We start from the raw sequence: 144179 nt of genomic DNA, 5'->3' as shown, positions 1-144179 counted from the left end.
CGATTGTCAGTCCTCACGAGGTCTTAGCTCATGGATGCCAGTCATCAGTCAATTTGATTTATTTTATGTGAGGTCAGGAAATGACCAAAAGCACTGGATATTGCTAAAATTATCAGTTCAGAAAACCACCTGGCATTACCATTGAAGATTTGCATTCAAGAACTAGCCATGTCCCAGCTATGCAGTCCAGCACAGCTATAACACTGATATCAATGTGGTAATGTGGAAAATTGTCCAGGCACCAAAGCAGAACAAATCCAATTCAGCTAATGATTGCAAATCTGTTCAAACTTGATCAGCAGCAAAGTAATAGAAGGAGTCATCAATAATGCTATAAAATGGCATTTACACAGCAATAACTGATTTCCCAGAGTTGATCAGGGTTTCAGTTCAGTCAGGGCTACTCAGATCCTGGTCTCACCTTAAACACACTATGGACCAAACACTGACAAAAGTCAGACTCAAGGTGATGTGAAAATGCTTGCCATTGACATCAAGACAGCAAATGACTAAGTGTGGCATCACAGAACCCTAGCAAAACCAGTGTCAATAGAAATTCACTGGGATAACAAGGTGTAGAGCTGGATGAACACAGCAGGCCAAGGAGCATCAGAGGAGCAGGGAAGCTGACGTTTCGGGCCTAGACCCTTCTTCAGAAAATTCACTGGTTTTGAGTTATATGTAACACATGAGAGTTGTGGTTTTTGGAAATCAATCATCTCAGTTCTTCGACATTGTTGGTGGAGTTCCTCAGGATAGTATCCTTGGCCCGACCATCTTCAGCTGCTTCATTAATAACTTTGCTTTCATCAAAAATGGAAAAAAATGGGAATATTTGCCTATCATTGCACAACATTCAACACCATTTATGATTCTTGAGATGGCAAGGCATTCCATGTTCACATACATCAGGATCTAGACAAAAATTCAGGCTAAGGTTGATAATTGCCGAGTAATATGCACATCACACAAGTGTCAGGCAATGCCCATCCCCAATAAGAGAAAATTTAAACACGTGCCCCTGGTAGTAAATTGGACAAACATCACTGAGTCCAACTTCCTGGAGTTGACAATGCACCGGAAACCATACTGCTTCATAAATTGGTTGGCAACAAGAACAGGTGGGTAGCTAAGAATTCTGCTCCTGGCAGTTAGCTGTCAATCAGCATTATTGGGTGCATTGTCTACTGCAAGGCCTCTACCAAGCAGAGTCCACTTGCCAACATTATACTGAAATGTGATATGAATATTGGTTTTCCCCTTGAATTAATATCCTTATGAATTGGCCTGATGAGGAAATGATGAAAAGCTTTGACAAAAGTGTCATTTTCTTTAGTTCTGTGCATGTTCTGTACTACTAAATTATTATTTAAACAATTTTGCTGAGAGCTTTATTTGTGGTATTTAATCCTAATGCCCATATTTAATGGTCAAATGTACTCTGTTATACCTTTGCAAATTCCATGTAGGCCTGTCTGGCTGTTACCTTTTGTTTTTAAACTCATACCTGTATGCCCGAAAAACTGACTCATATGCGCCAAGAATAGCCTTTCTTACTGTGTCATAATCTGTTGAAGCCTTCTTTGAAAGTTATGCATAAATCACTTGTGCTCTACCTGTCAACCTGCTTTGTATGATTAGTGACCAGTTTCTTTCTGCCACTTTATTTGTTTTGCTACTATTTCAAACAAAATAAAGAATACCTCAATGTCCTTAAACTTTGGTAGAGCATGTACAAATTTAAACATGCTCTTCAAGGACATCCGGTATGACAAGTTACCTCTGCCAAGAAAACCGTCAGCAATCCTACTGTTCCAGACACAAGCAACACCGGGGTTGCTTGACCAAACTTCCAGGACCAAGAGGCTCTGATGCTGAGCAGGCTCACTCCAACCCTGCTGCAGAACTAGGGAGCAAACTAAGACATTGTGGGAGAGAGGAAGAAGATCTGGTAAGGGAAATTTAGTGGCATAGGTGATGATGGTACATGGTCTTGCACATCTTTATAAATGGCACTAATTTCAGCCTATATCTGATTATCCATCTCTCTCCCTAGCCCCAGATGGCCTTGGTGTAGGATCAGGAATCACTTCAGGGCCACAGACAATGTTTAATGAGTGAAGGTCTATACTAAGAGTCAGTTGCATCATCTGGTAGGCAAGAGGAACAGGGTATATACAGGGATCTCAGTACTGCAGCTACTACCGTGTTCTAAATCAATATTCCTTTTGTCACTTCTGCGCCCAAAGTATAGCTGTCAATGAGTTTTTCAGCAATGTCTTTGATGGGGAGGTGTGACAAATTGAGGGGCAATGCAATCATATGGCCATACAGTATAGCCTTTCAATGCAAATTGCTAGTGAAACCTGAGCTTCCACAGCACCCTGCCATTGTATTGGAGAGGTACTATGATATTTACAAGATGTTGGCAAATGCTAGATATCAATATCCATGGATGACAAATGTATTTGCCTTGTGCCTTTGGATCATGCTCTGAGCTACACTTTTGAGGTATGTGACATGGAGGTCCTTCAGACCAAGCAGTAAACTGAATCCACCTGGGTATCCACTTTACCTTCCATGTCAAGCTTTCTCAATATCTGACTTCTTTGGCAGGTTGGGCTAGATATAAACTGAATATTAATGAGGAAAATTGTGCTATCAACAAAGCATTTAGCAAACAATAATCCCCCTAATTTGGCAACTCAACATTCATTGTGGGAAATTTATCATGCCACTTGTGAAAAGCATAAAAAGTGGAGCATGATGATCCCAACATTGAGATGGACCTTGCTGGACTTCTTGGCTGATTCTGCAACAGCATAGTCCACGTCACTTAGATCCCTATAAGACTCCATCCTGAGCAACTGTTTCTCACATAACACAGGTTTTTAATCCACATTTGAAATGAAACATGGTAATCAGAAGCCTGCAGAGGAAATTTGTGCTCTGCACAAATGTAGTAAGAATTATTTACTTCTGTAATACATTCCCTTACAGGCAATGCCAACATACTATTTGCCTTCAAAATTGCTGCTCTTGCATGCTCTTTGATTCATGTATTGGGGTACCCAGTGACTCTAAAAAAACATTTCCCAGTCTCTCACCATTAAGTTTGCTTTGCAATCCTCAGAGAAATAAATGGAAATTGTTGGAAAAACTCAGAAGGTCTGGCAGCATCTGTGGTGAGAATCAGAGTTAATGTTTCGGGTCAAGTTTTCCTTCCTCAGAACTGGTGAACTCATTCTGAGGAAGAGTCACTTGACCCAAAACATTAACTTTAATTTCTCCACCGATATTGCCAGACCTGCTTAGCTTTTCCAGCCATTTATATTAAAAGATATATTGACTATGCACTATTTCTATGGACAACTTGTATTTTAAACCACTAAAACAAACTTAACCGCTATTTTTACTTTTTAATATTTAATCTGACTAAAACTCTTCAAATCCATGGTTATACTTTACGTTGTTCCTTGATTAAAGCATTCAATTCTCCTAGAAATAATCTAAAGTCAATTTTAGTTCTTGAAAGTTTATTTTTGTCCAAGACAAGCCAAACAGAGACACGCACGAGAATTCCTAGAAGCATGGCATTCCAACCGGAACTCCATCAATAAACACATTGATTTGGAGCCCATCTACCATCCTCTGAGAAAAAGAACAGGAAATAATATAACCAACACAGGAAATGACATCACCAACCCAAGGAAACCTAAACAGATAAATAGAAAGCGGGACATAACACCAACGCTTCACTGGAGGCTCACTGATGATGTTACCTAGAATGGTGATGAAACATCTAAAAACTAACCTTCCAGCTCAGCGAGCAAACTCACATCCAGATATATCATACCCTTTTATATCTACATATTATTTCCAAGTCAAGATAGTGAATAGAGCTTAGAGAGGAGCCTACAGATCACGTTATTCGCATATGTCTACCGCCATTGCCATTTGTGATGGAAGTGGTCATGGATTTGGAAGGTACAGTCTAAGCAGCCTTGGTGAGTTTCTGCAGATCATCTTGTAGATGGTATACAGTGCTGCAACTGGTGCCGGTGGTGAAGCGAGTGAATTTTTGTGTTGCCAATCAAGCAGGGTGCTTTATCCTGGATAATGTCAAGTTTCGACTGGTTTTGAAGGTGCATTTGTTCAGACAAATAAGGATTGTTTCAAATACACTCCTGACTTATGCTTAATAGAAAATGGACAGGCACTGGGAGCCAGCAAGTGGGTTATTTGTTGCAGGATTCCAAATGGCTGATCTGCGCTTGTAGCCACTACATATGGCCAGTCCAAGTCAGTTTCAGGTCAATGGTAACCCCCAGAATGTTAATAATGGTGGATTCAGTGATGATTATGTTATAGGTAGGTGACTGTGATGAGAATCTCTTTTTTTTGGAGATGTTCATTGTTGGAAACCTGTGTGACTTAAATATTACTTGCCATTTGTGAGCCCAAGCTTGAATATTGTGCTCCTTCTGAACAGTCATAAACAGTGCTGAATATTAAGCAATCATCAGTGTTCATCAGTGAATATCCTCACTTCTGGCCTTATGATGGAGGGAAGTGATTTGATTAAGCAGCTGATGATGGTTGAGCCTTGGGCACCACCCTAAATGTATGACATGGGGGCAGACAGCCAAATCAAATTAGCCTCTCTATCCGTGTATTCACAATACAATAAAATTCCTAACCAGTATTTTTTTAATAATAAAAAACAGACATCAAGTTTTTGGTTTAAATAAAAGAATTAACTACTTATTATTAACACAGTAGTTTCAGCTGGACAAAGTTAAACAAGGCAATCTAATTAATGTCAATGATTTAAATATAATCTTCTTTGATTCTAGTCCTAATCCATGCAGGGACAGACAGATAGACACACAGAATTAATGGATAAATCAAAAGAAAAATAAGAGATGTAATTGCCAGGTCATTTAAGAAGTTTCAACAATGTGTGAAGTCACAGGCACAAGGAAATGTTTCTTGTTTGATTTCTGAAGACACCAGTCAATGCAAATAACTTCAAATAGGCTCTAAGAAATATTCATTTAAGTCTTATAACTGGCATTCTGTTCTGAGAATATATAATAAGTTGATAATGGGAGAAAAACCAAACCACAGTACTGTGGGTTCCACAGCCACTGTCCTTCCAAGAAAAAAATAGTTCAAACTTTGGTTCCTCCTTCTATTTTTCACAAAATTCTCTTTCTTAAACTGGCTGGCTCCAGCCTCTGTATGATTTCCCCTTTAATTTGAGCATCTGCCAACATTTGAACATAAAACATCTACAGTGTTCTTTGAACAAGAATGAACCTACAATTAACTTCCAGGCCAGGTCCCATAAACAAATATCAGCTTGGAGGCAGTTGGTGGGGGGAGGGAGTCTCTAGATGAATTGAGGTTGGTACCCATAGTTGGCACAATGGTCTGATGTTCCATTGTGGGTTATCATCCAGGAGGAGATAGGAGGAAGTATCTGAGGGCTGGCGCTCAGGCTCTGCAATGTATAGGTCAGTCAGCCAGCCTACAACAGCACCACTCTTATCAGTAGTCTTAATTACAAAGTCAGGATTAGATCTGAGAGCATGCGGTGCAGTCAGTTCCCAGGACGGTAGGATGGAATGGGTAAGGGAGGCAGAGAAATTGAGGCAACCAATATCACATCAACAGTTCTCAATAGTTGACTGCAGGTAAAAAGCTAGAGTAAGGGTCCCAGGTAGACGGGAAGTGTTAGAAGTGGGCAAAGCAATTTGAGGGACAGAGAGGATTCTTGTCCAAAGAAATGGGCACACAGGCAAAGGCAATGGAAGAAGAGTTCAATGTCATGTCGTACCTGAAATTCATATGGTGGAGACACAGATGGTGCAATTCTGAGGAAGGGTCCCTCAACCTGAAATGTTAACTGTGATTTGTCTCCACAGTTGCTGCCAGACCTGATGAATGTTTCCAGGAATTTCTGTTTTTGCTTCTCATGTACAGCATCCACCGTTCTTTTGGATTTTATTGCCATTTGGAATATTTGTAGAGCTGCCTCCTCCTCCAATTGGTTGTTCAGTTACAAGTGGATATGGTAGGACTGCAGAACTTAAATTTGATCTGTTGGTTGAGGAATCACTTAGCTCTGTCTATCACTTGTTGCTTACGCTGCTAACATGCCAGTAGTCCTTTTTTTTGGCTTTGCAGGTTGACGCCTCATTTTTAGGCAACCTAGTGCTGCTCCAGTGTGCCCTCTTATCCTCCTCTTTACATCAGAGTTGATCTCCGGGCTTAACAATCAGTTGTGTTTGGGTACAATTTTGTTGCAGCTAATGGTCTATGGGGCTCATTTGAATGTCCATTCTTGAATTGTTAGATCTGTTCAAAATTAGATGGTATTACCACACAACATGAAGGAGAATACCTTAATGTGAAGGCGGGACTTTATATTCACAAAGGCAGGGCACTGCCCCCTTCTACCGATGCTATCTAGGAGAGATGCATCTGCAGCAGGCAGATTGGAGAGGGTGACATCAAGTATGTTTTTCCCTCAAGTTGGTTCCCTTACCACCCGTCACAGACTCAGTCTGGCAGTTATGTCTGTTAAGACTGAAGCAGGGTGGTCAGCAGTTGTCCTTTTGGCCACCATTGGTGGTGGAAACTAAGTCCCCAACCAGGTTACATTCTGCATTCTTGGTGTTCAACATGGAGAAGTATTGAGTCATCAGCTAAGGGACTGTGATCAGTGAAAATCAACAGGAGGTTAACTTGCCTGTGTTTAACCTGATTCAGTGAGACTTCATGGGGTCTGCAGTCAATGTTTAGGGCTTTCAAAGATTTGGCCAGTGGTTGCTCACACATAAAAACTGCTTGTAAACTGAAGTTACCTGAGTGCCAGTCATTGTGTTGTACTGGCTGGAACCACTTCAAATCAGGCCATCTTAGAAGCACGACATAAGGTCTAAATCCTTCTTTGGTGGAACAATAATGAGTTAATCCTAATGGTGTCCTTGGTGAATCTATAATGGAAAGATACAGGCTTGCCAGATGAACCTGAACCAATGTGGAAAAGACACTACAGTTCGGGAAGATAAGGAAAAAGGATAAACATGAAGGATTTCAGATGTGTCGGCAGAGAAAACTTTGGAGATCAACCTTTACAGTAGTTGAGCATCCCATGCTCGGAAGCATAGAGACTACATTGAAGGCTTGAGGGTGCCTGGTCAGCGTGAACACCTATTCTTGGATATTAGCCTTTAAGTCCTTAGACTGTTCAGGGAATGTCAGAGAAACCTAGTGGGTGTGCGCGTAGATTTTAGTGTTATTTGAATTGTATGCTTGCTTTTAACCTTTTCTTGGCCAAATGGTGTGAATTGTATGAGATAACAAGGTGTAGAACTGGATGAACACAGCAGGCCAAGCAGCATCAGAGGACCAGGAAAGCTGACGCTTCGGACCTAGACCTTTCTTGAATTCTATGTCTATTTTAACTAAATTAATAAAGTTAGAGGTTAAATGATACACATTTGACTCTTTTCCTCTTTCTGACAAGCCAATAACTGTTTTGAAGGTGGTAGCTGGACAATAAAGGCATGTCCCTTTCAAACTATATAACTGGCCACAATCTCTACTGGCTCTGTCCTTCCACTAGGGCCTCTAAACAATTGTGAATCTAAGGCATGTGTATTTTATTGCTGCAGAGTTAACCGTAAAGACACCATTTAATGTGATGAAATTGTATTTTAGTATGGTCAGGTGGCTATGAGTCCGGTTAAGAGCTTCTGTTGTGATTGGAACGAAGGTCAGTTAGATCTGGTTGTTAATCTGGTCTAATCAGGGAGTCTTGGATGACAGATATTAACTGGAAGTTCAGAGATCCTGTTTCTGAGCTGACTGGTCACAGCCCACGTACTATGCACATGTAACTAAAGGGTGACTTGGTGACAGGGTACCAGTGTCTGTGCAGTTATTTCAGTGGCAACAAGAGAAAACAGTATTTTCCCCGAAGGAAATTCACTTGCAATAGTCATTTTTGAGTTCAGGTAAGCATTTCTGGCATCATGCCTTTATTTGGAAAACTAGACTCATTCGATCTTGCCTTCGAAGATTTTCTTTCCCAGTATATGGAAAATATGCATTTTTTTTCCAGGAAAACGAGATTGGGGCAGATGAAAAGGAATGAGTAATCCTTCTGACTGCTTTTCGGTTATTAGGAGCCTAATTTTTCCTGAGGCACCAGATACTAAAACCTTTCAAGAGTTGACGGATTTAGTCAAGAAAAATTACACACCCAAGCCTGAAGAAGGGTCCCGACCTGAAACATCAATTTTCCTGCTCCTCTGATGCTGCCTGGCTTGCTGTGTTCCTCCAGCTCCACGCTTTGTTATCTCTGAGTCCAGCTTCAGCAGTTCTTACTATCTCTGAGTGAGTTACACCCCTAAGTCTCCTCTAACTCTGAGATGCAATCAGTTATATTCAACTGTTCAAGAACCAGGGGAATCCGTATTTGTATTTTTGATGAGGTTAAGATGACTGGCAGAGGCAATATGACTTTGATTTAACCCTTAATGAGATGCTGAGAGATTGTTTGGTATGTGGGAATAATGACTTAACCATGCACAAGTGCCTATGAGCGCAAGCCCAACTAGAGTTCAACCAGGCACTACAACTGGCTTTGTTATTAGACAATAGACAATAGGTGCTGGAGTAGGCCATTCGGCCCTTCGAGCCAGCACCACCATTCATTATGATCATGGCTGATCATCCACAATCAGTATCCTGTTCCTGCCTTATCCCCATAACCCTTGATTCCACTATCTTTAAGAGCTCTATCTATCTCTTTCTTGAAAGTTTCCAGAGAGTTGGCCCCCACTGCCTTCTGGGGCAGAGCATTCCATATATCCACCACTCTCTGGGTGAAGACGTTTTTCCTCAACTCTGTTCTAAATGGCCTACCCCTTATTTTTAAACGGTGTCCTCTGGTTCTGGACTCACCCATCAGCAGAAACATGCTTCCTTCCTCCAGAGTGTCCAATCCTTAATAATCTTATACGTCTCAATCAGATCCCCTCTCATCCTTCTAAACTCAGTATACAAGCCCAGTCGCTCCAATCGTTCAACATTGATAGTCCCGCCATTCCGGGAATTGACCTTGTGAACCTACGCTGCACTCCCTCAATAGCAAAAATGTCCTTCCTCAAATTGGGAGACCAAAACTGCACACAATACTCCAGGTGCAGTCTCACCAGGGCCCTGTACAGCTGCAGAAGGACCTCTTTGCTCCTATACTCAATTCCTCTTGTTACGAAGGCCAGCATGCTATTAGCTTTCTTCACTGCCTGCTATACCTGCATGTTTGCTTTCATTGACTGATGTACAAGAACACCTAGATCTCGTTGTACTTTCCCTTTACCAAACTTGACTCCATTGGGATAGTAATCTGCCTTCCTGTTCTTGCCACCAAAGTGTATAACCGCACATTTATCCACATTAAACTGCATCTGCCATGCATCCGTCCACTCACCTAGCCTGTCCAAGTCACCCTGTATTCTCATTACATCCTCCTCACATTTCACCTTGCCACTCAACTTTGTGTCATCAGCAAATTTGCTAATATTACTTTTAATGCCTTCGTCTATATCATTAATATATATCATAAACAACTGCAGTCCCAGCAGCGAACCTTGTGGTACCCTGTCAGCCAGCTAATTTTCAATCCAACTCAGTATTTTGCCCCCAATACCATGTGCCCTAATTTTGTTCACCAATCTCCTGTGCGGGACTTTATCAAAGGCTTTCTGAAAGTCCAGGTACACTACATCAACTGGCTCTCCCTTATCCATCTTCATAGATACATCCTCAAAAAATTCCAGAAGATTAGTCAAGCACGATTTCCCCTTCATAAATCTATGCTGACTCTGACCTATTCTGTTACTGCTATCCAAATGAGTCGTAATTTCATCTTTTATAATTGACTCTAGCATCTTTCCCACCACTGACGTCAGGCTAACCGGTCTGTAATTTCCTGTTTTCTCTCTAGCTCCTTCCTTGAAAAGTGGGACAACATTTGCCACCCTCCAACCCACAGGAACTGATCCTGAATCTATAGAACCTTGGAAAATAATTACCAATGCGTCCACAACTTCTAGAGCCACCTCCTTAAGTACCCTGGGATGCAGACCATCAGGTCCGGGAACTTATCGACCTTCAGACCTAACAGTCTATCTAACACCATTTCCTGCCTAATATAAATACCCTTCAGTTCGTTCATTACCCTAGGTCCTTCAGCCACTATTGCATCTGGGAGACTGCTTGTGTCTTCCCTAGTGCAGACAGATCCAAAGTACCTATTCAACTCTTCTGCCATTTCCTTGTTCCCCTTAAAAAATTTACTCGTTTCTGACTTCAAGGGCCCAATTTTAGTCTTAACCATTTTTTTTCTTTTTACATACCTAAAAAAGCTTTTACTATCCTCCTTTGTATTTTTGGCCAGTTTTCCTTCATAGCTCATTTTTTTCTCTGTGTATTGCCTTTTTAGTTTTCCGCTGTCGCTCTTTAAAAGCTTCCCAGTCCTCCGGCTTCCCACTCATCTTAGAAAATGTAGCAAGTGGAGTATGTAAGCTATAGGGAATTCCAATGGAAACAGAAACCCTCACTTGTCTGACTGAGCTCGATGAACACCACTGAAGTGTCGACAATTGTAGAATTTCCCTAAGGACATATCTTGAACAGACAGACCCTCGTTCAGCCCATAGCAAAACCACAACTCCGAGTCTCGGCCAAATAGTTAAGATGTTCTTCTGGATATGGGCCAGCAAGCCATTGTATTTGCTGCCTGTATGCTGACTCAAGATAGTAAAGGAGTCCCACGAGACCTGACTTGGGTAAGAGAACTCATAAAATGGTACCTAGGAGAGTGCACATCCTGGCAATCCTGCCTGCATACAGTTGGGAAGAGTTAAATTGCTTAGCAACTTCCAATCAGAACCAATCAAAATAAACGTCTGTTTAAATGGTCATTTGCTTCTCACAGAAATCGATACTGGTACAGCTCTAACAGAGCCAGTCCTTAACAAGATGTACTCTGGGCTGTAACCCTTAAGTTTGCACAAGACTTCAGCCAGACTGAGAACGTTCACCAGGGAATTGATACAGATTAAGGATGCAACCTTGGTTCTGGTCTCCTTTAAGAACTTGTAGTAAAAGACTCCGACCTGACCTCAGGCTCCATATTGGCACCCTTACACCTGTTATTGAAAAATGTTTAGGCTTGAAAATGGTCATGTAGCTAAGAAGTAGCCTTTAGGAAAATGAAAAGCAGCTATCATCATCTAAGGTGCTGGCCCAATACAATCCCAAGCAAGAGGTGGGGCTGAAATGCAATGCCTCCTCATATGGTATCAGGGTAGCACTGGCTCACTGGTGGCCCAATGGAGAAGAATGGCTGATAGTGTACACTTCTCAGACTTTGGCTGATGCCGGATGCAAATACGCCCAGACAGAGAAAGATTTGGTGGTCATTTTTGGTGTGAGGAAGTTCCACCAATATCTTTACGGATGTAAATTTGTAACAGTAAAGGAACACAAATCCCTGCTAGGGCTACTTCTCAGTGCATGCAATTACAACTTGGAACACCATCCAGGAGGCCAAGTGGCAAATGCAAACGCCTTGAGCCACTGCCACCGTCAACACCACTGCGACCCCCCACACCCCCCCAATCCCCCACCACCACTACTGGCAGGTACACCACTGGTAGTGCCTTCCATGGAAGAGTCAATACTGGTTTTAAACTTTCTGGACACCCTTTCAATCAATGCTGACAGTATCAGGCCGTGGACTCAAAAAGTTCCCACCGTGGCAAAACGCAACTAGTGGTGGTGATGGGGGAAACAAAAGGGCTACCACAGCTAAACCTTTCTGGGTCAGTGAGATCAGATCACTGTAGAGGACTACATATTACTATGATGACCAAGAAATGTTGTCCTGAGTAAAGGCTGCCACCAGATACTTGCTGAACTCCACCAGGGTCATCCAGGGATTTCCCCAAACCGAAAATGTTGGCAATAAGTTTTGTCTGATGGCCAGGGTTATTTGCTGATATAGCTGTGATAGTGGGCCAGTGCCCAGAGTGCCAAAAGGAACAAAAATTGCCACAAACAGCGCCCTCATGTTCATCGGAATGGTTGGGTAAACCCTGGACTCAGTTACATGTCAGCTATGCCGGTCCTTTCATGGGCTCAAACTTCCTGGTCATTCAAGGTCGTTGCACGGACATAAAGTTCATTTGGCAGATTCAGGGATAATGATTGAAAAGCTGAGAGCATCATTTGTGATATGCAGACTCCCAGAAATACTAGTCACAGATAATGGGACATCATTGACCAGCAGAGATTTCAAGTATTTCCTAAAGTCAAATGGAATTCGGCATGTTCAGACAGCTCCACACTATTCACTATTCACTAGGGCTACTTCAAGGAGGCTGGGCCATGTCATCCCATAGCTTCTAGTTGGATCCACCAGTGGGTCCTTGGGCTCAAACATTGAAAGCAGCCTTAAAGAAACAGCCTACAGCTTTACTTGGTCTACCAAGGGCACTTGCCTCCTCTAAGCGAGAGGCACAGTTTACTTCAGAGAATGGAAGTTTGGCATCAAACCCATGGAGATGGCCTGAAATGGATATGCGGCAAGGTCAACGTGATGTCAGGTCCCAAGACATATAAAGTTTGGATTGGTGAGGTGGTTCAGACCAAAGCTGCTATCTTGTAAATGGGGCAGGAGTAAAATCTGACCCCACAGAACAGCCAGGAAGGCTGTCAGCAACCATGGGTTCTCCCTATCTGTCTTGTATTAAAGAAACCTGAGAGTCTGAGATGGATGTGGCTTCAATACCGTTAGTGCCTAAAGAACAGGAGAAAACGCTCCTGAGATACTTTGGGCACAAATGATGGTCTACAGTCTGGCACACCAGCCACTAAGTCAAAGCTAAATCAAAATTGAATTGGAGGAGGAAATAAAGCACTCCACTGCCCAAGGAATCGAGAGGATCAGTGGACACTGTGTGCTCCCTCACCAATGAGAGCTGTGCTCGAACATAACCAAGAAGGGCCTGGCCAGGCCCAGGAGCAGACCAACAATGAAATCCTCCAACCTGCTCGCACATCAGATAAGGGATGTTATATGGTGGCCTGTTAGACATACTGTCACTACTATTACCATGTAAGTAGTACGGTATATGACCTTTTTTTGACTTGGTATAAATATTTAGGAGTTGCTTACCAGTAAATTCCATTGATTGAAATCAAACATTGCAATCAGGTTGGTCATTTCATTGGCTGAGTGCCAGAGAAGTTTCTGGAAAATGAGTAAACTTTGGGATGAAAGTTACCAGTACAAAAGATTTTGCAGGCGTGAGCCCTCAAGGCCAACATTTGAGAAGCACATGGCCAGAATTTATCTTCATAGAGTCAAAGAACCACAAGGTAGGATCTGCATTGAAGGCAGATTTGGCCAATTCACTCAAATTGGGTAGTATTTGATTTAAGCCAAGCTTAGTTGAGTTAAAGCTAGCGTTAGAGTTGAATATGAACTAAGTTAAAGTAAAGTGAAGTTAAATGAAGCGAGTTAATGTTGAAGTTAAATTAGATGAAGTAAGAAGGAAATGTTGCAATGAATATATGTTTTGTATTGATACAATAAAGAGTTAAATAAAGTGAGGTTTGTTTAATTAAAGTCTGAGTTGACTCCCTGTCTTTCATCTGTCACACTTGGGAAGAATACCTGGGTAAAAGATTTGATTACTCCTTTTGGGCTACATTCATGAATGTGCATGACAAGTTAATGCATTATAATTTCCTGCCGCTTGGCATCAGGAACTCACTTCGTTTTCAATGTGCCACAACCTAATTCCTGAATGACATTTTATCTCCCAAACTCCAATGATTCATGCTGCCAATGGTATCACAAGATTCCAACCATTTATATAGATTTTTAATAGCTGTGTCCCTTTAGAACCCCACTAGTTAAAGTCTTGCAACATAAAAATGTTTATTCGTATTCTTTATTTTCTGTCAATTAATCAGTACTCAGTCCATGTCAATTACTCTCAATTCCCAATGCAAAAATCAGGTCTACCCTGATTTACAAGTACTTACCATACATTCTTCCAGAGGCACTGTCAAGTTGCTAATAGCCTGGTTGACTGAAATGATACAGTGAAGGAAGTCAGCAGTGTTGGCAAAGTAGCCACTTCTGGGCTCAATTACATCTAGATCTCCATTTTTGTCAAACCTTATCAATCCAAAAGTCGGAAAGTTGATTTGTTTAATCTAGATAAATAAAGACATTTGAAAAATAATTACAGGTTGTGCAATAAACAATATTAATTGCTGGTTTAGCAACCAAGAGATTCAAGGAGTAGTTATTCCTAATGTTTTCTTCAAAACAACCCAGAAATTTTCAGTGATCAGAATGGTAGAAATCACTTTTTAATAATATTTCTGAAGCGAGTGAAAAAATATAGAACAAAATGTCTTTAGGGATGTAAGTGAATTAGTTGGAAATTGATGTTCATATGGTAATTGAGAACATAGTCCAATCTACTCAGCTATCAGCTATCTAAGATGGGGCCAGAAATCTCATCTTAAGGCAATTAATGGTGCTTCCGACATTAAATTCCTGCTGGAGAGTTATTGGATTTATGAACAGGCGCCCCACTAATATTGTAGATAGCAATGGGGGTGGGGAACACAACTGGCCAATAAAATCCAGCATAAGATGTATGTAGAATGATTCAAAATTCTTCTGTAGGATCATCAATTTAAAGATCGCTCTGGTGCACAAAGAGGCCTTTTGGCCCATCGAGTTCCCACTGACCTCTGAAGAGTATGCTATCCAAACCTAGCCTCTTACATTATCCCTAAAACCCAGTTGTTTACCATGGCTAATCCACCTACCCTGCACATCCCAGACACTGTAGACAGTTTAGCATGGTCAATTCACCTACCCTGCACATCTTTGGACTGTGGGGGGGAAACTGGACAACCTAGCAGAAACCCTCGTGACACGGAGGGCGGATATGAAAATGCCACACAGGCAATTGGATGGGAGGGTTTGTACTGATGGGACAGCCTACAACGGAAGAAGACTAGGGCCAAACATTTGCAGATATGTAAGCTGAAGTTGTGCTAGGTTTAAATTAATAACATTTGGGAAAGGAACAAGAGAATAGACAGTTTGGAAAGTGAAATAAACTTTAAGTATTTAAGGAATAAGGAGCACATACAGTTAAAATGAATAAGAACAGTAATAAAAGGAAAACATTTCAAATCTAAGGAATTAAAACTTAAATGTACACAATATTAAAGCACAGTAAACTAAAAGCTAAATATACCTAAGTATACCGCCAGCAACAGTCAAGCAGCTTGGCCAATCAAGGATAAAGTAAGCTGCTTGATTGGTGCACCATCATTTTAGACATTTACTACCTCCTTTGAGTATTATAGCTGTGGGTGTTCTGTGCCCAAGGAGCAGTTTGCCAAGCATCCTTTGACAGCACCTGACACATAACTTTTGCTATGCAGAAGAACAACAGCAGGAGACCATAAGACCATAAGACATAGGAGTGGAAGTAAGGCCATTCGGCCCATCAAGTCCACTCTGCCATTTAAATCATGGCTGATGGGCATTTCAACTCCACGTCCCTGCACTCTCCCCGTAGCCCTTGATTCCTTCTGAGATCGAGAATTTGTCGATCTCTGCCTTGAAGGCATCCAACATCCCAGCCTCCACTGCACTCCGTGGCAATGAATTCCACAAGCCCACCACTCTCTGGCTGAAGAAATGTCGTCTCACTTCTGTTTTAAATTTACCCCCTCTAATTTTAAGGCTGTGCCCACGGGTCCAAGTCTCCCCACCTAACGGAAACAACTTCCTAGCGTCCACCCCTTCTAAACCATACATTATCTTGTAAGTTTCTATTAGATCTCCCCTTCTAAGCTCTAATGAGTACAATCCCAGGATCCTTAGCTGTTCATCATACGTTAAACCTACCATTCCAGGGATCATCCATGTGAATCTCCGCTGGACACGCTCCAGGGCTAGTATGTCCTTCCTGAGGTGTGGGGCCCAAAATTGGACACAGGATTCTAAATGGGGCCTAACTAGAGCTTTATAAAGCCTCAGAAGCACATCACTGCTTTTGTATTCCAACCCTCTCGAGATAAACGGCAACATTACATTCGCTTTCTTAATTACGGACTCTACCTGCAAGTTAACTTTTTGAGAATCCTGGACCAACACTCCCAGATCCCTTTGTACTTCTGCTTTATGAATTTTCTCACCATTTAGAAAATAGTCCATGCCTGTATTCGTTTTTCCAAAGTGCAAAACCTCACATTTACTCGCATTGAATTTGATCAGCCATTTCCTGGACCACTCTCCTAAACTGTCCAAATCTTTCTGCAGCCTCCTCACCTCCTCAGTACTACCTGCCTCTCCACCTATCTTCGTATCATCGGCAAACTTCACCAGAATGTCCCCAGTCCCTTCATCCAGATCATTAATGTATACAGTGAACAGCTGCGACCCCAACACTGAACCCTGCGGGACACCACTCGTCTCCGGTTGCCATTCCGAAAAAGAGCCTTTTATCCCAACTCTCTGCCTTCTGTCAGACAGCCTATCCTCAATCCAAGCCAGTAGCTCACCTCGAACACCATAGGCCCTCACCTTGCTCAGCTGCCTCCCGTGAGGCACCGTATCAAAGGCCTTTTGGAAGTCTAGATAGATAATATCTACTGTGTTTTCCTGGTCTAACATACTTGTTACCTCTTCAAAGAATTCTAACAGGTTTTTCAGGCACGACCTCCCCTTACTAAATCCATGCTGAATTGTTCTAATCTGCCCCTGCACTTCCAGGAATTTAGAAATCTCATCCTTGACAATGGATTCTAGAATTTTACCAACTACCAAGTTTAGGCTAATCGGCGTATAATTTTCCATCTTTTGCCTTGATCCTTTCTTAAACAAGGGGGTTACAACAGCAATTTTCCAATCGTCTGGGACTTTCCCTGACTCCAGTGACTTTTGAAAGATCACGACCAAAGCCTCCGCTATTTCCTCAGCCACCTCCTTCAGAACTCTAGGATGTAGCCCATCGGGGCCAGGAGGTTTATCAATTTTTAGACCTTTTAGCTTTTCTAGCACTTTCTCTTTTGTAATGCCTACCATGCTCAACTCTGCCCCCTGGCTCTCCCTAATTGTTGGCATACTACTCATGTCTTCCACTGTGAAGACTGACGCAAAGTACTTATTAAGTTCTTCAGCTATTTCCTTAATACGCGAGTCGACAACACCACCTGCAAACTTCCTATCACTTCATACTCCTTTCTGATTTGAAAATAAAATTCCATTTCCTTAATTATCAAAGTCCCGGAATTCCCTCCTTAACAATACAGTGAATGAGCTGACTTTTATGGACAGCAGCAGCACAAAGAATTGGCTCACTATCACTTTCTCAAGGGGATCAGGCATAAAAAATTGCTGCTTTGTTGCAGCATCTGCTGATTTGTACCTAGACAATAATTGAGTCACTCCTTCAACTGCTCTCCTCAGCACTGCCTATCACTGTCAACCCACTCTCTTCAGTACCCAAGTGATAGCAAGTGATTGCCCCAGCCGCTATTGTACAATGTTTCCATCTCAAGCCTTTGCAAAATGTATAGTCTATCTGACAGTGGTGATGATCTATTATTCCAGGTGAAGGCATGCTTCATAATTAGCTGTGTCCCTAATAAAACTGTTCCAATGTAGCTACAACACTATCAAGGGATAATGTGGAAAATTCCTCAGGTATTTCACATGCACAAAATATTGTATAAATCAAAACCAAATCAAACACTGTCTTCTCTCAACCATCAGTAAATTGATTAAAAGAATCGTCGATAGTGTTCTAAGCAGCACTTGCAAAGGAATAACCATCTCACTTACTCTCAGTTTGCTGTCTTCCAGTGCCATTGAGCTGTTCATCTCATGATAGGCTTCGTCCAAATATGAGCTAAAGAGCTGAATCCCAGACATGAGGTAGAATGACTTATTTTAACATTAATGCAGCTTTTGGCATATTAATGACATCAAGGACCTCCTGCAAAACTGCAGTAAATGAGAATTGAGGGAAATCTCTACACTGGTTACAGTCATAACTGCCATAAAGAAAAACTTGTAGTTTTTGAAGATCAATCATCACAGGCCCATAACAGGTCCAAGCATTTTCAGCTGTTTCTTCAATGACCGCTTCTCCATTGTAGTGTCAAAAGTCAAGAAGTTTGTTGATGATTGCACAATTTTCAATACCATTTCAAACACCTCAGATACTGAAGAAATCCATATCCATGCAGCAAGCCTTGGGCAATCATCCAAAATTCCACTGCAAAGTGGCAATGCCTGTCCACCACCCACAAGACACAACTCTGGTGTGTGATGGAATACTCTCCATTAGTCTGAATGAGTGCAGCTCAAACAACACTCACAAAACTTCATACAATCCATAACACCAAAAAACATGGGAGCAGAAGTAGGTCATTTAGTCCATAAAGTCTGCTTTGCCATAAAATGAGATCATGGCTGATCTCATAATCCTCAACTCCACTCTCCTGCCTTTTCCCCTTAACAGTTGATTCCCTTGCTGGTTAAAAATTTGTTTATGTCGGTCTTGAAATATACTTAACAACCCATCCTCAACTTAGCTCTGTGTGGTAAAGAATTCTACAGATTCCCTATCTGTTGAGTGTAAAAGTTCCTCCATACCTCTCTCTTAAATATGTGTCTCCTTACTCCATAAGTGAAACAAGCAGGAGGTTAAATAGCAGGATCTCAACGGTAGTTAATATCTGGATTACTCTAGTTTGGCCAATGCTTGGCTTGGTTTTGGGGTTTTGCTGTGAATTGACCTAGAGTCCCCCTGCTCTAGATATGTCCTGAGTGAGGCTTTGAAATTTCCTTCACTCTAGTGGTATTCCCCAAGTTCAGTCAGCCTGGTGAGAGTGTCCACTTCTGTCAGAATGCCCTGTAATTTATTAGCTCCACTTGCCACATTTTCTAACAACAAAGCCCATTGTACTGCCTGATAAAGTCCAGTTGGGGTTAGGTTAGTCAGCACTTTTGTATGGTCACATCATTAAACCCATATATCAGAGAGTCTCTCAGCATCTCATGTAGGATTAAACCAAAATCACACATCTCTGCTAGTTGTCTAAACTTCATCAGAAGTCCCAACACAGATTACCCTGGTACTTGAACTGCCAAGTAAAACTGAGATCATCTCAGAATTAGAGGAGGCTTAAGAGTATAATAATTTTTAACTAAATCCATCAAAACTTGAAAATTTTTAATATCTGGTGCCTTTAGGAAAGTTAGGCTTCTAATAACTGAAAAAGTTGCAGGTCCACAAGATGTCAACAGAATTACTCATTGTTTTTTCCTCTGTCCCGATGTCATTTGCCAAGAAAAAAAATGCATTCTTTGCACAGAGTGGGCTCAGTCTTCGACAGCAGGATCATACAGGTCAAGCTTCCGAAAATAGGAGCATGATGCCAGAAATGTTTACACAAATTTAAAAGCAACTGCTGCAAGCAAATTTCTGTGAGATCCACCTGGTTCACCTTATTCCAATCACTACATATTGGCTACATATGCAGTTCAGAGACTAGGAATATTGTGGAAAATAACTATTTCCTGACTCCCTAAAGCTTGTCCACCATCTGCATGGCACAAGTTCGGAGTGTGATGGAATACTCCCCACTTGCCTGGATGAGTGCAGCTCCTATAATAATCAAGAAGCTTGATACTATCCAGGACGAAGCAGCCCATTTGATGGGCACCACATCCACAGGCATCAACTTTCTGCAACAATGATGCTCAGTAGCAGCAGTGCATACTACCTACAGGATGCACCTCAGAAATTCACCAAAGATCCTTGACACAACTTACAAACTCATCTGGATGGAAAAGGGAAGCAGATTCATGGGAACATGACCACCTAGTTCCCCTCCAAGCCAATCATTATTCTTGGCTTTGAAAGTTATTGCCACTCCTTCATTGCTGCTAAATCAAAATCCTACAATTCCCTGCCTAAGAGTACATAGATCAATTTACAGCACATGGACTTCAGTAGTTGAAGATGGTAGCTCACTGCCACCTTCTCAAGGACTACTGTGGACAGATAAGAAATACTGCTCAGCTAGCAAAGCCCACATCCCCATTAGTGAATAAAACATGGCCTACCCTATATTTTTAGACTGTGACCCCTGGTTCTGGATTGTCATTAGAAACATCCTTCCTGGGCTTAACCTGTCTAGTCCTGTTAGAATTTTAAAGGTTTCTTTGACATCCCCCTTTCTTCTTCTTACTCTAATTAATACAGTCTGAACCGAGCATTCTCTTCATATGTCAGTCCTCCCATCCCCAGGAGCCAGTGTGATAAATCTTGGTGGCACTCCCTCAATAGCCAGAACATCCTTCCTCAGATAGGGAGACCAAAACTACACACAGTACTCCAGGTATAGTCATGCCAAGACCCTGTACAATTACAGCAAGACATCCTTGCTCCTGTACTCAAATCCTCTTGCTATGAACTGGTGTACAAGGACACCCAGGTTTTATTGCACCTCCACCTTTCCCAATCTATCGTCATTTGGATAATGATCTACCCTCCTGTTGTTGCTCCTGAAGTGGATAACCTCACATTATCCGCATTATAGTTTATCTGTCATGTATTTGTCTATTCACACAACTTGCCCAAATCACATTGAAGCATCTCTGCCTTCTACTCATACTCCACCTTCCCAAATAACTTCATACCATCACTACTAGTCACTAGATGTCATTCAGAAAGTGATCATTTTACTTCTATTCTTTATTTGAAGACATTGGTAGGTGTAGTGTATAGACTCGCAAACAGTAGGCACACTGTCAGAAAGCATGTAAATCAACAAATAACAGGAGTATATAAAAAGAATAGAATAATAATTTGGAGTGACTTTAATCTTCATCTTGATTGAGTTAATCAAGTTGAAAAGGATAGCTACGACATCAAATTCATATAGAGCATGAGATAGTTTCCTAGAGCAATATATCATGGTGCCAATCAGGGAAACAGGCCATAGATAATGGGAACTGCAGATGCTGGAGAATTCCAAGATAATAAAATGTGAGGCTGGATGAACACAGCAGGCCAAGCAGCATCTCAGGAGCACAAAAGCTGACGTTTCGGGCCTAGACCCTTCATCTCTAGGCCCGAAACGTCAGCTTTTGTGCTCCTGAGATGCTGCTTGGCCTGCTGTGTTCATCCAGCCTCACATTTTATTATCAGGGAAACAGGCCATGTTTGATTGGTAATGGTAATGAGTCAGGTTTAAGAAATGATTTCAGAATAAAAGATCCCTTAGATATAGTGATCATATCAAGATAGAATTAGTATTCAGTTTGAGAGTGAGAAACAACTGTGTTTGATTTGAATAAAGGGAAATACAATGAAATGAGATTAGACTTAGCTAAAGTGGACTGGGCAGATAAATTTGTAGGAAAGACAGTAAAGCAAGCAGTGCCAGAGATTTCAGGAGGTAATCAATGACAGTTAGAATTTTTCCTCTTTCCTGGGATATATTTTTACTAAGAAGGATAAACCAACCATGGGTAACCAAGGAAGTTAAGGAGAATATTAAGTTGAGCAAAAAAGCATATGAGGAGGTAAAAGTTAGTAATGGTCATGAAGACTTGGATAAATTCAGTTTCCAAGAGGAGGGCTAAAAAGAAAATAAAGAAAGAGAAAATAAAGGGCAAACTGGCAAGGAAAATAAAAACTGATAATAAGAACTTATATAAAAAGGACGCAAGAGGTTGAAGTGATCATAAGCTACTGAGAAAGTGAATCTGGGGAGAATAAGGAAATGACTGGAGTTAAACATTTATTTTGCATTAGTCTTTACAGTAGTAGAAAGTTTGAATGTCCCATTAATACTAAAGAATATGGGGGAAGAATTAGGTACCATCACCATCACTAGAGAAGTAGTATTAAACAAATTAATGGGGCTAAAGGCACTCCCCTGGTCCTGATGGCTTGCATCCAAGGATCTAAAAGAAGTATCTACAGCCATAGTGGATGCATTGGTTACAATTTTCTGAAAATCCCTGGACTCTGGAAAAGGATCAGATGATTGTAAAACTACCAATGTGAAACCTATTCAAAAAAGGGGGAAGCAAAAGGCTGATTAGCCCAACATCTATTCTCAGAAAAATGTTTGTTGTTGGAATCAATTACTTAGAAAGAATAGCAGCACATTTGGAAACGATCCAATCAAGCAGAGTTAGCATGGCTTCATGGAAGGGAAATTGCATCTGACTAAATTATTAGAGATTTTTGAGGAATTCTCAACCAGTGTGGATAGATGGGAAGCAGTCAATGTGTGGTAATGGGCTTCCAGAAGATATGCAAGAGGTACCTTGCAAAAGGTTAAGTCATTAGAGCCCTTGGTATTGGAGGTAGCATTTTGATTTGGATAAAAAATTGGCTAACAGGCAGGAAACAGCAAGAGAAGATAAGGGGTTATTTATAAGGTGGCTACCTATAAACAATTGGGTTCCACAGGGATCAGTGCTGGACTGGAACCATTTACAATATATATTCATGACTTGGGGGAAGGAAGGGAAGGTCCTTTAGCCAAATTTGCAGCCAACACAAAAATAGGTGGAAAGGCAAATTGTGAAAAAGATACAAACAGTTTACAGAGAGATTTTAATGGGTTAAGTAAATGAGCAAAAAGTTAGCAAAGAGTGTATAATGTAGAAAAATGTGAAGTCATTCATTTTGGAAGGGAGAACAAAAGAATAGAGTATTAATTAACTGGGGAGAAACTGCAGAAAGCTGTAACACCAAGGGACTTGGGGCTACTTAACAAAGAACAAAGAACAAAAAAGATGTCTCCCTCACAGCGTTTGTGACAAAAGAATTGCATCGTTCCTTGGCGGCCTTTCAACAGAAGAATATTCAGAGATTTCCTGAGTGGTAAGAATGTAACTTCTTTTACTTCTCTTTATCTCACTTTTTCCAACAATTGGAAAATAGATTTTAGAAATAACATCGAGCTGATGAAGTGTGAAAAGAAGAATAATTCCAAGTAGTGGTGGGAGTTGGTCAGTGAGGTGGGAGGAGTGGATAGGTGGGAGAGAAGGCGGACAGGTCAAAGAGGCGGGGATGAGGGGAGGAACTAGTCTTGGGATGAGGCTGGCGGGTGGGGAGATTTTGAGGGTGGCCAAGTCCACATTGAGGCTATTGAGTTGGAAGCTCCCGAGGCGGAATATGAGGTGCTGCTCCTCCAGTTTCTGGGTGGTTTGGTTGTGACACTGGAAGAGGCCCAGGATGGACATGTCATTCAGGGAGTGGGAGGGGGAGTTGAAGTGATGCAATGATTTGGACATGAAAATAGAAGGTGTGGTTAGTAAGTTTCCCAATGATTGAAGGTGTAGTAGCCAGCCAAGAAGGTCACCTCAGAATACAATGGGACATTGACAAGGGCCAATAAACTGAGGAATGGCAGATGGTGTTGAGGTTAGACAAATGTGAGGTGCTACATTTTGGAAAGGCAAATCAGGGCAGCACGTTTACACTGAAGGTTGTGGGGAGTGTTGCTTAATAAAGAGACACTGGAGTGCAGTTTCGTCGTTCCATCAAAGTACAGCCACCGGTAGAAAGGATATGAAGGAGACATTTGGTGTGCTCGCCTTTATCGGTCAGTGCATTGAGTATAGGAGTTGGGAGATCACTTAGCAGCCATATAGGACGTTGGTTCGGCTGCTTTTGGAATACTGCAATCGATTTTGGTCTCCTTGCGAGAGGAAGGATGTCGGCGCAACATTGAGGGCCGAAGGGCCTGTTCTGCGCTGTATTGTTGTATGTTGTATGTATGTATGTTGTATGTATGTATGTAATAGGAACGGGCCCTTCAGGCTACCAAAACCGTAACGACACATATGCCCTTTCTTAACAAAAAACTTTTGCCCCTATGCAGTCTGTATCCCTCTATTCCCTGCTTATTCATATATCTGTCATGAAGCTTCTTTAACATTGCTATTGTATCCGCTTCCACCATCTTCTCCGGCAGCACATTCCAGGCACCTACCACCATTTGTATAAAAAATGTGCCACTCACATCTTCTCTAAATTTATCGCCTTTTACCCTAAACCTATGTCCCCTAGTAATTGACATTTCTACCCTGGGAAAAGGACTCCCACTATCCGTTCTATCCATGCCTCTCATAATTTTATAAACTTGTATCAGGTCACCCCTCATCCTTTGACATTCAAGTGAAAACAAACCATGTTCATCCAATTTGTTCTCATTGCTAATATCTTCCAACCAGGCAATATTCTAGAAAACCTTTTCTGTACCCTGTCCAAATCTCCATATCCTTTATGTAATCTGGTGAGCAGAATTGTACTTAATATTCTAAATGTGGCCTAACTGAAGTTCTAAACAGCTGCAATATGACTTGCCAATTTTTATATTCTATGCCTCAACCAATGAAGGCAGGCATGCAATATGCATTCTGGACCACTGTATCCACTTACATTGCCACTTTCAGGAAATTGTGGACCTGTATCCCTAGATCCCTCTGAATGTTGATGCTACCAATGGTTCTGCCATGTATGCTTCCCTTCTGCGTGAGATCTTCCACTATGCTTCACCTCGTATTTGACCAGATTAATCTCCATCTGCCATTTCTCCAAGTCTCCAGCCTATCTTTATCCTGCTGTATCCTCTAGCATCCTTGTCACTATCTGCAACATTCTCTGATCTTCAAAATTAGGCCACCTCCAAATCATAAATAATATATATATATTACAAACAACAGGGACCCCAGGACTGATCCCTGTGAAACACCACTGGTTTGATATCAAGTCAGAAAAATACACTTCATCTTTGATGGCCATATCAATCTTACAAGCTCCAATGTGACTTCAACTTTTGTATCAGCCTACCATGAAGGGGCTTTTCACAGGCCTTAATAAAGCCCATATTGACAATACCTACTGCCCTTCCCAATCATCTTTATCACTTCCTCAAAAAACTCAACTAAGTTTGTGAGACATGACCTTCTCTATAAAAAGCCATACTGCCTATTGATAATTAGTCCATATTTTTCCAAATGTGAGCATATCCTATCCCTAAGAATCTTCTCAAATAATTTTCCTTCCACTTATGTAAGGCACACCAGTCTGCAATTTCTCAGATTATCCCTGTTACCCTTCTTAAACAAAGGAATAATGTTGGTTATTCTCCAATCCTCTGGAAACTCTCCTGTGACTAAACAGGATACAAAGGACTTCGTATAAGGCTCGAATAATTTATTCGCCTAACTCCCTCAGCATTCTGGGATTGATCCCAACAGGTCCTGAGGACTTGTCTACCTTAATGCCTTTAAAAACATACAACACCTCCTTTTTTATATTGACATGCCCCTGAATATCAACATAGCCCTCCTTAGACTCACTATTCAAAATGTCCTTCTCCTGTTGATGCAAAGTATTCGTTAAGGACCTCAGCCACTTACTCTGGCTCCACATGTTTAACTATAAGCTTTGTCCTTGAGTAGGCTGACCCTTTCCCTAGCTACTCTTTTGCTCCTTATATACATCTAAAACACCTTGGGATTTTCCTTAATCCTATTCATTTCATGGCTCCTTTTGCTCGCCTAATTCCGTGTTTTGCATTCTTCCCTGCTGTCTTTGTAGTCTTGGGGGTTCAAGAGTTCTGTGTGTCTTCAGTTTCATATGTATGCCTCCTTTTCCTTTTTGACTATACTCTCAATTTCTCTTTTCATCCAAGGTTCCCAAACCCTACCATTCCTAAACTCTGGTCAGCAGGCCTTTTAAAGATCCCCACATGCAAGATGTGGATTTACCCTCAAACGGCTGCTTCCAGTCTACGTTCCCCAGTTCCTGCTTAATATTGTGTTTGTTGGCCTTCCCCCAATTTCATACTTTCTCCTTACGAGTTATCTAGTTTCTTATCTTTACCCACAAGTAACTTAAAACTTACAGAATTATGGTAACTGTTCCTGGAATAAAAATCTGGTTAAACGTTCATCCAGATCTAATGTAGGTCGATACTGGTGTGGCCATATCAGTGGCCATAGAACCAATTTTTAACAATATTCACTCTGGACTCTAAGTTTGTGCAAGGCCTTGGCTAGGCTGAGAACCTACACTGGGGAATCTTTGCAGGTTAAGGGTACAACTTCAGTTCTGGTCTCTTATGAAAAGTAGCTGGTTTAATTGCCAGTGATTGCAGTAAAAGGCTCAGGCCCAAACCTGATAAGCAAAATTGGTTGAGAGAGATTCACCGAGATTGGCTCAATACTTTTAAGTTAGAAAGTGGCTGCCTGAGCGAGGTTCTAATGAAATACCTAAAAAATTTCCGGGAGGTCTAGGGACTACTTGAGGAAAGGCCACCATGCATGTTGACCAGGAAGCAATTCCACATTTCCGCAAGTTTTCTGCCATTTACGTTATAAAGAGGCAGAAATCAGGAGGCTGGAAATTGAAGGAATCTTCAAACCAGTCCAGTTTGTGGAATGAACAGCACCAGTCACACTAATTTTGAGTCCCAATGGGTTGGTTCACCTTCTTGGGGATTGTAAACAAATGATAAACCACTTTTTGCAGCTGGGTAAGTACCTAATTCCTTGGATAGAGGATTTTTACACAAAGCTCGTGGGGGCCAGTCCGTCACAAAGCTTTACCATTAGCCATGCTTATACACAATTGCATTTAGACAAGGACTCCCAGGAGGTATGCTGTAATTAGTACCCGTGAGGGTTTGTTATTTATACAAGACTGCGATTTTGAGTATCATCAGCCTGTTCAATTTTTCGGCAGACAATGGAGAATATTTTGCAAGATCTATCTCAGGTTACCATTATTTGAGGTAATGTGCTAATGACAGTGAAGACTAATCAGGAACATTTAGAGAATTTTGACATAGTCTTCAGATGTTTTTCCAAGGCTGTTTTTTTTAATTGAATTGAATCATTTATTATCACGTGAGTTTAAAGTAAAAACACAGTGAAAAGTATGTATCTTTGCCATACGTATATGCTGCTATTCACATTATCTTCAAGATAGGAATAAAACCTTATCAGAGTCCAACTTTCCTTTCCACTGCCACAGTCCCACTCAGGGCTTTCCAGCCCTTGCAATGCCTCCACTAGAGTCCTGCTCTGGGTTTTCCAGCCCTCGCCATGCCTCCACAACGTCCCACTTTGGGCTTTCCGGGCCTCACCATGCCTCCACTAGTGTCCTGCTCAGGGCTTTCCAGCCCTTGCCATACCTCCACCAGAGTCCTGCTCTCGGTTTTCCAGCCCACACCATGCCTCTGCCAGAGTCCCGCTCCAGGTTTTCCTACAGACGCCATGCCGCTGCCACTGTCTTGCCTCACTGGTCCGACCTCGCCACCATCACTGTCCCACTCTTGGCTGCCTCACTGCCTTGCTCTCGCTGCCACTACCTCACTGCCCACTCCTCACATTATCTGCCCACTCTTGATCCACCCACCATCACTCCAGGCCATGCTCAATCCACAGTTGCTGCAGGACACAATCTGCACATTCAGCTTCTGTCGCATGTTCCAGGCATCTCCCCAAATGACCAATTTGACCTACACAGTTGGCAAGACCGGGTTACATCCATTGGAAGATAAAGTCAGAGCAATCAAAGATGCCTCAGCTCCCCTGCCTGACCAGTTTAGGTCATTTCATGGGTCTGTAAATTATGATGAAAAGGTCATACATAACTTGGCCTCCATTCTGGTGCCTTTGTTTCAAATCCTAAAAATATATCCGCCTTGGAAATGGTTACAAAGCCAAGCCATAGCTTTCAGTGAAGTAAAGAATCAGCTATCTTCTTCTACTGTGTTGGCATACTATGATCTCAAACAAAATCTGGTCTTGACATGCAATGCCTCACCGTACAATAATGGCTCAAAAGGTGGCCAAATGGAGAGGAAAGCCCAATAGTGTATGCATCCAGGACCTTGGCAATTGCAGAGTGGAATTGCACTCAGATAGAGAGAAAGAATTGACAATCATATTTGGATTAAGGAAGTTCCACCAAAACCTTTATGGACAAAAAAATGTTCAATTATGACCACAAACTTCTACTAGGTCTCTTAAAGTGGATGAGACAATTCAGACCATAGCTTCAGGCCAAATTCAGTGATACGCTGTAACACTAAGTGCCTATAATTACAAGTTAGAACACCAATCCAAGAGGCCTAGGAGAAAATGTGGATGCATTGAGCTGCCTCCTGTTGGCAGATAGATCACTGGTGGTACCACAACTGGAAGAGTCTGCAATGGTTTTAAATTTTCTGGACTCACTTTGAGTTATAGCTGACAGTATCAGGCTTTGGATACACAAAGTCTTGTCCTGTCAAAATTGCAACAACTGGTGGTAATGGGAGAAACTAAAGGATTGTCACTACTGGAACTGAAACCTTTTTGGACACGGAGAGACCAGCTCACAGTTGGGGACAGCATATTGTTATGAGGAGCAAGAGTGATTGCCCCAAGCAAAGGTCATCACCAGATACCAGCTGAACTCCACCAGGGTCATCCAGGGATTTCCAAAATGAAGACAAGAAGTTACGTCTAGTGGCCAGGCTTGGATATAGTCTTCACTGTGTTAGTGAGGCAGTACCCAAAGTGCCAACAAGACCAAAATTAACACCAGCAGCTCCTGCATATCCGTGGGAATGGCCAGGTAAATCTTGCATTCAGTTCCATGTTGATTATGCAGGTCCTTTCATGGGCTTAATGTTCTTCATCATTGTAGACGTCCACTCAAAGTGGTTTGACGTACATAGATCCCATTTGTCAAACACGGGGACAACCGAGTGTTTCTTTTTCCAATACACAGACTCCCAGGAGTGTTGGTCACAGATAACAGGCCATTATTTACTAGCAGGGAATTACGGTATTTCCTAAAGTCAAATGGATTTGACACAAGGACAGCTCCATATCATCTATCATCAAATGGCCAGGCAGAAAGAGCAATCTAAACATTGACGACCAGCTCAAAGAAACAGCCTACAATCTCACTAGATAGCAGCTGTCACTGTTATTTGATTATAGGGCTACCCTACATTTAACTGCAAAGATATCCCCAGCAGAGTTGCTTATGGGTAGAAGACTCCATACCAGGTTAAATTTGACATCCCTGGACGGAGGGTGGAGGCTGAAACAGAATCAGGAACTCCAAAGCCAGACATAAGACTCCGCCAAGTGAGCAAGTCAGTTTACTTGAGGGAATGAAGTCTGATATAGGAACCATGGAAATGACCGCGAATGAGTAAGAGGCATGGTCGACATGAGGTCAGGACCAGTGGCATATAAAGCACATGGACCATATGAAAGCTGCAAATTTGCAAATGGTACAGGAACAAAACATGCCCTGCTCCTCAGAACAGTTGGAAAGGTTACTGGAACCCGTGGGTTCACCCTCTCCATCAAGTGTTGACGTGACTTTCAAATACAAGATGGATATGATGGATGTAGCCATATCAATGCTTTTGCCAGTGGACGTAGAGGCATTGCTGGTGCAAAAGGCAAGCTCCTGCACATTAGACAATAGACAATAGGTGCTGGAGTAGGCCATTCGGACCTTTGAGCCAGCACCACCATTCATTATGATCATGGCTGATCATCCACAATCAGTATCCTGTTCCTGCCTTATCCCCAGAACCCTTGATTCCACTATCTTTAAGAGCTCTACCTCTGCTGCCCATATTGGATGCTAAGTCAGAGGAATCTGATCCAGTACTTAAATGCCCCAGGAGGCTCATCAAGAAAAAGGGCAGGCCTATGTCCTCAGACTCAGAGCAGGTGAGATGTAGTGATTGCAATGAGCCCAATCAGCTGGAATCAGAGATTCTGCACTTGAGGTGCTGACTCTGAGGCTATGCCAGAGTCAAGGGCTTTCCATATGTAAATAAAGGGTGACTTGCTGGTGGGATACCAGTTTCTGTGAGTTATTTCCTTATCAGTCTATAATTTCCTGCTTTCTCGCCACCTTTTTTTTATTATTAGTGGGTTTACATTAGCTATCCTCCAGGATATAGGCTCAGAATGAATTACATCACTCTCCATCTTAATGAAGAACTCTATCATATAACAGTCACTCTTCTGAAAAGGGACACCGCACAGCTAGACTGCCAATTATTCCTTTCTCATTCCACAATATCCAGGCTAGAATGTTCTATAGTTGATTTCTCAATGTATGGAGCCAGAATACATCTTATACGCACTCCAGGAACTCCTCCATTATGGCATTGTTATTGATTTGATTTGCCCAGTCTATATTCAGATTAAATTTGCCCATAATTACTCACCAGGGTTGGCTGTCCTCTGAGACTCCTTAGAATAGTCCAATCATTTCACACGGATATGAAAGGTGTCGTTCAAGTTGACGACTCTTCTTCGGAGGCTTTCATCGTCCGCAGCGGTGTTAAGCAGGGCTGTGTGCTTGCCCCCACCTTGTTTGGCATCTTCTTCACAGTCATGCTGAAACACACGTTTGGAACATCAACTGATAGTGTCTGCCTCCACACCAGATCGGACGGAAGGCTGTTCAGTCTGTCCCAGCTGAGGGCTAAATCCAAGGTTTGTGAAGTACTTAATAGAGACATGTTGTTTGCAGTCCACGCAGCATTGGCAGCACATTCTGAAGAGCAACTGCAGCGCCTCGTGGACAACCTCTCAAGAGCCTGCCAAGAATTCAGCATGACCATCTGAAGAAGACCAATGTGCTGGGTCAAGGCGTTGAGCACCCCCCTGTCATCACCATCAACAACTACCTCGGCTCCACCATCACAGACAGCCTCTCCCTGGACTCCGAGATCAACAGGCGGATTGGACGAGCAGCTTCCACATTCGCCAGGCTGACCGAGAGAGTCTGGGAGAACAAAAAGCTGACTACAAACACCAAGATTGCAGTCTACAGGGCATGCATCCTCAGCACACTGCTTTACAGGAGAGAGACCTGGAGCCTCTACTCCAGACAAGAGCAGCGTCTCAACGCTTTCCACCTTCGCAGCCTGAGACGCATTCTAGGTATCAAGTGGACCGACCGAGTCACCAACACCGAAGTCCTCACCCGTGCCCAGGTACCCAGCCTCTTCACCCTATTCCAATGCCGCCCCCGCTCGTTGCATCACGTACATCATATGCCAGACGGGAGGATCCCGAAAGATGTGCTGTACGGGGAATTGGCCATCGGCAAGAGAGCATGAGAACAACCTCATCTTCGTTTCAAGGACGTCTGTAAAAGGGACATGAAGTCAATGGACCTGGACGTCGAGAGATGGGAAGACGTTGCAAATGATCGTTCACGCAGGAGACGGGAATTATGCAGAGGGCTGGAGCGAGGAGAGAAGAAACTGACGCTTGCCTCTCAGGAAAAGCACGCTCGACGGAAAGAAAGCAACTCGGCAACAGTGGAGGAGAGTGTCTTCAAATGCAGTCGCTGCAACCGAGACCTGTCACTCCTGTGTGGGCCTGTACAGCCACAACAGACACTGCGCTATCACCAGCAGCTGAATCAAAACTCTTCAGGCACAGATCCATGGTCTCTCGAGACTGACGGATGCCACACAGATAATTACAGCTGTACTTTCTTGTTTGCTTCTCTAATTTCCTGTGTAATGCCATCCCAAGTGCTACCAATACAGTTTGGGGGTCGATATATAACCCTCACTATCGCTTTCTGCTGCTTGCTGCTAGGCTCTACCCATTCAGATTCCACTTTAGGGGAGCTAACACCCTTTCTCAATATTGCATTAATTTCCTCTTTATCCATCAATTCTAGCCCACTTCCTTTTAAACTTTGACTGTCCTCCTTAAAAACTGAAAATTCCTAGATATTCAGTTCCTATTGCGGTCACTCTGCAGTCACTTCACTGTCATCCCAATTACATCATATAATTTATATCTGTTTGCATGACTAATTCATCCCCTTCATTATGAAACAGCATTGAAACACGAGGTCTTAAGTCTTGTCCTTTTAACCATTTTTAGTCGCATTCATATTGTATATGCAAGTATATCCTCCCATTCCCTTGCCAGTTTCATTTAAACCTTCCTAACTGCACTATCAAATAGTCTGCCAAGGGCATCAGTACTGGCGCTCTCAAGGTTGCAACCTGGCCAATTCGCTCTAGTTCCACCTTTCTCAGGAACGGTCCCAAGGTCCCGGGAATCTGAGACCCACCCCTGACCATCTTCCTATCTGTCAGGTATGAGTGGAGAGTTTTCCCCCTGATACTCATTTAATCCGGTTGTGCTGGGGCTCCATGATGTCACACACAGTCGACTGCAGCTTTGTTGTCAAAGGTTGTCATTCTCAACTCGCCTCTGGAATCCAGCTCTTTTTGCCACGTATGAACCAAGGCTGTGATGAGGTCAGGAGCTGCGTGGCCCTGACAGAACCCAAACTGGGCGTCACTGAGCAAGTGATGCTGAGCAGGTGCTGCTTGATAGCACTGTTGATGACACCTTCCATCAGTTTACTGATGATCGATAGTAGGCTGATGGGGTAGTAATTGGCTCGGTTGGATTTGTCCTGCTTTTCATGTACAGGACATACTTCGGCAATTTTCCACGTTGTCGGATAGATGCCAATGTTGTAACTGTACGGGAACAGCTTGGCTAGGGGAATGGCAAGTTCTGGAGCACAAGTCCTACTTTTTAAACTTGCTTCCAAACTCCATATATTCTACCCTTGGGGTCTCATACTACAACTGCTGGCTGTGCAACCTCTGACTCCAGTACGTCTAATCACTGGTCCAAAACCCTACCATCCAGGAGACAACATATCATCCTGGCATCTTGATTATGGCCACAGAAATTTCTATCTATTCCTCTCACAATTGAATTCTTATTACAATAATCTTATTCCTCCTCTCCCATGCAACACAGTTAACCATTGTGCAACAAATTTGGCTGTTGTTACTTTCCTCTGAGAAGCTATTTCTTCCAACAATATCCGAAGCAGTGTATCTGTTTTGTAGGGGAATGACCACAGGGGCCTCCTACATTTCCTGCCCAGTCCTTTTTCTTTGCTTGGTGGTTATCCTTTCCCCCTCTGTCTATTGAGTCTTAGCCTGCGGAGTGATCACCTCTCTGTACATGCTATCCATGATTCATGGAAACATGACCATCTGCAAGTTCCCCTCCAAGCTACACATCATCCTATTAGAAATTATATTGCCTTTCTGAACTGTTTCTGGTTTAAAATACAAGACTTCATCTCAACAGCATTTACATGTCCTTACATGCCAGGAACTACAACATTTCAAGATGGCACCTCAGAACAACCAGGCAATTAGGAATGGCAATGAATGCTGTGCTAGCCAATGATGCCCACATCCCATAAATGAAAATAGGTCCTCCACTCAGAGTATATTCCGTGGTCTTGTCAACATCAGTGCTTCTTCAACATGAAAGAGTGCTGATTCATCAGCCAAGGCAGGATAGTAGATGGTTATCAGTAAAATGATTCCTTGTCCATAGTAGACCTGATGCCATGATACTTCGCGGGGTCCAGATCAATGTTGATAATGCTCTTCACCTGATGAAGGGGCTACCCTCCAAAAGCTTGTGATTTAAAATAAACCTGTTGGACTATAAACTGGTGTCATCTAAATTCTGACCTCGTCCACCCCAGTCCACTACCAACAACTTCACATCACGGATAATGCCCAGGGCAACTCCCTACTAACTTATACCACTGTGCTGCCAACTTTTTGGGTTGTCCTGCCAGTGAGATAGGGCATAAGTACGGATTGTGATGGTGGTGTCTGCAACATTGCCTACAAGTTATGACTATGTCAGGCTGTTGCTTGACTAACCTGTGGGACAACTCTCCCAACTTTGGTACAAGCACTAAAGTGACATTGATAATAGTGTTCTATCATCTGGCGCTCAGGTGGTTCTGCTAAAATACGTGTTTCATTAATGCAAATTGGCTGTAATGTGATTGTTCAATAGTGTATGGATATCACAAACTTTCTGTTGTACAGGTATAGCAATTTCCCTATACCGCAATTTTCTATAGCGCGAGGTCACACAAGACTGCAACTATTATGTTATAAGAGAACGACCTCTACTTCCTCTTTCCTCTAAATCTGTTGTCAACACCTTTCTCCTCAAAACAAACTACTATCGATATCCTTAAAAACCATCTATCTCTAACATCCTTTACATTTCCAAAGTCTTTAAACATGCCAACTTTAAACATTGCTTCCCAAATGTGAGCCCGTCTTTCTCGGAATATCACATTGGAATCCCTCTAATCTGATTTCCAAATTACCATATTATTAGTCTCACAAATGACATCCTAAGTAACTGGAACAAAGATAGAAATATCCACTCCCATCCCCACACCCCCGACACCCGCCCCAACCCCTGTCAAAACCCACTCGTCTTAAAATGTCACTTGACATGGATGGCTGCACGATCTTCCACTAACGCCTCTCTGCTGTAGTCCTGCTAATGGGCCTGCATTTTTTATATCATCATTATTTATCTAATTGCATATACAGAATAAGACAACATAAGAATGAGGAGCAGGAGTAGGCTGTCCGGCCCTTCGAGCCTGCTCCGCCAATCAATAAGATCATGGCTGATCTTTTCATGAACTCAGATCCACTTACTCACACTCTCATCGTATCCCTTAATTCCTTTATTGTTCAAAAAAATCTACCTTTACTTTAAAAACATTTACGGAAATAACGTCAACTACTTCACTGGGCAAGGAATTCCACAGATTAACAACCCTTTGGGTGAAGAAGTTCCTTCTCAATTCAGTCCTAAATCTGCTCTCTCTAATCTTGAGGCTATGCCCTCTTGTCCTAGCTTCACCTGCCTGTGGAAATATCCTCTCTACTTCTATCTTATCTATTCCCCTCATAATTTTATATGTTTCTATAAGATCCCCTGTCAATCTTCTGAATTCCAATGAATGTAATCCCAATCTACTTAGTCTCTCCTCATAAGCCAACCCCCTCAACTCCGGAATCAACCTGGTGAACCTCCTCTGCACCCCATCCAGTGCCAGTATATCCTTTCTCACGTAAGGAGACCAAAACTGCACACAGTACTCCAGGAGTGGCCTCACCAGCACCTTGTACCACTGCAATATAACCTCTCTGCTTTTAAACTCAATCCCTTTAGCAATGAAGGACAAAATTCCATTTGCCTTCCGAATTACTTGTTGTACCTGCAGATCAACCTTCTGTGATTCATGCACAAGGACACCCAGGTCCCTCTGCATAGCAGCATGCTGCAACTTTTTACCATTCAAGTAATAATCCTTTTTACTATTACTCCTACCAAAATGTATGACTTCACATTTACTTACATTGTATTCCATCTGCTAGACCTTTGTCCCCTCACTCAATGTATCTATGTTCCTCTGCAAAGTTTCACAGTCCTCTGCACACTTTGCTCTGCCAGTCATCTTAGTGTCATCTGCAAACTTTGACACTCTACATGTGGTCCCCAACTCTAAATCATCTGTATAATTCGTAAATAATTGCGGTCCTAACACCGATCCTTGAGGCACACCACAAGTCGCTGATTGCCTGCCAGACTTGCACTCATTTATCCCCTCTCTTTGCTTCCTGTTAGTCAACCAATCCTCTATCCATGCTAATACTTTACCCCTAACGCCATGCATCCTTATCTTATGCAGCAGCCTCTTGTGCGGCACCTTGTCGAAGGCCTTTTGGAAATCTAGGTACACCACATCCACTGGGTCCCCATTGTTCACCTTGCTTGTAATATCTTCATAGAATTCCAAAAGATTTGTCAAGCATGACCTGGCCTTCATGAACCCATGCTGTATCTGCCCAACGGGACAACTTCTATTGAGATGCCTTGCTATTTCTTCCTTGATAATAGATTCAAGCATCTTCCCAACTACAGAGGTTAAGCTAACCAGTCCATAATTCCCCATCTTTTGTCTACCTCCCTTTTTAAACAGTAGCGTCACATTTGCTCTTTTCCAATCTGCTGGGACTGCTCCAGAGTCCAGCGAATTTTGGAAAATTGCCATGGGTGCAACTGCTAATTCTCCTGCCATCTCTTTTAGTATCCTGGGATGCATTTCATCAGGGCCAAGAGATTTATCAATCCTTAGCTCCATTAGCTTGCCCAACATTACCTCTTCCGTAATAACGATTGTTTCCAGGTCCTCACCTACCTTCGTCTCTTTGTCAATGACTGGCATGTTATTAGTGTCCCCCAACGTGAAGACTGATACCAAATACCAGTTCAATGCCGCAGCCATTTCATTATATCCTATAACTAAATTCCCCTTCTCGTCCTCTAAAGAGCCAACGTTTACTTTAGCCACTCTTTTTCATTTTATGTATTTATGGAAACTTTTGCTATCTGTCTTTATATTCTGTGTTAGTTTTTTCTCATATTCTATCTTTCTTTTCTTTATAGTTCTTTTTGTGGCTTTCTGTTGACCTTTAAAGTTTTCCCAATCTTCTAGTTTCATGCTGTTTTTGGCCACTGTGTATGCTTTCTCTTTCGATTTGATAGCTTCCCTTATTTCCTTAGACACCCATGGCAGACTACCCCTTTTCTTACAGTCCTTTCTTTTCACTGGAACATAGTTCTGCTGAGCACTTTGAAAAATTGCTTTGGAAGTCCTCCACTGCTCGTCAACTGTCCCACCATAAAATCTTCGTTTCCAGTATACTTTAGTCAAGTCCTCTCTCCTTCTATTGTAGTCCCCCTTGTTCAAGCACAGGACCCTGGTATTGGATTTTATCTTCACACTGTCCATCTGTATTCTAATTTCAACCATACTGTAATCACACCTTCCAAAAGGATCCCTAACTATGAGGTCATTAATTATTCCTGACTCATTACACCGGGCCAGATCTAGGATAGCTTGCTCCCTCATCAGTTCCACTACATACTGTTCAAAAAAACTATCACGGATACACTCAATAAACTCCTCCTCAAGGCTACCCTGACTAAGCTGGTTCGACCAATCTACATGTAGATTAAAATCCCTCATGATAATTGCATACCATTTTTACAGGCATCAGTTATTTCTTTGTTTATTGCCGGCCCCAATGTGATGTTATTATTTGGTAGCCTATAGACTCCTATAGACTACTTCTATCAGTGACTTTTTCCTCTTTAGAAATTCTAATTTCCACCCAAATGGATTCAACCTCATTCTCCATCGAACCTATATCATCTCTCAGCACCGCCCTGATGTCGTTCTTGAATATCAGAGCTACACCACCTACCTTACCTTCCTGTCTGTCCTTCCAAATAGTCTGGTACCCCTGGATATTTAACTCCCAGTCATGGCCATCCTGTAACCATGTCTTTGTAATGGCTACCAAGTCATATTCATTCGCGATGATTTGTGCCATTAACTCATCAACCTTGTTACGAATGCTACGAGCATTCAGGTAAAGTGCCTTAATGCTGGCTTTCTTACCCTCATGATTTCCAGCGTCTCTAATAATATCTCCTGAGTTATCCTTCCTTTTTGCTTCTTTCATAGTCTGCCTTGAGCTTAAACCTTGTCGCACACATGCTAACCTGCCACTTACCATTTTTATTTACCATCATACACCCTGTTGTTTTCCCTTTACCTTCCCCCGACTCACTAGTTTAAAGTCCCAGTGACCACCCTATTTATCATTTTCGCTAGAACACTGGTTCCAGATTGGTTCAGCTGGACACCGTCCCATCGGTACAGATCCCCCCGGTTCCAAAACTGATGCCAATGCCCCATGAAATGGAACACCTCTTTCCCACACCATTCCCTTAGCTATGCGCTTATTTGCCTAACTTTCTTATCCCTAAGCTAATTTGCACTTGGCTTGGGCAGTAATCCGAATAGCTTGCACTGGCCTCTTTTCTGGCTTCTGCACTCTGGTGTCCATGAACCTATATGCTGTCCATCAGTGAGATCATCCAAAATCATCATTAATTTTTACATGAACATTGATAGTACTCAGTTCCACCTCATTACCACTTTTCTTAACTGTCAGAGTCGTAGAGCTCTATAGCACAAAAACAGGCCCTTCAGCCCATTATGTTCATGTCAGTCATCAAGCGGGTGTATAGTCTAGTCTCATTTTCCTGCATTTGGCCCGCGGCTTTGTATGCTCCAACAATTAAAGTGATCATCTAAATATTTCTTCAATCAATGTTTCCCACGTTTGCCACCCTTTTAGGCAGTGTGTTCTCAATACGTACCCACCTATGGGTGAAAAAACTCTTCCTTAAATCCTGTCTAACGCTCTTTCCCTTTACCTTAATTTATGCACCTCGTTACTCATCTGTCTACAAAGGGTAAGGATGGCAGTTTCTTTCCCTAAGGAACATTGGTGAACCAGAGGGGATTTTCCAACAATGGATTCATGATTTATTAGACTATTAACTTCGGATTTTTAATTGAATTCAAATTCCATCATCTACCATGCAGGAGTCAAAATAGGGTCCCTGAATGTTACCCAGGTCTCTGGATTAACAATCCTACCATAATACTACTAAGCCATTGCCTCCCTTAAATAAATTATAGCTACAGGTAAAGACTTACGACCATTCTACTAGTCAAACCTCTAAACTCTTATAAATTCCCTTGAAACACACCCAAACAGACACAGACAGGGAACAATTGCTGTGAGGGGCGAAAGAGTAGGCAAGTGATTTAACGTTTTCTGTTTATAGGTAGCACAAGGCACAGGTTATAAAAGTTCTCTCACTTGTTAATCAAAAGTCTGAGCTAACAGCAACTGCTCAAGGGAAAATAAATTGGTTTCTTCAGACTTAAATACAAATATTCCAATTCTTGAAAAGTCAAATCCCATACTTTTTTTCTACATACTTTCACAATCAGTGCATCCATTTTGAGCATTCCAAAGTAAATTTCTCCATTAGAGGTCAACACTGCAATCTCATTCTCAGCATCTAAAAAAAGAAAACACAGTACAGAATTATTTTTTCTCAATTATTATAAATATCTAATTTTATGATTCATATATTTAGCAGAGGTATAACATGAAGTTTTGGGAGTTTTGTTTTTACATGGAAGACATGGGGGGAGAAAACTGGATATGAGAAGCAAGTAAATATACTTAATATACAAACAAACAGCAACAAAGAACAATACAGCACAGGAGCAGGCCCTCCAAATCTGCACGGATGCATTTTGCCCTTCCATGACAAAACTGTCTTCACTTACAGGATCTGCATTGCCCTATTCCCTTCCTATTCATGTATTCGTACAGCTGCTTCTTGGATGCTGCTGCTATTGTGTCGGCTCACACCATCTCCTCTGGCAGCGCATTCCATGCACAAACCATATTTTGTGTGAAAAACATGCCTCGCACATCTCTTTTAAACTCCGTCCATCCCATCTTGAATCTGTGATAACAAAGTGTGGAGCTGGATGAACACAGCAGGCCAAGCAGCATCTTAGGACCACAAAAGCTGACGTTTCAGGTCTAGACACTTCATCAGAAATGGGGGAAGGGGAGAAGGTGCTGAAATTAATAGGAAGAGAGGGGGATGTGGATCGAAGATGGATAAAGGGGGAGATAGGTGGAGAGGAGACAGACAAGTTAAAGATGCGGGGATGGAGCCAGGAGAGGTAAATGTAGGTGGGGAGGTAGGGAGGGGATAGGTCAGTCTGGGGAGGACGGACAGGTCAAGGGGGTGGGATGAGGTTAGTAGGAAGGAAATGGGGGTGTGGCTTGAAGCGGGAGGAGAGGATAGATGAGTGGAAGAACAGGTTAGGGAGGCTGGGATGAGCTGGGCTGGTTTTGGGATGTAGTAGTGGGAGGGGAGATTTTGAAGCTTGTGAAATTCACATTGACACCATCGGGCTGCAGGGTGCCCAACCAGAATGTGAGTTGCTGTTCCTGCAACCTTCAGGTGACATCGTTGTGGCACTGCAGGAGGCCCAGGACGGACATGTCGTCTAAGGAATGGGAGGGGGAGTTGAAATGGTTCGCGACTGGGAGGTGTAGTTGTTTACTGCAAACCAACATAGGTGTTCTGCAAAGCGGTCCTCAAGCCTCCGCTTGGTTTCCCCAATGTAGAGGAAGCCACACTGTGTACAGCGGATGCAGTATACCACATTGGCAGATGTGCAGGTGAACATCTGCTTTATGTGGAAAGTCTTCTTGGGGCCTGGGATGGGAGTGAGGGAGGAGGTGTGGGGGCAGGTGTAGAACTTCCTGCGGTTGCAGAGGAAAGTGCAGGGTGTGGTGGGGTTGGAGGGAAATGTGGAGCGGGCAAGGAAGTCATGGAGAGAGTGCTCCCTCCGGAAAGCAGACAAGGGTGGGGAGGGGAAAATGTCTTTGGTGATGGGGTCAGACTGCACATGGCAGAAGTGTTGGAGGATGTTGCGTTGGATCCAGAGGTTGGTGGGGTGGTACATGAGGACAAGCGGGACTCTCTTTTGCTGATTATTGCGGGAATGGGGTGTGAGGGATGAGTTGCGGGAAATGCGGGAGACATGGTCGAAGGCAATCTCGACCACCTTAGCGGGGATGTTGCAGTCCTTGAAAAATAAGGGCATCTGAAATGTACGGGAGTGGAATGCCTCATCCTGGGAGCAGATGTGGTGGAGGCAAAGGAATTGGGAATAGGGGATGGCATTTTTGCAAGAGGGTGGGTGGGAGGAGGTGAATTCTAGGTAGTTGCGGGAGTCGGTAGGCTTGAAATGGATATCGGTTTCTAGGTTGTTGCCTGAGATGCAGACAGAGAGGTCCAGGAAGGTGAGGGAGGTCTTAGAGATAGTCCAGGGGAGCTTGAGGTTGGGGTGGAATGTATTGGTGAAGTGGATGAACTGTTCGAGCTCCTCATGGGAGTACGAGGCGGCGCCAAGACAGTCACCAATGTAACAGAGGAAGAGATGGGGTTTAGGGCCAGTGTAGGTATGGAAGAGGGATTGTTCCACCTAACCTACAAAGAGGCAGGCATAGCTTGGGCCCATGTAGGTATCAAAGGCCACCCCCTTTGTCTGTAGGGAGTGGGAGGAATCAAAAGTGAAGTTATTGCGGGTGAGGACAAGTTCAGCTAGGCGGATGAGGGTGTCAGTGGAGGGGGACTGGTCAGACCTGGGGGACAGGAAGAAGCAGAGGGCCTTTAGGCCATCTGCATGGGGAATGCAGGTGTATAGGGACTGGACTGAGGTGTTGGGGACCGAGGAATTGGAAATTCTGGAGGGGGTGGAGGGCGTGGGTGGTGTCACGGACGTAGGTAGGGAGTTCCTGGACCAAGGGGGAGAAAATGGTGTCCAGATAGGTGGAGATGAGTTCGGTGGGGCAGGAGCAGGCAGGTTTGTGGATCTTGGAAATGAGATAGAAGCGGGCGGTGCGGGGTTGGGGAACAATGAGGTTGGAGGCTGTCGGTGGGAGGTCACCTGAGGTGATGAGGCTGTGCGCTTCTTCCTGTCCCACAGGCCCGACCAGTCCCACTCCACCGACACCCTCATCCGCCTAGCTGAACTCGTCCTCACCCTCAACAGCTTCTCTTTTGATTCCTCCCACTTCCTTCAGACAAAGGGGGTGGCCATGGGTACTCGCATGGGTCCAAGCTATGCCTCCCACTTTGAAGGTTGCATGGAACAATCCCTCTTCCATACCAACACCGGCCCTAAATCCCACCTCTTCCTCCGTTACATTGATGACTGTGTTGGCGCTGCCACATGCTCCAACCAGGAGCTCGGACAGTTCATCCACTTCACCAACACCTTCCACCCAACCTCAAGTTCACCTGGACTATCTCCCTTGCCTTCCTGGACCTCTGTGTCCCTCTCAGGCAACCTCCTAGAAACCGATATCCATTTCAAGCCTACTGACCCCCACCGCTACCTAGAATACACCTCCTCCCACCCACCTTCCTGCAAAAATGCCATCCCCTATTCCCATTTCCTTTGCCTCCACCACATCTGCTCCCAGGATGAGGCATTCCACTCCCGTACACCTCAGATGTCCTCATTTTTCAAGGACCGCAACCTCCACCCCACAGTGGTTGAGAACGCCCTCAACCATGTCTCCCGCATTTCCTGCAACTCATCCCTCATACCCCGTCCCTGCAATTACCAGAAAAAGAGAATCCCCCTAGTCCCAACGTGCCACCTCACCAACCTCCAGGTCCAAAGCATCATCCACTGACACTTCCGCCATCTGCAATCCGACCCCACCACCAAAGACATTTTTCCCTCCCCACCCTTGTCTGCTTTCCAGAGGGACCACTCTCTCCATGACTCCCTTGTCCGCTCCACACTCCCCTCCACCCCCACCATACCCTGCACTTTCTTCTGCAACCACAGGAAGTTGTACACCTGACCCCACACCTCCTCCCTCACTCCCATCCCAGGCCCCAAGAAGACTTTCTACATCAAGCAGATGTTCACCTGCACATCTGTCAATGTGGCATACTACATCCGCTGTACCTGTTGTGGCCTCCTCTACATTGGGGAAACCAAGCGGAGGCTTGAGGACCGCTTTGCAGAACACCTATGTTGGTTCGCAATAAACAACTGCACCTCCCAGTTGCGAACCATTTCTACTCCCCCTCCCATTCCTTAGGTGATATGTCCATCCTGGGCCTCCTGCAGTGCCACAACGATGCCACCCGAAGGTTGCAGGAACAGCAACTCATATTCTGCTTGGGAACCCTGCAGCCCAATGGTATCAATATGGATTTCACAAGCTTCAAAATCTCCCCTCCCACTCCCGCATCCCAAAACAAGCCCAGCTCGACCCCGCCTCCCTAACCTGTTCTTCCACTCACCTATCCCCTCCTCCCACTTCAAGCCACACCCCCATTTCCTACCTTCTAACCTCATCCCTTCTCCTTTATCCATCTTCGATCCACATTCCCCTCTCTTCCTATTTATTTCAGCACCTTCTCCCCCTCCCCCATTTCTGATGAAGGGTCTAGACCCGAAATGTCAGCTTTTGTGCTCCTAAGATGCTGCTTGGCCTGCTGTGTTCATCCAGCTCTCCACTTTGACATCTTGGATTCTCCAGCATCTGCAGTTCCTATTATCTCTGATCCAACTTGAACCTGTGTCCCTAGCAATTGACCCCTCCATGTTGGGGCTTCATACTTTCCACTCCATCTATGCCATTCACAATCTCAAACTTCTGTCATGTCACTCCTCAACTTCCTGCACTCCAGTGAAAACAAATCTAGTCTATCCAATCTTTCTTTATAGGTAAAATCTCCCATACTAGGCAACATCCTGATAAACCTCTTTGGTACCCTCTCCAAAGCATCCACATCCTTCTGGTATTGTCATGACCAGAATTATACACAATACCGTAAGTGTGGCCTAACTAAAGTTCTATAAAGCCGGAGGATAATTTGCCTATCCTCATACTCAATGTCCCTTCCAAAGAAGGCAAGTCTGCCATAGGCCTTTTTTCCGACCTTATCTACCTGCGCTGCCACCTTCAGTGATCTATGGACTTGTACACGCACATCCCTCTGTATATTAATTATCCTAATGGTTCTGCCATTTGCTGTATAATTTCCATCTGTACTTGATTTTCCAAAATGCATCACCTCATATTTGTCCAGATTAACACCATCTGCCATTTTTCTGCCCATGCCTTCGATTGATCTACATCCCGTTGTATCCTTTGACATGCCTCCTCGAAATCCGTGACTCCACCAGTCATTGTAGCACCTGCAAACTTACTAATTAGACAAGCCATTTTTTCCACCAAATCATTTATCTAGTCCATGAACAGCAGTGGTCCCAACACTGATCCCTGTGAAACACCGTTACAACCCTCCATTCCAAAAAAAATCCTTCCACCACTACCTTCTGTCTCCAATGACTAAGCCAGTTCTGCATCTATCTTGCCAGTCACCTCTGATGTCATTTGACTTCACCTGTTGTCCCAGTCTGCCTTAAGGGACCTTGTCGAAGGCTTTACTGATGTCCACATGGACAACATCAAATGCTTTTCCTTCATCAAACATTTTCTTCACCTCCTCAAAAAAACTTGATCAGGTTAGTGAGACACAACCTCCCCCGCATAAATCCGTGCTGCCCATCATTAATAAGTCCATTTACTTCTAAATGCAAATAGATCTTATCCCTGAGAACCTTTTCCGATATTTTCCCCTACTACTGACATGAGGCTCACAGGTGTTTAATTTCATAGATTATCCCTGTTACCCTTCTTAAACAATGGGACAACACTGGCTATTCTCCAGTCTTCTGGGGCCTCACCTGTGGCCAGAGAGGATACAGAAATGTCTGTCAATGGTCCAGCAAATTGTTCTCTTGCCTCCCTCAATACATCCCATCAGGACTTGGGGACTTATCTACCTTATTACTTTTTAAGACTCACAACACTTCTTCCTTTTTAATAGCAAATTTGTTTAGAAATTTTACATTCCCTTCTCTAAGATCATCCTCCACCAATTCCTTTCTCTTTGTCAATATTGATACAAAATATTCATTTAGGACCTCACCCACCTCTTCTGGTTACACACACACATTCCCTCATTTGTCCTTGAGTAGGTCAATCATTTCCCTGGCTATCCTCCTGTTCTTTTTATACGTGAAAGGCCTGGGGATTCTTCTTAATCCCATTTGCTAACAACTTCTTATGACCCTTTTAGTCCTTCCAATTCTTTGTTTAAGTTCTTTCCTACTTTCCTACTTACATACTTCAAGAGCTTTGTTAATTCCCATCCTCCTAGACTTTATGTATACTTGTCGCTAAACTGTGTAAAGTATTTGTGGATTGGGAGGCAGGACGTTAGACTATGCTGTTAATAAAATAATGATGTTTGTGAAATACTAGGGAGGAAAGCATTGTGTGGCCCCTTTAAAAGACTGCATTTTTTTTTCAATGCTTAGAGATATCTGCCAGCAGCTTAAAAGTCTACAAGTTCAGACAGCACCTGAATAGAAACATCATATCGAAAGGCCATATCATAAGCAGACCAAGCAGCATTTTTACCAAGACAACAGTTTTTTGAATTTAGCTAATCAATTTGAACCAGGCACTTAGATGTCAAAAATTTGAATCTGATGGTTTTGACAACCTAGGAACAATCCGATTATAAAAAACTTACATGACATCAGGGGTACAAAAGAAGAGGGTAGTTGGACGAAGGCAGGAGAACTAACTGCCATTTGCTAGAGTTAATAGGTCTCAGCTCTCAAGAGAGAATCACTGGCTCTCACAGATTCCTATAAATCTTAGGGAAAGTACGATCTACATATCATAGGTACCAACATCACAGCTAGTTAATATTCCTGACAGAACATTCGAAAATGAAGGCACAGAGCATTATGGAAGACAAATAATCTGGCTGTAATTTTGAAAGACTAAATTCTACACTTTTATTTTATAGAAATGGAACTTGTATTTATTCTAACAGCAGACGATTAGATTCTTGGTTTATTCAGTAAAAGTTAGTAGTTCAGAGTGGTTGAGTGATAATGGGAACTGCAGATGCTGGAGAATCCAAGATAATAAAATGTGAGGCTGGATGAACACAGCAGGCCCAGCAGCATCTCAGGAGCACAAAAGCTGACGTTTCGGGCCTAGACCCTTCAGCAGAGAGGGGGATGGGGTGAGGGTTCTGGAATAAATAGGGAGAGAAGGGGAGGCGGACCGAAGATGGAGAGAAAAGAAGATTGGTGGAGAGAGTATAGGTGGGGAGGTAGGGAGGGGATAGGTCAGTCCAGGGAAGACGGACAGGTCAAGGAGGTGGGATGAGGTTAGTAGGTAGATGGGGGTGCGGCTTGGGGTGGGAGGAAGGGATGGGTGAGAGGAAGAACCGGTTAGGGAGGCAGAGACAGGTTGGACTGGTATTGGGATGCAGTGGGTAGGGGGGAAGAGCTGGGCTGGTTGTGTGGTGCAGTGGGTGGAGGGGACGAACTGGGCTGGTTTTGGGATGCGGTGGGGGAAGGAGAGATTTTGAAGCTGGTGAAGTCCACATTGATACCATTCGGCTGCAGGGTTCCCAAGCAGAATATGAGAGCTGTTCCTGCAACCTTCGGGTGGCAACACTGTGGCACTGCAGGAGGCCCATGATGGACATATCATCTAAAGAATGGGAGGGGGAGTGGAAATGGTTTGCGACTGGGAGGTGCAGTTGTTTATTGCGAACCGAGCAGAGGTGTTCTGCAAAGCGGTCCCCAAATCTCCGCTTGGTTTCCCCAATGTAGAGGGAGCCACACCGTACAATGGATGCAGTATACCACATTGGCAGATGTGCAGGTGAACCTCTGCTTAATATGGAAAGTCTCACCCATCCCTTCCTCCCACCCCAAGCCGCACCTCCATCTCCTACCTACTAACCTCATCCCACCTCCTTGACCTGTCCGTCTTCCCTGGACTGACCTATTCCCTCCCTACCTCCCCACCTATACTCTCCTCTCCACCTATCTTCTTTTCTCTCCATCTTCGGTCTGCCTCCCCCTCTCTCCCTATTTATTCCAGAACCCTCACCCCATCCCCCTCTCTGATGAAGGGTCTAGGCCCGAAACATCAGTTTTTGTGCTCCTGAGATGCTGCTGGGCCTGCTGTGTTCATCCAGCCTCACATTTTATTATCTTAGTTCAGAGTGGGTGATTCAGTTTGTTAATAATGTAGTTAATTTTTTCACTGTTATAGTTAGGTAAATGAATTGTTACTGGTTGATTGTAAAGTGAGTGTCAGGATTTTATTTTAGTTAACCACAGAAGTTTCTGAAAGGCAGGTTATGCCACTTTTCATTGTCCTTTTACAGATTACAGGACAAGCTGCTTCTCTTTGAGTGTTTCCGTTTTAGTTCACAGGGGGGCTGACCTCCACTTTATAACAGTCTGGGGGCTCTTCCAGGATCTGGTCAGCTCAGGCCCAGGATTTGGATAGGTTGGAACAGATCAGATCTGGGATTTGGACAGTTCCGAACAGATCTGGATAGATTTGAACAGATTTAGGTACGAAAGGTTCCAGTAGATTTAAATGAACTTGGGGTCTGGTGTTCTAGATTTTTAAATACAAGAAGTGGAAAATCTGTTGAATTTTAGTTGCTTGTGTTTGGTTGAATCAAAAGTGGGGAAATGGCTCTTAACATTCCTAAAAAGGTTCTCAAGCTTGAAGATGCTTCCTAAATTTGCCAAGAAAGTTTAGGAAGACAGACAAAGGAGACACTTCTGGAATTTGCAGACAACCTAGAATTGGGTTTAACTAGGGATAAGAAAAAAGCTGAACTTGTAACGGAGTTAGCCAAGCATTTAGGTATACTGGAGAAACTGTCAAGTGCATTGGAGTTAGAAAAAATTAAATTGCAAATAAGACAACTGGACCTCGAAGGGAAAGTAAGGGTAAGAAAAGCCATGTTAGAAGATAAGGAAAGGGAACTGAAAATTTTTGAATTAGAGGTACAAGCAGAGGAAAGATGAAATGAAAAAGAGAGAGAAGAAAGGGAGGAAGAGAGAGAGTTTAAACTTCAGAAGTTGCAAATTAGACAGGATAGCTGACTTAAAATGATGGAAATGAAGATAGAAGATAGGCTTAGTGAGGGGGAGGTGGATGAGCAAGCTCATTGTAGCCAAAGACCTAGACATATATACAAATATGTCATCAGGCAAAGTGGAGGGAATGTGTTTCCTTTCACTTCAATAATTTTCCTAAACTGCAATTCTTTCCACAATGAAAAGAATTCCTCAATCTTCCACCTCAAAAAACAACTTCAAAAGGATGACATAATTAGAAAAAAACATGACTGAACTTAATTTCAAGTAAATCAAATGAAAATTCTACAGTGACATCTTTTAGATGATTTCATTAAATATAGTATACATACTGGTGACAACCTGATGAATATTTTGGTGCTTATTCAGCAAAGAGCTCAAATGATCAGTGGTGCGAACAATCTTGATTGCATATACATTCTGGCCTGTAAGACAGAATGATTGCGCGCATAAGTTATGCTGGTCACTGACATGACTTAAAATTACTTGATAGATATAATCTATAATTACGATTGATACTTGGAAATTTTCTTTCCTTTCTCTTTCATTCACCACAGTGACCTTTGTGTAGTTGATTTAATAAACATCTCCTTAGCTGTGGTGGAATGATAACCCTCCTATGTTCAAACCAATTTTGTATCCAATTGGCTAGCTTCTATTGATTTTTCTTGTGATCTTACCTTGCTAAACAATCTGTCATGTGGAACCTTGTCAAGTGCCTTGCATCTACTGCTCTGCCTTCGTCTGTCTTAATTGTCACTTCTTCAAAAAACTCAATCAAGTCAGTGAGACACAATTTCCCATACAAAGCCATGTTGACTGTGCCTAATCAGTCCTTGCCTTTCTGAATGCATGTAAATCCAGTCCCTCAAAATCCCCTCCAACAACCTACCACCACTGACATAAAACTATGTCTATGGTTCCTGGCTTTTCCTTACCACCTTTCTTAAATAGTGGCAACACATTAGCCAAATCTCCAGTCTTTCGGCACCTCACCCATGGTTATCAATGAAACAAATATCTCAGCAAGGGGCCTAGTAATCTCTTCCCTAGTTTCCTACAAATTTCTGGGATACACCTGATCAGGCCCTGTGGATTTATCTAACTTTATTCGTTTTAAGATATCCAGCATCTGTTCTTTTGTAATATGGACATTTTTCAAGATATCTCTGGTTATTTCTCCAAGTTCTCTAGCTTCCATGTTCTTCCCCATATAAATACTGACACAAAATATTCATTTACTATCTCATTCATCTCCTGTGATTCCACAGAGACAGCTTTGATGATCTTTAAGGAGACTTATTCTCTCCCTAGTTACTCTTTTGCCATTAATGTATTTAGAACATAGAACTATAAAGCACAGGAATGGGGCCTTCATCCCATGATGTTGTGACGAATATGACGCTAAATGAAACTAATCCCTGCTGCCTGCCTTTGGTCCATATCCCTCCATTCTTTGCATATTCACGTGCTTAAATAAAAGTCCCCTAAATATCCTTAATGTATCTGGTTCCACCAACATCCCTGGCAGCGTGTTTCAGGCTCTTACCACTCTCTGAATAAAAAATTGCCCCTTATGTCTCATTTGAACTTGTCCTTCTAACCATAAATGCATGCCTCCTGGTATTGGTCATTTGGGAAAAAAAATTCTGACTGGCAACCCTACCTATGCATCTCATAATTTTATAGACCTCTATCAAGTTTTCCCTAGCTTCCACTGCTCAAGAGAAAGCAACATGAGTTTTTCTAGCCTGTCCTTGTAGCTCATATCCTCTAATCTAGGTGGCATCCTTCTGTACCCTCTCCAAAGCCTCCACATCCTGCCTGTAATGTGATGACTGGAATTGAATGCAATACTCTACAAGTGTGCCCTAACCAAAGTCTTATAAAGCTGCAACATGATATCCTGGCTCTTGTGCCCAATTCCACAAACAATAAAAGCAAGCATGCCCTCTCTGAAGGGTCTAGGCCCGAAACATCAGCTTTTGTGCTCCTGAGATGCTGCTTGGCCTGCTGTGTTCATCCAGCCTCACATTTTATTATCTAAGCACGCCATATAGTTTCTTTACGACCCTATCTACATGCGTGGGCACTTTCAGGGAGCTATGGACTTGAACCCCAAAATCTTTCTGTACATCAAAGCTGTTCGGAGTCCTGCCATTAACTCTATATTTTTCCTTAACATGTGATTTCCTGAAACGCACCTCTTCACCACTTAGCCAGGTTAAATTCCATCTGACATTTCTCTGCCTATAACTGCAACTGATCTATATCCCACTGTATCTTTTGACATTTCTATACTATCCACAACTCCATCAATCTTTGTATCATCTGCAAAATTACTAACCCACCCATCTACATTTTTATCCAAGTCATTTACATATATCACATCAGCAGAGGTCATGGAACAGATCCCCACAGAACACCACAAATCATGGGCCTTTAGCCTGAAAAACACCTTTCCACCACTACCCTCTGACTTCTATGAGTAAGCCAATTCTGAATCCACGCTGCCAAGCCACCATGGATCCCGTGCATCCTAATCTTCTGGATGAGTTTACCATGAGGGATCTTGTCAAAAGCCTTACTAAAATCCATGTAAACAACATCCACTGCTCTACCCTCATTGATCACCTCAAAAAAGTCAATCAAGTTAGTAAGACATGAACTGCCCTGCACAAAGCCATGCTGCCTGCCCCTAATTAGGACATGCTTTTCCAAGTGTGTGTAAATCCTATCCCTAAGAATTGTCTCCAATAGCATCCCAACCATCGATGTGAGACTCACTGATCTGTAGTTTCCTGGATGATCCCTATTTTCCTGCTTGAACAAAGCATCAACATTAGCTACTCGCCGGTCCTCCGGCCTTGGTCAAGGCCCCAGCAATCTCCTCTCTAGCCTCTTGCAAAAATCTGAGATAGATACAATCCGGCCCTGGGGACTTAGCCACCTTAATGCTCTTGAAGAGATCCAACACCCCTTCTATCTTAATTTCAAAATTCCTTAGCATATTAGCATGTTCCACACAAATCTTACTATCCTCCATATCCTTTTCCTGGGTGAATAACAGTGTAAAGTACTTATTTAGGATCTCATGCACATTCTGTGCCTCCAAGCACTAGTTCCCTCATTTATCCTTGAGTGGTCCTACCTTCTCCATAGTTATCGTCTAGTTTTTAAAGTATCTATAGAATGCCTTGGGATTCCCTTTAGCCCTACTTGCCAAGATAATTTCATGGTCCCTCCTTGCTCTCCTAATCCCCTGCTTGAGTACTTTCCTGCTTTTCTTATATTCCTCAAGGGCCCTGTCTGATTTTAGCTTCCTAAACCTTACATATGTAATTTAGCAAGCACAAAAATGATCTTAGTAGGTTTACATTTTTATATGCTGGTGTCTCAGTTATGGCTTTTAACTTTGAAGGTGATTTGTATAGTTCCTTAGCATCAATGATATGGCCTAAAAATTCCACAGAAGACTTTTGAAAACATCACATTTGTCTGTCCTCACTCTTAAGTCTCAAGTCTCTGGCCAGTTTCATCTAAATTGTGGAGAAGCTCCTTTTCATTTCTCCCCATGACTAAAACATTATCTAGGTAACACTGGACTTCTTACAATCAACTTAAAGTCCAACCAATGGCATGTTCAACTTGAAATAACTCCACAGAGGCCAGTGTCCCTTCATCAAGTCAATCTGTATATACACGTGGAAAGTCCTTGACATTGGTCTAGCTTCCTCACAGCCAGCTCTTTTTATCTGTCAGCCACAGCTTCCAGTTCAACCAAATTAATTGGCCTAGATAGGGAGTGGCAAAGGCATTGATGTGGCAAGATGTACTGTGTGATCTCAGATTGACAGGCCTCTTCAATACTTTACAGAGAGGGAGAAGCCGAGGGTTGCAACAGTCTTTCAGGCTTTGCTCCTGCTTGGATGTTCGCAGTTTTTATAAAGCCTAAGTGCTCCTACCTGAACTTTATACATTACTGGTGCCAACATCAGGTTGACTTTGCCTCTTATCCATGCAGGGCCATTCCTGTGATTCCTATATCAAACTTCATCGCCTGTAGTAAACTGTCTCTCTCACTTAGAGTCTAGCATCTGGCAATGGAGTTCCTGATGCAGTTTTACCTTCCCCCCCATCCCAGGTCTGGGAGAGAGATAATGGGAACTGCAGATGCTGGAGAATCCAAGATAATAAAATGTGAGGCTGGATGAACACAGCAGGCCCAGCAGCATCTCAGGAGCACAAAAGCTGACGTTTTGGGCCTAGACCCTTCATCAGAGAGAGGTCTGAGACATCTTATGAAGGGTCTAGGCCCGAAACATCAGCTTTTGTGCTCCTGAGATGCTGCTGGGCCTGCTGTGTTCGTCCAGCCTCACATTTTATTATCCAGGTCTGGGAGAATCAGATTTAATGTGGTGCAGAGTCTTCTCCCTATTAGCAACTCTGCTGGAACTATCCCTGTAATTTCTTGAGGGATGGTCCTAAATCAAATAGGAACCAGAACAGTTTGGGATCTAGTCAAGCCGTAGGCTGTTTCTTCAATGTTTCAATTGGTCTTTGTGCCAGACCATTGGATGAAGGGTGCTATGGAGCTGTCCTTATATTACAAATATAATCCATCTCCAGGAAATACTGAAATTCCCACTTGGTAAACGGTGGTCCATTATCTGTAACCAACTGTTTGGGATTCCGTGTATTGCCATAGGTGCATACAGTTTTTCTATCATTGTCCCAGTGTTTGACAAAAAAACACCATGCATGTCCAACCATTCGGAGTGAGCATCCACAAATGACTAAGAACATTGAGCCCATAAAAGGATCTGCATAATCAATACATAACTGAGGATTTACCCATGAATATGGGGGAGCAGCTGGCAATAATCTTTGTCACTGCACCACCAACACAGTTACGCCTGCATCCAATCCTGGCCACCAGGCATAACTCTCACCAAAATCTTCATTTTGGAAACCCCTGGGTAACGCTGTTGGAGTTCAACCAGTATCTGGTGGCAACCAATGCTTGGGACAATCACTCCCTATAATAATTTGCTGTCCTCCACTGTGAACTGGTCTCTCTGGGCACAAAAAGGTTTCAGTTCTGGTTGTGATAGGCCTTTGGCTTTCCCCGTTACCATCAGCTGTTTCACTTCTGCCAGGACCAGATCTTTCCAAATCCAAAGTCTGATACTGTCAGCTGTGACTGGAAGTGTGTCCAGAAAAAATTATGATGGACTTCCAGTGGCTGTATGACTGGTGGGTTATCGACCAGCGGGAGGTGGCTCAAGCATCTGCATTTGCAACTTGCACACTTCCCCCAACCCCTCATCCCAGACAGTGTCCTAACCTTTCAGCCACCTTTCAGCTAATACTGCCTCAATGCTGTACAGACAGGCATCGCATGTCAATACCAGATCTCACTTGGGATCATAGTATGCCAACACTTCAGAGGCTATGGCTTGGCTTATAAAACCATTTCCAAGGCTGACCCTTTTTTAAGAGCTAATGGAAAGGTGCCAGGATGGAGGCCAGGTTATGTGAGAACTTTCTGTAATAGTTCACCAGCCCAAGGATAAACCTAAACTCTGGTACAAACATGGAAGTCAGAGCACCTCTGATTGCCCTCACTTTATCTTCCAACAATGTAAACTAGTCTTATCAACTCTGTAGCCCAAGTAGGTCATTTGGGTGGCTGGAACACAAATTTTTCCTTTCGAAGGCATGTGCTCACCTGGGAGAAATATCTAAGGACTATGTCCAAGTTCTCTAAGTGCTGCTTATTGGTCTTTCCTGTTATTAACATGTCATTTAGATAGCAAGTTTTGAGAAGATTTGTAGCTCAGGTTGAGGTTCTGGATGTGAGTTTGTCAGCAAGCAAACTCACATCCAGAATGCCATTTATCTAAATGACAATCTGGGATAAACCTTGTAAAATGCAGTACCCTTAATCTGTAAAGGTTTCCCAGTATAGCTTTCTTAGGCTAGGCAAGGTCTCACGCAAACTTAAGGGTTTGAGTCCAGAGAGAAGTTTGTTACAGACTAATTCTGCTTCATTGAAATGGTCATTCCGGTATCAACGTTCTTTAGGACTTGGTGACCATTTAGCCAGATATTTATTTCAATTGGTTCTGATTTGGATGTTGCTTGGCAGCTCAGCTGTTCCAAATCAGACATAGAAAGACTTTCAAGGGTGTGCACTTTCCTGGATACCAGCATATGAGTTCTCTTCCTCCATTTAGGCCTAGTGGGAAACATATGTTGTCTGAAGTTCACATACAGGCAGCAATTACAATGGCTTGCCACCCAGTCCGAAAGAAAATTTTAACCATTTAGCTGAGGCCTAGCTTTGTTTTGGGGTTTTTCGATGGGCTGACCTGGAGGTTCAGGACATGTCCTGTGTGAGGCTATGAAATTGCCTTTGCTCAAGTGGTGATCCCGCAATCTCAGTCAGACTGTGGAATGTATCCACTTCCATCAGCATACCGAACACTCTTATGCTTCCCTTGTTGTATTTTCTAATGATGACGCCAGTGCCTTTTTGAGGTCCATTTGGGCTTCAGCTGGTAGGCGTTTCTGCATGGTTACATCATTCATACCATTTGCATCTCCACTCAAGTAATTCCACAGAGGCTGGTATTCTGTCACCAGGTCACTCTTTATTTATACATGGAAAGTCTTTGACACGATCCAATGCCCTCAGAGCCAGCTCTCAGAGTGAACAGAACTTCTGACACTCCTGTTTACATCTGTCAGAGGTCTACCTGACTGACCCCATCAAAATTACTGCAGCACACTTCTCCAAAACTTCCAGTGCTCTTCTCAAGACAGTCTTCTGGAGTGAATCCAGCAGTGTTATCTCGACCCCAATTCAGTGACCAATCCTGTATATGAACACATGATCAAGGAACAAGAGGAGGTCACTTGAGCCTTCCAGCCGAATCAGCCATTCAATAAGATCATGGCTGATCTGATTTCAACCTGAACCCTACATTCCTGCATGTCCCTGATAATCTTTTATTCCCTTGATAATCAAAAATCTATGTATCTCTGCTTTAAAAATACTTAAATATTCTGTATCCACTGCCTTTTGAAGAAGGAAATTCCAAAGACTCTCACCCACTGAAAGAAAATGTTTTTCTCTCTGATAACCTGATTCTCTCTGATTATTTTTAAACTATGAGTCATAATTCTGGATTCTCCCACAAGAAGGAAGATCCTTTCCACATTCATCCCGTGCACTGCATCTTGGAAACTGCACAGTCACTTCTTTTTAAGTAACAAAACAAGTCACAGCAACATTGATCTTTACATTTTGGCAGCTGTTGTGCAAAATCAAAGAAGTAACTATTAAGTAGTTTTTTAAATGATCTTGCTAGTTAGAGCCATCTGGAGATAGGCCATTTTAGTGATAATCGGGTTCTGAAGCACTTGGGTAATGAGGCACACCACCTGGTCCACTAAATCTTCTGTTCTGTTCCCAATTGTGTGGTAATAACAAACAGAAAAAAACATTTGCATTCAGATAGTGCTTGTCACAACCACTGGACATCTGAAAGCATACTCAAAGCTTTACACGCAGGGCCCCACCCTTTTGCAATATTTTCAGCAATACTCAAGAAATTACATTTTGGATTTAGCAAATGAATAACCCAAAATGGAAAAGTATTGATGCACCATTATGTTAATTTAATTTTTGTTTGGTTTTTCTCATGTTCATGTGATCCAACTGAAAACTCTTGAGAGCGTTGTTGAAGGCTGTCTGCAATATTGCTCATGATGGGATGGTTTACTGTTTTACTAAAACATTCTGTTTTAGGGTAAGGATCTACTGAGCTCACGGTCTGGTTTGTTTGAGGAAAGCCACTTATTGAGTTGAGAAAAGAAAGCTCTTATCGGGACTGAAACATCAATTTTCCTGCTCCGCTGATGCTGCCTGGCTTGCTTTTTTCTCCAGCTCTACACTGTTATCTCCAATTCCAGCATCTGCAATTTTTGCGACCTCTGACTACCTTAAGTGAGATGGAGTTTATCTCGCGTTGGAAACTTAGGACAAGTTACATGATGTGATAGCCATTGTTACAGAGGCTTGGAAGAGGACCAGATATTAGGTCTCATCCCTTTGAGATCATAAGCTCTTCTGCCCAACACGTCCATATGAATCATCATGTGGGTGGTACTTAAGGCTCTTTTCAGTGTTCATGCTTTTAGACACTGACACCCATATTCATCTGTCTCCGAATCTTGTTTCCCTTCAGTGTTAATCTCTCACATTTGTGTTTATAATTACATTGTTTTCATTCACTTATGGAATATGTGTCCCACTGGCCGGGACACTGGCTGCTCACGAGAAGGCAGCAGGGAGCTGGCTCCAGTGAACTGCTACAATCCACATGCAGCAGGCAGACTCACCACAATGCCAGAGAGGGAATGTCAGAATGCTGACCACTTGACACTAAAAGACCAGCAATAATCTCCAAGCCAGAATGGTACATTGCCCAAAAAGAAATACAAGAGGGTGGCACCCCAATGTATCCATGGCCTCCATCACTCCCGATGGAAGTGCTCAAGAGCATTGGTAAATTTCTGCCATGCACCTTGTAGATGGTACACACTGCTGCTCCTGAGCGACAGTGGTGGAGGGTATGGATGTTTATGGATGTGGATGTGGTACCAAACAAGTGAGTTGCACAGATCTATACATAGCTGAGGCCAGGTGACATCTGGCACTCTCTGACACCTCCTCTGACTACCTCTCGATTATGACCCCATCCCTGGCACCAAATGATCATCTGTCAAACCATTTATAACCTCATCATCTCAGGCGACCTCCCACCCACAGCTTCCAACACCATCATTCCCCAACCCCTCACCATACATTTCTATCTCTTTCCCAGAATCCACAAACCTAACTGCCCTGGCTGAGCCATTATCTCTGCACAGTCCTGCCCCTCTGAACTCATCTCCCCTTACCTTGACTCTGTTTTCTCTCCCTGATCCAGGAACTCCCCACCTACATCCAGGACACCAGCCACATCCTCCGCCCCCTCCAGGACTTCCAGTTCCCTGGACCCAAGTGCCTTATCTTCACTATAGACGTCCAGTCCCACTACCTTTGTATCTCCCTCGCAAATGGCCTAAAAGGCCCCCATTTCTTCCTCTCTCACAGGCCCAACAAGCCCCCCTCCCCTGACACCCTCATCTGTTTCACTGAACTCGTCGTCACCTTTAACAACTTCTCCGTCAACTCCTCCCACTCCCTACAAACGAAGGGAGAGGCCATGGGCATCTGCATGGGCCCAAACTTTGCCTCCCTCTTCATAGGATACATCCCTCTTTCGCTGCTACACTGGCACAATCCCCCACTTCTTCCTCCACTACATTGATGACTGTATCAGTGCTGCCTTGTGCTCCGAAGAGAACCTTGAATAATTCATCAACTTTACTAACACCTTTCACCCCAATCTCAAATTCACCTGGACCATCTCTAATGGTCCCTCTCCTTCCTGGACCTCTCCGTTTCCATCTCTGATGACCACCTCGTAAGCGACATCTATTTCAAGCCTACCGACTCCCACAGCTACGAAGATATACACCTCCTCTCCCCCACCTTCCTGCAAAAATGCAATCCCCTACTCCCAATTCCTCTGCCTCCACCACATCTGCTCCCAAGATGGGGCTTCCACTCCCACACATGCCCAATGTCCTCCTATTTCAAGGACCATAATTTTCCCCACTCCGGTGATTGAAAAATACCCTCATGTGCATCTCTTGCACTTCCTGCACCTCCATCCTCACACTCCCTCCCCCAAACAAAATACTGACAGAATCCCCATGGTGCTCACATATCACCTCAACAACCTCCGCATCCAACGTATCTTCCTCCGCCACTTCCGTCACCTACTTTCTGACTCCACAACCAAAGACATATTTCCCTCCCCACTCCTATCTGCCTTTCATAGGGATCAGTGTCTCCATGACTCCCTCATCTGCTCCACACTCCCCACGAACCCCACCATCACCAGCACCTTTCCCTGCAACCGCAGGAAGTGCTACACCTGCTCCTACACCTGCCCCCTTACTTTCATTCAAGGCACAAGGCAAGCCTTCCACATCAGACATGGGTTCACCTGCACGTCGAACAATGCGGTCAACTGCATCTGCTGCTCCTGATATGGCCTCCTCTATATTGGTGAGGCCAAACGGAGTCTCAGAGACCACTTTGTAGAGCATCTAAATTCTGTATGCGACAAACAACCCCTTCTAATAGGAACACACTTTGAACTCACCCTCCCACTTCCTGGGTGGCATGTCCATCCTGGATCTCCTCCAGTGTCACAACGACGCCAACCGCAAACTGGAGGAGCAGCACCTCATATTCTGCTTCAGAAGCCTACAGCCCGATGGCCTAAATGTGGATTTCACCTGTTTCAAAATTAACCCCCTTCCCCGCGCCCCCCCCCACCACCCTGGCCTCATCTCATGACCAAACCTCCCTCTCATGCCCCCTTCATTGACCTGACACAACCTGTCCATCTTCTCTCCCACCTCTATGCCACTCCCACCTCACGGGCCAATCCCGACCACTGCCTACATGTATCTTCATCTATCACCTTCGCACCTACCTTCCCCAGCCCCACCCCTCTTCTCTCTACTTATTTCTGAGCTTCCCTCCCCCTCTCCATTTCTGAAGAAGGGTCACGACTTGAGACGGCAATTTTCCTGTTCCTCTGATTCTGCCTGGCTTGCTAGGTTTCTCCAGCTCTACCCTTTGTTATCTTAGATTGCTTTTCTCCCCCATCCATGAGTCTCTTGACTTCACAAAGTCAGGTTGTGTGGAAGTTTCTTTATTTTCCTTGGGTGTTTCCTTCAAATTTGGAAGTCTGGAAGGTTACAGAAAACCTCCTGAAGTGTCTCAAGAATCCTCTTTAATACTGAGTAGTGTGTTGATTACAATCAGCAATTGACCCTGATAAGTGGTTAAGGTTTCATGTACCATTTTGAATCCTGAATAACAATTATTTCCTCCCATTCATCAGTTCACTATTAGCTGTTACATTAACTGTCGCCCACCAAAAAGGCAAAGGACCTTTGTTAATAATAGGGGCTTGTGGCATATGGTAATTCTCTGCCACTCAGACAGAGGCCCAGGATCAAGTCCCACCTGTTCTAGAGGCGTTTTGTAATATATCAGAATGTGTTGATCAAAAATATGTTCAATCTTAGTAATGTATGTAATCAAGCATTTTAACTGCTATTCAATCTCTCTGTGATCTTCCAGACATCTACTCAGAAATGAATGCAAACTGGCTTTGCAACTAATTTCCCTTGGTGAACCACAAAGGCCACTTTAGTGCAAAAATTGTCTAGAGATTTCCCCTTAGATAATTCTTAATGCAAACCCATTGTTCTCCACATTCAAATATCCAATAAAATGTTTACCTTCCCCTCCTTTATTGAATGACAAATTCTGGCTTAATGTTCTATGGGGTTGGGACAGGGAAAAGGCGACATTCCTCCTGTAGTTTATCATAGTAGCCATTTTTCAATTATGAGAATAAACAACAAATATCACAAGGCTAATAAAATGTGAGGCTGGATGAACACAGCAGGCCAAGCAGCATCTCAGGAGCACAAAAGCTGACGTTTCGGGCCTAGACCCTTCATCAGAGAGGGGGATGGGGAGAGGGAACTGGAATAAATAGGGAGAGAGGGGGAGGCGGACCGAAGATGGAGAGTAAAATTTTTTTACTCTCCATCTTCGGTCCGCCTCCCCCTCTCTCCCTATTTATTCCAGTTCCCTCTCCCCATCCCCCTCTCTGATGAAGGGTCTAGGCCCGAAACGTCAGCTTTTGTGCTCCTGAGATGCTGCTTGGCCTGCTGTGTTCATCCAGCCTCACATTTTATTATCTTGGAATTCTCCAGCATCTGCAGTTCCCATTATCTCAAATATCACAAGGCTATTTGATTAGCAGCGACATCAAACTTGCTTCCTAATCCAACTTGCAGGCAAACATTTTCCAGTCAGAGCAATAATGGTGATCAGAGCAAAAAGCATGAATGACTGCTCATTTCACTAACTCAGTCCACTTTGGGAATATCTACACTGTTTTATTTAGGTCAGAAAAGATCATAACAGAGGAAAAGGATCAAACTACCACATGAATAAGATGCTGGGATAGCTCACTACACAACATTTTTATTATTTAATTCCTTATATTCAATTAATTTTTAAGGATCTTATTTCCTAAGGAAAATAGCATTCCTTTGATTATTTACCATGGTTAGGAGAAAAAAGTAGTGAATGTTGACTCCAGATAACAATATGTCCTTTCATTCCAGGTGGCTGTATAATTGTAGCCTCAGAATCATCAAAATTCAAAAAGAAATCACTTGAAGTGAGGTTACCAAAGACAGAAAAATGCCTAAAATAAAACTGATAACAAATGTTAATTTTCTAAATTGTTATCGATAAAGTTCAAGTTTTGTTCATTAATATATCACAAAGCATTTGAGCCTAAGTTAAAGCCAGTTATTCAAAACTTACATAAATAATTGCAAAGACACACTTGGTGTCTTCTCTGCTACATACAATAAAATACATAAAATGACATTGGGTGCACTTTATGTTGTTCACTGAACAATCTTGATTTTCAGGGAGTTCAACTGTGAGAAAAAACACACATTACATTAAACATGATGAAGAAATTTATAGCTGAGTAGAATAGTGTAGATATAACATGAATTGTCCCTGAGAGTATAGATTTAAAATTACAAGCTACAAATATGAACTGAGATTATGATCAATTAATTTGATTAAGTTTGTCACATGCGTCCATATGTTAATACTTATGTAAAATGGATTCTCAACTCAAACAGTTAGTGTTGCATTCCTAAAGCCTTCAAAAATCTCAATAATTACCAATTGGGAGGAGGAGCAGAGATACAGCTATTTCATAGGCTGTACCTAAACCCATGGAGCTTGTTGGTGCAAATCTTACTGTAGTGATTGAAATAAAGCCAGGTGGATCTCATTGACTATGAGATCCTTGACTGGGATTGTTAACCTGGACTGAACAGGGAGCCCTGGGCTGACAGGGATAAAAGTAGTGTTTAGCAAACAAAGCAGCACCAGACATCCGGCTCGCAGCCACTGCCATCTGACACCTGAAAACGGCAGTGCTCAGATGCAACATTGTGCACCAGTTGGAGGATGCTCAGGTGTGCAATGGAATCCCATCTGTGCATACCGCTGCTTAGATGGAATTTCACATTGGCCCCAGGATTCCATACGTTCCTTGGGCACCTGTGCCCCACAACCTGAGCCTCTAGAATATGTGTTGTGTATCATTTAGGGAAGCTAAACTGTGATTCTTGCATAGACTGCTGCTGCATACCATCTGCCTCTTCTCCTTCAACCAACACCCGGACACACCTTGGCATGCTAATTGCTGCTGGGTGGTGGGAATCCCCAATGGAGGGCTCACTACACAGGAGACTTCCGCCTTTTCCTTAGGGATCTGGGGAGGAGGGTGTTGCACACAGTGTCCCTTATCACCTCAGATTACAGCGATTCACAGATGCCAAGCCCAAATGTTCATTTTGCAGCGCTGTGGAGTCTATGGACCGTGTATATTTTGGTTGTGGGCAAATGCACTCCCTTTTTAATTACTGAAAAAAACCTGTTGCTATCTTTTAGGCTGCACTTCAGCACCACGTTCCTGACCTTTGGACACCCAGTGCAGAGGGATGTGGGTAAGTCAGAGGATCTCCTCATGGGTCTGTTCCTGGGCCTGGCCAGGCTGGCTATAAACAGGTCCAGGCAGTGGGCCATGGTGGAGGTTATCTCTGCTGGCTACCTGCCCCCATGCCGTGGTTATGTTCGAGCTCATGTGTCCTGGGAGAGGGAGCGCATGGTGTCTGCCAATGCCCTCCTGCAATGCTTTGGCTTTACTTCCCTTACTTCAACCATTATAACATTTCCCTATTATTGACATCAAGACAACAGGCATGCTGTACTCTATTTTGTCTCTTTCCCCCACCTTTCTTAAAGAATGCAGTTACATTTGCTACTTTCCAGGACGTATTAACTTTTCAAATAAAACCACCAATGGTTAGTTTTCAGACATTTTGTCACCATTCTAGGTAACATCATCAGTGAGCCTCCAATGAACCACTGGTGTTATGTCCCACTTTCTATTTATCTGTTTAGATTTCCTTGGGTTGGTGATGTCATTTCCTGTTCTTTTTCTCAGAGGATGGTAGATTGGCTCCAAATCAACGTGTTTGTTGATGGAGTTCTGGTTGGAATGCCATGCCTCTAGGAATTCTCGTGCGTGTCTCTGTTTGGCTTGTCCTAGGATGGATGTATTGTCCCAATCAAAGTGGTGTCCTTTCTCATCTGAATGTAAGGATACTAGTCATGTCGTTTTGTGGCTAGTTGATGTTCATGTATCCTGTTGGCTAGCTTTCTGCCTGTTTGTCCAATGTAGTGTTTGTCACAGTTTTTGCAAGGTATTTTGTAGATGACATCATCAACTAGCCACAAAACGACATGACCCACTATGACTAGTATCCTTACATAGAGATGAGAAAGGACACCACTTTGATTGGGACAACACATCCATCCTAGTACGAGCCAAACAGAGACATGAACAAGAATTCCTAGAGGCATGGCATTCCAACCAGAACGCCATCAACAAACACGTTGATTTGGAGCCAATCTACCATCCTCTGAGAAAAAGAACAGGAAATGACATCACCAACCCAAGGAAACCTAAACAGATAAATAGAAAGCGGGACATAACACTAACGCTTCATCGGAGGCTCACTGATGTTACCTAGAATGGTGACAAAACGTCTGAAAACTAACCTTCCAGCTCAGCGAGCAAACTCACATCCAGAGCCTCAACCTGAGTTACAAATCTTCTTAAAACTCGCTAAAACCACCAATGCTTCCAGGGTGTCTAAAAGCAGCTCCTTCATTTAACCTTCTATAATTTTAAAGAACTCTGAGGTCAGCACTCAGCCTTCTCTCCCAAGAGAAAAGACACTCATTGTTCATCCTCTCGATAAATAATCCCTTTATTCCATGCACCTTATTTACAAATCTGTTTTGTACTCTCTCTAGTGCCACTATGTCTTTCATTATAATATGTCAACAGGAAATGTGTAATGCAGTCAAGGACTAACACATGTTCACCATAACTTTTTACTTTGAATTACATACTTCTGGAAATAAACCCAAATGCTTGGTTTGCTTATTTATTAATCTGTGTCACTGTGTTAGTGATTTGTGTAACATATTCACAGATGTATTTGTTCACCTCTGATATTTAGGTTGTTACCCCTTGATTCTTCTTGCAAAGAAATAATACCACACATTTAACCACATTGAAATTACATTGCCACTTATATGTCCATTCAGCAAGTCTGTTAATTTCATTCTGCATGTTGGTGTAGCTCTCCTCAGTATTGACTATCCATCTCCAACTCAACCCTAAGGCCTCCAAGTCCCATTGACAAGCCCAACAATTCTTGAGACCATCTGCATTTCTATTTGCTTCCTTTGGCATTGCAGAATAATCATTACTGCTACTGCAAACTTATCAGGTCTCTATCTCTCTGGACATACAACAATTGTAAATTAACTCAGAAAACCCTAGGAATGGGTATTAAAAGTTAGTAATTGGCATTCATAAGGAATGACCAATCAGCTAAGGCAAGATCATTAATAGCATTGAGTTTCATTTTGACAGAATTAAAGACAAAAGATAGCATTGTAATAAACAGATCATTTGTCAAATGAGTGGCAAAGTTGATGTTTCAGGTCGATGTGTTTCTCTGACTCCAGCATTGGCAGTTCTTATTATCCCTTTTGTCAAATGTTTTGCCATTGGATGTGCACAAGCATGGAACTTAACATGTCAAACTTTCAATAATGCTAATTGCAATTTAAAGTTTATCAAAATGCTTCACTATAGTTGTTATGGAGAGGAGTTTGAACCCCATTTCTGATAATTAAAACCGAAACACCCAGAGAAGGTCACCTTGCCTCATAGTCTGCTAAAGGAAATGGGAAAAATGATATACCCTGCCTCTCACCTTCCAATCTGTTATTAAGGACAGGCTAAATGAAATGAAATCCTTCAGAACTACTAACAAACCGAACAATTCCCTAATAAAACAAAATTCTAATGGTCTGCTGTTCCAATAAACAGAAGTCCCACTTACGTAAACCAAAATAATAAGGAAATCAGGACTCTTTCCTTTGGAATGCTCCATGACTTCTCCACTGATCCTCAGCCTCTCTCTGTTGAATTCTGGTGTCCAAAATGCCTCTCTTCAGTGAATTCTGATGTCAGGAACATTAGCTAAGAGTGCCAGGGTACATTTTATTCAGAGAGCTTAAACCCAGAGTTTTACTCTTCTGATGGCAGTTCACTCTCACCCTGACTTTCAAAAACCTGCTTATTATTTACCCTTGATGACCTGTCAATTTTCTTATAATAGGTTTGGTCCGAGGGTTGACAACACCATCACTTTTGAATTCAATTGGTTTTCAGTCACTAAGTGCCTAGTTTAAATTAATTGGTTGATATTCAAGTTAGTTGCCTTAAAATCAAAAGAAGCCTAGGTTTCCAGCCAATTGACACGTTTCAATTTCAGAACTATCTGTACATCTGCAGTTGCCTACACACATTTTGCCTAAATCCCCAAGCTTAGAAAAGCACATCACCACTTAAAGGGACTACTCACTCTACCCCTCCCTATAGTCTTACAAACAAATTCTAACTTTCTACCTTCTAATTCACATGCACACTACACACCTTTGCAACATAGTACAAAAATAAATTTAAAAGAGTAACAAACCTACCTTCGTATTAACTTTTATCAACAATGATAATGCTGATACTGATGGTTGGATAATTGCTCCTTGAAATATTCCCTTTGGATAAATGGTAAATCATTTTAAATTAACATTTGCTAAGTTTTATATTTGAATGTACCCCTACAATTCAGTATAAGGATATATGAAATAATTATTTTAATATTGAACTTAGTTGAAGTTTTAAGATTCTGATGTGATGCCACTAAATCCCTCATTTCACTTCTTGAGCACTTGTGGGTGAACAAATCTAACTTCAACAACCTTTTGCATAGAAATGTGTTCACGATGACCAATCTGGACTCATTCCCAAGCACATTGTAAGCACAGGTGAACAGTCGCAACAGAATGGATTGCCCATTAGTTGGACAATGAGGTGGGTTTGAATATTCATAGAATACCTACAGTGTGGAAACAGGCCCAACAAGTCCTCACTGCCCCTCCCAACAGCATCCTATCCCAACTCATTCCCCTATCCCTGCATTTCCCCATGTCTAATCCACCTAACCTAAACATCCTTGGATACTACAGGCAATTTAGCATGGCCAATCCATCTACCCTGCACATCTTTGGACTGTGGGAAGAAACCGGAGCACTTAGAGGAAACCCACACAGACATGGGGGAGAATGTGCTAGCTCCACACAGACAGTTGCCCAAGGGTGGAATCAAACCTGGGTCCCTGGCACTCTGAGGCAGCCTTGCTAACCACTGAGCCACAATGCCGCCTAATTCTTTTGCCATTTATGGACAAAAATTATAGGAAGATTTTATAAGTTCATAATAGACATGATCAGACTTTGATAAATTTAGAAAGGTGGACAAATATTCCACAAATGGATACATCATCAAAGTTAAAAGAAATACATATAAGATTGCTGAAAATCTATTTAAAAGCTCTTAATTCAGTCGTTCTTTTCAAGTTGATCATTATGTTGGGCTTGCGGAGTGGACTCGATGGGCCAAATGGCCTTACTTCCACTCCTATGTCTTATGGTCTTAAATGGAGTTCGATGCGAAGAAAGAGACATGCCATTGGAACAGGTGTCAGAATCTTAAAAAATATTTTTGGGAAAACATTCAATTTCAACAGGCTTAATGGCACAATGGGACTCGCAGTGGAGTCACAAATTATGTAAGATGCAACACTCATTGTAAAGGACCACACATATTTCTTTTTTGGGCTATAAGCTGAAATGAAAGTTGGCCGCTGTTATATAACTGAAACGTTAGAACAATTTTGCAACATGGTAAAATTAAGGTACAGTTTTAGCTGTATAAGCAGTGAGAGGAATTTTTGGTGCCAGACTTATACCAAGGTTGTTTGAATCAAGGAAAGATTGTCCATCTGTATGTCTGATGAAAATCCTCAGATTGGTTGAACGGCAGCTTGTCACATTTGAAGTGCAGGACAGCCAGTAACCTCCAGACCTAAAATATCTCACTCTCTCTTCATGTGGGAAAAAGAAAACCAAGAAAATTTGAAAGGAATTCTAATGAGAAGAGACCTAGATCCACTAAATCCACAAACAAACTGAAAAACAATGATGTCTTTATAGACAAGAGTGGGTCATCATTGCTAAAATCATGAAGAACTATGAGAGTCAATTTAATCCAGAGTTGGAATGTGTACTTTCGTTCTTTGGAATTTTGCTTTCCTTATCAATTTTTTTTCACACATAATATCTGTGTCAAATTATATGCCTTAAACATTATTAAGTGTGTTCAGTATTTTCGGAATTTTTAAAAGGTTATAGTTTCAGTTCCATCATAGATTAGTAATTCTTTATATTCTCTTTTGTTCGTTAAAGTCAATCATGTTACAATGAATACTTATTTCCTATTCATGTTGAAACCTGGTGTGAATTGCTTTTGTTCCAAGTAGCAATCGAAAGGTAAATTAGTTACTTTAGTGATCTAATTGAGATCTTATATATCTTCTGGCAGCTTACTGAACAGTAGGTCATGATTATCAGTGTAGTCTTCCCAACTATCACGATATTTTAAGAACATTCAAATATTGGGAATAAACATCAATATAACAGAAGAACCACAGAGGAAAAAAAAGTGAGAATAGAAATACTTTGGCAGATACAGTAAATGGCAGGAATCGTGTAACAATCACAAAGTAATTACAGAAATGCTCAAAGAAATATAAGCAGGTGATTTGAAATATCATTGTGATAAATTGTCCAAGATAGAATAACAATTTTATGGCGATGCATAATGCAGAAGACTCAGAAGTAGAAGGTGACAATCATCAGTCAAGGGGTACTGTTAAGAAGCTTCCATCTGATAATGAATTTACTAGTTGCAAATTCATTTTATTGTATTATATTGGACTGTAGTTGCACATCAATCATATGTTGAGTGGACTGGCTGAAATTTTACTTGAATTTACAATGCAGTGTCACAGTTAAGTGATTGCAGCAAATTGAATTATTTTTACGTTACACCTCTTCTGCCTATAAAGGTCACTTCTGACTTTTTTTCATTTCAAACTATAATAATAGATGAAGTATGTGTTCAAAATGTGTTCAAATTCTTCAAAATTAAAACAAAGTGGAAATTATTACTGTATTCAAAAATCAGGTGGACTGGATGCAAGCACATTCACGTGTAGGTATTCAAGAAAGGACAGGTTACAAAGCACAGATTATTTAAATAAAAGATATCAATGTAAGTTCACATGGTTAAGAGGCCAATAAGTCAATGTTTAGTGGAGAGGTTTTCATATGGCTTGGAAGAAAAGTCCCTTTTGAAGGAGTATTGATTCAGTCAGATTAGAATTAGAATTAAATTTTATTGTCATGTGTATTCAAGTATAGTAATAAATTAGTACAGTGAAAAAATGTAAAAAGTCGCTGTTCTCTGGCACCATCTTGGTTATAAAACCAAAGTTTAAGAGAAAACAGCAGCAGAAATAAAAGAAAGCCAAAGGCAAGAAAAAGGCCCAGAGCTTAAAGTCTAAGTCTTATCTAACCACCGATGCAGGCACATGGGCCTAGACACGGCCTGAAGTCTCAGTCAGCCTGCAAGTCTTGCATCAATCACATGGAGAGCCACATCCTTGCTACCGCAGAAGGTGCTGTTGCCATCTCTGATCACTTGAGACTTTTCGCCCAAACACTGAGAGAAGTCCTTGCTGCAATTGCCACCACCACCTGCAATTGTCAGAGGAGCCATATCCACTACTGCTGCCTCCAACTGCCAGGAGGCTGCCACCATGCTGTGCACAGCCCGGTCACACTGCTGATGCCATGCTGTCACTGTGTCTGATTGCCAAAAGGACCCCAAGAGGAACTGCATCTGGTACCAACTCCAATCGCCAAGAGGAACTGTGTCAGCTGTTGCTGCCAACAGCTCAGAGAACCAGGAGGCTACTGCCTATCCGTGCATGGCCCTCCCTCACTGCTGTGCCAAAGCCACCGATTTACCCGCCGCAAAAAGCTTTAAAGAAATTAAAATACGAAAGGAAAAGAAAAGAACAAAAGTAAAAAGAAAGAAAACAGATGGGAGTAGACAAGACCCAGGTTTAGGAACCTGCAAGTAGTCGTGCTGCTCCGCGCCAACCTGGCCACACATCACTGGTGCATGTCTGACAATTGTAAGATGGGAAATGCTTCACTTCACCAAAAAAAATACAGAATTCTTTTTCAGAATTCAGATTTTTTTCAAGATATAGAAATCAGAAGTCACTAGCTAGGTCTGCAGCTGCTTACTCTACTGATGTTAGAAGCAGATTGAACAAAAATCAAATCTGTATACTTAGTGGAGATTGACAAATGATTTCAATCACCTGACAGATCGAGACTCTTAGCTAACAAAATGGATTTGATGACCCTGCATTAGAAAGCATTGTATTTTGTAAGATATAACTTTGCATCAGCACCAAGTCAATAAATAATGGATTTTTAATTGTCACATGTTGATTACTGGCTCAGTTACACACTGTCTGGATAGTACAACAGAAATTATCAAAGTAAGGTCAAAAAATATGAATATTCTACGTGCTTCAGATCTGGTGATAACACATTAAAGTAACTGAAGAGTAGCAATCATCATGCGAAACAGTGGAGCAAGTCGCCTTAATTATACAGATGTTATACCCAATAAGACACCCCTGTTGCTGAACAAGCAATCTATCAAAAAACCCAAATGAAATTGAAAATGGAACATGATAAAAATATTATTTGGAAAATCATGTATTTGCAATTTCCCAGTCAGGGCACTACTTCATATTCTTAGTAATGTCCTAATCTTGGTGTCTCTAATCAGAATCTCAAAGTGTAATCGTATCAGGTGGTAGCAGCTTAAAGGAGAAAAGCCTTAGCAAAAAATTGCATGGATTATTTGCTTATCGTTCTTGTTATAGATTGAAAATCTTACTGAAGGATGGAGGGGTGATGTGTGATAAAAGAGAAAACTTACAGAAGGCATTTGTGATCATTTGTAATAAGTTGAAAAAATATTGGAGGATTTCATTGTGGCCTGTTGTAAGTTTCCCATTGGTAAGAGACTTTAATTAAATAGTTAAGAACTTATAGGTGTGGGACAAGGATGAAAACATTTTGATTTCATATTTCACAAACATGGCAAACAAGATTCAATTTGTCTACAATACACTACGGAGAAAGCAAAAGAAACATGGATTGGGAGTATCCAAGATAACCAAGTGTGAAGCTGGATGAACACAGCAGGCCAAGCAGCATCTCAGGAGCACAAAAGCTGACGTTTCGGGCCTATCTGATGAAGGGTCTAGGCCCGAAACGTCAGCTTTGTGCTCCTGAGATGCTGCTTGGCCTGCTGTGTTCATCCAGCTTCACACTTTGTTATCTTGGATTCTCCAGCATCTGCAGTTCCCATTATCTCTGATGGATTGGGAGTATACTGGGGGCATTAGGTAAATTTCCAACTGACAAAGGTAAGGCAAATTTGCGAAGGAGAGATTTAGAGTTATTGTGAAAACATGAATGTTGTAGCGCCAAACATTGCAGCCAAAAGTCCTTTCAGTAATGAGCTTTGTAAAAGAAATCAGGTATTAGTTAATGGAACACTTCAAAAATCTTTGCTGATCAACCAAATCTGTAAACTAATATCTGCCCTGGCAACGGCAGGTTATGTAAAGAATAAACTTCAAATGACCCATAACAGTTGATCAGCAGAAAAATATCCAAAAATATCTTATTAGTAGGATAATTGGTCAGCACATCATCCTGGGCTGAAGGGCCTGTACTGTGCTGTACTGTTCTGTGTACTAGGTTTTATGTTCTATATAAAAATTGACCTGAAAGGACTTTGCAAGCATCAGCACTTCTGAAATCCAAAGTCACGTCCTGAAGGGCTGGCGCGGGATGAAAGTTGGACCAAAAGCAGGCATGATCTTGGTGGTGAGGTCAGTATTTTGCCCACGTGGAATTGTGCAAATGAAGAGTAGAGGAAAATGGTGTCCATGGAATATGCAGGGTAATTATGATGAGCACGGTCAGATGAAAACCAGGGCAAGTAATTAGCAAGCTACACCTGCTAGGTACCCTGATGGAGGCAATGGTCTAGTGGTATTATTGCTGAACTATTAATCCAGAGACCCAGAAAACATTCAGGGAACCCGGGTTCAAATCCAGTCATGGCAGATGATGGAATCTGAATTCAATAAAATATCTGGAATTATGAATCTAATGATGATCATGAATCCATTGTTAATTGTCAGGAAAAATCCATCTGGTTCACTGATGTTCTTTAGGGAGGGAAATTACCATCCTTACCTAGTCTGGCCTACCTGTGACTCCAGACCCCACAGCAATGTGGTGACTCTGAACTGGCCTCTGGACAATTAGTGATGGGCAATAAATGCTTCCCAGCCTGGAGCACCCTCATCCCATTAATGAATAAACAAAAAGTACCCACTCTGATTTACAAGTCAAAAGATATACCATCTAATTTCAGAAGGAAGCAGAGGAGAATTGCAGGTAACATATAAATGATGTGGGTCAACTTAATTATTAGACGCAAACACGTGGAAATAAGATATTCAAATCTAATAGGTTCATCCTGAAGATGCTGTTTAGAACTTCCGGGGAAAATTGAGAAGTCTTTATCTCAATATCAAGTTTCCAAATTTTTTCTTTCTTATTGTATTTTTACTATTTTCTTGCTATTTGGCCATACTGGTACAGGGCAGGAAAAATTCTGCCCGGTTGCTGGCTGGTCCTCCAAAACTTTTCTGTTGGAGAAGTAAGAAACCAGAAAAATGTGGAAATCTTGAGATAGTAACCAAAGACTTTATCTCCAAATCCAAGATTGTAGAATCTAAACTGTCTGACGTTTTTTAAAAAAAAAGAACTGATCCACTGATTTAAGATTCCTAGGATACATTTTTTTTTCTGGCTACGATAATGGGTTGACTCCAGAGCAGTTTCTTCAGGCTGAACTGTCATCAAGGATTTGTCAGAGCAGTTGACATTCTTAATTCAGAGGTTTCTGAATCAGTGTTGCAATTCTAACTGGTAATGTGAAATGCAGAATCATGTAATGTAAAAAGCAGAAATAATATTATTTGTGCCTATTTGCAAAAATGTTTGGCTGAGCATTTATTTCATGTAGCAAATGCATCTAACTTTTGAGGACATTAGTTCTATTTAGGCTGCAAAATCAACAAATAAGTAAAGAAACATACCAGACCGACGACAACCCAAAAAATGAATAAATTAATGAAGATATCCATGAAATAAAAAAATTACAAGAAAAGTTTATTAATTCTCATTTATTGCATGCTCCACATTTAGCTGTATCAAGGGGAAATACGAGCAAAATTCGGCTGAAGAAACATTATGTAATAAATAATTTGTGAACCATCATCCATATGACAGACAAGGCACACTCTGGATGTAACTTTTACTTTTTTAAAGTAGGCCACAATAAATAAGCTCATTACACATCCTGCCTAATATTCCTTTGAGTAAAGTTAAACGGAAGACAAAATTAAGCAGGTGTCCAATCGGTATTTAAATGTTTATCTCCTGCCTTACAAGTGCCAACATTAAAATAATCCTGTTTGGATGTGCCAAAACTTTTATACTGAATGAACTATCAGAAATTTATGCCTAAGATGAATGTTCTTCAATGAATTCTGCAAGTACTGATCCATTTCAGCTATGTATAAAGGATAACAGGTAAAATAATTAATAAACTATTCATTTCATATTAAATTCTAGAGTTTGATGAATTCCTATTATTTTCAACTACTCTATGAAAATAAAAATATCTTCCAAGTAGAAACATACCTCAGATTGCTTTACTGGCTTCATTTCTTGAAAATGATAGCCACCATCATTAGACAATAAAATTATAACTTCAGACATCGCAATATGTGTACGATATGCAATAACTAAGGAGCTCACTGCCTGTAAAGGAAGAAAAATTTTATTGAGGAATGATAATAGTATGAGAAAGTAACCTGACATTCAAATCCAGGTAATTACCTTTCAATTCCTAACACATTAACAGAAATAGTGATCCCAAATTTAGATAAAACAAAACAGCCAAATAGTTTCTTATATTTACATTTTATGCAAGCACTGAGAATACGGTATTAAATGTGGTAGAAGTGTATATTTGTAATACACAAGGAAATCATAACAGTACAGGATGGGGTGATGGACCAAACTGTATTTCTTTATTAGTCTTTGCTCCTAAACAGCAGCATCAGGAGCAGTTTTTTAGGAAAAGAAAAAAATAAAAAGAAAGACTTGTACTGTTATACATTGCCTTTCATGGCCAAAACGCCTTACAGACAATGAAGTATTGCCACTGTTGTATTGTGGAAATGCATGGCAGCCAATTTCTGTATATACAGGTACCACAAATAATCATATGGTCATCTGATTTTATTATCTTGATGTGATTGTAATGAAATCAGCCAGGTGGACCTCATAGAATATAAGTTCACTGACTGGGGCTATTAATGTAGTCCAATTTGGGAGCACCGGCTGACAGGTATAAACGGGAGTGTCAGAGTTCTGTTCAGTCTGAGAGTCAGCTCTGAGGAAGCCAGACGAGTGTCAAATGCCATTCACGTATAAATAAACGGTAACTTGGTGATGCAATTCTGGCCCCTGTGGAGTTACTTCAGTGGCAACAGGAGAAAAGAATACACTCATGAAGATATTTGCATGCAACAGCAGTCTTTGAGTTGGCATTTCTGGTATCATGTTGTTATTTGGGAAGCTTGACTCATTTGATCCTGCCGGAGGGAACAGATCACAGTGGAGGACAGCATATTATTAGGGAGCAAGTCTGATTGTCCTGAGCAAAGATCGCTGCTAGACACTGGCTAAACTCCACCAGGGTCATCCAGGGGTTTCCAAAATGAAGCTGTTGCTGAGTATTTATGTATGGCAGCTAGCATTAGATGTAGACATAATTGTGTTGGTGGGGCAGTGTTCAGAGTGCCAACAAGGACAAAAATTACTGCTATCAGCTCCCCCACATTCATGGGAATGGCTGCGTAAACCCTGGACTCAGTTACACATTGACTATGCAGGTCCTTTCACGGGCTCAGCATTCTTAGTTGTTGTGGATACTCACGCAAAGTGGCTGTACATGCATAGAGTTCATTTGTCAAACACGGGGACAATGATTCAAAAACCGCGTGTATCTTTTAGAATACACAGGCTCCTGGAAGTGTTGGTCACAGTTAATGGGCATCGTTTACCAGCAGGGAATTTGAGTATTTCCTAAAGTCAAATGGTATTTGACATATAAGATCAGCTCCTTACCGTCTATCATCCAATGAGCTGGTTGAAAGAGTTTTAAAGGCAGGCTTCAAGAAACAGTCTGATACCAAGCTGCCCCAGTTGCTATTTGATTATAGGATCATCCCTCACGCAACTCCAGCAGATTTGCTAACAGGGGAAGATTCTGCATCAGGTTAATCTGATCTTCCCAGACTTTTGGGGTAGGGGGGTGAAACAGCATCAGCAATGCCAATGCCAGAGACAAGACTCCGCGAAGCAAGAGAGACAGTTTACTTCAGGTGACAAAGTTTGGCGTAGGAACCGCAGAAATAGCCCTGCATGGATAAGAGGCATAGTCCTTGTAAGATCAGGTCCATTGATGTATAAAATTCAAGTAGGTGCAATGGTCATACAAAACCTGCAAAGTTGCAAACAGGACAAGAACAAAATTTTCCCAGCTCCTTGGAGCAGTTGGAAAGTCTGTTGGAGCCCGTAGGTTCTTCCTCTCCATCAAGCATTGAAGAGACCTCAGAGTCTGAGATGGGAATGGTAGATGTCGCTGTCCTGACGCTTTTTTTCCCTGAAGAAGAGAATCAATTTCTTCCAAGACAATCTGGGCACAAGAGGAGAGCTACTGTGCGTTACATGCTGCCCTTATCCGAGGTAGTTGGAGGAATGGTAAAACACCCCAGGAGGAGCTACAAAAGAAATGAACTGGCCTATATCCTCGGACTCGGAGGGGAAGGGACTTGGTAGTTGGAACAAGGTCAGCCAGGTGGACCTCATAGTATATGAGTTCACTGATTGGGGATGTTAATCTGGTCCAATCAGGGAGCCCTAGGTGATAGATATACTCAGGTGTGTCAGATATCCTGTCTCTCAGATGTGGTTCTGAGGAAGGAGGTCAGTGTTAAGGATTTTCCACGTGTAAGTAAAGGGTGACTTGGTGATGGGATACTGGCCTCTGTGAAGTATTTCAGGTCCAATAGCAGAGATAGAGTAGGTGTGATGTATCAACGAGACATTGTTGGTACCTACATTGGTAAAGTGATGAAGACACAGATATGCTTCCTATATTGCTGGGCATTCCTACAGATGGCTGAAACTGGTAGATCCTGGGTGGCTTGTTTAGCCTGGCCTAGGCTGATTTGTGGCCTCCTGGGGGTAGAAAAAATCCCATATATGCACTCCCCCTACCCAGCAGGAGCTTGAGGACTATTCCCACAAGCAGGCCAGCAATTTTGCTCTGTCTGCCATGTCCAGGGCAAATATCAGGAACTGTGCAGACCAGCTCCAGACTGACAGAACTTGTCCAGGTACACAATAGCCTGGATGTGAGTTTGCTCGCTGAGCTGGAAGGTTAGTTTTCAGACGTTTTGTCACCATTCTAGGTAACATCATCAGTGAGCCTCTGATGAAGCACTGGTGTTATGTCCCGCTTCATCGGAGGCTCACTGATGATGTTACCTAGAATGGTGATGAAACGTCTAAAAACTAACCTTTCAGCTCAGCAAGCAAACTCACATCCAGAACCTCAACCTGAGCCACAAATCTTCTCAAAACTCGCGAACACAATGGCCTGTTAAATATGGCGGCAACCTCTTGGGTGCTAATCAATTCCAGGATCTCTAATGAGTGACATGTTGCTCAGGGAGCACTGCACGGTATGGTGTATAGAAATCGGATGTCATCCTCACAGGAGAGTTGAAACGTCAACTAATGTGGTAAGTTAAGTATGAAATGACAAGAAAACTCACTTGGCCTCGCAATTATAAATCACTCCAATAAACATAACATGACTTGTGGTAAACCAAAATACCATAAGATTCAGCCTATAGTTTTATTATTTAAATTTCTATCTCGCTAACCACACTTTATTGAGTAAAGCACTCTCATTCATATGTAGAAAAAGTCCCATATATGCACTCCCCTTACCCAGCAGGAGCTTGAGGACTATTCCCACAAGCAGGTACATATTGACATTTCTTGATAGGTCATGACAAATATCCTGAGACAATATCAACAAGGATACACAGCTCACCGAAAAAGGGATCTGAGCTAACCAAAATAAATGCATTGAGACAGACTTCCTCCTCCCTATTTTTGTGTAATCAGCAAATTTAGCAAATATATGTCTTATCCCTTCATCCAAACAATTGCGGTAGACTGTAAATGAATGAGGCGCTAGCATGATTCGTTTGACGTTCCCCTAATTACTTGTCAACCAAAATTGAACCATTTGGCCTTGGCCTTTGTTTCCTATTACTATACAATCCTCTACTCCTGCTACTGCGTTGACAGCTATACCACAAATTCTACATGTGTAGTATTTTGAAAACATACAAATTATGGTTACTATTTCCAAAATGCTCCTCCACTGAAACTTCGATCACCCAGTCAGACTTTTTTCCAATACTCTCTCCCTCGTTGAACTATTCACATACTGTTTCATAAATTCTCCTGGGCACACCTAACAAATTGGTCTCCATCCAAACCCCCAACACTAAGGGATCCCCAGTCAATCGGTGGGGAAATTAAAATTACCCACCACAAAAGCCGTTACTGTCACATCTTTCAAAAATCTAACTGCATATCTCTTCCTCTATTATTTGCTGACGGCTGGGAGGTCAGTAGTACAATCCTAGTATTGTGATTACACCCTTCCTATTCCTGAGCTCTAGCCATAATGCTTTCCTGCAAAATGTTGTGATGGAAAATTTTGAGGGATCAACCTTAAGCAATATTTTAAGAAAACGGCTAAGGGAATGGCAGAAGTATATAAACAAAGAAAACTGCCAAACTGTCGCATAAGTTTTGCAGAGCTTATACTCAAGCAAGATAAGGAAGTAGATTGTTAAGCTTTGCAAAGCACTTTGCAACAGGAGCAAGGTAAAGAAGTGGACTGTTAAGCTTGTTAAAAAATTCCATGTACGGTATAGAATTGTACTGGCTCAGTTAATTGTGTAAGTCTTAATGTAACCTGCCCAGCACCAGCATATGTATAAAACCTGATAAAGTCAAGCGTGGGGCACGCCTTCCTCTTACTCAAGTGGTGGGAGGAACGCGTCCTCTGCGCAGAGTCTGAAATAAAAAACTTGCTCTTATCCATGACAGCCTGACTCTGAGTCTTTAGTATTAATTGCTAACCCTATCATAAAAATTTTATTTACCACGACAATTTGGCGACGAGGATGGGATCCCGTGCTTGAGGGGAACGGAGAATTCCAGGGAGGCGTTAGCGCTAACGCCTTGAAGGCTTTTCACTTCATCTCGAATGCCTAAATTGGCATTTGGCGTAAGAGGACCAGGGAATTGCTATGTCACCTCAACACCGGGATCAAGAACTAAACTGTGGTAAGAAAAGGGGTTAGAAAGATCATGGAAACCTGACTGGCATCCTCACAGTGATTGTTGGTTTAGGAAAACCAACTAGACAGACTTAGACTTGGGTCTGTCCACAGGTTGGACCTGTTAAGGTACCCGAGGGGCGGGTTTTAGTTTGTTGGTTTAGGAAAACCAACCTCTGGATGGACGGACTCAGATGAGGGAACCTCCGGAGGTGAAAGCAAGTCAGTCACTGTGAGTTTGTGAGTCAGTCACTGCGAGTTTGTGTCAAAAAAATTAAAAGGCCGGTCATGGGTAACGGCAACAAAAAGACTTAGTAGCTACAGATAGTCCTGACATTCAATATATGATTACTAATTATGGAAGGGAATCTGTGACCCAGATTGGAATGTGGATAAAAGACTGTGGTTTCCCTGAAGGAGGAAGTTTTAGTTTAAGACAACTTGAATAATTGAAAACAAGGCTGAAACAGAAAGAACAAGAAGAAAAACAAAAAATTAGTAGATTGGGTGGTGTATGGTACGTGGAAGACTGAGGCAGAGATAAGAAATAGGCAATCACAACCTAGGGCTAGGGACACTGCGAAGAAGGCTGATATTTTACAGTGCGTTAAGTCTTTTCCAGGCTCTCCCACTGCTCAGGATGATCCCGACCTTGACGGCTACCCTCCGCGACGTCCTACAGCTCCTCCGCCTACGGCTCCTCCAACACACTCAGATGGTCAGTCTGTTGCAGAACCCTCACCTCCATCCTATCACACCGCAACTGCAAGTGCAACAGCAGCGCCCCCCCCCACCCCACGCCCGCTGAGACCCAACAGGCAATGAAGAACCGCAGTCCAAAGAGAATTGAGTTGGCTGACTCCCCGGTGTCTAGCCGTACTAGGGGCAGCGTACCCCAAGCGAGGAACTGACCACCGGATGATGAGGGACCTGAAGAAGAGGAACCTGACAGTATTCGCAGTACCGTCATGGCCCCGATGGTTGAGGTAGCAGATCTGGACGAGCAGCCAACACTTGTCCACCGACCATGGACAATGAAGGACATTGAGTGTGCGTATGAACAACTCCCTGATCCCAGAGAGGCAGGAGGACAAAAATTCGCAGACGAAGTACGTAAGTTCGTCATGAGTTTCGTCCTACCTCTCAGGAGATGTGGCAACTCTTGGGAAGAAAACTGGGAGCAGATATTTCTAAAATCAAATGTAGATGGCCAGAAGATAAGGTGCGTGCCCTACGAATCCAGCAGGACCACGCTGACAACGGGCCCTATAATGCCTTCATTACGGAAGTGACAGACGCCTGCAGAACGACATTCCCAGTAAGAATGGACATGACAAAGGTTGCAATGTGCAAGCAACGAGGTGGAAAGACGTGTCCCAATACCTCACTCGCGTTACGGAGGTCAACAATGCTCACAGTGGACTCACCCCACCAGCTGACTTGAATGCTGCAGAGGTAACCCCATATGAAGCACATTTGCAAAATAGCTTCATGAATGGACTGAGTGAAAGGTAAAGGATACATGTATTACCTGGGACACGGGAAAACTTAGTCTCATTGAACAGCACGCCATGCATGCTGACAAGTTGTTGCCACAAGTAAGGGGAAGCGGAATAACAGAAGGGAGGACCAGAGCCATAGGGCACAGTTAGCCATGCTACAGATGGTTACTCAATCTGCTGAAAGTCGACAAGCAGGAAGAGGGAGAGAGAGAGGACGAGGACGCGGAAGAGGAGGCTGCGGCAGGGGGCGAGGTAGAACGGATGGGTGTTTTCTCTGCGGAAGCAAGGATCATTGGGAAAAGGATTGTCCAGAGTCCGAAAAGAGAAGGACAAGAGAAAACAATAGAGAAGGTGACTGACTGGAGGAGGCTGGGGACAATGGAGGTATGCCTGAGAGGAAGGGTAAGTCCGGAACTTTGATGCTTTGCAATGAAGAAATGCTTGAGCTAATTACATGTACTAACATTAATGCGTCAACTGCAAATCCGTTTGCATGCGGGATAAGCCCGCGAGGAACATATGACAAGTACAGCGATGAGCCATAGAAGCAAATGCCTATGTATACACTGACCGTAGGAGGGAAGGAACTCACGTTTTTAGTAGACTCAGGTGCAGGGAGCTCTGCGATTCAGGCAAACCAATTAAGTATACCGATAAAAATGAGCGGGCGGTACCTGGTGTCTCTAGCTAAGGGAAATAATGACCAATGGAGGGACATGGGACCGTGGGTACTCAGAAATCTCAAGGTTAAGGATTGGGAATTACTCCCGAACTCAACTGTGTGGTTCAGTGTAAGCCTGCAAGCTTATAGGAGCAGTCTAAATTGGCTGTCGCAAACGGAGAGAACAGTAGAAATAGTCCCCACGACCAATGTGGGGCAGAAGAAGATGCATTGGTGTTTTGCACAAATTAACCTTGATGATTCACGATTGCAAACGGTTCCAAAGGAGCTTTGGGCAAAGGGAAAACATGATGTGGGTTTGATACGTAATTGCGAGCCAATAAGGATTATACCAAAATCTGACTATAGGCCATGCAAACCACAGTATCCACTGAGAGCTGAAGCTATAGACGGAATTACCCCTGTATTCAAATCCTTATTGAAAGAAGGAGTTATAGTATCCTGTGAAAATTCGATAGTACGAACACCTATTTACCCAGTAAAGAAAGCAAGGCTCCCAGGGGAACCTGAGGAGTGGAGATTTGTACAAGATTTACAAGCAGTAAATGACGCTGTTGTACCCAGAGCTCCTAATGTTCCAAACCCATATACTATATTAGGGCAAATTCCACTGGGAAGTCGATGGTTTTCTGATGTTGATTTAGCTAACGCATTTTTCAGCATCCCTGTACATCCTGATAGCCAGTATTGATTCGCCTTCTCATTTAAGGGAAAGGCTTACACATTTACAAGATTATGCCAAGGAGATTGTGAATCACCCACCATTTACAATGAAGCCTTAAAGAAAAGCCTAGGGCCCCTGGTCCTATCTCCAGGGTCAGCCCTCCTACAGTATGTGGATGACTGTCTTATGACAGCTCCAACTAAAGAACAATGTGAAAAAGACACAGGGTCCTTATTATGTCACCTGGCTAAGGAGGGGCACAAGGCGAGTCTAAATTACAATTTGTACAAAAACAGGTCAAGTTCCTGGGACATTTGATACCAGAACAAGGTAAAACCCGAGAACAGAGCAGGGTAAGGGCAATCCAGGAAATTCCCAAACCTAAAACCAAGAAGCAATTGATGTCATTTTTGGGAATGTGCTCATATTGCAGAACCTTTATCCACAATTATCCTGTCCTCGAAGCCCCCTTAAGTAACATAGCACATGGAAAGAGCTTGCAGGCACACAGTTTGCTTAGCTGGACTCTGGCAGCGGAGATGGCGTTTAACGACTTGAAGTTAGCTCTGCAGTCCACACCAACCCTGGGACTTCCAGACCCAAACAAGCCTTTTACTCAGACAGCAGATGAGAAACATGGGCGTACGACATCTGTACTGTTGCAGGAACATGGGAAGAAACTTAGGCCAGTGGCCTACTTCTCCACAAAACTAGACCCTGTAGCAGCGGGACTACCTACTTGTTTAAGGGCAGTAGCGGCTGCTGAAAAGACAGTAACAGCCTCTAGAGATATTGTAGGATACAGTGAATTGACATTATTGGTACCACATGCAGTCTCACTGCTTCTCTTGGAGCAGAAAACAGCGTATATGTCAGCAGCCAGGTGGCTGAGGTACAACACAATACTATTAGAAATGCCAAATATCACAGTTAAAAGGGGTACAATACTTAATCCTGCCACCCTTCTCCCCACGGAGGATGATGGTGAACCGCACGACTGTGTAGCTGTCACCAACGAAGTGTGTGGTCCACGGCCAGACCTACAAGATACCCCATTGCAAAACCCTGAGTTAGAGCTGCTTGTGGACGGCTCTGCATTCAGAAATCAAAAAAACGGGCCAAAATTGTGTGGGATAAGCTATAGTCACGTCACACAATATATTAAAGGCAGAACCCCTCCCTAGACACCTATCTGCGCAAGCCGCAAAACTGGTCGCTCTTACCGAAGCATGCAAGCTAGCGGAAGGCAGATCAGTCACTATCGATACTGACAGCCGATATGCCTTTGGGGTCACTCATGATTTTGGAACTCTATGGAAACGTAGGGGCTTCCTGACGTCAGCGGGAAAACCAATCACTCATCATAACTTGATTTCTGATCTTTTAGAGGCAATCCTTTTACCCACATCCATTGCTGTTTGCAAAAGTGATGCGTATACAGGAAAACTGATCCGGTCGCACAAGGTAACGTGAAAGCAGATGTGGCAGCAAAGGCAGCAGCGCTGAGACCTGTAGACGACAGCGTAAGTCTGCAAATGTTGACAACCCCGTTCCAACAGCTGATTTACAGGACCTCCAGACGCAGGCTACACCAGATGAAAAGAAAGGGTGGTCGAGAGTGGGAGGCAAATTAAAGGAAGGGGTGTGGTATGGACCCAATAACAAGCCGTGCTTACCAAGGGCACTGTTCCCTCATTACGCTAAGTTGACACACGGAAAGGACCATGTGTCAAAAGGGGGGATGTTGAAGAGTATCTCCACGCATTGGTATACTAAGGACTTTACTAATGAGTCCCAAAAATGTTGTGACCGGTGCGTCATTTGCACTACTAGCAATGTGGGGAAGCGAATAAGAATGACGCCGGGTGCCCACCCTGTACCGCAAGAACCATATCCAAATGGATTTCATCGAACTGTCCCCAAGCGAAGGAAAGAAATACTGTTTAGGGATGGTAGACGTGTTCTCTAAGTGGGTGGAGGCTTTCCCGACGGCGAAACAAGATGCCAGTGCAGTAGCAAAGGCCCTATTAACTGAGATAATCCCACGCTGGGACATTCCAAGGAAAATTAGTAGCGATAATGGCACACCATTTGTGAACCAAGCCCTCAGTCAGATAGGAGAATACCTGGGAATAGATTTAAGACAGTACTGTGCATATCATCCTGCAAGTGGAGGAGCTGTAGAGAGAGAAAATGCTATGTTAAAGAACAAACTAGCAAAGTGCTGTGATGAGATGGGGATATCTTGGACAAAGGCCCTGCCTGTAATATTAATGTATATGAGAACCAGAATTAGGGGAAGGGCAAATCTTAGTCCATTCGAAATACTGTTTGGCAGACCACCTAATACCGGAATTGGACCCAAACCTGTCGTAAGGACCCTGACAAGTCATTGTGAGGATGGAATGTTACATTATTGTGCAAAACTCTCCACAATTTTATCTCAGATACAGGCTCAAGTCAAGGAAGTTCTACCACAATCAGCCAGAGGAAAATTGCATGACTTGCAACCAGGAGACTGGATAGTGGTAAAAGACTTCAGGAGAAAGAGTTGAAAAGCTAAAAGGTGGCTGGGACCGTTCCAAGTGCTCTTCGTAACGCAGGCAGCAGTCAAGGTGGCAGAAAGAGTGACGTGTATTCACGCTAGTCACTGCAAGTGAGTGCCTCCTAGGGCTGACGACTCATGGTTTACATGGCTTACCGAACTATGGGGAGGATGGGGACATTGGCTTATACACATTGTTATACCCATTGTGATTATACTCTTGATTTTACTTTGCATGGGACTCTGCCTATGTAAGAGCTTGTGACAATTAGTTGTGTCTACAGTGTCCAGCAAATACCAAATGGTTAAACGAGTAGATGCAGAGGAGCTAGTGGAGTTGGGATGGTTAAATGAATGGGTACCCCCATTCGACCAGGAAGCAGCACTTGATTAAACCAAGATTTCAGTTAAACCCCATGCTACCAGAGCTGAGGTGATGTGAATGAGCAAAGTTGAGATACATTAGATTTGAGAAGAACTCTGCTCCTGTCCAACAATTGTATTATGTAATCTGTGTGTATTTAGGATTGATAAAGGTATTGTCAAAAGCCTGTCAAGGAGAGACTATGCCTGATAAACATTCCTGGATAACCAGATATTTGTGTCAAAGTTGTATGTCGCAATAATGTCCTAGGGTGTCCTCCCTCAATACAGCTGAGATATGTTCCCTAACCAGTCAATCAACTCCACCACCTCTTTTGCTTCCTCCTCTGTCTCGTCTAAAATATCAACATCCTGGAAAATTAAGCTGTCAATTCTGTCTCTCTTTCAACCATGTCTCTGTGATAGGAACAACATCATAATTGCATGCCTTAATCTAGGCTCTAAGTTCATCCATCTTACCTGTTATACTTCCTGCATTGAAGCAAATACACACCAAACCTCCAATTCCACTGAGCTCAGCACCCTGTCCTTAACTGCTCTTCCTCTTAGCTATATTTGCCTTAGACTCAAGTTCTTCCCAGTCTTTGTACTTACTAAGCTTCTGCTCCAAAACCCTACCGTTGCCAGGATATTGGAGATCCTCAGTTTGGGTACTGCCCATCCTTCTTGTACAGGTCCCACCTTCCCTGAAAGACATCTAAATGATCCAAATATGTGAAGCCCTCCCCTTTACACCAGTTCTTTATCCATGCATTCAATTGTACTGTCTGTGTCCTTAGCGCATGGCATGGGGAGTAATCCTGAGATTACTATCCTAGAGGTCCTGCTTTTTTAAGTTTATTGCCAAACTCCTTGAATTGTCATTGCAGGACCTTTTTACTCTTTTTCCCAATGTTATTTGTGCCAATATGGACATTAATTCCGCTTGGGAACCCTGCAGCCATATGGTATCAATGTGGACTACACCAGTTTCAAAATCTCCCCTTCTCCTACTGCATCCCTAAACCAGCCCAGTTCGTCCCCTCCCCCCACTGCACCACACAACCAGCCCAGCTCTTCCCCCCCACCCACTGCATCCCAAAACCAGTCCAACCTGTCTCTGCCTCCCTAACCGGTTCTTCCTCTCACCCATCCCTTCCTCCCACCCCAAGCCGCACCCCCAGCTACCTACTAACCTCATCCCACCTCCTTGACCTGTCCGTCTTCCCTGGACTGACCTATCCCCTCCCTACCTCCCCACCTACACTCTCTCCACCTATCTTCTTTACTCTCCATCTTCGGTCCGCCTCCCCCTCTCTCCCTATTTATTCCAGTTCCCTCTCCCCATCCCCCTCTCTGATGAAGGGTCTAGGCCCGAAACGTCAGCTTTTGTGCTCCTGAGATGCTGCTTGGCCTGCTGTGTTCATCCAGCCTCACATTTTATTATCCCGAAATTATACTGACGTCTATTCCTGCAGACGCTAGCGCCTTTACGGTAGTCGACCTATGTTCAGCATTCTTCTCTATTCCATAAGACCATCCGACCATAAGACATAGGAGTGGAAGTAAGGCCATTCGACCCATCAAGTCCACTCTGCCATTTAAATCATGGCTGATGGGCATTTCAACACCACTTCCCTGCATTCTCCCTGTAGCCCTTGATTTCTTGTGAGATCAAGAATTTATCGATGGCTGCCTTGAAGGCATCTAACGTCCTGGCCTCCACTGCACTCCGTGGCAATGAATTCCACAAGCCCACCACTCTCTGGCTGAAGAAATGTTGCCTCATTTCTGTTTTAAATTTACCCCCTCTAATTTTAAGACTGTGCCCACGGATCCTAGTCTCCCGCCTAACGGAAACAGCTTCCTAGCATCCACCCCTTCTAAGCCATACATTATCTTCTAAGTTTCTATTAGATCTCCCCTCAACCTTCTAAACGCTAATGAGTACATTCCCAGGATCCTTAGCCGTTCATCATACATTAAACCTACCATTCCAGGGATCATCTGTGACTCTCCGCTGGACACGCTCCAGGGCTAGTATGTCCCTCCTGAGGTGTGGGGCCCAAAATTGGACACAGTATTCTAAATGGGGCCTAACTTTATAAAGCTTTATAAAGCCTCAGAAGCACATCGCTGCTTTTATATTCCAACAATTTATAGAAGGGTCTAGGCCCGAAACGTCAGCTTTTGTGCTCCTGAGATGCTGCTTGGCCTGCTGTGTTCATCCAGCCTCACATTTTATTATCTTGGACATTAATTTCTGTCTGTTTACACTTTACTTCAGGACGCCCTGTACCCGCTCAGAGACATCCATGACCCTGGCAGCAGGGAGGCAACATTCCATCCTGGAGTCGCTCTCACATCCACAAAAGCACCTATCTGTGCCCCTGAATTTTGAATCTCCAATTACAGTGACTAGTATACATGGAGGTTTCAAGGTGATTTAGACAAGTCAAATGAGTTTGCAAACTTATGGAAAATGCTGTAGAGTGTTGCAAAATGAGAAGTTATACATTTTGGTGTGAAAAACAGAAAGGAAGAGTATTATTTAAATGGGGATTTACTGGGAAGTGTGGATGCACAGAGGGATCTGAGTGTCCTTGGGCACCAGCCAATGAAAGGAGACAGGAAGGTGCAGCAAGCAATTTGGAAGCTGAACGATATGTCGGCTTTCATTTCAACGTCAGAAATGTTGTCTTTCAGATAAGTTGTACCGAGGGCCTGCAAAACAAATATTGAAGGCAATTTAACAATGTTCTCCCCCAGTGTCCTGGTCAATCTCCAATCCGCGATGAAACTGCCAGAACAAGGTGATCTGGTCTTCATGATTTCATGATTTGTGACAGCTTGGTGCATGCAAGTAGACTGTTGCCTGTCGACGAGGAGAGGCAAATGGAGTTTAATTTATATAAATGTAAGGTACTGCATTATGGGAAGGCTATTCAGGGCAGGACTTATAAACTTAATGGTAAGGTCCTGGGGAGTGTTGCTGAACTAGGAGACCTTGGAGTGCAGGTTCATAGTTTCTTGAAAGTGAAGTCACAGGGAGACGGGATAATGAAGAAGGCATTTTGTATATTTGCCTTTATTGTGCATTGAGGACATGAGTTGGGGGGGCCAATGTGCAGCTGTACAGGACATTGTTTAGGCCACTTTTGGAGTACTGTGTAGTTCTGGTCTCCCTGCTACAGGAAGGAAGTTGTAACACTTGAAAGGGTCCAGAAAAGATGTACAAGGATGTTACCAGGGTTGGGGGAAGGGACTGAATAGGCTGATGCTATTTTCCCAGGAGCGTTGGAGGCTGAGGGGTGACATTAGGGAGGTTTATAAAAAAATACGGGTCATAGATAGGATGAATAGATAAGGTTTTTTCCCCGAGGTGGGGAATTCCAAAACTGGAGGCTGTAGGTTTAAGGTGAGAGGAGAAAGATTTAAAAAGGACCGAAGGGTCAACTTTTATACACACGGGGTGGTGCATGTATGGAATGAGCTGCTGGAGGAAGTTGTGGAGGCTGATACATTTACACCATTTACAAGGAACCTGGGTGGGAATATGAACAGGAAAGGTTTAGAGGGATATGGGCCAAATGTTTTGGCAAATGGAACTAGATTAATTTAGGAAACCTGGTCAGCTTTGCCAAATTGGACCGAAGGGCCTGTTTCCATGCTGTACGTCTCTATGACTCCCAATATTACAATTCACCGTACTTTTGGAATACATCACTGGCTGCAAAGTAGTTTGTGATATGCTGAGGTTGTGTGCAGTGCTACATCAATGCATTTCTCTCTTCCTATTCTGTCAACATTGGATGGTTTGTATAACAGGCAAGCAACACAATTCTAGTGCATTCCCACCATACAGTCAGGTACAAATCAAAAATGACCAACGAGGTTGAGATGGGCAGAGGTGGAGAAGCAGAGATAGAGATAGAGAGAGAGAGAGAGAGAGAGAGAGAGAGAGAAGGAAGGTGGGGTTGACAGTGAAGAGAGGGTAAGATGGCTAAAGAGGGAGAATTGGTCAGAGATGTAGGGAGAAAGTGATTGGAAAGATGGCGAGAAAAGTGGCGGGGGTGAGGGGAGGGGCAGCAGAGACAGGCGGCGAGAGAGAGATGGAAAAGAGGGGAAGGATTGGTCAGAGAGATGGGAGAAAGGGGGACCTGTCCATAGAGTGGCGTGCTGATCAAAGGGCTACAGAAAGACCGAGAGTGGGAGAGGAGAGAGATAGATAGAGTGTGTGTATGCAGCACACAGTTACTGAGTGGGAAATAATGATGACACTTTCACATTAGAGAACAATAGGTAACAAAGACGAGTGCAGTAATCTGGTAGCATTGCCAGTACAGGATGATGTGACTGGGGGTGGATGAACAGAACCAATCCCGAGCAAGGAACTAAATATTTGAAGCGGTGGGTGTAGGGGGTGAGGGAGGAGGTGGAAGAGCAAAGATCAGTGAGCACACTCCTATGTAAGGCAGGCCAGCTCTGTCAGTCTCCAGGGACAACAAACTGTGCCACTTCCCAAGAGAAATGTAATGCAAAAGCATTTAGCACAATTCAAGTAGATGAAAGTGGTGTTTTCGTTTTCTCTCTCTCTCACTCTCTCTCTCTCATCCCTTCTCACTCTCGCTCGTCTATCTCTATCTCTCTCTACCTCCGCCCTATTCCTCTCTCTCCCCTCTCTCTTTTCTCTTTCACCTCTCTTTCTATCTCTCTCTCTCTTTCACACCACTCTCCCTCCTTCCCCCTCTCTCCTCCTTCCCACTTCTCTCTCTCGGATGCACACACCACCCCAGGAACTGTGGAGATGGAAAGTGTGTCACTGTACCTCGTGAAGCACACACTGCTTTGCAAATCAGCTGTACCCATGTACAGATCCTCCTCTCTCATTTCATTCCTTTGGAAGTGGCATTGCCATGGTAACCGATTGCAAACGCGTGGCACCCTGTTCCTGCATTAACATGGTAAAGTCACTGTTCCTAAGTAATGTTCTGCTGCACTTGGGAATAAAGGGTGAGTTTTTCACAGGCACTGAGAGACACTGTTAAAGGAGGTGGTGATCTGCTGGGTGGGAGCACAGATTTGGCAAAGTAGGAAATGGCAGGGGTTTGCTGGGGGAGCGGGGAGGTAAGGGTGCAGGTTGCCAATATGTTTCTTTCCAGGTGCTCTGTGAGAGAAGTCCGAGTAACGTTCCACTGTAGAGAGATGCTCTCTCTCGGGCAAGAGGAACCAGGAAAGTGCCACCCCACCCCCCACAAGGAAGGACAGGAGTAATCACACTCAGTCACAGTGGAGAATGAGACTTCTAGACCTCACATATCAGACTGAAACCAGGGCATGGGGAGTCAACGAGTGCATCAAATATGGACAGTGGTCAGTGAATAAGCTCTAGCCATTATCTGTACCTAACCTCTCTTGCTATACCTGTCTTAGGAATGTTTGATGGTGACACTGTTGAGGAAGCGTTACTTTCATTTTAAAACAGTAGATGGAACAGAGAGATCATGGGGTCCATGTCCATAGATCCCTCAAAGTTGATACGATTGTAAAGAAGGCGTTTGGTGGTCGGCTTTCATTGGCAGGGGAATTGAGTTTGAGAGCCTCAGAGTTATGCTGCAGGTCTATAAAACCCTGGTTAGACCACAGTTGGAATATTGTATTCAGTTCTGGTCACCTCATTATAGGAAAGCTGTGAAAGCTTTAGAGAGGGTGCAGAGGAGATTTACCAGGACGCTGCCTGGACTGGAGGGCAGGCCTTAAGATGCAATGTTGAGGAAGCTCGGGCTTTTTTCATTGGAGCAAAGAAGGATGAGGGTGACTTGATAGAGGTGTCCAAGATGATGAGAGGCGTAAATAGTGGATAGTCAGAGACTTTTTCCCAGAGCGGAAATGAGTATTACGAGGGGGCGTAATTTTAAAGTGATTGGAGGAAAGCATAGGGGAGATATCAGAGGTAGGTTCTTCACACAGAGAGTGGTGGGCGTGTGGAATGCGCTGCCGGCAGTGGTAATGGAGTCAGATACTTTAGAGACTTTTAAGTGACTCTTGGTTAGACACATGGTTGATAGTAAAATGTAGGGTATATAGGGTAAATTGATCTTAGCAGAATAATAGGTCAGCACAACATCATGGGCCAAAGGGCCTGTACTGTGCTGTACTGTTCTAAGTTCTATACTCTACGAACTTTACTTTCAGCTGAAAAGAGTAGAAAGGACTCTACTCTATATGTCTTACCAGCCTGGGAGTGTTTTATGGGGACAGCGCTGAGGGGGATTTACCTTCAGTTTAAAATAATCAAGTAATAATAAACTAATAGAGATAATGGGAACTGCAGATGCTGGAGATTCCAAGATAATAAAATGTGAGGCTGGATGAACACAGCAGGCCAAGCAGCATCTCAGGAGCACAAAAGCTGACGTTTCGGGCCTGGACCCTTCATCAGAGAGGGGGATGGGGGGAGGGAACTGGAATAAATAGGGAGAGAGGGGGAGGCGGACCGAAGATGGAGAGTAAAGAAGATAGGTGGAGAGGGTGTAGGTGGGGAGGTAGGGAGGGGATAGGTCAGTCCAGGGAAGACGGACAGGTCAAGGAGGTGGGATGAGGTTAGTAGGTAGATGGGGGTGCGGCTTGGGGTGGGAGGAAGGGATGGGTGAGAGGAAGAACCGGTTAGGGAGGCAGAGACAGGTTGGACTGGTTTTGGGATGCAGTGGGTGGGGGGGAAGAGCTGGGCTGGTTGTGTGGTGCAGAGGGGGGAGGGGATGAACTGGGCTGGTTTAGGGATGCAGTGGGGGAAGGGGAGATTTTGAAACTGGTGAAGTCCACATTGATACCATATGGCTGCAGGGTTCCCAGGCGGAATATGAGTTGCTGTTCCTGCAACCTTCGGGTGGCATCATTGTGGCAGTGCAGTTCCACTCCCCCTCCCATTCTCTTGATGACATGTCCATCATGGGCCTCCTGCACTGCCACAATGATGCCACCCGAAGGTTGCAGGAACAGCAACTCATATTCCGCCTGGGAACCCTGCAGCCATATGGTATCAATGTGGACTTCACCAGTTTCAAAATCTCCCCTTCCCCCACTGCATCCCTAAACCAGCCCAGTTCATCCCCTCCCCCCACTGCACCACACAACCAGCCCAGCTCTTCCCCCCCACCCACTGCATCCCAAAACCAGTCCAACCTGTCTCTGCCTCCCTAACCGGTTCTTCCTCTCACCCATCCCTTCCTCCCACCCCAAGCCGCACCCCCAGCTACCTACTAACCTCATCCCACCTCCTTGACCTGTCCGTCTTCCCTGGACTGACCTATCCCCTCCCTACCTCCCCACCTACACCCTCTCCACCTATCTTCTTTACTCTCCATCTTCGGTCCGCCTCCCCCTCTCTCCCTATTTATTCCAGTTCCCTCCCCCCATCCCCCTCTCTGATGAAGGGTCCAGGCCCGAAACGTCAGCTTTTGTGCTCCTGAGATGCTGCTTGGCCTGCTGTGTTCATCCAGCCTCACATTTTATTATCATATAATAAACTAATACTTTACTTTCAGTTTAAAAGGATAGAGAGAGCTTTACTCTGTATCTAACCCCATGCCATCTCTGTCCTGGGAGTGTTTGATCGGGACAGTATAGAGGCAGTTCTGCTCTGTTAGTAACTCTGCGCTGTCTGTGACCTGGGAGTGTTTAATAGGGGCAGTGTAAAGGGAGCTTTACTCTGTATCCAAAACCATGCTGTACCTGTCCCAGGAGTGTTTGATTGGAACAGCGCCGAGCAAGCTCATGTTGGTCTTGATTCTGTCAGTTAGTGTAGTGGTGTCCGGGGTTATGTGCAGTGATAAAAGCAGATTAATCTTCACTATGCTGAGTTGCCTGGGTACACACTTGTACTGTCAAGGAGCTGAGTTGTCTATATTGTGTCTGTTGGTGTCATGGGGTTTCCCTCCATCAATCCTGCCATCAATCCCACGCCATTGGTAACACTGAGTTTCTGCAGGAAACTCGCTGAGGAAATTACTGACAGTGTCACAGCCCAGGCCTGCTCCAAGCTTGTTTAATCTCCTAAATATGTCCTTGAGTGTTTTGAACTTGATTTTTATTTCACTGCGGAATTAGCTTGGCTTGGAAATGGGACACTGTTCTGTTGACTGCCATGGCTCCTGACAATATTCCTTTAGGTCTGGGTACGTTACATCTCAGATACAGTAACTTCAATTTATCTGGTGTTTGCACTGTAGCATAGTATCAAAGTTGTTAAGCCACACCTGACACCAGAACGCACAGGGAGATGTAAGGCTAAGTGCTCAGAACAAATTTGTTCAAGGGGTCAATTTTATGAGGAGATGGTTGCGCAGTGGTAAACTCATTAGACTAATCATCCAGAGACACAGGGTAACACTCAGGAGCATGTGGGGTGGGGGTGGGGGGATAGGGGTGTGGTGTCGGGGAGGTTCCATGGTGTGGGATGGGCAATGGCTTCAAATTCCATCACCCCCAGCTGCCGGAATCCAGGAATTGCTAAAAATAATCAACAAAGCCCCCTCTGGCTCCCCCATGTCCTTCAGGGAAGAAAGTGTGTCATCCTGATTGGGTCAATCCTACATGTGAGTCCAAACCCATAGCCATGCAGCCATCTGTAAGAAGACAAGGAGGAGAGTTGTGGGAGCTGCTGGGGTCGTGTGGGGTAGTTTAAAGAGTGTAATTCCATACTTAGGGCCTCTGTAAATGCTAATATTTTGGACCGGTTAGTAACAGCTTAACGAAAATGCTTTGACTTGACTGTCACTTTGTCTGTTTCTGGGGTTGTATTAATGAAAATGTTTATGAACAAAGACAATAGCTAGGCAGTGTCCCGCGATCTCAGCACAGCATTGCACTGTTTGTTTTAATAACAAGGATGTGAATGTAACCAATGGCCTTGCTGCATGAGGTTTGCTCCAATTCATGACTCTCCTTCTCTCTTTGGTGTCACACTGCAGGGTGACATCATAGTTCATATCATAGGATTTCAGCATTGCAGTTCCCATCACCAGTCACTCAATTTTAGTGAACGCTTCTTCTCGCTATGTGCCCCGTTATTGCTACACATCGCTGGCTGTGAGTTGACACAATGGTTCTCACTCTGATCACAAGTTGGGCAAGAATTTGGCCAAATAGTTGACAAATCCAGCAGATCGTTACATTGTTTTTACATCCTTCGGTCACTATACTACTACTACTACACCTCTCATCTTTTCAGGATCTGGGCGAAGATATTCTGCTGCTACACAGCCCATGTACTTGGCTTTGGGCATTTTTAATAATAACTGATTCTTGTTCAGCTGGTAGGTTGTGTCGATTTAATAGTGATCAGCTGCTAGTTCTCCCAACCACAATCGAGCAGATCATCCACTCCAGCTTGCACTCCAGGAAGATCACTAATTATCTCATGTTGGAATGCACTGCTAATGGTGGTAGTAGAGTCTGATACATTAGAGACATTTAAGTGCCTCATGGAGAGGCACATGGATGATAGTAAAATGAAGGATATGCAGGTTAGCTTTGATCTTAGAGTCAGATAATAGGTCGGCACAACATTGTGGGCTGGAGGGCCTGTACTGTTCCATGTTCTGTGCTCTCTGTGTTGAAGTTCTTCTGGAGCAGTAGAAATGCCAAGTATCATGTGCAATTATCTGTATATCCTGAAGGGAGCACAGAACATGGTTAGAAAGCTGTTGCCTCCATCCAGCTTCACTTGTCAGGATGCAGCTTTTTGCATCTCGGCCTGGAGAAGACATCAGCTTTGCAGGCTGTGGCCAAATTCCTTCAATGTTGGCATCTGGTAGTGAGATCTATTCAGGGCTTTGTTTAGATCCTATATACTCTCAGTCTTCTGGAATGTCTCATTGATGCTGCACTGCTTGTCTGTTCTCTGGGAGTTGTCCTTTTGTTAATTACGTCCTTCTCTGCCTGTGTTACTCTCTCTCTCGTCTTTTAGACTGGCCTTGAGGGCAGCTAGAAATTCCCTCAGCAGATGCTGAATTGATTTGTGGCATTCTCACCTATTTTGAGATACCCTAACCCAGTAAACACATTTTCACACTTCTCTAGGATGTGTTGCACACTCAGTCGGTTTAGCTGCTGCCACACACCATGGGTAGCTCAGCAGTTCGCACTGCTGCCTCACAGCGCCAGGGGCCTGGGTTTAGTTCCACCCTCGGGCAACCTTCTGTGTGGAGTTTGCACATTCTTCCTGTGTTTGTGTGGAGTTTCCTCCGATGGTCCAAAGATGTGCAGGTTAGGTGGATTGACCATGCTAAACTGCCCTGTAGTGTCCAGGGATGTGCAAGCTGGATGTAGTGGCCACGGGAAATGCAGGGTTACAGGGATAGTGTCAGGGGGCGGGGGTGTGGAACTGTTGTGGGTTGGATGTTCTTCAGAGGGTTGGTGTGAACTTGATGGGTCAAATGGCCTGCTTCCACACTGTAATGATTATGTGATGATTCAATGAATTCTGTTTTGGCACGTTGAAAATTATGATTCCAAGCTTTAATCTTGCCCCAGTTGAGATGAATGCATTTGCTTGGTATATATGATCTGGAATTTCGGATCCCCACACATGTTATGGGTGGGCTGACTGAGTAAACTATCTTCTCTGCACAAGTGTACTGCCAGCGTATTGTCTTGTCTTGATTTTTGAGGGCTTCATGTTTGGATCATCATTTTGAGCCACTTAGCACAGGTCATGGTGTTACACAATGCACCAGTGTTCATCTGATATTTTATACTGACCTGATGTTCTCCTTCTGCAGATCTTATTCCGATAGACCAAAGCCATATCTCACCTATCAATTTAACTGGAACAACCTTTAAATGATGTATAGTGATTTATCTGAATCCTCAACTGCCATCTCTCCAGTGCCCATCTGTACCTGATGGTGTGCTGTCTCTCAACCAAACACCTTTGTGCAAAATTATTCTACTACTGCAGTGAGAACCTTGCTTTCCTCATTCTGAACATGTCTCTTCCCTTCCCTTTTGCATGGTATGCTGCGGTATTTGCATCCTGCTCTTTGGCTGTGATTGTCCTGCCTGGGTATCTGTCAGCATAAAACAAGACCTGGTCTGTCCTGACATGACTATTCTCTGTTGATGTGTAACCTTGGCATTTCTGCATTGGTCAGTCATTCTCCTCAGTGCATATTTGTCTCCTCTCAATTGATGTGCTTTCACTACAGGATCCCTTACTATCAATACAATCTTCTCTCTAATTAGGTCAGCCTTTAATTGTGAAAATTCACAGGTTTCTATAAGCTGAGTTAATGATGTTTCATATTGACTAGCTTTTCTTTACTTTGACACAAGATAGATGTTGACTTTTGGGTCAAATTGAGACTGTTATTTTGTGACGTCTGTTGGCTTTATTCATCTCTTGTGCACCAGTTGAGCAATCTCCTGAGTGATAAGTGTTGTGAAGTTGGGTGGAGTACTTGCAGATTGAGAGGCAGAAAACTAAAATCTGGTGTTCGTAAAATGCTGGGGGGAAGGGTGAAGCATTGTGTGGTCCTTTTAAAAGCTGATGTGCTTTTTCTATGCTTAGTGAAACAAAAGCATATTTGTGAGCAGCAGAAAGTTTACAAGTACACAGAGAGCACCCATTTGAAACATTTGAATCAGAAGTCCAAACAGTTAGCAGGCCAAGCAGCAGTTCTTACTAAGACAACAGGGTTTTGAATATAGACAATCAATTTGAACCAGGCACCTAGATACCAGACATTTAAATCTGATGATTTTGACAACATAGGACCAATCCTATTGCAAGAAACATTGATATGTTATCAAGGGCATAAAAGAATGGGCAGTTGGGAAAGACAGGACAGCTAACTGCCATCAGCTAGAGTTAACAGCCCTCAATTTCTGGATCTCATAGCCTCCTACATGTCTCAGAGAAAGCAAAATCGAAATATCAAAGGTACCCATGGCACAACTAGTGAATGTTCCTGACAGAAGAATCAACAGAGAAGGCACAGAACATTCCGAAAGATACGTAACCTGGCAAAGAGACAGAATCTTGTTTTATTTGGGAATTGTTAGTCATTAGAAGGTGTTTATTTAGTTTTTTAATAGTTTAATTAATTTGTTCACTGTTAAGAGCTAGATAGATAAATTGTCACTTGTTGATTTTAAAGTCAGTTTCAGGGATTTGTTTTATTTAACCACAAGAAGCTGTTGAAAGACAGGTTACACCACGTTTCAAACTCCTTTTAGAGATTATAGGGCATGATGCTCCTATTTGAATGTTCCGGTTTTAATTCACTAAAGCAGCTAAAATTTAGCAAAAGAATTCCTGGACAAAGCTGTACAAAATGGCTTCAGGCTTGGTGATATTTTTCTGAAGTAATTTTATTTCAGTGAAAGGTTGAGTCCAGCGTGGGAGAGAAATCGAACCTCATGGGGAAGGCCCAGTACGGAGCAACTACAGACCTGTCGTTAAAGAAGGACTGTAACTTGGAGCTTCGTTTTTTTTTATTATTTACTACTTTATACTGAGAAAAACTGCAATGTTGAACTTTTAACTTATTTCTTTTTTCTTCTACTTTTTAACCTAAGAATTTGTACCAAAATACCTTGTACCTAAGGTGGTGCCATGAATGGCAACATTACAAAGTTTTCACTGTACTCTGTATCCCCACAATTGAGTACACATGACAATGAAAACTAATTCTAATTCTATATTGAGTACATACCATTTATACATAAGAAACAAACGACAGGCAAAAGTAGATATTGGGCCGCTCCAAATTGATGCTGGAAGGCTAGTGATGGGAGATAAGGAAATAGCTGAAGAACTTAATAAGTACTTTGCGTCAGTCTTCACAGTGGAAGACATGAGTAGTATGCCAACAATTAGGGAGAGCCAGGGGGCAGAGTTGGGTATGGTAGGCATTACAAAAGAGAAAGTGCTAGAAAAGCTAAAAGATGTAAAAATTGATAAATCCCCTGGCCCCGATGGGCTACATCCTAGAGTTCTGAGGGAGGTGGCTGAGGAAACAGCGGAGGCTTTGGTCGTGACCTTTCAAAAGTCACTGGAGTCAGGGAAAGTCCCAGATGATTGGAAAATTGCTGTTGTAACCCCCTTGTTTAAGAAAGGATCAAGGCAAAAGCTGGAAAATTATAGGCCAATTAGCCCAACCTTGGTAGTTGGTAAAATTCTAGAATCCATTGTCAAGGATGAGATTTCTAAATTCCTGGAAGTGCAGGATCAGATTAGAACAAGTCAGCATGGATTTAGTAAGGGGAGGTCGTGCCTGAAAAACCTGTTAGAATTCTTTGAAGAGGTAACAAGTATGTTAGACCAGGGAAACCCAGTAGATGTTATCTATCTAGACTTCCAAAAGGCCTTTGATACGGTACCTCACGGGAGGCAGCTGAGCAAGGTGAGGGCCTATGGTGTTCAAGGTGAGCTACTGGCTTGGATTGAGGATTGGCTATCTGACAGAAGGCAGAGAGTTGGGATAAAAGGCTCTTTTTTGGAATGGCAACCGGTGACAAGTAGCTTCCTGCAGGGTTCAGTGTTGGGGCCACAGCTGTTCACCTTACATATTAATGATCTGGATGAAGGGACTGGGGGCATTCTGGTGAGGTTTGCCAATCATACAAAGATAGGTGGACAGGCAGGTAGTACTGAGGACGTGGGGAAGCTGCAGAAAGATTTAGACAGTTTAGGAGAGTGGTCCAGGAAATGGCTGATGAAATTCAATATGAGTAAATGTGTGGTTTTGCACTTTGGAAAAGAGAATACAGGCACGGACTATTGTCTAAATTGTGAGAAAATTCGCAAAACAGAAGTACAAAAGGATCTGGGAGTGTTGGTCCAGGATTCTCTAAAAGTTAACTTGCAGGTAGAGTCCGTAATTAAGAAAGCGAATGTAGTGTTGTTGTTTATCTCAAGAGACGGTTGGAATATAAAAGCAGCGATGTGCTTCTGAGGCTTTAGAAAGCTCTAATTAGGCCCCATTTAGAATCCTGTGTCCAATTTTGGGTCCCACACCTCAGGAAGGATATACTAGCCCTGGAGCGTGTCCAGCGGAGATTCACACGGATGATCCCTGGAATGGTAGGTTTAACGTATGATGAACGGCTAAGGATCCTGGGATTGTACTCATTAGAGCTTAGAAGGTTGAGGGGAGATCTAATAGAAACTTAGAAGATAATGTATGGCTTAGAAGGGGTGGACGCTGGGAAGTTGTTTCCGTTAGGTGGGGAGACTAGGGCCCGTGGGCACAGCCTTAAAATTAGAGGGGGTAAATTTAAAACAGAAATGAGACATTTCTTTAGCCAGAGAGTGGTGGGCTTGTGGAATTCATTGCCTCGGAATGCAGTGGAGGCCGGGACATTGGATGCCTTCAAGGCAGAGATTGACAAATTCTTGATCTCAGAAGGAATCAAGGGCTACGGGGAGAGTGCAGGGAAGTGAGTTGAAATGCCCATCAGCCATCATTTAAATGGCGGAGTGGACTTGATGGGCCAAATGGCCTTACTTCCACTCCTATGTCTTATGGTCTTATTACTATTGACCTATGCTTTGCCCCTCCTTTCTACAGCAGGTCCAGCCGTGGTGCTACTGTCACCTGAGGAGCCAGCCCTCTCAGTATCCAAAACGGAATTCTTGGTTGACTGGGTGACAGCTGCAGTGGACTCCTGTATCGATGTCTGCCCAATCTAGCAGTCACCCATCTATCTTCCTGTACCACGGGATGACCATGTTTCTATAATTTACATCTATGCCATTTGTGTGCTTCTTAGCTTCTCCAACTGCTGCTCAAGCTAATCTATTCGTTCAGAGAGCAGCTGAAGTTGGGTAATTTTCAGGGATGCTCTCGGAGTCTGCAAGTAACCACATCTCACAGACAGAACACAAAACCTCCTTGACTAATGTGTTTAACCCTCTATTAGCTGTTAGATTAAAAGATAATTTTATTTAGCCACCTAAAAATGACAGTTATTACTTCTATCAAATAGTATCCCAAGTTACTATCTGAACTCTCTGTACTAATCAGAAAATGAATTAACCATACTAACTCTTAGAAAGACTGAGACACACTTAATCTGTACTGCAGTGAGATTCCTTCATCAATAGCACCAACAGACTAAATGGGTTTACATAAACTGGGACGTGACCAGCTCTGACCAGAAACCATACTCCCTTTTCCTTCTGTGATATCAGCAGGATGCTTCCCTGGAATGGGTGGCTGCTGGCTCCTCCTCAAAGGTACAAGCCTGAACTGAAACTAGGCTATGTTTCTTTTATTTTGCTCTTTTTTTTGGGTTTAGAGCTGTGAGTTGATGTTAAGAGTTAAACTTAAAACATAGATTTGTTTTAAAGACAAGAGAGCAAAAATGTTTGCTGTTGGGAACTGGCCCAGAAGATAATTCACTTAATTACTGTTCTAAGGACACAATAAATGAATCAGCACCAAGCTGTTGCTATGTTCAGGCCAGGCCTGGATGTTGAATTGGTCAATCAAGGGAAGACTAGTGCTAGAATTGGATCTGACTGGGATTTTCATAAGAGTGATTTTTGGAGGCCTTTAGAAACTGCTGTTGTGTTTTATTCTCTCTCTCTCTCTCTCTCTCTCAATTCCTATCTAGTAATTGAATTGTTGAATACTCTGGGTGGTGAACCCCAGTCTGTAAGAAATAAATACATATTTGTTGGAGTCTGCTGAAACTGTCAGCGGTTAACCTTTAAGCAAGTAATTTAAGCAAGATATTCAGTTCTATTTGAATGTGTATCCATTGTTGGAAATTGTTTAATGAACTGGAAAATTACATCTTTTTAAAATTTCCTTTCAAATTTATCTCATTACTATGTCTCTATGTGTGCTTGTGTATGTGTGGATGGGGAGAGCACATTAATGATCAAAAAGTTTGGACTTTAGATTGTAGTTATTAATTTGTTACTTGTCTAGTTTCTGCTAAAGTTAAATCACCAGTAATAAATTGTTAATTTTTGTTTAATGCTGTCCAATATCTGTTATTCATAAAGTCTGGCTAGGAGGAATTGGGTAATTTGGAGGGTCATTGAATGTTTTAATTTCACTGTATTGTGACTCCAGTGATAGGATGATTTGGCTTGGGTGACTACCCCCATCTTGTAACAGCATCTACAGGTTCCCATTTATCCAAGTTGCTTGTTATTTCCTTGAAGAATTCCAGTGAAAAATTAAAATTAATACATGACTTCTTTTTCACAACACTGTATGGATTCTGCTCAATTGCGTTAGGATTTTCAAACTACCTTGCTATCAGCTCTTCAATAATGGATGTTAATATCTTTCATAATTTCCTGCTTTTTGTCTCCCTTTTTGGAACAGAATAGTTGTATTAGTTATTTTCCAGACTCATGGGACCTTGGCAGAAAATTACAAGCAATAAATCTACCATCTCAATAAATATTTCTGTTGAGACCTGGAACGTATGCTTTCAGTGCCTGGGAACTTGTCAGACCTTTGTCCTAGTAGTTTATCAATACCTTTTCCCTGGCAATTATAAACATTACAAGCTCCCCCCACGCTTTCACCTCTTTTGGTCACAGAGTTATATGATTATACAGCACGGAAATAGACCCTTTGGTCCAACTCATCCCCACCAACCAAATATCCTAAGCTGAGCTAGCTCCATCTGCCAGCAGTTGGTCCATATCCCTCTAAACCCTTCCTCATCCTGTACCCATTCCAATGCCTTTTAAATGTTATAACTGTACTCACCGCCTCTGGCAGTTTGTTCCATACATGCACCACCTTCTGCATGAAAATATTGCCCTCAGGTCCATTTTAAATCTCTCCACTCTCATCTTAAACATTTATGATTGTCAGAAATGCCATTATAATCTTTGGAAATGGCTAAAATTCAAGTGCAAATGAAACAGCTTGAACTAAAGGCAAAAGAAAGAGAAAAGCAAATGAAACAGTTTTAAATTACGATTGAAAGCAGGAGAAAAGCAGAAGGAGAGAATAGCTCTAGAAGAGAAAAACAAAAAGGAAAGAAAGGTCTCGCAGAAGAAAGGGTGAAAGAGAGCGTTTGTAAACTTCGGAGTTTGGAATTGAAAACTCAAAATTTGACTTAAAATGGTGGAGATAGAGGTGAAAGATGGGAGTAGTGATAAGAACAGTAATGGAGAACAATTCTAAATTAGCCAAAGTCCTGGTGGTGATCTATTTAAGTATACCCAAGTGTTGGCTAAGTTCAACGAAAAGGACATAGAAGACTTTTTTCATTTTCATTTGAAAAAGTAACAAAACAAATGAAATGGCTAGTGACCATGTGAGAATTGTTGATCCAAACAAAGTTGGTAGGTAGAGCAAATGAGGTATTTGCATTACTATTAGGAGGTATCTGAGGAGTTTGAGAAGGTGAAAAAAGTCATTTTAAGTGCATATGAACCATTGCCAGAGCCTACAGACCACTTTTAAGGAATCTAAGGAAAGAACTTGGTCATACATACAGTGAGTTTGAAAAGACCAAACAAAGTAACTTTAATAGGTGGATAAGGGCATTGAAAATAGATCAAGCACATGATGCTGTCGGAGAGATGATTATCTTGGAGGAGTTCAAAAATTCACTTCCAGAAGTATTGACAACTCATGCGGAAGAGCAGAGAGTTAAGACTGCAAGATTAGCAGCAGAAATGGCAGATGATTGTGAATTGATTCATAAATCAAAGTTTGGCTTTTGACATCAATTTCAGTCTCTGAGGGTTAGAAGTTGGGGCAAAGAGAAATCTTCAAGTGGTGAGGGAAAAGGAGATCTCATTAAAGATAGTTTACCACAAGGTACCACCCTTAAGGAGGAAACGTAAGTAAAAAAACCTAGGTGTTTTCACTGTATTAAAGTAGAGCAAATGAAGTCACAGTGTTGGTGGTTTAGTAAAGGCACTGGGAAGACAGATGTGGCAAAACAGGATAAGCCAGTGAGTTCTGTTGAAGTGGAAGAGGAAAATACAATGGAAGCTAAAAAACTGGAAAAGAATGTACAACCTGATCAGGTGCTGGTTGAGAAGAAAATGCCAGATCTTTTTAAAGAATTTACTTGTGTGGGTAAGGTTTGTGAGTAGACCAGGAGGAGTAGGTAAAGAAATCAAGATTTTTAAGAGATGTGAGAGCAAGTCAATCTTTGGTGAAAGATTTAGAAGTATTGCCAGAAAAGGTGGTACTAAGTGGAATTCATGGTAAAAACAGCAGTGTTGCATTATATAAAGTGAGGTGGTGGCAGGAGTATTGGAGAAATTCTCCATTTTGGAAGTACAGTTTATCCTTGGTAATGATATAGCTGGATCACAGGTAGGAGTGATGCCTACTGTGGTTGAAAAGCCAGTAGAAAATCAGACAAATGAGGTTTTACAGGAAGTAGATGCTGGGATTTTTCCTGATTCTGTAGTAACAATGTCATGAAGCCACAGGTTCAAGGAGGAGGAGGAATCAAAGAGTACAGATAAGGAAGTTGAAATTCAATTTTCAGAACTATATTGAATCAAATGGTTGGGGAAAAACATGGAGTACAAAATAGATATTTTTAGTTCAGAGAAGCTAGCTGAATTACAACAGAAAGATGAAAAACTAAAGCAGTGGTATCAAAAAGCTTACACAGAAGAATCTGAGTGTAACATTTGGAGCATTTATAAGAATTGTTTGATTGATATCAAAAGGCAGGCTTGGTGAAAAACTTGGCTAAGAGTAAGTTCACAAAAGCCCAAATCACATTCCTGAGCCATGTCATTGGACATGGACAGATGCCACAGGAAGTGAAAACAAACATTGAGGAGTCTCCCATACTATTGAAAAGGAAAGTACTACCATTCTTGGGACTGAGTGGTTTTTACCGATAAAATTTGTACCAAATTTTAGCAATGTGGTTACTCCACTGAGTTATTTGTTGAATAAGTGCAGAAAATTTCCGTGTCAGAAAGCATTGACAACCCGAAAGCTGTGTTAACCAGTGCGTCAACATTAGTCGCACCTAATTATCCAAATCTAAAGGTGCCTATCGATCCAGGTGATTTGGGTGTCCGTGTTGTACTTTTGCATGAAGATGAGGAGAAGTTTGAAAAGCCTATTGAGTATTTTTCCAAAAAGGTGAACTTTCATCAAAAGAAATATTCCACAATTCAGAAGACGACCTTAAGTTTAGCATTGGCGTAGCAATATTTCAACATTTATGTTGCTAGTAATATGGTTGTGACAATTATATATACTGATCATAACCCTTTAAAGTTTTTGGAAATTTTAGGGAATAAAAATACCAGACTGTTTAGATTGAACTTATTGTTACATTCATTCAATTTGAAAATTATACAAATAATAGAATGAGGAAACATTATTGCTGATGCGCTGTCGCAACGTTAATGAGTGAAGATGGAGATGTTTAGTGGTGGAAGTAACAGATTGAGATGGACTCTGGTATTGAATGTTTGCATACTTGGAGTCAATATAATATATCTGCAATGTAGTGTACTAATAGCATAATCTAAAGAATTTTAAAAATGAAGCCACTGTTGTATATTGATGGTGTTTTTTGAAGGGGAGGTGTGACAATACTATGGCCTTAAGAGGTATATTTTGTCCTTTTTATCTGAAGAGAGTTTTAAACACAGGTACCAAGCTGTCAGTACCAAGCCAATAAAGTAAACAACTTGTGAGGCCTTGTTTTTTTTTAAAAGTTGGTCAACAGAAGCAGCATGAAGGCATGCTGTCAAGTTCCCACAGAACCAGGATTTTAGTTTTAACTTTGAGCAATTGCTGGCATCTTAAAGCTGGATATGGAAGCTGTTATTCCTTTTCTGTTACATTAAAACTCTGGGTTCTCTTCATGCTGTAATTGCTTGTGAAAGAATCTATTTTACTGAATTTGCCTTTGCCAAGGGTATATTTATGGGATGTTGCTATATTGGAATAATTGCTCCTCAGTCGTTTAATAATCTATTACTCTATTAAGTTTTCCAGTATAGGTAAGTTATTTCAATTCTTCTTTCTTTAGTTTGTATTTTAACTATAGTATAAGAATATAGTGTGTTTTGCTTCAAGGCTGGTAGTTTGACCAATTGAATTGTGTTTGGAATGCCACGCCTTCCACTTGAGTCTGAAACTTGGATACAGCTTAGGCTAGGATATGGAGGCTCATGACCTGCACCTGTGTGACTAGTTGCAGCTAGGAGCAACTGCCTGATGAATGCTCTTGGTAACTTAGATGGCAACAAGATGGCTTCTCGATGCAAATTAGCACAAACAAAAATGGCTTCTAGCCTGGGAACTGTAAATTCTGGTAGAGCAGCATAAATAACTAAAGAAAGATTCACAGACAATGCGCCCTTTAGAATACAGAGGGAACTTGATAAGATAATGCAGTACTAACTGTTTTAACTGACCTTCAAGTGCAAATGTTGCGGCACTATGTGGCAAGATAAAAAGTAACCTAAGCATTGTGACATAAGTTGTTTACCAGTTAATATTATTGGATTAAGTAACTGTCAATGAGCCAATATCATGTATTGATTGGTAATTGTTTGAATACACTATGTGATCACACGATGTATCCTGCTTTAAGAAAAGTATAAAACTGTCTTTGTATAAAGTTGTGTGTGCAGCTCCTCTGAGGAATACGGAAGTGCTCAACTTCTGTGTTTCCGGATGATCTCTACCCAGCCGTATGAAGAAATAAAAAGAGTAAAGTCTTAAACAGCCAGACTGATTGTGAGCGCTCGTTGACCAATCGTGGAATTGAGAGACCCCGCCAAGGGTCGAGATTTTCACACTCACCTTTATAAAAACGAACAAGTTGGGGTCTAGGCTATCTCCTTAATATACGTTGAGGGAGTTTGGTCTGATTCATATTATATTCTAACTCCTATACACATCGCAGTGACCAATGAAGATAAGCATGCCAAATTCTTCTTCACCACCCAGTCTCCCAGTGACTCCATTTTCAAGGATCTATGCACCTACAACTCCTCGGTGTCTTTGTTCAGCAACACTGCCCAGGGTCCTATCATTAACTGTATAAGTCCTGCCCTGGTTTGCCTTTCCGAAAAGCAATACCACACATTTATCTAAATTAAATTATATTTGCTACTCCTTGGCCTATTGGCCCATCTGATCATACAGTCATAGAGCCCTACAGCACGGGCACAGGTCCTTCGGCCCAAAAGGGTCCATTCCGACTAAAATGTCTATCCATGCTAACCCCATTTCCCTGCACTTGGCCCATATCCTTCTAAACCTTTCCTATCCATATAGGAGTCCAAATGCCTTTTAAATGTTGTTAACGTACTCACCTCAACCACTTCCGCTGGCTGTTTATTCCATATGCATACTACTCTCCATGGAAAAAAGTTTACCTTCACGTTCCTATGTATTCTTTTCCCTCTTAACTTAAACTGACATCTTCTAGTTCTTGATTCCCCAATCCCAGGAAAAAGACTGAGAGCATTCACCCTACCTATGTCTTTTATGATTTTATACACTTCCACAAGACTCCCCCCTCAGTCTCCTATGCCATAAAGAAAGAAGTCTTAGCTTGTCCAATCTCTCCCTATAACTCAGTCCCTTGAGTCTTGGCAACAGCCTTGCAAATTTCTTCTGCACTCTTTCCAGTTTAATAATATTTTTCCTATAGCAAAGTGACCAAAACTGAACACAATACGGCCTCACCAACATCCTGTACAACTGCAACATAACTTTGCAACTTCTGTACTCAATGCCCTGACTTATGATGGTCAGTGTGCCAAAAGCCTTCTTCACTGCCCTGTCTACCTGTGACTCCACTTTCAGAGAACCATGCACCTGCACTCCAAGGTCCCTCTGTTCCACTAGACTCCTTAAGGCCCTACTATTCACCGTGAAACTCCTACCTTGATTTGACTTTCCAACATGCAAAATCTCACGCTTATCTATATTAAACTCCATTTGCAATTTCTTGGCCCACTTGCCCAGCTGATCAAGGTCCGACTGCAATTTCTAATAATCTTCCTCGCTGTCCACAATTCTATCTATTTTAGTGTCATCCGTAAACTTTCCACTCATGCCTTGTATGTTCTCATCCAAATCATTGATATTGATCACAAACAGCAATGGTCCAGGCACCAATCCCTGAGGAACACCACTACCCACAGGCCTCCAGTCTGACAAGCATCCTTCTACTATTTCTCTCTGCTTCTTATCATCAAGCCAATTGTGCATCCAGTGTGCTAGCTCTCCATGGATTCCATGCAATTTAACCTTCCAGAGCAGCCTACCATGTGAAACCTTATCAAAAGGCCTTACTGAAATCCATGCAGACTATATCTCCTATCCTGCTCTCATCAACCTTCCCGGTCACTTCATCAAAGAAGTCTAACAAATTTGTGAGGCATGATCTCCGATGCACAAAGCCATGCTGACTACTCCCAATCAAACCCTGTCTTCCTAAATCCATGTATATCTTATCCCTCAGAATCTTCTCAAGTAACTTACCTACCAAAGATGTTAAGTTTACTGGTCTATAATACCCAGGATTTTCTTTTCAACCCTTCTTGAATAATAAACATTTGCTATCCTTCAGTCTTCTAGGATCTGACCTGTGGCTAATAATGATGCAAATATATCAGCCATGGCCCCCGCAATTTCTTCTCTAGCCTCTTGCAGGGTCCTTGGATATATCTGATCAGGACCTGGAGACTAATCTACCTACATACATTCTAAGACTTCCAACACCTCCTCTACTCTGAAATGTACTGTCCTCAAAATATCGCCACTAACTTCCAAGTTCACAAACCTTCATGCCTTTCTCCACAGTAAACACAGAAGAGAAATATTCATTGAGGACCTTGCCCACCTCCTGCAGTTCCACACATACATGTCCACGTTGGTCCTTCAGGGGTCCTATTCTCTCTATAGTTATTCTTTTTCCTTTAATATACTTGAAGAATCTCTTTGGATGCACCTTAATCTTCTCAGCTAAAGCTATCTCATGCCCCCTTCTCACCCTGCTGATTTCCTTCTTCAGTAAACTCTTGTACCCCCTATATACACCTCCAGGATTCCCTTGATCCCAGTTGCCTGTACCTGAGCCATGCCTCTTTTTTTCTTGTCAAAACCTCAATATCTCTTGCATCCAGGGTTCCCCACTCCTACCAATCTTGCCCTTCACCCTCACAGGAGCATACAGACCTTGAACTCTAGCTATCACACATTTAAAGGCCTCCTACTTGCCAGAGGTTCCTTTGCCTACAAAGGAACTTCTCCATTCAATTTATACAAGCTCTTGTCTAATTCCATCAAAATTCGCCTTGCCCCAGTTCAGAACTTGGGCCTGCGGACCAGTTTTGTCCTTCTCCATAGCTATTTTAAAATTAATAGAACTATGGTCACTGATCCCGAAGTGCTCCCCCACTGTCACCTCAGTCACCTGTCCTGCCCTATTTCCCAAGAGTAGCTCAGGTTTTGCCCCTTCCTGAATGGGACTCTCTATATACTGCATGAGGAAACTTTCCTGAATACAACTAACAAATTCCACCCTGTATAAGCCCTTAAAACAGTGGTCGTCCCAGTTTACTATGACAAACCAATTTATCCGGCAAACTCTGTGATCTCCCTGCAAAGTTGTTCCTCTATTGAATATTTGGGGGCCTATATTACAACCCAAATTACGTCACCATCCCCTTCTTACTTCTTAGCCCCACACACAAACTTTCATTAGAGGATCCCTCAGTTATTTCATCTCTGACTACTACTGTGATACTCTCCTTAATCAATCCAACAGTCATTTCTCACTCCCAGTCTTGTTCCAGCCTGACCTGTGTCTTCAACTTGCTAGTGTTCAACTTGCTAACTTCAACGTGCCAGTCTTGCACTTGCCTCCTTGATGTGGACGATCCCACCCTCAAGCCAACCTAGCTTAAACCCCACCTTGCAACATTAGCAAATCTGCCCGCCAGGGTATTTGTCCCCCTCTAGTTCAAGTACAAACCGTCCCTCGAGAACAGGTCACCTCTGCCCCAGAAAAAATCCCAATAATCCAAAAAGCTGAAACCCTGTCCCCTGCAACAATTCTTTAGCCATGCATTCGTCTGCCATATCTTCCTGTTTTTACCCTCGCTAGCATGTGGCACTGGAAGTAATCTGGAGATTACCACAGTCGAGGTCCTGGTTTTTAACTTTTCTCCCAGCTCTCTAATTATTCCGCAGGACCTCATCCCTACGTCTACCTATGTCATTTGTGCCAACATGCACAATGACTTCTGGCGGCTCACCTTCCCCCTTGAAACCTTGTTGCAGCTGCTGCAAAACATCTGGACCCTGGCACCTGGGAAGCAACACCCATCCTGGATTTCCATCTGCAGTGACAGAATCTCCTGTCTGTCCCCCTAACTACTGAGTCTCCTATCACTAAGGTCCTGTTTACCTTTACCCTTTCCTGCTGTGCCCCACAGCTAGTCGTAGTGCCACTGACCTGGCTACTGCTGCTTTTCTCTGAATGGTCATCTCCCCTCAACAGTATCCAAAACAGTTTACTTGTTTGAGGGGAATGGCCACAGAGGATTCCTGCACTCTCTGCTCACTTCCTTTGCCTTTCCCGGCGGACATCCAGCTACTCTCTTGCCTGCACCTTTAGGTGTGACCACGTCACTAAAACTCTTATCTATGATGCGCTCGGCATCTCGGATGATCCGGAGTGCATCCACCTCCAGCTCCTGCTCCCTAACACGGTCTCACAGGAACTGCAGCCACGTGCACGTCCCACAGGTATAGTCATCAGGGACAATGAAAATCTCCCTGAGCTCCCACATCCTGCAGGAGGAGCATGCCGCTGCCCTAACTATGTCTCTCTCCCCTTTTTTTAATGAGAAGAGGAGGGAATAATCAAGGTCCCTATTACTCTGAGATAAACTTCTTCACCTGTCCACTACACTACCAACTTTGGTGTTATCTGCAAACTTACTAATCATATTTCCTGTATGCACATCCAAATAATTTATATAAACGATAAAAAGCAGTGAACTCAGCAAGGATCCTTGTGGCACACCACTGGTAACTGGCCTCCATTCCAAAAAATAACTCTCCACAACCACCCTCTGTATCCTACCTTCAAACTATTGCCCATGTCATTCAAGGGCTGGGAAAACTGTACCCACAAGGTATATTCTACAGTTCCACAATTTCCTGATTTTCCATTATTCATTCCATATTCCTTCTCTCTACAGGAAGAATGTTCATTTTAGTTTTTTTAAAATACTTCTAGAAAATGTTATTCTGATCATCGCTATAATGAGGACAGGAGCTGACAGGTCCTAGCAAAATCCACACTGAGCTTCAGTGAGTAGGTTATTGCAGTGCAAGTGCAATTTAATGCTGCTTTTGATGAGCCCTTTGATCACTTTGCTGATGATTGGGGTCATAATTGTGCTGCTTTTATGGATAGGGCATACCCATGCTATTTTTCATATTGTTAAATAAATGCTAGAGTTGCAATTGAAACAGATTGGGTAGGGCCAAAGCTAGGGCTGAGGCATATGTCATCAAGGCCCATAGCCTTTTAGTATGCAGCTCCATCAACCACTAGGATGCTGAAGACCTTAGAAGGCTAGGATGAATAATCCAGTCAGCCTTTTAGCTGAAAATTGTTGAAGATGCTTCTGCACTTTTAATTCCTCCATGGCCTCATTATCCATTATGTCCACAACCTCCTACAGTGTTAGAACTAATATTCACAGTTCTCTCATTTATAGTGTTCCTGTGATGTGCCTAGGAATTTTTAACTACATTAGAACTACCTTATAAACACAAGTTATTATGCTTAAACACATTATTTACATTGTATAATTAGAAACAATGTCATTAAGCTAAAAAGTTAGCCATTATCAAGTGTATCTACCTTACAAAAAGGTTCTTGATTGATACAGCATTGATAATTTGAAATCCCATCCACTTCAAACTTTATACCTTTAAAAGAAATGGAAAATATTTTTAAGTCTCTCAAGTGAAGACAGTGTTATTTTTGCCTCCTTGGCTTCATTCTAGTTTCCACTGCAGATATTTTGCAATTAATAGATGATGCAAAGTATCAGAATGAAGTCATCCAATAACAGCAAAACATAAATCAGCTATTAAACAACATTCCAAATGCAAAGGGCAGATTAACCCCCAATGCAGACCATTTGGTTGGAAAAATTCACTCATGAGACAGTTAATCAAAGAAATGTCATCACTCATCGTCAGAATCCATAAGGAGTATTGTCTCCAATCACAGGCTGGATCTTTCCCATGATTTCTGTTGTTAGTCAGAGACAACAGTGTGAAGCTGGGGGAACACAACAGGCCAGGCAGCATCAGAGGAGCAGGAAAGCTGATGTTTCAAGTCAGGACCCTTCTTCAGAAATGCAGGAAGGGGGAAGGGAGCTCTGAAATAAATAGAGAGGAGGGGCGGGGCTGGGGAAGGTACGTGGAATGGTGATAGGTGAGTGCAGGTAGGCAGTGGTGGGGATTAGTCAATGAGGTGGGAGGAGAGGATAGGTGGGAGAGAAGACAGACAGATCAAGGAGGGAGGGTTGGTCATGGGATGAGGTTAGGGTTGGGAGATTTTGAAACTAGTAAATATTGAGACCATTGGGTTGTAGGCTCCCAAGGTAGAATATGAGGTGCTCCTCCTCCAGTTTCTGGGTGGCGTCATTGTGACACTGGAGGAGGCCCAGGAGGGACATGTCATCCAGGGTGTAGGAGGGGGAGTTGAAATGGTTCACGACTGGAAGGTGTTGTCGTCTGTCACGAACTGACCACAGGTGCTCAACAAAGTGGTCTCCGAGCCTCTGCTTGGTCTCAGCGATGCAGAGGAGGTCACATTGGGAGCAGCGAATGCAATAGACCACATTAGCAGATGTGGAAAGTTTTGTTGGGTCTTTGGATGGAGGTGAGGGGGGAGGTGTAGGGGGAGGTGTAGCACTTCCTGCGATTGCGGGGAAAGGTGCCAGGGGTGGTGGGGCTAGTGGGGAGTGTGAAGCGGATGAGGGAGTCGCGGAGAAAGCAGTTCCTACAGAAGGCAGATAGGGGTGAGGAGGGAAATATATCCTTGGTTATGGGGTCAGATTGCAGGTGGCGGAAGTGGCGGAGAATGATGTGTTGAATCCGGAGGATAATGGGGTGATACCTGAGGACAGGGGAATTGTGTCTTTGTTTTTATTGCAGGGAGGGGGTGTGTGTGCAAAGTTGAAGGGAATGTAAGAGATGCGGTTGAGAGCGTTTTCGACCACTGAACGGGGGAAGCTGCGGCCTTTGAAAAACAAGGGCATCTAGGATTTTTGGAAAGCTTCATCTTGGGAGCAGATGCGGTGGAGGCAGAGGAATTGGGAGTAGAGGATCACATTTTTGTAGGACGGTGGGTGATTTATTTCAGAGCTCCCTCAGTTCTGAAGAAGGGTCCTGAAGAAGGTTGTGATTTGAAGAGCAGCAAGGAGGCGACTAGTGGCAGTGAGCATGTCTGCTCAAGCCAGATCATGTCTGCTAAAGCCAGAGCAGGGCTGGGTGAACTGTAGCCAGAGGAAGCTGCACTACAGGAAAGCACACTAGAAGAAATTACTTTCCAATAAGCACTAATATTTAGCTTGGCTGGTGGTGAGAAAGGGACTGCCCATGAAAGGGATCAAAGATTACAGGGAGAGAGCAGGTGAATGGAGTTGAGAAACTTATCAACCATGATTAAAAGGAAGTACAGACTCGATGCTGAATGGCCTAATTTTTGCTCATATATCTTATGGTCTTATGTCTTTAAGAGGTACATTTTGTCCACTTTTTTTGAAGAGTGGTTTTAAGACAGGGGTGGAAAGCTGTCTATTTGAATCGAATAAACAGTTTGTGAGGCCTTTTTTTTTCAAGTTGAAACAATGGAAGCAGCATGAATGGATGGTGCCAAGCTCCCCAGAGCCAGGACTTTTGGTTTTTTTTACAGTCACAGTTGCTGCTTGAGTCTTGATGCTGAGTTTGGAATCTGTAGTACGTCTCTCCCTGTTACTCTCTCTCCTCTTTCTGAGTTTTCTCTTGATTTTTTTCCTTCCAGGACTAGAGAATTGTCTGTCAGACAACCTATTTAACTGAATTTGCCCTCACCAAAAGTGTACTTAAGACATATTATTGTATTGAAACAGTTATTGTTTAGTAGTTAAATAATCTATTATTCCATTAAACTTTCCAATAGAATTAATTATTCCAATTTATTCATTTTTTGTTGTGTTTTAACTATAGTGTATGAATAAAATGTGTTTTCCTTCACATCTGGTAGTTTGGCCAATCAGTTTGCATGCAACACACAACACCTGGCACTCGCCTTTAAAATTACAAACGTTAGGGTCTAGGACCTTATAGAAGTTTATAAAGTCATGAGGGGCATGGAAAGTGTAAATAAACACTGTTTTTTCCCCAGAGTAGAGGAGTCCAAAACAAAAGCGCATTAATTTAAGGTGAAAGGGGAAAGATTTAAGGTGCAACTGTTTCACGCAGAGGATGGTGCGTGTATGGAATGAGCTGCAAGAAGTAGTGATGCAGGCTGGTACAGTTACAACATTTACAAGGCACCCTGATGGTTATATGAATAGCAAGGGTTTAAAGTGATATACTGGCAAAAGGGACTAGATTTATTTAGAATATCTAGTCAGCAGGGACAAGTTGGACCAAAGAGTCTGCTTCAGTGTTGTATATCTCTATAACTCTAAGGCTCTATTGAGGGTTTGGTCGAGTCTATAACATATCTGTGAAAGACCGAATCTCGAAAAATCAGCACAAATACCGAAGTTAATTAAACTAAAAGACTGCGTCACCTAATAAAGGAGTCGGTGAGAGGGAAAAGCAGTCCATGAAAATCTAAAGGTAGCCCCCAAACATCAAAACATGGCTCTGAGAATACCTCAAGAAAAGCTCTAGGAAAAATAAATCACTTAGAGATAGCAAGAACTGCAGATGCTGGAGTCAGAGACAACACAGTTTGAAGATGGAGGAACACAGCTGGCCATGCAACATCAGAAGACCAATAGAGTTGATGTTTCAAGTTACAGCCTTTCTTCAGAAATGGGGGGGGAGCTGGGGAAAAAAAGATGGGGCTATGGAAGGTATGTGGGATGGTGGTGGGTGAATGCAGGGAGGGAGTGGTGGGGATTGGCCGGCAGGAAGAGTAAGGCGGATAGGTGGGAGAGAAGACTGATAGGTCAAGGAGGCGGGGAAGAGCAACACCTCATATTCCACCTCGGGAGCCTACAGCCTGATGGCCTTAACATAGAAGTCACTGGTTTTAAAATCTCCCCACTCCCCGCCTCAATCCACATCCAAACAAATCTCTCAACCCCACGTCCTTGACCTGACATAACCTATCCATCTTCCCCACCTATCCCCCCTTGCTGACCAATTCCCACTAAGCCCTACCCACATCCAATTTATCACTGCCCCATCCATCCTCCCACCCGCCTCCTTGACTGACACAAATTGTCCATCCTATCTCCCACCCATCCAACCCTCCCATCCCACTGACCAATCCCCACCACTCCCTACCTGTATTCACCTATCACCATCCCACCTATCTTCCCCAGTCCCACCCTCTCCTCTCATTCCCAGCTCCTTTCCCCCATCCCCTGAAGGGTCCTGATCCAAAACATCAACTTTCCTGCTCTTTTGATGCTGACTGGCCTGCTGTATTTCTTCAACTCCACAGTGTTTTCCCTAGGAAATAAGTCTTTTTTGGCAGATGCAGGGCATGTTGTACTAGATTTTGTGTGCGCATCTTTAATCGGTGTTTTATGGATTTCATTATTTCTTATTTTATATGAGCTGAAAAATGTTTTATATTTGAAATTACTATTTGCTAAAAGCACCAAAGCATTGTTTAATTTTGTTAAATATAATGAGGATAGCATTGGATACGGGCAATACAGACAATAATTCATTGTTCATACATATGCTTTTCAGCTAACATTCAGTTCTATTAATTTCAATATCATTGATCATTCCAGCATCTCAGTTAAGAGATGGCTGAAGTGATTCCAACTATTTTGTGCTCCAGTTCATGTCTAATATCACCCTCTGTTTATAAGTTCATCAATGATTTGGCAACATTATGCATTTAATAGAGCCCACCTTCTGCAGCATTCCAGGACTTTTGGCTTGGATGATAGTTGAAAACACGACTACCAATTAGCATCACTACATGCTGCTCCACGAATATTGCAGCTCTTACTCTATTGTTTTCACGCTGTACAAAAGAAAGAAAATGACTAAACTACTAGTTTATACTCTGATACTGACAACGCACAGTCAAACCAAAACTGAGATCAGCCAACTGAAATTTTGAAAATTTAGAAATACATTTTGCAAAGTACAAACATCCATAGGACACAGAAGCAGAAGTAGGTCATTCAACAAGATCATGGCTGATCTGATAATCTTTAATTCCACTTTCCTGCTATTTCCCCATAAATTTTGATTCTTTACAGTAAAAATCTGTCTATTTCAGCCTTAAATATATTTAATGGCCCAGCCTCACCAGGAAAGAATTCTACAGATTCACAGCCTTCTAAGATATTCCTCCTCTTCTGTGTTATATTTTCATTCCTTTACTCTGAGATTATGCTCTTTTGTCACACTTCCCACACGGGTTCTGTGGTTTTGGTGGCTTACAGAATTTAAATAATTGTACAAAACTATAAAACATGGTTTACTTCTTACATTCTCTTCTTTAAAACATCTCCTTATTGGAAGGATAACAAAAATATTGCGTTCCTCTAAACAGATATGAATGTTTGGTTTCACTTCCAAAGCACTGTGCTGATGCAAAATATCACAATTTAAACTTTCTGATTTTATTGAGTTTAAGCAACTCTTCAGTTGGAGGAGCTTACCTCCTGGGCCAACTATCAAGTTGTGTTGCATTAAATGTTGATGTCTAAAAGATACTTCCAGATAAACAGTTCATCAAGCAAGTGTGATATTTTGATTTGAACACAACATAGATTCACTGAAGGCAACAAAGATATCAAGTATTATGTGCACAAGTTTGGCAGCCACAAAACATTTCTTGAGTGGCAGATGGAATCTCTGTGGCATCTACTGCAGTGAAAAAAGAAAAAATGACTTCTGAAGAAGGGTCTCAACCCGAAACATCAGCTTTCCTGCTCCCTCTGATGCTGCTTGGCCTGCTGTGTTCATCCAGCTTCACACCGTGTTATCTCAGATTCTCCAGCAATGGCAGTTCCTACTATCTCTACTGCAAGTATGTGTTCATTTTGTCAAATAACAAAGCTTCAAATACATTGTCAGGCTGTTATTTGCCTACAAACTCTAATTTGTACCTCCATATCACATTTTCTTTCAATACTGTAATTCCTTCTCTTGCATTCTTGCCACACCCAGCTTTTACAAAGTTTGTAAAAGTTCTCAAATACTGCCAGAGATTATTTGGTGAAAAGCGTGAATGTGGGTGGGGGAAGACAGTGAGTGTGAATAAAACCACTTTGAGAGAACGGCCAACTGGCTTATGAAGAATCCAGACCAAAGTCAGTCTTAAACTACACTGGCCAAAAGAACAGGTCTAGCCTCCTCAGTTCCACCATTTCTCGGAATTAAATTTATCAGTCTGCATCTTGTTGAAGAGATATCAATTTTCTAATACTCTTTGAGTGAAGAAATGCTTCATAAGCTCCCTCTTAAAAGTATGATTCTAATTTCAAGATTACATCCCCCCATCCTGGACCCATCCAAACCCCACCCCATCCCACCCCACACCAGTGCAAAACGTTTTTGTCTAGCTACCTTGGCAAGCTTTTCAAAATCTTGAAAGCCTCAAACAAATCATCCTTTCACGTTTCACGGAATTGAACCCAGTTTATATTAGAATAACATTCTTGCTAAATTTGTGCTGCCTTGTGTTTTTAGTGATTGTTGATGTAGCCAACACTACGCAAGCTATTCCTTGGTCAAATATCACTGGCAGTTATGTATACTTAGAAACTGTCTCTATCGCTGAAAGAGTAGTAGATTGTGGCTATATGAAATTGTGGAAATCCATTGTGAACTGCATTTTGTGCTGTGATAGATTGAAAATTAGTTCAACATTTGTCGGAGCATCCATTTCGGATTTTCAATAATGTACTGGATGTCTCGTTGCAAGAAGTGGAGAAGTGAGCTACGCTGCACTTGCAGGAGTGCAGGAAACACCGCAGATGAAATTCCCAGGAGGCAGTAGGTAGGAGCAGCAGAGGTCATTGCCAGCAGAGCCCTTCCAAGAAAATGGATACAGTGGACGAAGACCTTTAACAATCTGTAGAAATTCCTCGAGAAAAGCGAGTTTATAGCATAGAACATAGAGCATTACTGCACAGTACAGTCCCTTCAGCCCTCAATGTTGTGCCAACCTGTCATACCAATCTGAAGCCCATCTAACCTACACTATTTCATGTACGTCCATATGCTTGTCCAATGATGACTTAAATGTACTTAAAGCTGACGAATTTACTATCGTTGCAGTCAAAGCGTTCCGTACACTTACTACTGAGTAAAGAAACTACCTCTGACATCTGTCCTATATCTTTCACCCCTCAATTTAAAGCTATGCCCCCTCGTGCTCGCCGTCACCATCCTAGGAAAAAGGCTCTCCCTATCCACCCTATCTAACCTCTGATTATTTTATATGTCTCAATTAAGTCACCTCTCAACCTTCTTCTCTCTAATGAAAACAGCCTCAAGTCCCTCAACCCTTCTTCGTAAGACCTTCCCTCCATACCAGGCAACATCCAAGTAAATCTCCTCTGCACCCTTTCCAAAGCTTCCACATCCTTCTTATAATGCGGTGACCAGAACTCTACGCAATACTCCAAGTGCAGCTGCACCAGAGTTTTGTACAGCTGCAGCATAAATGTCCATTTAAATGTCTAAATAGCATATTCTACAACTACACCAGTCATCTCATCGATTGCAGAACTATTCATTTGGCTTATCTTATCATCACTTACACAGTATTATGGCTAGCCCTCGCCCAGATCATAAAGTTTGTACACACTGGCACCTATTCAACCATGACAGCCACTTTATCCAAATATGTTGCAGGACATGAACTTGACTCTTTCTTGCAGGTAAAAGTAGTGCACATCAGGAAACAAAAGGACAGTACTGAAAGAGGAGAACTGCATCTACATGTTTAAAAACACATTGAGAGGTGACCAGTACAGGAAGAATCACAATGTAGCTATCTGCCCATGGCAAGCAAGACACACTTGAGCAATGGCTAGGAGAGATGGAAAGGTCAGTGCAAGAACCACAGACCAAAATGTCCTAGTTCTGGTGCAGGTCAGTCATGAGCCAAGCCTGAACTTGCTTTCCTTGAACTCTCTTCAGCTTGTTAAATGCTTCATACACTGTATCCATTTTCATGGAAGTGCTGTTCTGGCATTGAGCTCTGTGCTACTTCTACTTGATGGATGTGTAGATCCATTGCTTGGTAGACTGGAAAGCCTGCCAGAGAACATGCTCAGAACTTCAAAGACCTTTAAGAAGCCCATCTCCAATTCACAATGGCTTGAAACCTGGGGCCTATCCCTCACAACATGAAATGTTACCTGCCACCTGTGGAACAATAATCAAACTTCTAATAACTAACATCACTTTCAATTGCACCATAACTTTCTTCAATCAAAAGTCTAAACACAGCTGCTATAGGAAAGATGTTTTCAAATTTGAAAGGATTCAGAAAAGATTTACTAGGCTGTTACAAAAAGAGAAGTTGCTGGAAAAGTTCAGCAGGTCTGGCAGCATCTGTGAAGAAAAAAATCACAGTTAACGTTCCAGGTTTGGTGACCCTTCCTCAGAAAGGCATCTGCAAACCACACAACCAAGGTACTGTGTAAGGACTACATACCACGGTGGGGACTACCCATCAGCATCAACTCAGATCAAGGGACACATTTCACAGGAACAGTGTGTCAGGAGGTCTGCCAATTATTAAGAATTGACTGGAATTTTCACTGCCCCTATCATCCTCAATCATCAGTGCAAGTGGAAAAGATGAACCAGGTCCTGAAACAAAGAATGGCTAAACACCACCAAGAAGGAATGCCCTGGCCACCGACATTACCAATAGTCCTGTGTAGTATTAGGGTTACTCCTAATAAAACAACTTGCCTGAGCTCGTTCGAGATAGTGACAGGCAGGCCAATGTCCCGACCCGGAACATTAGACCTGCAAAAGGCCTCTCATCTCATTAGGACGCCCTACTGTGAGGCACTAACCCATGCTGTAAGTTTAGCTTCCTGGATGGGCCTGCCAGAGGGAGGGCACGACATTGTACCAAGTGAGTGAGTACTCATGAAGAAAGTCCGCAAGGATCCATTGGATGTGAAGTCAGAGGGACCATACCAAGTACTATTGATCACCCAGCCAGCTGTCAAGGCTCAGGGAAAGAAGGCATGGATTCATGCCTCCCATATCAAACAGGCTTCTTGCAAAGTAGAAGAAGCAGAGACTGAATAACCACCAATGATCCTTTTCTCAGTTCTGGTTATTATAGCTTTTATGCCATCAGGTTATTCAGAATTGCATGTTAACACTTACCTCCATATGTCCCAGACCCTCAATCTGTCCAAATGCTGGATATACTCACACATTCCAACTCATTCCAAAGCAGGGGTACCACTCTACCCTATTCCCTTTACTGAATCCGAGATGGCAGAGTGGTATGGCCATCAAGGCTCTAGTGCTGAAGTCTGGAGGTCTACTAATCAACCCCAGGCCACGTTCTCTCGGAGGTATCAACCCAGTTATGACCTTATCCACAATCCTCTCTTCCTGACCTCACTACTACCCCAGGTCAGGGAGCACTAAAGGGCTACTATGTTTTGTCAACTCCTCCAAACAAGGGCCAGAATTGGGACAGAGCAATTGCTCCCAGTACCTTGACATCACAACCTCATCTAGTCTGCCAAACAGTACAAGCAGAGGCACACCCACAATGCAATGGCACCCTGAGATTATTGCCAACTTTACCCTTTACAATGACACTTATTTCATTTGTGGTCTTAAAGCATACCTGTGGCACCCTACCCATTGGCAAGGTTCATGCTACCTCAGGTATGTGGTCCCACACATGTACCACTCTGCTAAATTGCCCAGCCTGAGATGCAAAAGAACTATGTCTGAGACCCAACGCTTCTTTTCCATAGCATTCCCTTTTTATGGCACAGCCAAGCTGGCTAAAGAAGCCATAACCATGGCTTCCATGGTAGAAAAGATGGGCGATGACATATTCTCCACCCTCAGCAGGGTGAACAATGAGATGGCTGCTACTCCAGAACAGGATGCCTCTTGACTTCATTCTCACGGAGAAAGGGGGCACTTGTGCCCTGATTGGCTCGGAATGTTGTACTTACACCCAGACAACTCCAAGAGTATTAACAATCTGGCCAACCATATTAGGAAGGAGGTTGAAAAAATCCAACAACCTCCCCCTTCCTCCCTGTGGAGCTGGGCAACAGGATGGTTGGAATCCTTGGGAACAACTATTGTGCAGGGACTTGCTATGACCATCATTATTGTTCTAGCCAATTATATTGTTTTCTCCTTTATAAAATGTGGTTGCCAGCAAACTGCTAATACGAACACTTCAAAACTATATACATCCGTAGTCTCCTTCAACATCTAAGAGACCCCAGTGGTATCTTTAACGTCATTAGGTGATTCTCTTCGCAGGTTCTCAGTAAAATCAAAGTGGGGGGGCTCATATATCAGAATTCATGTCATTAACAACTTTCAATATTACTCCATACATCATGTCCATTGATCCATTAATTTGTGATTTATAATACTAGCTGCGGATTTCAGTGTACCAGCTACCCCCCCCCCCCACCCCCCTTCAGCAGCTCACTACCATATCAGATTACAATCACTTGAAGTTTTTACATTCCACTTGAAAGTGCAGTCATGCATAATGCACTATGTAAACAGCCCCATTTAACAAGGCCGACATTCCATTCAAAAGGTGAAATCGGACACAATGGCTAACAAAACCACACAGACACTACAGGATGGAATCTTTTTGCACCTCCACACAAAAATAGTGTTGTTTGATATTAAAATGTAATTGTGAATAGGTGCTATTACCAAGCCCTTTATCTAAACCCCTTCAGCCAGAGAGGCTCCAAGTATCATTCAAAGTTTATAATTGGATTAACCCTCTTCCTTTAACGTAAAATATTACTTCCCTGCAGACCTTTTCTGTATATTATGTAACAAGGTACTTGTCCCAAGTTTTTATTCTATATGTATATAAGAAAACTTTACCCCACTAAGAAAACTAACAAATGCTATGCAGTGTGCATAAGCAACCTTTCCCACTTATAAAACTAGCAGCGCTATGTCCAGAACTGTGCGACCTTGAATGAATGAATGAATGAAACTAACAGCATGACTACAACAGATGTGACTGCAAAACTGAATGAATGAATGAGTTATAGTAAATAGAACTCACAAATGGATGCAGCCATGAAACTAACTAAACAAGCAACAGTAAATAAAAACCATACAGCCAAAACTGATAGGAACCCAGACTTCATTTTAAAAAAAAACACAAAATATCTTTTTCAACTTTAAAATTCTAACCTTGAAAATAACAAGACTAACACCTTTTGAATTATGCAAGGCAAACCAGGCAGACACTCTAATCTCATTAAAAATACCATTAACATCAAGCAAAAACTGCTAACATTTAGCAAATGTTTAAACCATCTCCAATTTCCTGCAAAACAGTTTTTGAACAATATCTGAGTTAACAAGGTGCAAAGCTGGATGAACACAGCAGGCCAAGCAGCATCAGCGAAGCAGGAAGGCTAACGTTTTGGGTCTGGACCCTTCATCCAAAGAAGGTTCCAGACCCGAGATGTCAGCTTTCCTGCTCCGCTGATGCTGCTTGGTCTGCTGTCTTCATCCAGCTCTACACCTTGTTATCTCAGATTCTCCAGCATCGGCGGCTCCTAATACCTTTGAACAATATCTACTGCTTAACACTCAAGTGTATGCTTAATGTATGCTTAAATTCTGTATAAAAAAGGCTGCTTTTGAGCTATGATTTTGGAATTCTATTTTGCCTTACATCATGCTGCTGTGAATGTGCAATGAAGAGACTATTTTCGCCACTCACTGATCCTGGTCATCTGGTTCTTTGAACATCATCTCACAGCGTGTTCCAGTAACACAAGTTGGTTACAATGTGACTGACAAAATAGGGGAATGCCAGTTCTATAACATGAACTTGTGTGTTGGCTATAATACAATTCCATTTGATTCCAAACTCTCTCCTTCAACCAATGGGCTAGGGTGCAATAGCAGCTTTTAAAGTATATTATTTAAGGCGCAGATTTAATAGGCTGACTACAGCCACTGAGGGGGATAAGGTCAGTGTTCTTCAATTCTGGAACAGATTTAACATTAAGAATGCAATTGACATTATCTTGGAGACCTGTGGTGATGTCAGTAAGGTGTGCCTGTGTGCAGTTTGGCAATAAGCTTCTCCTAGACTTTTTTCAAGATTTTAAAATCTTTGAATCATCAGAGGAACTCCAAGTATCAAAGAACATTGTGTTAATCTTAGAAAGGAAGTTGAGTTTGAATAAGTGGAGAGTGAGGATGTTGAAGAACAGCTTGAGTCCCACTTGAAGATCTCTCTACAGCTGATCTCCAACAACTTGTTGCTGAGGTGGGATATGGAAGCTGGAAATGATAAATATAAAGTCCAGAATGCAGCACCACAAAGCTTTCTACTTCTGTTTTGTCTTCTATATTGAGGGAAATTGAGAAGTATTTGCAGCACTTAAAGGACAACAGTTACAATGCAGAACGCAGCAGGGTAGCAGTTTGTGGAATAACATCTTATTTGGCTCTCTATGAACACCTTCTTCATGAAAGAAGAAGAGCAAAGAAACAAAGACTGGATGTCAGAAGACAATGAACCACAGCCAACCACTTATGGATTAACTATTTTTTTCCCTAACCCTGCAACCACAAATGAACGTGAAGATGATGATGATGATAATGATGACAATAATGATGACCACCCCCAGACCCCTGCAGTAATAACAGAGCGACCTCAAAATTTCCTCTCCCGTCAAGTCATCTCAACATATTTATCAAAATAAGGTGTTAAATCTACTTTTAATTTCATTATTAAACATGAATTAAACATTTATTCAAACTGTGCTATCCTTTGTATTAGGCTTTTGAATGGTTTTTGAGTGATAACTTTTTTGGTGGTCTGCCCCAAATCCCACTTTTCCCATTGGTCCTGTAATTTCTATTGTTCGATTTTCTATAATATGATGTTGCACAGGAATGAAACTATCACGTTATAGCAGAACCCCCTGTACTGCTAACAAAAATAGAAGCTGCTGGAAAAGCTTAACAGGTCTGGCAGCATCAGTGAAGAAAAATCAGAGAAAACCTTTCAGATCTGGTGACTCTTCCTCAGAACACAAGGCTGAGGAAGGGTCACCAGATCCAAAATCTTTAATTCTGATTTTTGTTCACAGATGCTGCCCGACCTGATCAGCTTTTCCAGCAACTTCTGCTTTTATTCCTGGTTTTATTTATTTTTAGTTTGAAATTACTGCTAACACTGGTTGAGGTTACACTTAATGTCAATAAATGCTCCTACATTTGGGCAGCACGGTGGCTCAGTGATTAGCACTGCTGCCTCATAGCACCAGGGGCCTGAGTTTGATTCCCGCTTGGGCAACTGTCTGTGTGGAGTTTGCACATTCTCCCTGTCTCTGCGTGGTTTCCTCCAGGTGTTCTGGTTTCCACAGTCCAAAGATGTACAGGCTAGGTGGATTGACATTGCTAAACTGCCCATTGTGTTCAGGGATGTGTAGATTAGGTAGGTTTGGGGAATGGGTGTGGGTGGGATTCTCTGAAGATCGGTGTGAACTTGTTGGGCCGAAGGGCCTGTTTCCACATTGTAGGGATTCTATGAAATTCCAATTTCTTATTCTAGCTCCTGCTCCCACTCTTCCCTGTGTTTCTGCTTCTCAGGTGACAAGAAAGACAGTTTCTTCATCAACAACAAATTGTGCAATATCAAGCATACTACCACAAATCTTCTTGCACAGTCATCTCCACACCAATCTGAACGTCAGTTTTGCTTAAGGAAATGAACAGTGTAACAGGACTTGATTTGAGTATTAATCATAAAACTGCTGCTGTTAAGGGCAGGTTCCCTGTTTGGCTTTTGGAGGTTTAAACACCAATAGTCACCACAAGGTGTCTTCCTACTATAAATTAATTTGATTACATGCAGAAGATTGATTGACTTGTTTTTAAAGGACAATAACAGATTCACCCTAATTGAGAAGAGAAATGAAATTCTGTTGAAGCCAACAACAACTTTAGACTTTAAGACCACATCTCTGTTGATAGTATGGTGTAATTGGTAAATGAGATGTGGAATTTTAAGTGGTGTAAAGAGTTAACAGGGAATACCTTTTCTGCAGTTCAGTCTACAATGTCTACTCAATGTTAATTTTAATTTATTTCTCACTGTAAACATAATTAAATACAAAATCTTGTTTTCTTTAGCTGCTATAGGATTGTGAGCATTACTGACTAGGCCAAGATTTATTACCCATCCCTTAACACCATTGCAAAGGTAGTGTGAAGCTGACTTCTTGAACCCCATTGTAGTCCTTAGATGTAGAAACACCTGTTAGAAGGCATTTCCATGATTTCAACCAAGGAAAGCAAAGGAATAGCAATATAGTTGTAAGTCAAGATGGTATGCATCTTGAAGGGGAACCTCCAAATAGTTGTGTTCCCATCCATCAGCTGCTCTCATCCTTCCAGCTGGTAAAAACTGTGGGTTTAGAAGCTGTTGTCAAATGACACTTAGCAGTTTGCTGCAGTGTATCTTGTAGATGGTACAAACTGCTGCCAGCATGTGTTAATGGTTAAGGGAAAGAATGCTGAACATGGCGAATGGCATCAAGCTTCTTGAATTGTTGAAAATACATCATCCAGGCAAGTAGAGAGCATTCTATCATGCTCCTGAGTTGTGTCTTGTAGATGGTGAACAAGCATTAGGGAGACAGGGGATGTAACTTGCCACTGAATTACAAGCCATTGGCCTTCTCTTGTAGCTTTGATATTTATATGGCTGATCCAGTTCAGCTTCAGATCAACTGTAAACCCCAGGTTGTTGATAATGGAGGACTCAGCGACGGCAAAGGCACTGCAAATCAAGGGTAATGGTGAGATTCTCTCTTGTTGGAGATGATCATTGCTGGCAAATTGTATGGCAATAATGTTACTTGCTAATTATCAGCCAACACCTTCATATTGTTCAGGTCTTGTTAAATATAGTCAAAAACTACTTCAATATAATGAAGTGTTACAAATGGTGCTCAACACTGTGCAATCATTAGCACACCTTACCACCTCTGATGTTTTTAAATTCATTCACAGATGACAGCATCGCTGGCTAAGCCAGCATTTATTGTCCATCCCTAACCACATTGCTGGGGGTCTGGAATCACATGTGGGCCAGTCCTGGTAAGGATGGAAGATTTCCTTCCTTAAAGGACATTAGTGAAAGAACTTGTGATGGCGGAAACATCATAGAGTCATAGCGTTGTACAGCCTGGAAGCTGACCCTTCCGTCCAACTTGTCCTTGTTGACCTGTTACAAAGCTGGGTAGAGTATTCATGGGTTAAATAAATAGTTTCTTGTTAGTTGTAAAGTGGAGATCAGGGATGTTCTTTCTTTTTTAACAATTCTCTATAGATTACAAGGAGAAAGACTAGTTTGTCTGGGTATTATTAGTAGGGAACGCCTAATCCTGTCACTGCAGATTGGGGCTTGTGTTTTAGTTTAATTATCAGAGGGTTTTGTAACAAAAATTGGTGGTTCAAGTCATAGTTGGGGATCATGTCCGGGATCTGGACAGTTTGTGTACGGGTTCTGAACAGGTCTGAATGGATTTGGACAGATTTAAATAGACTTGGGAATTAGTGCCCTGAATATTTAAATAAAACTTAGGTGAGAAAAAAATCTGTTTAATTTCAGTTACTTGTCATTGGTTAGATTAAAAGGCTCTTAACATTGCTAAAGAGGTTCTGGGATGTGAAGATGCTTACCAAATTTGCCAAGAATTAGCAAGCAGGTCAAATTTGAGTTTAACGAGGGATGAAAGGAAAGCTGAAATTGTAATGGAGTTAGTCAAGCACTTAGGTGTATCAGAGAAACAGGCAAGGGCAGTGGAGTTAGAAAAACTTAGACTGCTAATGAGACAACTGGAGTTAGGGTAGAAAGGAAGGCGGGAGAGTTTGAATTATGATTACAAGCAGAAGAAAGAGAAAGACAGAAAAAACAGAGGGACAGAGAAAGAGAGAGACAGAAAATAAAGGAGAGAGTGGAGAGGGACAGAGAGAGAGAAGGAAAGGGAAAGAATGTTTGAATTGGAAAAGATAAAGTTGGAACTTGAAGCAAAAAGACTTCAAATAGCTAGTAAAAGTGCAAGATAGAAGTGAGGATGAGCAAACGCATAGTAGCCAACAGCCCAGCAGGGATATATATAAATATAAATCAAAACATTACCAAAAATCAATGAACAACATGTAGAAGCCTTTTTCATTTCCTTCAAGAAACTGGCAAAACGAATGAACTGGCCAAAGGATCTGAAGGTAATGTTAATTCAGATCAAGTTGATAGGTCGGGCTAGTGAGGTGTTTGTAGTACTGTCAGATGAGGTGTCAAGAGAATACAAAGAAGTAAAACAGGCAATTTGAGCACCAATGAATTAGTGGGAGAAGCATACAGACAATGGTTCAGAAACAAAGATAGATCCAGATTAAGGTTATGTTGAGTTTGAAAGAATTAAACATAGCTACTTCAATAGATGGGTGTGAGCATTAAAGATAGAAAAGACATATAAAGGAACTTAGAGAGATTTTTCTGCTGGAGGGAGTTTAGAAACTCATTTTCAGAGACGATAAGAACTCATGTCGAGTAACAGAAAGTTACCAAAGTAAGCAGAGCAGCAGAGATGGCGGATTCAACTTCTGACAACAATTTCATTCTGTGAGGGATAGAAATTGGGAAAAAAGCAGATACTTCAATGAAAAACAAAAAGTAGATCTGGGAACAGTTTACCACAGGTGAAAATAAGAAACCTAAGAGATGAAATGGGGGTGAAAGGACTCTGGTGTTACCACTGTAATGGAGTGGGACACAGTCACTGTGCCAGTGGTTTCAGAAGGGCACTGGGAGAAAGGATGTGGTTAAAGATGCTAATCCCAATGGGATTAGTCGAGGTAGTGAAGGAAACTCAAAATGAGTTTGGTAGCTACAGGAGAGTGAACAGCCTAGTTACAGGCTGAATAGTGAGACAGTGCCTGATCTCTACAAAGACTTCACCTTTGTGGGTAAGGTTTACTCAGCAAGAACAGGGGGAGAAGGTAAAGTAGTTACAATATTGAGAGATACTATTACAGGCTGACTAGCTCTTGTAAGACATGGAAGTATTTGCATTCCTTCTGAAATGTTACCCGAGAGCATGGTAATCTGTGAAATAAATGGACAGAGATTTAGTACTCCCCTGAGTAAGATCAGTTTGGAAGGTCCAATCAAGACTGGGGAAGTGAAAGTAGGAGTGATTGAAAGAGTGTCTATTTCCAGAAATACATAGTTTGCTCTTGTAAACAATCTAGCAGGATCAAAAGGTGGAAGTGATCCCCTTGTAGTGGAGAAGCTGAAAGGAGAACCAGGGAACAGAGGAGTTAGAGTAAAAAACACCGAAATTTTTCTGGATTATGTCGTGGCAAGATCCCACGGTCATTGATTAAAGCAAGGGGGGAAATCAAACAGAAAGACTAAGGAACAAAATCAAAGTTGCTGGAAAAGCTCAGCAGGTCTGGCAGCATCTGTGAAGGAGAAGACAGAGTTAACGTTTCTGGTTCAATTACCCTTCCTCAGTTCGGCTGAGATTTTCCAGCAACTTTGTTTTTGTTCCTGATTTACAGCATTCACAGTTCTTTTGGTTTTTATTTAGAAAGACTAAGGAGATGAGGTCCAGTTAGCTGACACCCTGTTTGACGAAATGGTCAAGGAAGAACCTAAACAGGCAGAGGGTTAGCTGGAAGTCTTTGGTTCTGAAAGATCACTGGAGTTCCGACAAAAAGATGAGACAATAAAAGATCTATATTATAAAGCTTACTCTGAAAAGGAATCAGAATGCATTTCCATGTGTTATTATCTTAAGGATAGAATCTTCAGGTGAAAATGGAGACCTCAGCAGGTTAGTGCAGAGGAGAAAAGGGAGTGCACCAGATTGCATTGTCGGTAGCATACAGACAGGATGTATTACGGTAGCACACGAATTACCAGTAGAAGTCATTTAGGAGTGTGGAAGACGCAGGCTAAAACAGAAAAGCACTTCTATTGGGCTGGGTTGCACAAGGATAAGCCCTCAACATGGTTTTTAGGGTCTGATACCACCTTTCCAATGCTGGGATTTTGCTGTACCTGTCAAACTTGTCAAATGGTAGCAAAGCCACAGGCAGTAATAGAATCAGCACCTTTGATGCCAATTGCCGCATTTGAAGAACCTTTCATGCAGGTAATGGTTGATGGTACAGGTACCCTCCTTAAAACCAAAAATGGGAACCCCTATTTGCTAACCATAATGGATGTGTCTATCAGGCTTCCAGAGACAATTCCATTATGAAGTGTCAAGGCAAAAAAGGGTACTGAACAGTTGCTTTCCAATTTTACACGTTATGGCCTACCCAGGGAGATTCAGTCAAACCAAGGGTCCAGTTTTACTGCCAATATACTTAAGGTGGTCATGGACAGTTTAAATATCAAACACTTTAAATCACGTGCATATCATCCTGAATCCCAGACAGCATTGGAAAGGTGGTATCAGACCCTAAAAACCATGTTGAGGGCTTATTGTCAGGATTACCCAAATGATTGGGATAAAGGGATCACATTTATATTGTTTGCCATTAGACATGCCCCAAATGAATTAATTCAGTTTATTCCATTCGAGTTGATATTTGGACACAAAGTAAAAGTGCCTTTAAAATTAATTAAAGAAAAGTTGATAGGTCCGAAGTCAGAGATTTCAGAGTTTGATTATGTATTTGAGGTGACAGAAAGATTAAACAGAGTCGGTGAATTAGCTAGACAACATCTGAAGGTGCAACAGCACCTAATGAAGCAAGAAGCAGCTAAAGAAATCTAAAATTCAGACATTTGCCCTTGGGGATAAAGTATTGGTGCTGTTGCCACTGGTAGGAGACCCCTTCAAAACAAAGTATAGTTGTCCCTATCAGATTGAGAAGAAGTTGTGTCAGGTGAATTATCTGGTAAAGATGTCAGATAGAAGGAAGCTTTAATCGGGTACGGCACGCGAATCTGCTGAAACCCTACTATGACAGGGACAAGGAACCGGAGAAACAGGTATTAGTTACTGCTTCTCAGGGTGAAGAATCAGAATCCAAATCATTTGATTTTGGTGTACCTCAAAGTAAGTTAAATAATGAAGAAGTTCTTAGAGAATGGGATAGGATAGTGAGCTAACTGTCTCAGGGACAGAAGAGTGAATTGAAAAGCTTGTTGCAGAAATATGAGGATATATGTAGGAATAGAATGGGGAGGGCTCGTACTGAAATGCATGAGGTTGAAGCAGGAAGCAGTGTCCCAATAAAACAATCCTTAAGGCTTAATCCTCCTAAAGCTGTGCAGGTACAGAAGAAAGTGGAAGGGATGCTGCAAGAAACATCATTGAGCTGAGTCAAAGCAAATGGAGTTCACCAATCCTGTCAGTTCCAAAGTCTGATGGTATTCAATGGTTCTGCGTGGATTATCAGAAGGTCACTACCGTAACTAAATCGCACTCATACCCAATTCCAAAGCTGGAGGACCATGTGGAAAAAGTTGGACAAGCGACTTACATCCCAAAATTAGAATTACTGGCAAGTACCTTTGTCAGAATCAGTGAAAGAGGTTTCTGTATTTGTGACCCCAAATGGGCTGTATCAATTTAAAATAGTTTGAAGAACACACCAGCCACATTTCAAAGACTTATGAACAGAGTTGTGGCAGGTTGAATAATTGCGCTGTCTGTATAGAAGACTTAGTGATCTTTAGCCATTCAAGTAAAGATCACATGGTGCATTTGGCAGAGCTCTTTCAAAGAGGGCGGGAGGCAAAACAGGTTATAAATTTAGCAAAAACTGAATTCGTAAAGGCAGAAATGACATTCTTGGGACATAACATCAGACAATGGAAAGATGACCCTGAGGAACATAAAGACAAATGCCATCGAGGAATTTCCAAGACCATCTTCTAAGGTAGACGCGCTTCGATTTTTGCCACTGAGCGGATTCTACCAGAAGTTTGTGCCAAACTTTAGCAGCGTGGTGGCACCACTATTGGACTTGCTGAAGAACACAAAATTTTGATGGTCAGAACAATGCCAGGAGGCACTTGAGAATTTAAAAGATGTATAAACCACCATACCAATATTAACTACACCAATTTTCTCAAAAGCCTCTAAAGTCACTACCTATGCCAGTGAAATTTGGGCTAGAACTGTGTTGATGCAGATGGATGATGGTAGAAGGCCAATTGGATATTTTTCAAAGAAACTCAATATTCATCAGAGAAAATACTCCACTGACGAGAAAGAATTATTGAGTTTGGTACTGTCTTTACAACAATATTTTTAATTTCATCTTACGGAGATGGTTGTGTACACAGACGACAACCCCCTCACTTTGTTGGAAAAATTTAAGGACAAAAATATGAGACTAGTTTGTTGGCGTCTAATGTTACAGGCTTTCAGTTTACAAAGTGTACACATTGTGGGACTGAAAAATGTTGCATTATCAGGGGTTTAAAGAAAATGTGTAAATAAGAGAACTGGTATGGTCCAATGTTATATAGTTTTAGAATTAGAATTAAAGGTATAACTTTAGCATTCTGAACTATGTATTTCATAGTAATAGCATTAAGATTTAGAAAAAAAGCCATCTTTTCATAATGATGGTTCATATTTTTCTTAAGGGGCGGGATGTGTTATGAAGTTGGGCACGGCACATAAGACAAGATCATTTGGTAAGTTGGGAACAGTCAGTTGCCATGTGAAAGAGAGCCAACTTCCACCTGCCAGAATTAGCAACATTCAGCTCTTTGAGATAGCCCATCTAATTAATCAAAAGGTTCCATAGCATTTTAGCTCAAATTGAAGAAATTATTGAGATAAAACATCCCTGACACCATATTAACAGAAGATTGGCATTTGTGAAGAGAGAGGAGATGGCAGAATATTCCAGAAGACAGTCTGTCTGAACTTAGAGAGATTGTTATAATTCATTGCTCTCTTATTAATTGGATTTATTAAGTGGGACTTGTGTTTATTAGAACATTATTCCAGTAGAATTTAGACCAGTTAGGGAGTAGTTAGAAGTCCAAGGAGGAATTGTTGGTTTGTTAGTAATTTTGTTAATTTGATCATTCTTGGGTTAAAATAAATAGATTGTTTTGCATTACTTGAGAAGTGTAGATCATGGATTTTCTTTCTTTGATGCACTCTTCGAACAGATCATGAAGGGAAAGACAAGCTTCTCTGGGTGTTTTGGGGATAATTATTAGAGGGAAACCATTTCTCCTATCATAACAGATTGGAGCTTGTGTTTTGGTTTAATTATCAAGATGGTTTCAGCTATTCCCCCTCTGTAACAGACCAGACATCCTAAATTAATGTAGTCCCATTTACCAGCATTTAGCCCATATCTCTCTAAACCCTTGCTATTCATATACCCATCCAGATGCCTTTTAAATGGCCGACGTTTCGGGCCTAGACCCTTCATCAGAGAGGGGGATGCGGTGAGGGTTCTGGAATATATAGGGAGAGAGGGGGAGGCGGACCGAAGATGGAGAGAAAAGAAGATAGGTGGAGAGAGTATAGGTGGGGAGGTAGGGAGGGGATAGGTCAGTCCAGGGAAGACGGACAGGTCAAGGAGGTGGGATGAGGTTAGTAGGTAGATGGGGGTGCGGCTTGGGGTGGGAGGAAGGGGTGGGTGAGAGGAAGAACAGGTTAGGGAGGCTGAGACAGGTTGGACTGGTTTTGGGATGCAGTGGGTGGAGGGGACGAACTGGGCTGGTTTAGGGATGCGGTGGGGGAAGGGGAGATTTTGAAACTGGTGAAGTCCACATTGATACCATTAGGCTGCAGGGTTCCCAGGCGGAATATGAGTTGCTGTTCCTGCAACCTTCGGGTGGCATCATTGTGGCACTGCAGGAGGCCCATGATGAACATGTCATCTAAAGAATGGGAGGGGGAGTGGAAATGGTTTGCGACTGGGAGGTGCAGTTGTTTGTTGCGAACTGAGCGGAGGTGTTCTGCAAAGCGGTCCCCAAGCCTCCGCTTGGTTTCCCCAATGTAGAGGAAGCCACACCGGGTACAGTGGATGCAGTATACCACATTGGCAGATGTGCAGGTGAACCTCTGCTTAATGTGGAATGTCATCTTGGGGCCTGGGATAGGGGTGAGGGAGGAAGTGTGGGGGCAAGTGTAGCATTTCCTGCGGTTGCAGGGGAAGGTGCCGGGTGTGGTGGGGCTGGAGGGCAGTGTGGAGCGAACAAGGGAGTCACGGAGAGAGTGGTCTCTCCGGAAAGCAGACAGGGGTGAGGATGGAAAAATGTCTTGTGTGGTGGGGTCGGATCGTAGATGGCGGAAGTGTTGGAGGATGATGCGTTGTATCCGGAGGTTGGTGGGGTGGTGTGTGAGAACGAGGGGGATCCTCTTTGGGCGGTTGTGGCAGGGGCGGGGTGTGAGGGATGTGTTGCGGGAAATACGGGAGACGCGGTCAAGGGCGTTCTCGATCACTGTGGGGGGAAAGTTGCAGTCCTTGAAGAACTTGGACATCTGGGATGTGCGGGAGTGGAATGTCTTGTCGTGGGAGCAGATGCGGCGGAGGCGGAGGAATTGGGAATAGGGGATGGAATTTTTACAGGAGGGTGGGTGGGAGGAGGTGTATTCTAGGTAGCTGTGGGAGTCGGTGGGCTTGAAATGGACATCAGTTACAAGCTGGTTGCCTGAGATGGAGACTGAGAGGTCCAGGAAGGTGAGGGATGTGCTGGATCCCCCCACAGTGATCAAGAACGCCCTTGACCGCGTCTCCCGTATTTCCCGCAACACATCCCTCACACCCCGCCCCCGCCACAACCGCCCAAAGAGGATCCCCCTCGTTCTCACACACCACCCCACCAACTTCCGGATACAACGCATCATCCTCCAACACTTCCGCCATCTACGATCCGACCCCACCACACAAGACATTTTTCCATCCTCACCCCTGTCTGCTTTCCGGAGAGACCACTCTCTCCGTGACTCCCTTGTTCGCTCCACACTGCCCTCCAGCCCCACCACACCCGGCACCTTCCCCTGCAACCGCAGGAAATGCTACACTTGCCCCCACACCTCCTCCCTCACCCCTATCCCAGGCCCCAAAGATGACATTCCACATTAAGCAGAGGTTCACCTGCACATCTGCCAATGTGGTATACTGCATCCACTGTACCCGGTGTGGCTTCCTCTACATTGGGGAAACCAAGCGGAGGCTTGGGGACCGCTTTGCAGAACACCTCCGCTCAGTTCGCAACAAACAACTGCACCTCCCAGTCGCAAACCATTTCTACTCCCCCTCCCATTCTTTAGATGACATGTCCATCATGGGCCTCCTGCAGTGCCACAATGATGCCACCCGAAGGTTGCAGGAACAGCAACTCATATTCCGCCTGGGAACCCTGCAGCCATATGGTATCAATGTGGACTTCACCAGTTTCAAAATCTCCCCTTCCCCCACCGCATCCCTAAACCAGCCCAGTTCGTCCCCTCCCCCCACTGCACCACACAACCAGCCCAGCTCTTCCCCTCCACCCACTGCATCCCAAAACCAGTCCAACCTGTCTCTGCCTCCCTAACCTGTTCTTCCTCTCACCCATCCCTTCCTCCCACCCCAAGCCACACCCCCATCTACCTACTAACCTCATCCCACCTCCTTGACCTGTCCGTCTTCCCTGGACTGACCTATCCCCTCCCTACCTCCCCACCTATACTCTCTCCACCTATCTTCTTTTCTCTCCATCTTCGGTCCGCCTCCCCCTCTCTCCCTATTTATTCCAGAACCTTCACCCCATCCCCCTCTCTGATGAAGGGTCTAGGCCCAAAACGTCAGCTTTTGTGCTCCTGAGATGCTGCTTGGCCTGCTGTGTTCATCCAGCCTCACATTTTATTATCTTGGATTCTCCAGCATCTGCAGTTCCCATTATCTCTGCCTTTTAAATGGTATGTTTTTGGCCTCCACCACTTCCTCTGGCACTTCGTTCCATATATGCACCACACACTGCGTGAATATACTGCCCCTTAGGTCCGTCTTAAATCTTTCTCGTCTCACCTGAAACCTATGCCCTCAAGTTTCGGGTTTCCCCCACCCCAGGGAAAAGATCTTAACTATTCACCCTATCCATGACACTCATGATTTTATAAACCTCTACAAAAGGTCAGCCCTCAGCCTCTAATGCTCCAGGGAAAATAGCCCCAGCCTATTCAGCCTCTCCTCATCGCTGAATCCCTCCAACCCTGGCAACATCCTTGTAAATCTTTTCTGAGCCCTTTCAAGTTTCAGAACATTTTTCCTACAGCGCTTACCAGAATTGAACACAGTATTCCTAAAGTAGCCTAATCAACATCCTGTCTAGCCACAAGATGACCTCCCAACTACTATATTCAATGTACTGACCAATAAAGGCAAGCAAACCAAATGCCTTCTTCACTATACTATCTATCAGTGACTGAAGCAGCTGAAGGCTGGGTTTAGGACACGACCCTGAGTAACTGTAACAGCGATGACATTGCACTGAGACAATCGATCCCATCCGATCACAGTATCTTTGTGCTCGGTATGACTCCAACCAAGGGACAGTTTCTCCCAATTCCCACTGACTTCAAAGACACTAGGGCTCCTTGATACCAAGATCACTGTCATGTTAACTCAGGAGTTCTGCCTTTTTGTCCATGTTTAGACCAAGGCTGTAATGAGGTCAAGAGCTGCGTAGCCTTGGCAGAATCCAAACTGATCATGAGTGAACAAATTATCTCTTTCATGTACCACTTGACAGCACTGTTGACGACTATTCATCCAGTTGGCAAGAAGAATAACAAAAGCATTACTCATTAAATTACATTACTCATAAAAGATTACTATGCATGTACAGGAATTAATTAGGAAAGCCAATTATAAAACAATGGCCTGAATGCTTCCAATGTGAGCAGCAGAGCATCAGTTCTGAGCATTCCTCAAATTCATGGGTGTGAGAAAATCCTTTTGTTCTTTACAGTTGTGTTCTCTGAACTTATTAATGTGCACTTTGCACAATTCTCTAAATTTAGGAATGGAATCATTCTGTTCTCTGAAAGCTGCAGTGTGCCTCCATCTGTTCTCTGTAATCAGTTAATATTATCCTAAAGGCACAAAGGGCAATGACTATGTTAAATTTTATGGAAAGGATGATGCAAATTCTGGCAAATGAGACGAACAAATTATCCATTCCTGTTGGGGTGCTGGGTGCATACTGCCCTCGAAACTGGGCAAATGCTTAAGACAAATCACCAACAAGAAAGAAGACAGGCACATAAAAATTAAGAGTCAGTCCCTTTAGCTGCAATTAGCTTGCAGTCTTTACCCTGTTTTGGGAATACAGTTACAACTACAGTGGCTGAAATGTTTCAGTCATTACCTGTCTTAAGCACAGATTTCTCATTCATGAAGCAGAGGTAAGAAAATCCATTCCCAAAGAACCCCAATGGACATGACCTGTTGTGTAAACTAGTTTCTCTCCTTGCCTAGCAGCTTGCTCTTTGTGACCTTTTCTTTGTTGCCAACACATGTGACATGTGCATAAATTCTTTTATCAAGGTGGCATTTTGATACTTCTCAGAAGTATGTGCATGCATCTTGGAGCAACTTTTTGACTGTTATATGACCATGCAGTACCTAAAACAAGGACACCGCATGGTCTAATTTAATTCCTCACAGTCCCATAGTACTGTAGAGATAGCAAGAACCGCAGATGCTGGTGTCAGAGATAACAAAGTGCAGAGCTGGAGGAACACAGCAGGCCAGGCAGCATCAGAGAAACAAGAAATCTGACATTTTGGGTTTCTGAAGAAGGGCCCAACCCAAAACGTCAGCTTTCTTGTTCTTCTGATGCTGCCTGGCCTGCTGTGTTCCCCCAGCTCCACTGTGTTATCCCATAGTTATATAGTTGTTTTCTTTTTGCATTTAATATACTTTTCTAAACTTTTTGCCTTATTTTATCTCTTCCTTTACATTTTATGTTGAAGATGGCTATTTTGTTTTATACGTTGGAGTTTATATTTAACATAAAATTTTGAATGCTCACTTTTCAAGTTCCCTCCTGGGGTTTTCTACAGTCGTCCTTAATGAGGAACAAAAACAAAGTTGCTGGAGGAGCTCAGTAGGTCTGACAGCATCTGTGAAGGGAAAAACAGAGTCAACGTTTCGGATCTGGTGACCCTTCCTCAGAACTGTTCTGTTCTGAGGAAAGGTCATCAGATCCGATATGTTAACTCTGTTTTTCCCTTCACAAATGCTGCCAGACCTGCTGAGCTTCTCCAGCAACTTTGTTTTTATTCCTGATTTACAGCATCTGCAGTTTTTTCGGTTTTTAATTTAGTATTGTTCTTAATGAGGCCCAGACAAGTAAAAAATCTATTTTCTCACTATTTAGTACAAAGCAAAAATGAGCAGTCCCTGAGCATATGCTATGGAAAGTGCAGTTTTATTTTAAATACATGGTATCTATCATACTTTGAAAAACAAACAAAATTTATAACTTCATCATACTCTTAAATGTACCTTGAAAGCATCGGGAAAATGAAGCGGATAGACAGAACTATAAAATCCATCTTTGGTTAGGAAAACATATCTCCTAAAACAGCAAGATCGAAAAGATAATATTAACAATCCATTAATTGTACAATGACTTATGTATAGTTTCAGGATACAGCTTGCACAAATTACTTCTCCAATCACTAAATTTAATTAAGCACTCCTTGTTGAAATTCAGAACCAAACAGAACACAAAAGGTTCACAAGGGCAGTGAAGATACAAATAAGAGAAGCAAAGACAGATTTAGAAAAGGCTGGCAGTTAATAGAACAGTAAAAAAATTCAGTCTTCTACTAGCACATCAATAATAAAAGGAGGGCAGAATTGATTATGATCCACAAGAGGGGATATATACATACAGGCAAGAGGCTTGCCTGAGCTAATTAATATTTTGCAGCTGTCTTAACCTATGAGGCAGATGCTACCCAGACCATGGTGGCAAAAAAAGAATCAGACACTATAAAAGGTTTATAATTAATGAGGAGAGATTGAATAAGCAGTCAGTACTTAAAGATGACAAGGCACAAGGATGAATGAGATGCATTCAGTATAGTAAAGGATGTGAGAGTGGAAATTGTAGTGGCACTGGCAATAATATTTATGTCTTTGCTAGATTCAGTGATGGTGCCAGAGGACTGGAGAATTGTGAATATTATGCTTTTGTTCAAAACAGATTGTACACACAGGCCTGGCAATTACAAATAGTTTACCTAACTTCAGTGGAGAGGAAACATCCAGAAACAGTTATTCAGGATAATAAAAATTATCACATAGAAAAAATGTGAGTTAACTCTGACAGATCAGCATAGATTTGTTAAGGGAAAATTGCATATAACTAATTTGCTATAATGTTTTCAAGAGGTAACACAATTGATAAGGGAAAGGTTTTTGGTATGGTGTCCATGGACTTTGAAAAAACGTGATACAATGCTACACAATACATCTGAGGTTGGAAGGTTGAAGGTCAGAGAATAGAAGGGACAGTAGCAATGTGCATAAAAAATTGGCTAAGTGATTGGAAACAGTGTAATGGTTAACGGGTAATTTTCAGTCTGGAGAAAGCTTTGTAATAGAATTCCCTTGACGTTGTTTTTGGGACCTAAGCTTTTCCTAAAAGATATGCAAGATCTATATCTTAGTGTGTCGGAGATAATTTTGAAGAGACATAGAGTTCAGAAGAATTGAAAACGATGAATAAATGATGATTTATTGTCACTAGTACTATCTTTGACCGTGTTGTTTATTGTGGTGACAGTTGAAGCTTTTCAGCGCAATCTGGAACCATTTGAATACCTCAAAAATAAAACAAATAATAAGACAAAACTGAAGGAAAGTCCAAGTTCAGGGGCGGCACGGTGGCTCAGTGGTTAGCACTGCAGCCTCACAGCGCCAGGGACCCGGGTTCGATTCCTGCCTCGAGCGACTGTCTGTGCGGAGTTTGCACATTCTCCCCGTGTCTGCGTGGGTTTCCTCCGGATGCTCCGGTTTCCTCCCACAGTCCAAAGATGTGCAGGTTAGGTGGATCGGCCATGCTAAATTGCTCGTAGTGTTCAGGGGTGTGTGGGTTATAAGGGGATGGGTCTAGGTGGGATGCTTCAAGGGGCGGTGTGGCCTTGTTGGGCCGAACGGCCTGTTTCCACATTGTAGGGAATCTAATCATAACGAAGTGTATAGCTAGATGAACACAGCAGGCCAAGCAGCATCTCAGGAGCACAAAAGCTGACGTTTCGGGCCGAGACCCTTCATCAGAGAGGGGGTTGGGGAGAGGGTTCTGAAATAAATAGGGAGAGAGGGGGAGGCGGACTGAAGATGGATAGAGGAGAAGATAGGTGGAGAGGAGAGTATAGGTGGGGGAGGTGGGGAGGAGATAGGTCAGTCCGGGGAGGATGGACAGGTCAAGGAGGCGGGATGAGGTTGGTGGGTGAGAACAGGTTAGGGAGGCGGGAACGAGCTGGGCTGGTTTTGTGATGCAGTGGGGAAGGGGGAGATTTTGAGGCTTGTGAAGTCCACATTGATACCATTGGGCTGCAGGGTTCCCAAGCGGAATATGAGTTCCTGTCTGCCCAGCTCATCCCCTCCCCCCACTGTATCACAAAACCAGCTCGGCTCGTCCCCGCCTCCCTAACCTGTACTTCCTCTCACCTGTCCCCTCCACCCACCTCAAGCCGCACCTCCATTTCCCACCTACCAACCTCATCCCGCCTTCTTGACATGTCCGTCCTCCCTGGACTGACCTATCCCCTCCCCACCTCTCCACCTATACTCTCCTCTCTACCTATCTTCTCCTCTATCCATCTTCGGTCCGCCTCCCCCTCTCTCCCTATTTAATTCAGAACCCTCTCCCCATCCCCCTCTCTGATGAAGGGGCTAGGCCCGAAACATCAGCTTTTGTGCTCCTGAGATGCTGCTTGGCCTGCTGTGTTCATCCAGCTACACACTTTGTATTCTTGGATTCTCCCACATCTGCAGTTCCCATTATCTCTGAAGGGAAGTCCAGCTTTGTTCCACCATGAGTCCCGAGCCTGAGCGGGCTGACCAATGACACCCACACTGCCAACTGCGTCACCACACTAATGTCAGAGTCACCATCTCTTCGTCACTGAGCCGACCTTGCCAAAAGACATTGACAACTTGGTGTAATGGGCAGGCAAGTGGCAGATGAAGTTCAACGCAGAAAAGTGAGGTGATACACTTTGGTACAAAGCACATAGAGAGACCATATGAAATGAGGGGTACTATTCTTGACAGTATGCAGGAGCAAACAGACGTGTGTACATGGGCATAATTCATTAAGGGTGCTAGGGCAGGTAGAGAGGTCTATAAGAAGGCTTTTGTATTTGCATCTGTATTAATGAAGAATACACACACAGGGAGTCTATGCTGAACTTATGTCAGACACTGTAAACAAATGCAGCTGAGATTGAATGCAAGTCTCTGGAGTTTGATCAGTAAAGAGTTGAGTGAATGGAGAAGAAGGTGTTTATGTTTGACTGTGCATTCATCTTTCCTGTAGGAATTAGTTGTTGCTCTACGACAGGGAAGGAAACTGGGAGATAAGCCACAGCAGTCCTGCAACATCGAGTAAACTTGCCAGAACAGGTGAGTATTCATAATATTTCTATCACTTATAGTTTGTAGGTTTTTATTTATTTAGTGGTTGAGAAAAAGGACCATAGAATAATTAATATTATTTGATTTTAAGAGCAACCTAAGGGTTAATTTAAACAGTAAGTCGTGAAAGGAGAGCTCTAGGCCACAGTATGCCTCCTCCTGCTCTGTTTGGGAAGTCAGTCACAATTCCAGTGTCCAGGCCTAGAATATGCAAAGGAAAGGTCTCCAGCTACAGCTTTTGTAAGCCCACGCTTCAGAGCAGGAGCAGTGGCTTGGAACATTGTGGAGCATTCATGAATCTGAGTGTATGTGGTCACACAGCTGGCTAAGATTCCATAGGTAGGGAGGAAATGGATGACAAGCAGACAGAGATTAGGCAAGCAGTGCAGAAATCCTTTCTGGACATATCCCTACAAAATGGATATTCATCAACAGACAATAGACAATAGGTGCTGGAGTAGGCCATTCGGCCCTTCGAGCCCGAACCACCATTCATTATGATCATGGCTGATCATCCACAATCAGTATCCTGTTCCTGCCTTATCCCCATAACCCTTGATTCCACTATCTTTAAGAGCTCTGTCTGTCTCTTTCTTGAAAGCATCCAGAGAGTTGGCCTCCACTGCCTTCTGGGGCAGAGCATTCCATATATCCACCACTCGCTGGGTGAAGAAGTTTTTCCTCAACCCTGTTGTAAATGGCTTACCCCTTATTTTTAAGCTGTGTCCTCTGGTCCTGGACTCACCCATCAGCGGAAACATGCTTCCTGCCTCCACAGTGTACAATCCCATAATAATCTTATACGTCTCAATCAGATCCCCTCTCATCCTTCTAAACTCAAGAGTATACAAGCCCAGTCGCTCCAATCTTTCAACATATGATAGTCCCGCCATTCCGGGAATTGACCTTGTGAACCTACGCTGCACTCCCTCAATAGCAAGAATGTCCTTCCTCAAATTGGGAGACCCAGACTGCATACAATACTCCAGGTGCGGTCTCACCAGGGCCCTGTACAGCTGCAGAAGAACCTCTTTGCCCCTAAACTCAATTCCTCTTGTTATGAAGGCCAGCATGCTATTAGCTTTCTTCACAATCTGCTGTACCTGCATGCTTGCTTTCATTGACTGATGTACAAGAACACCTAGATCTCGTTGTGCTTCCCCTTTACCGAACTTGACTCCATTGAGATAGTAATCAGCCTTCCTTTTCTTGCCACCAAAGTGTATAACCACACATTTATCCACATTAAACTGCATCTGCCATGCATCTGTCCACTCACCTAGCCTGTCCAAGTCACTCTGTATTCTAATAACATCCTCCTCACATTTCACACTGCCACTCAACTTTGTGTCATCAGCAAATTTGCTAATATTACTTCTAATGCCTTCGTCTATATCATTAATATATATCGTAAACAGCTGCGGTCCCAACACCGAACCTTGTGGTACCCCACTCCTCACTGCCTGCCATTCCGAAAGGGACCGGTTTATCACTACTCTTTGCTTCCTGTCAGCCAGCCAATTTTCAATCCAACTCAGTATTTTGCTCCCAATACCATGTGCCCTAATTTTGTTCACCAATCTCCTGTGCAGCACTTTATCAAAGGCTTTCTGAAAGTCCAGGTACACGACATCCACTGGCTCTCCCTTATCCATCTTCATAGATACATCCTCAAAAAATTCCAGAAGATTAGTCAAGCATGTTTTCCCTTTCGTAAATCCATGCTGAGTCTGACCTATTCTGTTACTACTAGCCAAATGAGTCGTAATTTCATCTTTTAAAATTGACTCCAGCATCTTTCCCACCACTGACGTCAGGCTAACCGGTCTGTAATTTCCTGTTTTCTCTCTCCCTCCTTTCTTGAAAAGTGGGACAACATTTGCCACCCTCCAATCCGCAGGAACTGATCCTGAATCTATAGAACCTTGGAAAATAATTACCAATGCATCCACAATTTCTAATGCCACCTCCTTAAGTACCCTGGGATGCAGACCATCAGGTCCCAGGGACTTATCAGCCTTCAGACCTAACAGTCTATCCAATACCATTTCCTGCCTAATATAAATACCCTTCAGTTCGTCCATTACCCTTGGTCCTCCAGCCACTACTGCATCTGGGAGACTGCTTGTGTCTTCCCTGGTGAAGACAGATCCAAAGTACCTATTCAACTCATCTGCCATTTCCTTGTTCCCCATAATAAATTCACCCGTTTCTGACTTCAAGGGCCCAATTTTAGTTGTAACCATTTTTTTTTCTTTTCACATACCTAAAAAAGCTTTTACTATCCTCCTTTATATTTTTGGCCTGTTTTCCTTCATAGCTCATTTTTCCTCTGTGTATTGCTTTTTAGTTATCCGCTGTTGCTCTTTAAAAGCTTCCCAGTCCTCCAGCTTCCCACTCATCTTTGCGATGTTATACTTCTCTTTTATTTTTATACAGTCCTTAACTTCCCTCGTCAGCCACGGCTGACCCGCCTTCCCTTAGGATCTTTCTTCCTCTTTGGTATGAACTGATCCTGCACCTTCTGCATTATATCCAGAAATACCTGCCATTGTTGTTCCACTGCCATCCCTGCTAGGGTATTGTACCACTGAACTTTGGCCAGCTCCTCCCTCATAGCTCCATAGTTCCCTTTATTCAACTGTAATACTGACACTTCTGATTGTCCCTTCTCCCTCTCAAACTGCAGATTAAAACTTACCATATTATGGTCACTACCTCCTAATGGCTCCTTTACTTTGAGGTCCCTGATCAAGTCCGGTTCATTGCACAACACCTGATCCAGAATTGCCTCCTCCCTGGTAGGCTCCAGTACAAGCTGTTCTAAGAATCCATCTCGGAGGCACTCTACAAACTCCCTTTCTTGGGGTCCAGTACCATCCTGATTCTCCCAGTCTACCCGCATGTTGAAATCTCCCATAACAACTGTAGTGATACCTTTGTGACAGGCCAATTTCACTTCTTGATTCAACCTGCACCCTACCTCCTGACTACTGTTTGGGGGCCTGTAGATAACTCCCATTAGGGTCTTTCTACCCTTAGAATTTCTCAGCTCTATCCATACTGACTCTACATCTCCTGACTCTATGTCCCCCCTTGCAAGGGACTGAATATCCTTCCTCACCAACAGCGCTACCCCACCCCCTCTGCCCACCAGATAATCCTTTCGATAGCACGTATAGCCTTGAATATTCATTTCCCAGGCCCTGTCCACTTGAAGCCACGTCTCAGTTATCCCCACAACATCATACTTGCCAACTTCCAACTGAGCCTCAAGCTCATCCACCTTATTTCTTATGCTTCGTGCATTCATATATAATATTTTTAATTTGTTTCTCCCCTCACCCTTCCTATCAATCCCCATACTGTACGATCCCTTCTTGAGTTTTCTGCTCCGTTGATTCTGTTGTCCTTCTTAACCTCTCTTATTCTCACTTTCCCTTTAACTTCATTCTTAAATTTCCAGTTTGGCCCCTCCCCCCCCATTACTTAGTTTAAACACACCTGTGTTGCAGTGGCAAACCTGCCCTCCAGAAAGCTGGTCCCCAGATTATTAAGATGCAAACCATCCCTCCTGTACAATTTATTCTTACCCCAAAACATACCCCAGGGATCCAAGAATTTAAATCCTTGCTTCCAACACCAGTCCCTCAGCCACATGTTCAGGTCCATTATCTCTCTGTTCCTGCCCTCTCCAGCCCGAGGAACTGGAAGCAAACCAGAGATAACCACCCTGGAAGTCCTGCTTTTCAGCCTTCTTCCAAGTTCTCTGAAGTGCCGCTGTAGAATGCTCCTCCTTTTCTTCCCGACATCATTAGTGCCGACATGCACCACCACCTCTGGTTACTGTTGGGGGTGAAACAGCAATAGCCAAGTTTGTTCCATCATAGTTGGTTCTGCTGCACAAGAGAGGAGGAACAAGTGCAAAAGGCTATGGCAACAGAGGATTCAATTGTAAGGGGAACAGACAGACACTTCTGTGGCCACAAGTGAGACTCCAGGATCTTATGTGATCTCCCAGGTGTTAGGCTCAAGGAAGTCTCAGAGCAGCTACAGGAAATCCTGAAAGCAGGATAAAAGGAATTAGGAAGCATAGTAAAAGTAAGATCTCAAAAAGTGGTGGCCTCAGGATTGCTAACAGTGCTGATCAGAACTGAAATAGGACAATATGTCATATATATACACAGCTGGATAAATGGTGCAAGGGGGAAAGTTTCAGATTCTTTTGGCTTTGGGGCCAATTCTGTAGGAGGTCGGTTCAGTCCAAACTGTATGGATCGCTCCTGGACTGATGTCCTAAGGGAAGTACTTGCTACTGCAGATGGACAGGGTTTAAATTTAAAAAGCAGGGAGATAAGAACCTAAACAGAGAAAGGTAGAATGGGGTAAAAAGAAAGGCAAAAATTGAGAATAAAACAGAAATCAGAAATAAGTGATAGGCAGAGAATTCAAGCTACAGTGCTAAATAATGTGAATTTGATTAAAAACGTTGAGAAGACAAGACTTAAGGTATTGTGTCTTAATAAACAGAGCATTTTCAATAAAGTAGATGAATGAGTCATGCAGTTAAATATACATGATACTGATACATGAACAAAAGCAGAAGTTGTCTGAAAAGCTCAGCAGGTCTGGCAGCACCTGTGAAGAGCAAGTCACAGTTAACATTTCGGATCCAGTGACCCTTCCTCAGAATTGATGGTAGCTGAGAAAATGTTGGCTTATATGCAGAAAATAGGGAGGGGGTGGGGTAGGGAGTAAATGATAGGATCAAGCCCAAAGAGAGAGACAAGCAGTTGGATAGGCAAAGGAGTTGACAACAATCTGACTGGGAGGGTGAATAGTTGTGAATGGGAACTGTTAGTGACTAACAATAGGTAGTGTGTAATGGCAGGCTATGTGAAAACAAGGCCTGGATTGTGTGTTTCAACTTAGAGTCATAGACTTATACAGCACAAAACAGACCCTTCGGTCCATCCAGTGCATGCTGAACATACTCCCAAATTAAATTAGACCCACCTGCCTCCTTCTGGCCCACATCCCTCCCAAGCTTTCCTATTCTTGTACCTATCCAAATGTCTTTTAAACATTGTAATTGTATCCAAATCCATCACTCTCTCAGAAAGTTCATTCCGGACATGAACCACCCTCTGCGTAAAAAAATTTGCTCCTCATGTCTTTTTTAAATCTCTCTCTTCTCAGCTTAAAAATATTCCCCCTTATCTTGAAATCACCCGTCCTGCAGCAAAGGCAGCTCCCACTAACTCTGTCTATATCTCAGTATTTTATAAATTTCTATCAGTGGTTTCTTAACCTCCTATGCTCCAGTAAAAACTGTCCCAGCCTATTCAGCCTTTCTTCATAGCTCAAACCTTCCTTATTCAGCAACATCCTGGTAAATCTCTTCTGAACCCTCTCCAGCTTAATAATATCGTTCCTATGACCAGAACTGGCCACAGTATTCCGGAAAAGGACTCACTAATAAGGCATGGGACAGTTTAGGCCCTAAAATTTTTGAATTCAGAGGGGCTGCAAGGTCCCCAAGTGGAAAATGAGCTATTGTTCTTCCAGCTTACATGGAGCATCACTGGAACACTGTAGCAAGCCAGATAAAGAGATGTTGACCAGATAAGAAGGTAGTGTGTTAAAAGTGGCAGGCAACAGGTAGCTCAGGGGCTTTTCTGTGAGCAAAACATAGATGTTCTACAAAGCAGTTACCCAGTTTACGCTTCATTTCCCCAGTGTAGAACAGACCACATTGTGTGCAGCGAATGCAGTAAATTAGACTCTGGGAAGTGCAGGTGAAGTGTTGCTTCACCTGGAAGGTATGCTTGGGCCCTTAGATAGTGATAGTGGAGGAAGTAAATGGCAGGTGTTGCTCCTTCACCGGTTGCAGGACAAGGTGCAGTGGGGCTGTGGGGTGGTGTTGGGAGTGAAGGAAGAGTAGACCACGGTGTCCTAGATGGAATTATCCCTGCGGAAAGCAGACAAGGAAGGGGATGGGAATATGGTATCTGGTGGTGGAATCTCGCTGGAGGTGGCAGAAATGGCGTCTGATGATTTTCTGAATGAGGAGGCTGGTGGAATGGCAAATAAGGATAAGGGGAACCCTATCGCTGTTGCAGGAGGGAAAAGAAGGGATGAGGATGAAAGTGCAGGAGATGCATCGGACTCAATTGAGGGCCCTCTCAACAGCGATGCTGCGGAATCTTCGGTTGAGGAAGAAGGTGGGCACATCAGAGGCTCCCTTGTTGAAGTTGGCCTCATCTGAGCACGGGTGATCCTAGGAGGATATTTTTCTTCACAGGTGCTGCCAGACCTGCTGAGCTTTTCTAGCAACTTCTGTTTTTGTTCCTGATTTATAGCATCCAAAGTTCTTTTGGTTTTGATAATGATACATTTGGGATTATGGAGCTATGAAGAAGGAAACTGAATAACCAGAGGTATTCAGTTTTTAGGAAGGTCAGATAAAGTGGAAAAAGAGATGGGATAGCATTGCACTTCCTCACGATAGTGAGGAAAGATATCAGTCCTGATGAAGTGGAATCTATACTGGTAGAGTTCAGAAACACCAAGGGACAGAAATGATAGGAGTGATTTATGGAAGCCCAAACTGTAGTGGTAAAGTTAGGGAAGGCATTGGACATGAAATTAGAGCCACAAGTAATAAGAGTACATCTGTAATTATGGGTGACTTTCATCTGCACATAGATTGTTACAGATTTAATTTGCCCAATGTCACAGAGGAGGAATTCCTGTTATGTGTAGAGATGGTTTTCTGG

General features: G+C 42.8%; 1 long non-coding RNA gene across 1 annotated transcript; it reads left to right on the top strand.

Moving 5' to 3' along the window:
• Positions 1 to 80614: 80614 nt before the first annotated feature.
• On the top strand, positions 80615 to 137393 carry LOC125466057 (uncharacterized). Its single transcript, XR_007250372.2, has 3 exons — positions 80615 to 80915; positions 81840 to 82048; positions 137303 to 137393. It is a non-coding gene; the product is annotated as an uncharacterized LOC125466057 (long non-coding RNA).
• The last annotated feature ends 6786 nt before the right edge of the window (positions 137394 to 144179 follow it).

This window comes from Stegostoma tigrinum, chromosome 30 (genome assembly GCF_030684315.1).
Source record: "Stegostoma tigrinum isolate sSteTig4 chromosome 30, sSteTig4.hap1, whole genome shotgun sequence".
NCBI lineage: Eukaryota > Metazoa > Chordata > Chondrichthyes > Orectolobiformes > Stegostomatidae > Stegostoma > Stegostoma tigrinum.
The sequence above is the reverse complement of the archived record's forward strand: the minus strand, read 5'-3'. Positions and strand labels throughout refer to the sequence as shown.